General features: G+C 47.2%; 1 protein-coding gene, 3 long non-coding RNA genes, 2 other non-coding genes and 1 pseudogene across 9 annotated transcripts in view; 4 read left to right on the top strand and 3 right to left on the bottom strand.

The window, feature by feature from the left end:
• The window catches only part of LOC129472132 (eukaryotic translation initiation factor 2 subunit 3-like), a 22,355-nt pseudogene extending 206 nt beyond the window's left edge, over positions 1-22,149 (top strand).
• Positions 22,150-35,542: 13,393 nt separating this feature from the next.
• LOC129472754 (U1 spliceosomal RNA) lies at positions 35,543-35,701 on the bottom strand. Its single transcript, XR_008654038.1, has one exon. It is a non-coding gene; the product is annotated as a U1 spliceosomal RNA (small nuclear RNA).
• A 6,030-nt stretch (positions 35,702-41,731) lies between these two features.
• Positions 41,732-46,268, bottom strand: LOC129472634 (uncharacterized). Its single transcript, XR_008653998.2, has 3 exons — positions 46,106-46,268; positions 44,734-44,911; positions 41,732-43,144 (listed from the first exon to the last, which is right to left on the bottom strand). It is a non-coding gene; the product is annotated as an uncharacterized lncRNA (long non-coding RNA).
• A 14,837-nt stretch (positions 46,269-61,105) lies between these two features.
• On the top strand, positions 61,106-120,717 carry LOC134735650 (uncharacterized). The gene is made up of 3 exons (XR_010118975.1): positions 61,106-61,505; positions 108,751-108,894; positions 119,431-120,717. It is a non-coding gene; the product is annotated as an uncharacterized lncRNA (long non-coding RNA).
• Positions 67,600-72,012, top strand: LOC134735649 (uncharacterized). Its single transcript, XR_010118974.1, has 4 exons — positions 67,600-67,717; positions 69,142-69,219; positions 71,451-71,550; positions 71,880-72,012. It is a non-coding gene; the product is annotated as an uncharacterized lncRNA (long non-coding RNA).
• On the bottom strand, positions 117,516-117,618 carry LOC129472832 (U6 spliceosomal RNA). The gene has a single exon (XR_008654101.1). It is a non-coding gene; the product is annotated as a U6 spliceosomal RNA (small nuclear RNA).
• Positions 120,718-143,107: 22,390 nt separating the features above from the next.
• The window catches only part of SLC45A1 (solute carrier family 45 member 1), a 26,534-nt gene continuing 26,326 nt past the window's right edge, over positions 143,108-143,315 (top strand). For all 4 annotated transcript variants that reach the window (XM_055262478.2, XM_055262477.2, XM_055262476.2 and 1 more), the window contains exon 1: positions 143,108-143,185. In XM_055262478.2, the coding sequence (XP_055118453.1) occupies positions 143,108-143,185 (78 nt within the window). The remainder of the gene's footprint in view (positions 143,186-143,315) is intronic.

The following is a 143,315-nucleotide window of genomic DNA, read 5'->3' as shown; positions in this document are numbered from 1 at the left end:
CGCTTGAGCCCAGGAGTTTGAGACCAGCCTGGACAACATAGGGAGACCCAGTCTCTGTAAAAAATAATTTTAAAATTTTAAAAGAAATTCATATAATCTTGGGCTTCCCAGCAGGTAAACAAAAGAATCCTAATTAATCTCAAGTGCAGATCACAAGAATTTGGAGAAACTGTTTGCACTCCAACATCTAGGGAGATGAGTAGCTTTCTAGATTACAAAAATTCTAAATAAAATATAACTTGGATAAAACTTGATTTTTGCACAGTGATACACCTAAAAGAAGCACAACTCTGACTCAAAGGCTTTGAAGACAAATATAGGCAGATCACACAGCGTATCACATGCGATGAGCCGTTCTCAGACATCTTTATCCCTCTCTCCTCTCAACATTTGTTCATCATTTGCTGATATTTATTGAGCACCCAATTCATGCTCTGCTCTGGATGCCGGAGCAGCAAACAAGACCCTTTCAGTTCCTGCTACACTACATTCTAGAGATAAAAGGCAGACCGGCAAATAGCTAGATCTTGTAGGGTACAGTTACTTTAGATGAAAGGCAGAGGTATCTCTCCCTCGCTCAAAGTATGATCTGAATGACAGAAGAATCCAGCCACACAAAGATGTAAGACAGAGCCTTCTAGGCAGAGGCAACACCTTGTGCAAAGGGCCTGAGGTGGAAATGAAATGAGCCTGGCATGTTTCTGGAGGGAAAGTCAATGTCGTTGGAGTAGGGGTAGCAAGAGGCGGGTGTCAGGAGATCTGCAGGAGCCACATGACAAGAAAAGGCCTGTCGAAGATCTAGTGTAGAATTATTGTGGACCCCACAGACGACGCAGCATTAGGGATCTATGCTGAAAGTACTCACCTCCAGGTAAGCAGACCCAGATGCGAAGAGAAAGCTTTGCTTGGCTGTGTATCCAGGCAAATGCTGGATAAATACACTCATACACTTGAAGTTACGATCAAATGTCCAGGGCTGTATCTTTCACCTGTATCTTTCACTTTTTAGTTTTAAAAAATTATTATTTATTTATTTATTTATTTTGAGACAGGTTCTAGCTCTGTTGCTCAGGCTGGAGTACAATGGCACAATCACAGCTCACTGCAGCCTTGAACTCTTGGGCTCAAGCGATCCTCCCACCTCAGCCTTCCTAAATGCTGGGATTACAGGTGAGAGCCACCACTCCCGGTCTTTTACCTTTTTTTTTTTTTTTTTTTTGCGACAGGTCTCACTTTGTCACTCAGGCAGTAGTACAGTGGCACAATTTCAGATCACTGCAAACTCCACCTCCTGGGCTCAAGAGATTCTCCTGAATCAGCCCCCGAAAGTAGCTGGGACTACAGTCATGCACCACGACGCCCAGCTGATTTTTGTGTGTTTTTTTGTAGAGGTGGAGTTTTCCCATATTGCCCAGGCTGTTTTCAAACTCCTGAGCTTAGGCAATCCGCCCACCTTGGCCTCCCATAGTGCTAGGATTACAGGCAGGAGCCACTGTGCCTGACCAGCCTTTTAGTTTTTATGATTGCTTACTTTAACCAAAATTTTTAGTTAACCAACCAACTGTAAATCCTAATTGTATTGAATCTTTTTTTTTTTTTTTTTTTTTTTTTGAGACGGAGTCTCAGTCTGTTGCCCAGGCTGGAGTGCAATGGCGTGATCTCAGCTCACTGCAACCTCCGCCTCCCAGGTTCAGGGGATTCTCCTGCCTCAGCCTCCCAAGCAGCTCGGATTACAGGCACACGATACCACGCCCAGCTAATTTTTTTTTTTTTTTTTTGAGACAGAGCCTCACTGTGTCGCCCAGGCCGGAGTGCAGTGGCACGATCTCGGCTCACTGCAAGCTCTGCCTCCCGGGTTCACGCCATTCTCCTGCCTGAGCCTCCTGAGTAGCTGGGACTACGAGCGCCCGCCACTATGCCTGGCTAATTTTTTGTATTTTCAGTGAAGATGGGGTTACACCATGTTAGCCAGGATGGTCTCGATCTCCTGACCTTGTGATCCGCCGGCCTCAGCCTCCTAAAGTGCTGGAATTACAGGCGTGAGCCACCGCACCTGGCCAATTTTTGTATTTTTAATGGAGACAGGGTTTCACCATGTTGGCTAGGCTGGTCTGGAACTCCTGACCTCAAGTGATCCGCCCACCTCAGCCTCCCAAAGTGCTGGGATTACAGGCATGAGCCACCGTGCCCAGCTGTATTGGATTTTAGGACTTTACTGTTCTTAAATATTTTGTTGCAAATCACAACATGCACTAATTCCACACGCTTATCAAAACTGGTAGTATTTTTTGAGCCAGTTCCATGCAAATGTCCTCATCCTGCACACATACATGCACATACTCATATTAACAAACATAACTGAAAATTCAACCCCATAAACTTGGCATATAAATTTAGTTCAAGTACAATCAGGAAAAAAAAAAACAGATCTGATTTTTAGATATTCTGCTTAACCAATCATAGAATTCAGTCAGAGTGGCCAGGCATGGTGGCTCACGCCTGTAATCCCAGAACTTTGGGAGGCTGAGGCAAGCAGATCACTTGAGTCCAGGAGTTCAAGACCAGCCTGGCCAACATGGTGAAATCCTATCTCTACTAAAAATACAAAAATTAGCCAGGCATGGTGGTGCATGCCTGTAATCCCAGCTACTCGGGAGGGTGAGGCAGGAAAATCGCTTGAACCTGGGAGGCAGGGTTGCAGTGAGCCGAGATCGTGCCACTACACTCCAGCCTGGGTGACAGAGCGAGACTTCATCTAAAAAAAAAAAAAAAAAAAAAAAGGATTCAGCCAGAGTAGCATACGTGTATCAACCAACTACTATACAAACTATACAAATACTTGGCTCTCTGAGACATGCCAAAAAACAGTATTTTTCCTGATCCATGTGCTCAACAAAGTTAATCTTGTTGGCGACATTAGCCCTCAATACCAGAAACAAGAATGATGCCAGGGAGGCTAGCAGCAAATGCTTCCCAAGGGCCTCGCCCTGCCCAGCCTCTGTGTGCTTGCCAACACCAGGGCTGGTGTTCTATCCAGGATGTCTGCTGCCAGTTTGTCTGTAAAAATCTTCTCTCTCTTTCAAGTACCACTTCTTGCATGAATCTAAATTTTCCTTGTCCTTAGTGACCACTTGCTTTCCAAGTTTTTAAAAATATATTTTCTGATATTTACAAAATATTGAATGTAACGTATATGTTAATAATTAACTAACATATGTTAATAAAAGTATAATAATAATAAATCCTTAAACCCAGCAAGCAGACCGATAGCTAGAACATCACTAATAACTTTATCTACCTATGGGACCCCTCCTTCTCCCTATCTACTTCCCCTCTAAGGGCAAGATGGCAACACCCTGTTCCTACGCCTGTAGTCCCAGGTACTCAGGATGCGGAGGTGGGAGGATCATTTGAGCACAGGAGGGCGAGGCTGCAGTGAGCCGAGATTGCACCACTGCACTCCAGTGTGGGCGACAGAATGAGGACCCTGGCTCAAAGAAAAAAAAATGGGGGGACTGGGTGCAGTGGCTCATGCCTGTAATCCCAGCACTTTGGGAGGCTGAGGCAGGCGGATCGCCTTCTCTGCTAAAAATACAAAAATTAGTCGGGTGTGGTGTCATGCACCTGTAATCCCAGCTACTTGGGAGGCTGATGCAGGAGAATTGCTTGAACCCAGGAGGTGGAGGTTGCAGTGAGCTAGGATCGTGCCACCACACTCCAGCCTGGGTGACACAGTGAGACTCTGTCTCAAAAAAAAAAAAAAAAAATTTAAATCCTGGGTGTTTTGGCTCCCGCCTATAATCCCAGGACTTTGGGAGGCTGAGGCAGATGGATCTCTTGAGCCCAGGAGTTTGAGACCAGCCTGGGTAACATAGAGTGACCCTGTCTCTAGAAAAAAAATACAAAAACTTGTCTGAGTGTGGTGGCGCGTGCCTGTAGTCCCAGCTAACTCAGGAGGCTGAGGTGGGAGGATCACCTGAGCCCAGGAAGTCAAAGTGTGGTGGGGCCACGGCACTTCGGCCTGGACAACAGAGCAAGACCTTACCTCAAAACAACCCAAACAAACAAAAAACCTTGTGTTATCATTTTATTATGTTACATAATTTCTTTCCAGATGCTGTTTTTTATTAAGTATCATTTAGATTTAAAAAAATGCATAGATTTTAAGCATATAGTTTGATGAGTTTGGAAAAATGTTTACACCTATGGAACCACTACTCCATTGAAAATATGTATCAGCGGGGCGCGATGGCTCACACCTATAATCCCAGCACTTTTCCCAGGCAGGCAGACCACGAGGTCAGGAGTTCGAGACCAGCCTGGCCAACATAGTAAAACCCTGTCTTTACTAAAAATTACAAAAATTAGCCAGATGTGGTGGCACCCACCTGGAGGCTGAGGCAGGAGAATTGCTTGAACCCAGGAGGCAGAGGTTGCAGTGAGCCAAGATGGCACCATTGCACTCCAGCCTGGGTGACAGAGCAAGACTGTGTCTCAAAAATATATATATATCATTTCAGGCTGGGTGCAGTAGTTAACACCTGTAATCCCAGCACTTTGGGGAGCCAAAGTGGGAGGATCACCTGAGCCCAGGAGTTCAAGACAGGCTGGGCAACATAGTGAAACTTCATCTCTACTTAAAAAAAAAAAAAAAAAAATTAGCCAGGCCTGGTGGTGCACACCTGTGGCCCCAGCTACCAGGAAGGCTGAAATGGAAGGTTCACTTGAGCCTGGGAGACGGAGACTGTAGTGAGCCGTGACCATGCCTCTGCACATCAGCCTAGGTGACAAAGCAAGACCCCATCTCAAAAAAAAAAAAAAAAAAAAAATTTCCATCACCCCAGAAAGTCCTCTGTATCCCTGTCAATCAACACCCTCTCCTCTGCCAGAGGCAACCACCATTCTGTTTTCTGTCTCCATAAATTCATTTTGCCTGTTTTAGAATTTCTTATAAATGGAATCACACAATATTTACTGTTTTGTGTCTAGTTTTTGTTGTTTTTCACCATAACGTTTTTGAGATTCGTCCATGTTATTGAGAATACCAACAGTTATTTCTTTCTGTTGTGGAGTAGTATTTTATTGTACACTTTATTTACTTGTTTATTTGCTGATGAGTGTGTAGGTTGTTTTCAGTTTGAGGCTTTCTTTCTTTTTTTTTTTTTTTTGAGACAAGGTCTTGCTGTGTCATCCAGGCTGGAGTGCAGTGGTGTGACCATGGCTCACTGCATACAACAGCCCTGACCTCTCTGGCTCAAGCAATCCTCCCAAGTTAGCCTCCCAAAGTGCTGGGATTACAGGTGTGCACCACCATGCCTGGCCACAGGCTTTTAAGAATCATGTTATGGTGAATGTCCTTTTTGTGAAAATCATTTTAAAAATAAGTGTAAGCCAGGCTCGGTGGCTCATACCTGTAATCCCAGCACTTTGGGAGGCTGAGGCGGGCAGATCACAAGGTCAGGAGTTCGATACATAGTGAAACTCCATCTCTACTAAAAATACAAAAAATTGGCATGGTGGCAGGTGCCTGTAATCCCAGCTACTCAGGAGGCTGAGGCAGGAGAATCACTTGAACCTGGGAGGCAGAGGTTGCAGTGAGCCGAGTTGGTGCCACTGCACTCCAGCCCAGGCAACAGTGCAAACTCTGTCTCAAAAAAAAAAAAAAAAGTGGCCGGGCGTGGTGGCTCACGCCTGTAATCCCAGCACTTAGGGAGGCCCAGGCGGGTAGATCACGAGGTCAGGAGTTCAAGACAAGCCTGACCAAGATGGTGAAACCCCGTCTCTACTAAAAATAACGAAAATTAGCCAGGCGTGGTGGTGGGCACCTGTAATCCCAGTTACTTGGGAGGTTGAGGCAGGAGAATTGCTTGAGCCTGGGAAGCGGAGGTTGCAGTGAGCCCAGATCGTGCCACTGCACTCCAGCCTGGGCAACAGAGTGAGACTCTGTCTCAAAAAAAAAAAAAAAAAAGTGTATAGAGTGTTATCTCAAATGCATGCTTGTTTATTACTTAGTTTTGTTTGGTTTTGATCCCTGTGGAAATGGCATCATGTTGGCCTATTCTTCTAGGACTTTCCCCTCCCCAGTTTGCATTTTGTTACAGATTTAATCTATGTTATTACATGGCAGCTGATTTTTTAATGTGGCCCTCATAGGCAGCCATCTTTCTAAACTGTCTATTTTAAGTAATATATCTACATATTCTTTTGGTTTTATATAAAGAAAATCATATCATCTACAAATAACAACTGTCTTGTTTCTTCCTTTCTAATCTTTATGTTTTGAATTTATTTTTCTTATTATTATCTTGAATGCCAGTACATTTTGGGAACGGCAGCTATACAGTAGTATTCTTGTCTTGCATCCTAATCTTAAAGAGAAACTTCAGATGTTTTAAAATTTATATTGTTGGCCAGGCGCAGTGGCTTACACCTGTAATCCCAGCACTTTTGGAGGCTGAGGCGAGCAGATCACCTGAGGGTCAGGAGTTGGAGACCAACCTGGCCAACATGGTGAAACCCCGTCTCTACTAAAAATACAAAATTAGCTGGGCATGGTGGCTCACATCTGTAATCCCAGCTACTTGGGAGGCTGAGACAGGAGAATCTCTTGAATCTGGTAGGTGGAGGTTGCGGTGAGCCAAGATCATGCTGCTGCACTGCAGCCTGGGCAAAAAGAGTGAGACTCCATCTCAAAAAATAAATAAATAAATAATAAATTAATTAATCAATTAAAAGTTATATTGTTGTTTGTGTATATTCTCTTTATCTGGTTAAAGTTTTCTTTTAGTCTACTAAAGTTTTTTGTGGGTTTTTAAATTAAAATGAGTGGGAAATTTTATCAACACTTTTTCTGCATCCATTGAGATTATTAAATCTGTTGATTTATTGAATTTATTGACTTCTCAATCTATTGCTCCAGTGAATGACTGCCCAGAGTTACTTAAATTCGAGATTAAGGGCAGGCACAGTCCTCCAGACTACCATGTCAGCCCAAGACTTCTGACATCATCATTTCAGGGGTCCCAGGGCCATTCTCAGACCAACCAGCTACAAATTCTGGGGTCTGAACTCCTTCAGGTTCACTAGAACGATGCATAGAACTCAGGAAAGTGCTGTACTTACTATTACAGTTTTGTTATAGCAAAAGGATAGAAACAGAACCAGCTCACAGAAGAGATGCAAAGGGAAGAATCTGGAATTGGGAGGTTTTCAAACAGAAAGCTTTTGTGTCCTCAGGGATGCAATCCCCTCTTTGCATCAATGTGTGAAAACATGCAGGGCATTGCCAACCCAGGACACCCACCTAAACTTCGGTGTCCAGCATTTTGATTGAGGCTTCGTTATATAGCCATAAATGTTTGAGTTACTGCTCATGTGGTTGATCTCAATCTTCAACAATGTACCCACCCCCTCTCCCTCTCCCTGCCAAGATCTGGCTGATTTCAGTGGCCCAAAGCCCTAATCCTCCAATCATATGATTGGCCTTTCTGGCATGGTCAGCCTCCACCCTGAATCATTTCATTAGCATGAACTATATGGTGCCATCCAAAGGGTCCACTAGAGTCACCTCATTAGCATAAACTAGCAGGTGTATCCAAAAAGCCCACCATGAGTAACGAAGACACTCTTATTACTCAGGAAATTTCAAGGGTTTAGAGGTTAACTCTCAGATGGTGAGACAAAGACCAGAACTATCTTTGAGTATAGTTAATTCTTCATGACATATACAGATTTTATTATATCAATCCATCCTTGCATTCCAGGAATAATATGACATTATCTTTTTAAAACATGGCTAGATCTATTTTGCTAATCATTAAAAGGACTTTGCACCTATGTTTGTGAATGAGCTTGGCTTATGATTTTTCTCTTATTGATCTTGCCTTGTTTTTAAATTAAAATTATACTGAGCTCATAGAATGAGTTGGAGGATATTCTCTTTCTTTCTGTGTGCTGGAAGAATTTTTGTTAGATTGGAAAATTTCTCTCATGGAAGTTTTGAGGAATTCACCTGTAAAACCCTCAGAGCCTGTGTGTTTTGTTGTGGTAAGATTTTTTAATATTATTTTAATTTCTTTAATAATTGTAGGACTATTCAAGCTTTCTATTTCTTCTTGAGTCAGCATGATTATATTTTTCTAGAAATTTGTCTATTTCATCTAATTTTCAAATATATCAGCATAAAACTGTTTATTCCTTTATTTTTAAAATCTCTGCTGTATTTATAGTTAAAAATGTTCTGTTGAGTTTGTAGTTAAATATTTGTGCCTTTTTTTTTTGATCAATATAGCGCACCAGAGATAGGTCTATTTTATTAGTCTTTTCAAAGGGCCAGCATATGGCTTTGTTGATTTTATCTGCTGTGTGGTATTCTTCTCTCTGTTAATTACCTGCTCTTTTTTTATCACCTTCTCCCTTTCCTTTATTTGGATTTATGTTTTTCCCCCATTACTTTGTTAGTTGAAGTTAACTTACTACTTTTCAGACTGTATTCTTTGCAAATATATGTATTTAAAACTATGCATTTCCCTTTGAGTGCAGCTTTCACTATAATATGCTAGTTCTAAATAATATTTTAAAAATTATTGTTCTGAGTATTTCTAGATTTGTACTTTGAGCCATGAATTATTTAGAATTCTGTTTTTAAATTTCAGTACACAAGAACTTCATAATTTATCTTTTTACTATTGACTTCTACTTAATCACATTTTGTTTAAAGAATGTGATGGATGTGATACTAATTTTTTGAAATTTGTTGAGATGTGCTTTATGACCTCAGATCTGATTAATTTTTGTAACCATTCCATGTGTCCTTAAGAAGAATGGGCCAGGCGCAGTGGCTCATGACTATAATCCCAGGACTTTGGGAGATCGAGACAGGCAGATCACGAGGTCAGGAGATCAAGACCATCCTGGCTAACACGGTGAAACCCCGTCTCTACTAAAAATACAAAAATTAGCCAGGCATGGTGGCGGGCACATGTAATCCTAGCTACTCGGAAGGCTGAGGCAGGAGAATCACTGGAACTCGGGAGGCAGAGGTTGCAGTGAGCCGAGATTGTGCCATGGCACTCCAGCCGGGGTGACAGAGCGAGACTCCATCTCAAAAGAAAAAAGAGAAGAATGGATATTCTCTAATGATTGCTTTTAGGGTTTTATATATGTTCATTACATCAAAGTTACTAATCAAATTGTTCAAATATATTCATTTATTCTTTTTTTTTTTTTTTTGAGATGGAGTCTTGCTCTTGTCATCCAGGCTGGAGTGCAATGGCACAATCTAAGCTCACTGCAACCTCTGCCTCTTGGGTTCAAGCGATTCTCCTGCTTCAGCTTCCTTAGTAGCCGGGATTACAGGTGCCTGCCACCATGCTTGGCTAATTTTTTTGTATTTTTAGTAGAGATGGGGTTTCACCATATTGGCCAGGCTGGTCTTGAACTCCTGACCTCTGGTGATCCGCCCACCTCAGCCTCCCAAAGTGCTGGGATTACAGGTGTGAGCCACTGTGCCAGGCCTATTTATTGATTATTTTTTGCTGCTTGACCTACCAATTATTGAGAAAAAAACATTGGTGGATTTGTCAATTTCTATTACTTTTTTTTTTTTTAAAGACAGATTCTCACTCTGTTGCCCAGGCTGGAGTGCAGTGGCACGATCTCGGCTCACGGCAGCCTTCACCTCCCAGCGAGGTGGAAGGTTCCCGGCTGGAACCTTCCAGCAATTCTCCTGCCTCAGCCTCCCAGGTGGCTGGGATTACAGGCATGCACCACCACACCTGGCTAATTTTTGCATTTTTAGTAGAGATGGGGTTTCACCATGTTGGCCAGGCTGGTCTTGAACTCGTGACCTCAGGTGATCTGCCAGCCTTAGCCTCCCAAAGTGCTAGTATTACAGGCGTGAGCCACCGTGCCTGGCCTCTATTACTTTTTTATGTATATGGTGTGAGACATTTTTATTAGGTGCACATACATTTAGAATTATTATGTCTTCTTGGTGACATGAAAATTTCATTTTTACATAGGAACGTTTTCTGTCTTAGAGTCCTTGTGTGTGTGTCATACTGATGTAGTTATGCCAGTTCTCTTTTGTTTAATATATTTTTGGTGTCTTTTCCCCACCTTTTGCTTTCAACTTTTCCATGTCCTTTTGCTTTAGATGTCTCCCTAATAGGGTTTATCCAAGGATGATAATGTCTGCTTTTTAACTCAATGAGTTTGCCCCATTTATATCTTGGGGGACGATTAATACTGTAATATGTAAGTTTCCAACATCTCACTGTGGGGGATACTGGAAAGTATGAGTATTAAGATCATATATCTTTTCCAGTAATCAAAGCACGTGATGTGGCAATTCAGATATGTTGGTTGTCTTGACTCTTCTTCAATAGAATTAACAGTTTTGGATCTTGAGAAAATGTTATTTTCTGGTTAAGTATGGGGTAAAATGAAATCTTTGGGAAATTAGTGAATTCTCATGATTTCTCAAAGCTTTTCTTGGGTAACTCCAAGAGGCAGCATGGTGGAGAGAAAGCATGGACTCCAGTGCTGCATTCTCTAGCTGCATGATTTGGAGTAAATTCCTTATCTCAGTGACTCTGTATCTCCATCTTGAAATTGAGAATAATCACGCCGGCCTGAGATTTTTTACCATGTGAATGGAAGCACGTGGCGCATAGCAGGCACTGAATGAATGCGCCCATGTCCACTCTCCCTCCTCTTTCTAGGACTGTGGCCTTGGCGATGTTAAGAACATTTTGTAAATATTACAAGATAAGGCATTGTGATTATTACTCGTTAAAATCACTTTGTTTCCTGACTTAGGTGATTCATTGCAACCCAGAGAAAATTTTGTGTTGTGTTCTGGCTGGCAAACCTTTGCAAACAACGAATGTGTCTTTTCATCAGCCTATTCTGCATTGGTGGGATGTCAGTCTATACCCACATCAATTTCAGGTAATAACAAGTGTGTGAGCTTTCTGAAGCTTTTTGTTTACTTATTTGTTTTAGGGTCATTCAAGTGTGACTAGTGTAGTAGCATTGCATTCTTGAGAATTCACAGAGATCGAAACACAGATATGAAATAGGGCCAGAAAGAATAAGGCGTTCCCAATGTGTGAGAGTAAAAGAAAGCACAAGAAAGCGAAAACATTCAATGTCTGCATCCTGTATAGATGAGAAACTTAGCAGTATCCTCTTTTCTGGATTTTTTGGACCAATCTTACGCTGATAAAACAGGGTCTTGCTACTTTCCCCTCATTTTTATCATCTTCAAACATTCTGAGAGCCTACAGGAAAAGAGGCAAACAGGTTTGATGTGACTGGTCATTTGGCCAAAGGTATTTTACTCTGTGCTCAGCATTTTGGTTCGTTCATGCTCTCTAGCAGTTCGGAATCTAAAAAGGAAAGATTAGATAGAGGAAGTGTGAAAATGCATACGCAGTGTGGGAAACCAGGCCATGAACTTGAGTTTTTAAATGCATGGTATGAGGCCGGGCTTGGTGGCTCACGCCTGTAATCCCAGCACTTTGGGAGGCCGAGGTGGGCGGATCACCTGAGGTCAGGAGTTCGAGACCAGCCTGTCCAATATGGTGAAATCCCGTCTCTACTAAAAATACAAAAATTAGCCGGGCGTGGTGGCAGGCGCCTGTAATCCCAGCTACTCATGAGGCTGAGGCAGGAGGATCGCTTGAACCTAGGAGACGGAGGTTGCAGTGAGCCGAGATAGTGCCATTGCACTCCAGCTGGGGGGACAAGAGTGAGACTTCGTCTCAAATAAATAAATAAATGCATGGTATGGTTTGGCTAAGTTGGAAATCATGGGATAATCTGGAATGGTTTATTAGAGAGGCTAATGGTGGGGAGGTAGGTACCTAGAACCTTGGGCTAGAGATGACTGACCCTTTCTGGCTGTGTGATCTTGGGCAAACTGCTTCGCTTCTCTGTGCCTCAATGTCCTCCATCATGAAGAGAGAATATAGGGTGCCTTCTTTGTAGGGTAGTTGTAAGGATGAAAGGAGTTGGTATATATAAAGTACCTATCTCAGTCTAGGGCTTCTCAGCCAACATGCAGGGTATATGGGCTTCAAATGGATGAAAAAGGTGCTGATCCCAGGTAACTGGCTGTGAGCATCCTCATCTGCTTACCCCAGAGGAGTGTGTCCCCCAAAACATTGCATTTTCTTTTCTTTCTTTCTTTCTTTCTTTCTTTCTTTCTTTCTTTCTTTCTTTCTTTCTTTCTTTTTTCTTTCTTTCTTTCTTTTCTTTCTTTCTTTCTTTCTTTTTTTTTTTTTTTTTTGAGACAGAGTTTCACTCTTGTCGCCCAGGCTGGAGTGCAGTGGTGCAATCTTGGCTCACTGCAACCTCCGTCTCTCAGGTTCAAGCGATTCTCCTGCCTCAGCCTCCCAAGTAGCAGGGATTACAGGTGTCCACCACCACGCCCGGTTAATTTTTTGTATTTTTAGTAGAGATGGGGTTTCGCCATGTTGTCCGGGCTGGTCTCAAACTCCTGACCTCAGGTGATCTACCCGCCTCAGCCTCCCAAAGTGCTGGGATTACAGGCGTGAGCCTCCTCGCCCAGCCAAACACTGCATTTTCTATGAAGGCCATGATATGACAGAGCTTGGAGGGCACTACCAGGCCTGATTCTCTGGGCCTGAGGGTGCGGCTGTCTCGGCAGTGGAATGTATTGATGTGGCAAGACAAGGTCCTTGTTAAGAGTTTGAATTTGGGCTTTTGACTTCAGAGGTTTTCGAGCTTTTACTGAATCTGTTGGCAGCACAAGTATTCAACACTGTGAGCACAACTAAGACCAAAAGCAACTGAAGTGATTTGTGCCTCTGCTAATATCAACAGTTAAAATACGGTTTGAATTAAACATGTGAAAGATACTTCTGTGTAAACATTTGTACTAGGGGCTAAATTCGTATGCCCTTTGTCCATCTCTCAGATAGAGTAAAAACCTGCCACACCTTGAGACGGGTGATTTTGTGGAGTGGCTGACTTTATGCTGCCCTGCCTGTCACATGACCAGTGGCTCTAGGGATTTGGACTGAATGTGCTTGGTGGAATGAGTAAGCAGAATATTGGTCAGCACAGAAGGTGAGGTGGGCACACCAGGGCTCCTGACGCTGATCTTTGTACTTTTGTGTATGTTTGACAATTTCTATAATTAAAAGGTTTTTTTTTAAATGTGCTTGGATAATTAAAAGACTCATATATAAAATAAAGTATGATATCCAATCATGATTAACTCTGTTATTTATATTCTTATGAACATTTCTGGCCAGACATGGTGGCTCACAACTGAAATCCCAGCACTGTAGGAGGCTGAGACAGAAAGATCACTTGAGGCCAAGAGTTCGAGACCAGCCTGGGCAATATGGTGAGACCTTGCCTTAGTCCATTCTCATGCTGCTAATAAAGAGATACCTGAGACTGGGTAATTTATAAAGGAAAGGGGTTTAATTGACTCACAGCTCAGCATGGCTGAGGAGGCCTCAGGAAACTTGCAATCATGGTGGAAGGGGAAGCAAACATGTCCTTCTTCATGTGGCAGCAGCAAGAAGAAGTGCCGAGCAAAAAGGGAAAAGCCCCTTATAAAACCATCAGCTCTCTTGAGAACTCACTCACTATCATGAGAACAGCAGCGTCGGGGTAATCACCCCCTCATTAAATTACCTCCAACTGGTCCCTCCCACAACACTTGGGGATTATGGGAACTAGCATTCAAGATGAGATTTGGGTGGGGACACAGCCAAATCATATCAGACCTCATTTCTATAGAATAAAAATAGGAAATTCGCCAGGGGTGGTAGTTCATGCCTGTAGTCCCAGCTACTCCAGAGACCAAGGCAGGAGGATCGCGTGAGCACAGGAGGTCAAGGCTGCAATGAGCTATGATCACCCACTGCATGTTAGCCTGAGCAACAGAGCAAGACCCTGTCTCAAAAAAAAAAAAAAAAGCAATAAATCATGAGTTAAGTTTCAGGGGTAGCTAGTTAATAATTAAAAATAGCAGCATCGGACATTTACACACTTGTACTTACATAAGATAGGTACACGGCAAATATTATCTCATAGAATTCTTACCACAACCCAATGATATAGGTGCTTTATCACCCCCACTTTATGGACGAGGAGACTGAGGCACAGAGTAATCCATCCAAGGCCACATAGCCAATAAGTGACAGAATCGGGATTCAAACCCAGGCCAACCCGCCCCCGTAGTCCATGCTCTTAGACCAGATAGGGCTGTACCACAGTTTAGCTTTGCCCCTAGTATGTGGCCAAAATTTGATCTTCGGCTTTGGTGTTGGGAAGGGAGCCAGGTACCGACCTCAGCACCGTTTCTGGCTTCTTTGAACTTGTGTGTACGATTTGCCGAAGCCACCGCCGTAGTCAGCTTAATGTCAGGATCATAAATAAGAATACAATTAGGATATTTTGTTAATAATAGGTATATTCTCTTTCAAAATATAGGTAAGTATTTTAGATGCTCCTTGAAGAAAATATATTCTGTGTGCTCTTACCTTAAAATTCTACCATTCAGGGCTAGGCACGGTGGCTGATGCCAGCCTGGGCAACATCGTGAGACTCTGTCTCTACTAAAACAATTTTTTATAGCTGGACATGGTGGTGTGTGCCCGTAGTCCCAGCCACTTGAGAGGCTGAGCTGGGAGGATCGCCTGGGCCCAGGAGATTCAGGCTGCAGTGAGCCATGATCATGCCACTGCACTCCAACCTGGGTGACAAAGTGAGATCTTGTCTCTCAAAAAATAAAACATAAAACATACAAATTCTGTCAGTCAGCTGAAGAAATAGGTAATTATGATTGTGAGAAAAAAATGCTGCCGTAACTGATGATGGTGAGAGATGTTAATTTTACATGCAAAAGCAATTATTAAAACATTCAAATGGTAAATAAATAGAGAATATGAATAGTGAGAGTGTATTAGCTAGATAACTTTAAGAAGGACATTGTGCCAACAAAGGTTCATAAAAATGTAAATAATTGATAAGGCAGGATAAGAGAAATTAGATTATATCATAATTCCAATTGTGGAATCATTTAAGTGATTTATATTTATAACATTAAACAAAACCTTTAAGAACGGTATTGAATTTATAGTTAAATCCATTTAGGTTATCCGTCTTTCAAGTAAATGCCCTGTTTGAGAAGTCTTCATGTCTTGTAGGATGAATTAAAAGCAGAACATCAACATTTCACAAAGAGGACCAGCCTCAGTGGCTCACACCTATAATCCCAGCACTTAGGGAGGCCGAGGCGGGCAGATCACTTGAGCTCAGGAATTTGAGACAAGCCTGGGCAATATGGCAAAACTCCATGTCTACAAAAAATAAAAAAATTAGCCAGGAGTGGTGGCGTGCACCTGTAGGTAGTCCCAGCTATTCGGGAGGTTTGAGGGGAGAGGATCACCTGAGCCAGGGCAGGTCAGGCCTACAGTGAGCTGTGATTGTGCCACTTGCACTCCAGCCTGGCCAATACAGTAAGACCCTGTTTCAAAACAAATTTTGTTCAAAAAGAGAAAAAATACCCAAATTCATGTATAAAAAATCAATGGCAAATTATCTTCTATCTAGACATAGTAAAGAATACACAAAGTGTGAAGAAATGAAGACTATGTTAGAGAAAAGTGAGAAATACTAAAACCATTTTGCTCTTCTGTCATCAATTGAAAGTTAAATTTTTTTTTTTTTTTTTGATACGGAGTCTCGCTCTGTCACCCAGGCTGGAGTGCAGTGGTGTGATCTCAGCTCACTGCAACTTCTGCCTCCCAGGTTCAAGTGATTCTCCTGCCTCAGCCTCCCAAGTAGCTGGGATTACAGGCGTGTGACACCATGCCTGGCTAATTTTTGTATTTTTTGTATTTTATTTATTTATTTATTTTTTTAGACAGAGTCTTGCTCTTGTTGCCCAGGCTGGAGTGCAATGGCACGATCTCAGCTTACTGCAACCTCCGCCTTCCGGGTTCAAGTGATTCTCCTGCCTCAGCCTCCCGAGTAGCTGGGATTACAGGCATGCACCACCACGCCCGGATAATTTTGTATTTTTAGTAGAGACAAGGTTTCATCATGTTGGCCAGGCTGGTCACAAACTCCTGACCTCAAGTGATCTGCTCACCTTGGCCTCCCAAAGTGCTGGGATTACAGGAATGAGCCACTGAGCCCAGCCTGTAAACATTCATTTAATGTTGTAACTGTGCCTATAAGATTGATATGGACCAGTGTGGTGGCTCATGCCAGTAATCCCAGCACTTTGGGAGGCCCAGGCGGGTGGATCACCTGAGGTCAAGAATTCAAGACCAGCCTGGCCAACCTGATGAAACCCCATCTCTACTAAAAATACAAAAATTAGCCGGGTGTGGTGGCACACGCCTGTAATCCCAGCTACTCAGGAGGCTGAGGCAGAAGAATGGCTTGAACTCGGAAGGTGGAGGTTGCAGTGAGCTGAGATGGCACCACCACACTCCAGCCTGGGTGATAGAGTAGGACTCCGTTTCAAAAAAAAAAAAAGTTATCTTAAAAATTATAAAATTTGGCTGGGTGCAGTGGCACATGCCTGTAATCTCAGCACTTTGGGAGGCTGAGGCAGGCAGACCACGAGGTCAGGAGTTCGAGACCAGCCTGGTCAACATGGTGAAATCCCTTCTCTACTAAAAAATACAAAAATTAGCTGGGCGAGGTGGCACGCACCTGCAATCCCAGCTACTAGGGAGGCTGAGGCGGGAGGATCGCTTGAATCCAGGAGGCAGAGGCTGCAGTGGGCCAAGAGCACACCACTGAACTCCAGCCTGGGCAACAGAGTGAAAGCCTATCTCAAAATAATAATAATAAATAAATAAATAAAAATAAAAATATAAAAGTAGTCAACATGAGATAGATCTAAGGTCAGAAGGTAAAGAGCGTGGGATCAGGATGACCACAAGCCAAGTAACAGTTGGCATAAAAAACAAAAAATCCAAAAACAATACTTCGAACTACCTTGGGAAGGTAAATCTTCCTCTGTGTTTTGTATCAATCAAACATTCATGGAATGTTATACCAGTAGGGGCTGCCAATGACATGTAGACACTGCACACAGTGGAGAACCAATTATAAAAATGGAGGATTTTTCTAGCGAATAGTTAAATGAACCGGAATAGTTTCATCAATAAAAGAGCTGACTAAAAGATATCATGATTACTTTTTCAAGAATGTGAAGGGTTTTTAAAATAGAAGGGTTTTTATATGCAAAACATATATTCTCCATGTCTATGGAGGTCTGAAAAAGACTTTTATTTATTTAGAGAAAGGGTCTGGATGGGGCATGGTAGCTCACCCCTGTAGTCCCAGTACTTTGGGAGACCGAGACAGGAGGATCAACTGAGCCCAGGAGTTCGACCAGCCTGGGCAACGTGGGAAGACCGTGTCTCTAAAAAAGAAAAAAATAAGATAATAAAATCAAGAGACAGGGTCTCACTCTGTCACCCAGGCTGGAGTGCAGTACTGTGATCACGGCTTGCTGAATCTTAACCTCTGGGCTCAAGTGATCCTCCCTTCTCAGCCCCACTGAGTAGCTGGGACTACAGGTATGTGCCACCACGCTTCACTAATTTTTTTTTTTTTTTTTTTTGAGACGGAGTCTCGCTCTGTCTCCCAGGCTGGAGTGCAGTGGCGCAATCTCGGCTCACTGCAAGCTCCGCGTCCCGGGTTCACGCCATTCTCCTGCCTCAGCCTCTCCGAGTAGCTGGGACTACAGGCGCCCGCCACCACGCCCGGCTAATTGTTTTTGTATTTTTAGTAGAGACGGGGTTTCACCGTGGTCTCGATCTCCTGACCTCGTGATCCGCCTGCCTCGGCCTCCCAAAGTGCTGGGATTACAAGCGTGAGCCACCGCGCCCGGCCCACGCTTCACTAATTTTTTAATTTTTTGTAGAGGTTGGTGGGGGGGTGCTCTCACTATGTTGCCCAGGCTGGTCTTGAACTCCTGGCCTCAAGTGATTATCCTGCCTTGGCCTCCCAAAGTGCTGGGATTACAGGCATGAGCCACAGCACCCACCCTAAGAAAAAGCTTTTAAATGCAATCACACTTCTGGCCGGGCGTGGTGGCTCACGCCTATAATCCCAGCATTTTGGGAGGCCCAGGTGGGCGGATCATCTGAAGTCAGGAGACCAGCCTGGCCAACATGGTGTAACCCTGTCTCTATTAAAAATACAAAAATTAGCCAGGCATGGTGGTGCATGCCTGTAATCCCAGCTGCTAGGGAGGCTGAGGCAGGAGAATTGCTTGAATCTGGGAGGCGTAGGTTGCAGTGAAAGAAAAGAAAGAAAGAAAAAAGAAATCACACTGCTTAGGGAAGATTTTGGGGCCCACATGCATTGATCAATCTAAAGACACACGGTGAGTTCAGGTTATTTTCCAGGCACTGTGCTAGGCAGTGGGAACAAATGAACAAGTGGGAGCTACCCCTCGTTAGAGCCCCTGCCCCAGCCATGGGCACTCCACAGGCCTAGGGCCCAGCCATACCAAAATATCAGAGACCTAAAAAATTGTAGTGTGATTATTTTCTATTAAGTGGCTACTTAATAGAAAAACAACAACAACAACAAACATCGGAGCTCTCCCGGCAAGATGGTGAAGGGGCAAGGCTGGAGTGACTCGGGGGCATCTTTCTCACCAGGACCTCACCACATTGGATATTGAGGTCCACCAAGTTGCCTCCACTTTTACACGAAGTTATCAGCAGACAAGCCATGATGAACTGGGCATGCTCATGGAAAATCCACAGCTGTGAAAGCTATTTCTGGAGTTCACACTGTCAAGTTCAAAAATGTACTGGAAAGAACCACAGAATCCACCTTGGGCAGGCTGAGGCCAACATTTATAAATCTGATGACTCAAGTTGTCCTTGGCCAGAATGTGCTATACTCTGTGGAAGTAGTACACCTGATGCCTTTCCTACACGCATTCCAGGGACCTAAGGGAACTTCAAATGAATCAGAGGTGTTGCGTTTGTTGACTGTCCTGGCCGTGATGTTTTGAGCTACTATGATGAACAGGGCAGCATTGACAGATGCTGCTCTTCGTTGACAGCTGGTAATGAACTTTGTACTCAGCCTCAGACTTCTTCTGAACATCTAGTTGCCATAGACAAAAAGCTTAAACATATTTTTATTCTACAAAAATAAGATTTTTAAAAAGATTTGCAGCTGGGCATGGTGGCTGACGTCTGTAATCCCAGCACTTTGGGAGGCTGAGGCAGGAGGATCACTTGAAGTCAAGAGTTCAAGACCAGCCTGGCCAACATGGTGAAACCCTGTTTCTACCAAAAATACAAAAATTAGCCGTGCGTGGTGGCGGGCGTCTGTAATCCCAGCTGCTTGGGAGGCTGAGGCAGGAGAATCGCTTGAACCCGGGAGGTGGAGACTGCAGTGAGCCGAGATCATGCTGCTGCACTCCAGCCTGGGCAAGAGAGCCTCACGAGACTCTATCTCAAAAAAAATAAAATAAAAAGATTTGCCTTTTTTTAATCTTATTTATTTGTTTATTTATTTATTTATTTGAGATGAGGTCTTGCTCTATTGCCCAGGCTGGAGTACAGTGGGGTGATCACTCACTGCAGCCTCGACCTCCCTGGGCTAAAACAATCCTCCCACCTCAGCCTCTGGGGTTTCGAGGACTACAGGTGCAGGCCACCATGCCCAGCTACTTTTTGTATCTTTTTTGGTAAAGACAGAGTTTTACCATGTTGCCCAGGCTGGTCTCAAACTCCTGGGCTCAAGCCATCCTCCCGCCTCGGCCTCCCAAAGTGCTGGGATTACAGGTGTGAGCCACTATGCGTGGCTCTTATTTTATTTTTTATTGATATATAACAGCTGTACATATTTTTGTGGTATATGTGATAATTTGATACTTTCATATAATAAAATTAGAGTAACTGGGATCTCCATCACATTAAATGTTTTTCTTTTTTTTATGCTAGGGTACAAAATAAAATAGATTCAGTAAGAATCAGCCAGGCTAAAGAACAGTATAAATAGGTCCTTGCATTTTTTGCACAAGGTGCAGTAGCTGAAAGACTTCCTATTGAAACGATTTCAATTTCTGCTCAGCAAAAAATACAATATTGAAGTTGTCTATGCATATGTAGTAAAAAAAAATTTTTTTCAGTCCCTGCAAGATAATACTTTGGAACCCCAATTTATTATCATTGGGTCCTTTAATGTCAACAAATCTGCTATGAGGTTGATGATCCTAAGATGGCTGTAGCCAGCTGGGCACGGTGGCTCACATCTGTAATCCCAGCACTTTGGGAGGCCAAGGCTCGCAGATTGCTTGAGTCCAGGAGTTCGAAACCAATCTGGGTAACACGGCAGAACCCTGTTTCTACAAAAAAGTACAAAAATTAACTGGGCGTGGTGGCGTGCCCCTGTAGTTCCAGCTACCTGGGAGGCTGAGGTGGGAGGATCACCTGAGCCCAGGAGGTTGAGGCTATAGTGAGCCATGATCACCCCACTGTGTTCCAGCCTGGGTGACAGAGCAAGATCTTATCTCAAAAATAAATAAATAAATATATTTTTTAAAAAGAGGGTATAGCTGGTGATAGTATTTGAAAATGGGTATTAAAATTGGGGAGGAGATTAAATTCAGACCTGGTATTGTTCTGAAGGTAGTGAAGGAAAACTCATGTGTGAACCAATCTTTTCCAAAATTGTTTCACTTTTTGCAGAACACAATGACCTTCGGCATGCACCTCCAGGGAGTCTTACCGTAGTTGGAACAAAAATTGACCCAACATTGTGCTAACCTGACATAATGGTGGGGCAGGTGCTTGGTGCAGTTGGAGTTTTACCTGGGATCTTCACTGATAGGTTTGGGTCTCTGTCCCCATGAAATCTCAAGTTCAATTGCAATCCCCAGTGTTGGAGGTGGGGCCTGATTGGAGGTGATTGGATCCTGGAGGCGGATTTCCTGCTGATTTCCCCGTTTGGTGCTGTTCTTGTGATAGAGTTCTCACGAGATCTGGTTGTTTAAAAGTGTGTGGCATCTCTCCACTCTCCTTCTTGCCCTTGCTCCAGCCATGTGACATGCCTGCTCCCTCTTTGCCTTCCACCATGATTGTAAGTTTCCTGAGGCTGCAGAACTGTGAGCCAATTAAACCCCTTTCCTCTATAAATTACCCAGTCTCAGATATTTCTCTTTTCTTTTTCTTTCTTTCTTTCTTTTTTTTTTTGGAGAGAGTCTTGCTCTATCCCCCAGGCTGGAGTGCAGTAGCGTGATCTTGGCTCACTGCAACCTCCGCTGCCCGGGTTCAAGCGATTCTCATGCCTCAGTCTCCCAAGTAGCTGGGACTACAGGCGTGTGGCACCATGCCTGGTTAATTTGTGTATTTTTAGTACAGACAGGGTTTCACCATGTTGGCCAGGCTGGTCTTGAAATTGACCTCAGGTGATCCGCCAGCCTCAGCCTCCCAAAGTGCTGGGATTATAGGCATGAGCCACTGCGCCAGGCTAGGTATTTCCTTATAGCTGTGCAAGAACGGACTAATATATTCATAGAACTGGAAATTACCTATTTCCTACTTGGACGGCTTCTAGGTGTACGCACAGGAGACACAGGCCGGGCACGTGGCTCACGCCTGTAATCCCAGCATTTTGGGAGGCCGAGGTGGATGGATCATAAGATCAGGAGTTAGAGACTAGCCTGGCCAAGATGGTGAAACCCACGTCTCTACTAAAAATACAAAAATTAGCCGGGCGTGGCTAGCGGGCGCCTGTAATCCCAGCTACTCGGGAGGCTGAGGCGGGAGTATTGTTTGAACCCGGGAGGCGGCGGCAGTGAGCCGAGATCGTGCCCCTGCACTCCAGTCTGGGCGACAAGAGCCAGACTCTGTCTCAAAAAAAGAAAAATAAAAAAAAGGAGAGACAAAAAGGCAGCAGCTGTCTGAGAACGAAGTGCTCACGCGGAACACAGTGTCTCTATCCACAGAAGAAAGCGTTAGTACAGTAAAGGCTGATGTGGGTAAAATAGTTCTGACTAATTCTGTGTACACAGAAGTAGAAGAAAATATTGCTTTTAGCCAAAGGGTTGAGAAACACGGGCGTTTCATTGGTTCAAGTCAGCTAGAAGAGGACTCACCATCAAGCTGATGGTCAGTTAAATAATATATTGGGTTGACGTCAGAATTTTTCTTAGCAACCTAGGGGTATATTTTCAAAGCAATAATGGGGAATAAATTTCACAGCCCATTACCTTAGTAGAAACTGTTAGGTTATTCTCATTTTTTTTTTTGTGATAAAAGTTTAACCTCTGCTGGGTGCAGTGGCTCATGCCTGTAATCCCAGCACTTTGGGAGGCTGAGGTGAGTGGATCACCTGAGGTCAGGAGTTCGAGACCAGCCTGACCAACATGGCAAAACCCCGTCTTTATTAAAAATACAAAATTTAGCCAGGCATGGTGGCGCCTGTAATCCCAGCTATTAGGGAGGCTGAGGCAGGAGAATCACTTGAACCTGGGAGGCAGAGGTTGCAATAAGCTGAGATCGTGCCATTGCACTCCAGCCTGGGCATCTGAGTAAGACTCTGTCTCAAAAAAAAAAAAAAAAAAAAAAAATTTTAACCTCTACTAGTAAATAGTAAGGTCCATAATAAATGTCAAAGTTGACATACTGGTAGATTTAATCTACACTTTAGCAGAAATTGATCATTGCTAAATAGTTTCAGATTTGTCAATCGGTACAGGTTTGTAGTGAAACTGCCTGTTACAACCAGCCTTTGCTGTAGCATGAACACCAGTGAGCCTGTTTGAAATAAAGTTTTTCTTCTTATTAAAAAAAAAAAATCTGGAGTCCGGGCAAGGTGGCTCACCCCTGTAATCGCAACACTTTGGGAGGCTGAGGCAGGCGGATCACCTGAGGTCAAGAGTTTGAGACCATCCTGGCCAACATGGTGAAACTCCATCTCTACTAAAAATACAAAAATTAGCCAGGCGTGGTTGTGTGTGCCTGTGGTCCCAGCTGCTCGGCAGGCTGAGGCAGGAGAATCACTTGAACCTGGGAGGTGGAGGTTGCAGTGAGCCGAGATCGTGCCACTGCACTCCAGCCTGGGTGACAGAGCGAGACCGTCTTGAAAAAGTAAATAAATAAATAAATAAATAAATAAAACTGAAAAATAATGTTAATGTTGACTATCTATGATATGTAACATGATGTCGCTGTTCTTAGTTTATATTTTATAACTCAAAAATCTCACCGCACTGGAAAGCTGTCTGTAGTGATGTGTTGCCCTTCTTGCTCACAATCCCAAGTTTGCACAGTGATTGATGGGAAAGGCAAAGCTGATCATAAATCATAGTTTGAACACCCCTCTAGGACCAAGACACTTTTCTCTCCCCTGGATCCGTGAGTTGCCAGTAGATGTCCTGATTTCGAAAGGGACCAGAGAAGAACTTGTGAATTAACAAGAAAAAATGCATTGCACCTGGACAAACAACTCAACGCCGATGGCCTATAGAAGGGTCGGCCATGTTACATTCCTATAGAGAAGCTAAACCATTGTTCAGAAAGCTCAGATGAACAGTTTACCATCTCCCCTGAGAATCAGACAAGAGGAAACTGGTTAAAATCACAACAGGAAGTTTTACATTATAGTTTTTTTAAGTCTGCTCACAGTGAGTGGTCCTAGATAATATTATTGTAGTTCTGGGAGGATATAAATGCTTTGGTACCTATCCCCTGATGATAGAGAGACTCTAGCACATGCATCTTGTGTGGGCTCGAAGAGTGCTTTGAAGTTCAAAACTTCAAATAGATGGAAGAGAGAGATCCAAACCTCCATGAAACCTGTTAAGGAACCTGCATCTCAGATGGAAACTCGAACGACAACAGATACCTGAATATTTGCCTAAGCAAACTTGGCCACAGTATTCTGCCCATGCTTGGTGCTGCTTCTCCAAAAGGCGACTGTGGCGTGTGTTGGGCATTACATCATTCTCTCCTTCAGGGGCTTAAATGATGAAATATCAAGAGAGGGAATTAAATATATGGGATTGGGGGCTGTGAGACATTTAGCGACGATGACTTTACTCAAGATGACATAAGGAAGCTTATTCACCCAGCCCTTCCTTGTTTGAACAGTGACTCGGCCATGAGACTTGTTTTTAAAGCAACTAGAAATAGAATCTATCACTGTTTGCTATGATATCAAAAATGCATGTCTTGGGCTGGGAACTAGGAATACAACAAGGGAGTATGCTTTAAACCAGGCTGGGGTTTTGGAACATTTGCAGAAACAAATGTGTATTCCAAAAGCAATGTCATCCTTTTTAGAACGCTTTCTTTGGGAAACATTAAAATATAGGAGCCACCCAGAATGAGCCTTCAGTACCTCGGGTTCAGAGAGCTTCCTGGGTGAACATAAAGGCTGTTGCCTCTTCCCTCAGGGCATGCCCAAGGAGGAACCCTAAATAGCCTAGGGTTCCAATCCTGTCCTTTTATTCCCATCTAATGTCAACATAAGGTAAGCATGAGAATTTCTTTAACTGAATTACTCAGAAATCAGGAAAAACCAGTGAATCGATTAGGTATCAATTGAACTCCTGCTGCTACATATCTGCATCCAACGATGTGCAAGGCACCATGCGGGATCGAGAGGGACCCAGGATAGGATTCGTGCCTGCCTCCAAGGACTTTGATGCAGCTGGAAGAGAAGAAAAGGACTTGTGAGCTGTGCTCAGTGGCTCTGCCTGTAATCCCAGCACTTTGGTAGGGTGAGGCGGGCAGATCACTAGAGGTCAGGAGTTCGAGACCAGCCTGGCCAATATGGTGAAACCCCGTCTCTACTAAAAATACAAAAATCAAGGCTGGGTGTGGTGGCTCACGCCTGTAATCCCAGCACTTTGGGAGGCCAAGGTGGGTGGATCACCAGAGGTCGAAAGTTCAAGACCAGCCTGGCCAACATAGTGAAACCCCGTCTCTACTAAAAATACAAAAATTAGCCAGGCATGGTGGCACAGACCTATAATCCCAGCTACTCAGGAAGCTGAGGCAGGAGAATCACTTGAACCTGAGAGATGGAGGTTGCAGTGAGTCAAGATCTCACCACTGCACTCCAGAGCAGGATTCTGTCTCAATAAATAAATAAATAAAATAAAGAAAGGGACTTAAGAGAAAGAATCAGAAAGGAGAGAATGATGAATGGGAATATATTCTTAAGTAGCAGGAAAGCAGTGTGTCACAGGAAAATTAGACTGGCTGTAAATGTCCACGAATCTAAGGACTGTGGATGGAGGGTCACATTGCCCCCGCAGGAGGCCACTGCAGGAATCCCAGTTTCTAGAGGTTTCTGGGAGCCTGCAGGAATGGTGAGGGACCTGGGCAAAATAGGGTTGGCTAGAAAGAAAGAGGAAGGGTAAGTTTGAGTCACTGAACCCACTGATAATAGTGGGGTATGAAGGATGTGCTCTCTGCCAAGCAATCCTAAATATAGGTTTAGCATGACCAAGCTGGAGGTGTGGATTTAGGAGTTACCATTCTGGCAGTGAAAAGTTAACATCAGGAGAGTGGATGAGGACACTCAAATGAGAGCCTAAGAAGGACCCAGACGTTCCTGCTTCCCTGCCTCCCTCTTCTCCCTCTCCCTCAGCCTAAATTCAGTCACCCAGCAGAGATTTTATTGAGTATCTACTATGTGCCAGGCAAGGTGTTAGACAAAAATGAAGAAGGAGATGGGGTGCCGGTGGCTCACGCTTGTAATCCCAGCACTTTGGGGAGGCCAGGACCAGAGGATTGCTTGAGCAAAAGAGTTCAAGACCAGCCTGGGCGACATAGGAAGACTCAGTCTCTACAAACAATAAAGAAATTAGCCGAGCATAGGTGCACACCTGAGGTCCCAACTACTCTGGAGGCTGAGTTGGGAAGATTGCTTGGGTCTGAGAGGTCAAGGCTGCAGTGCGCCATGACCCACCACAGCACTCCAACCAGGGCGATAGAGGAAGACCCTGTCTCAAAAAAAAAAAAAAAAAAAAGATGAAGAACGAGGAGGAGGAGTAACATGAAGATGAGAGAGAGGAAGAAGAAAGGAAAAGGGAGAGCAGGAGGGGGAGGAGGGAGCTCTTTCTTTCCTTTTTTTTTTTTTGTTTTTGAGACAAGATCTGGCTCCATCCACCAGGCTGGAGTGCTGTGGCAGATCGTGGCTCACTGCAACCTCTGCCTCCTGGGCTAAAGCAATCCTCCCACCTCAGCCTCCCAAGTAGATGAGACTACAGGTGCACGCCACCACGCCCGACTGGGATTATAGGCATGAGCCACTGTGTCTGGCCACTCTCTTTTTCTTTCTCTTTTTGTATCTTTTCTGCATCATTTGAGAGGGATTTGAAGGCTCTGTGGCCCTCGAGACTTCAGTGTATATTTCCTAAGAATTAAGATATTCTCAGCCGATGATTTTTTGCTCTCTAAATAAAGAAAATATTTTTTATTAAAAAATATATGTATTTATATATATTTTCTCAGCTGGGTGTTGTGGCTCATGCTTGTAATTCCCAATACTGAGGCAGGAGAATTGCTTGAGGCCAGGAGTTCAAGACCAGGCTGGGCAACATGGCGAGACCCCATCTCTACAAAAGTACAGAAAAATGAGCTGGGCGTGGTGGCACATGCCTGTGGTCCCAGGACTTGGGAGGCTGAAGTGGGAGGATCACTTTAGCTGGGAAGGTGGAGGTTGTAGTGAGTTGAGCACTCAAGCCTGGGCTACAGAGTGAGACGCTGTCAAAAAAAAAAAGAAAAAAAATACTCTCTTACTCTCTTATACATGCAGTATAATGATCAAAATCAGGAAATCCAACATAAACAGAATGCCCTTATCCAGCCCACAATCCACACCTGAATTTCATCACCCGTCCCTGCAGCTTTCCTGGTGGGCCTGGGCTCTGATCCAGGATGGCCGAGTGCTAAGTCATGCACCCCTCTTCACCCGAAGCTCCTCCGCCCACACCTTGTACAGGTGCCTTCTTATCTCCCAGGTCCGAGTCTAACCGCAGCTCCCCACCTGCTCATCCCCATGGGGGTGGAGATGCGGTCTCATAGTGCCTGGCTCTGTAACTTCAAAGCACGCGTCCACATCCTCGTCTGTCCTGTCCTCTCCATGAAAAGTGATCCCCAGGGTCAGGGTGTGCCTCGTTGCCACTGCAGGGACTGGGCGTCCAGACCCTGCAAGGGGACACCGGGATCACCACCGGCCTCTCTGCTCATGAGCTGCGTGACCTTGGGCAACTTAGCCCGTTTGTGCAGCTGTAAAATGAGGATGGTGGCTGCAGCAACCCATCTGGAGTTTTCTGAGAGGCAAACGGGTCTGTTATGAGAATCCAATGAGTCCTTATGTGTAAAACACTCAGGACAGTGCCAGGCACATAGAAAGTGCTCAGTAGGCCGGGCACGGTGGCTCACGCCTGTAATCCCAGCACTTTGGGAGGCCAAGGTGTGCAGATAACTTGAGGTCAGGAGTTCGAGAACAGCCTGGCCAACATGTCAAAACCCTGTCTCTAAAATATAAAATTATAAAAATTAGCCAGGTGAGGTGGCATGCACCTGTAGTCCCAGCTACTTGGGAGGGTGAGGCAGGAGAATTGCTTGAACCCAGGGGGCAGAGGTTGCAGTGAGCCGAGATCGTACCACTGCACTCCAGCCTGGGTGACAAGAGCGAGACTCCATCTTTAAAAAAAACGAAATTGCTCAGCAACCAAGAGCCCTCTCCCCCACTTTCCTCCTCCCCTTCTCCTCCTTCCTCTTCCTCTTCCTTCATCTTCATCATCACCATCTAGCATAGTGCCTGGCACACAGTAGATACTCAAGGAAACCCCAGCAATCTCTTCAGCAGTGGGAGGGCACAGAAACAAGCGTGGGGAAGATGCGCAGAGCATTTAGAGCTGGGGCCATCATCTTACCAAGCCCCACCATTCTGCACACCATGAACAATTGGAAGAGTCAAGTAATAGGGAGTTTGTGGACACCAGGGAGGAAAGAATGCGTTTTCTTTCTTTTTTTTTTTTTTTTTTTTTTGAGACGGAGTCTCGCACTGTCGCCCAGACTGTAGTGTAGTGGCACGATCTCGGCTCACTGCAAGCTCTGCCTCCCGGCTTCACGCCATTCTCCTGCCTCAGCCTCCTGAGTAGCTGGGACTACAGGCGCCCGCCACCACTCCCGGCTAATTTTTTGTATTTTTTTAGTAGAGACGGGGTTTCACCGTGTTAGCCAGGATGGTCTCAATCTTCTGACCTCGTGATCCGCCCGCCTCGGCCTTCCAAAGTGCTGGGATGACAGGAAGAATGCGTTTTCAACCGCAGGAGGTGGAAGCACCTCAACTTGATCTCACGCATATAAAGCTGTTGGAGTGCGGGCCGTGCCACGACTGGCATAGCTGCACTCTGCCTGCCTGCAGGTGTCCATGTCACGGAGGGAAAAAATAACCTTCTGGATTGATCCACAGGTTATCAGGGCAAGTTCGTCACCATCATCATTACAGTTCCCATGGATTAAACACTTCTCTGCACAAGGCTCAGTGCTGCACACTTTGCATGATGATTTCTGTCCTTATTGTGGGATGTTCCCCCTTTGCAGATGCAGAATCTCAGGCTCAAAGAGACTGAGGCCACACAGGTCATCAGTGGCCGAGCTGAGATTAAGCAAAGGGTCTGGCCAGGCGTGGTGGCTCCCGCCTATAATCTCAGTACTTTGGGAGGCTGAGGCAGGTGGATCACCTGAGGTCAGGAGTTCGAGACCAGCCTGACCAACATGGTGAAACTCCCTCTCTACTAAAAATACAAAATTAGCTGGGTGTGAGTGGTGCATGCCTGAAATCCCAGCTACTTGGGAGGTTGAGGCAGGAGAATCGATTGAACCCGGGAGGTGGAGGTTGCAGTGAGCCAAGATCGTGCCATTGCACTCCAGCCTGGACAACAAGAGCAAAACTTGGTTTAAAAAAAAAGCAAAGGATCTGAGAAGGCGGAGGGCAGAGCCTGTGGGAGAGGAAGTGATCTTGGCCTTCCCCAGACTAGAAGTAAGAGGAGACGATGGAGAAGCAGCAATATATTGAGCTGAATGGAGCAGGCTCAGGGCCCATGCTGACCCAGGACTCCGTTGCTGGGTCCTGTGAGTAGTTTTCTGAGGAAGACAGTGGACAGTGGCCTCAGAAGCCAAGCAGAAGACCACCCATAATAGGAGCTGGGGGATTTTGCTAGGTGGAAAATGGAAGGTGAATAAAAAGATTGGCCAACACCAGCAGCTTGAGTCTATGATGGGGGTAGGGCCGCGCCCTGTGTCTCCCAGGAGCCTTCCGTGACTTGGGAATGGAGAGGGTGTCTGGAGGGGCCCCCGGGAGGAGCTTGGTGAACATGCAGCTGGGACAGGTTGGAGAGGGCTCTGTGGTGGAGAGAGGGTCGGGTACCCAGGACGGCCTTCCACACAGGGAGTCAGCATCCCTTGTTGATTCAGGAGAGAGTTCAGGCCCTCAGTAAACTAAGAGCGGTGGCGACCCAGGGAAGGAGGGCCAAGGTCAGAACCTTTGGATGTATGCGTGCGGGGAGAAGAAAGGGCCGTGGAGCAAAGGGGCCAGGAGAGCGGGAAGGTGAGCCTGACCCTGCTGTGCCCAGAGGCCCCAGGAGGTAGGGGTTTGCAGAGTCAGGCAGCAGGGGTTCTTGGGGGACAGGCCAGGCCGCCCTGGTGATTGGAAGCCCGTGGGGGACTCCAGTTCTTTCAGTTGCCTGAGGTCAAGGAATGAAGGACAGGGAGGAGGACTTTGCATAGGCACTAGCTAACATTTAAAATGCAGGAAACACAAAATGTGTCTCAATCAAACCAGTTTTTTCTTTCTGAGCTGTGAAGAACTGAGGCTGACCTGCCTCGGCCCAATATTACAGAGGGAAGAGTGTCGGGGGTGATGGGCCTGGCTGTCCCCCGGGGTTAGGAGTGCTGACTTCATGGGATGTCCCTTGATCCCGTGGAACTGGCCTGCCTGGAAGTTATGCTCAGGGTAAACTTTTTTTTTTTTTTCCTGAATCGGGGTCTTGCTATGTTGCCCCAAATGGAGTGCAGTGGCGCCATCTCTGCTCACTGCAACCTTCACCTCCCAGGTTCAAGCAATCCTCCCATCTCAGCCTCCCGAGTAGCTTGGACCACAGGTGCACACCACCTGACCCGGCTCATTTTTTGCATCTTTAGTAGAGATGGGAGTTTTGCCATGTTACCCAGGCTGGTCTTGAACTCCTGAGCTCAAGCAATCCACCTACCTCAGTCTCCTAAAGTGTTGAGACTACAGGCGTGAGCCACCGTGCCCGGCCCAGGGTAATCTTGATTGTCACCGGGACCCAAAGGTGGAATAATAGCAAGGACTTCCGAGTGTCTTGACAGTCTTCGCTAATTTGAATGGAACGCAGTCACTGGATGAGGGTACAGAGAATCCCTGAGCAGAATCCTGGGTGTTTTTTTCTTTGCTGTGGCCCTGCCCTGCCCAGGCCTCTGAGAAATGCAGGGCCTTTCCTCTCCCCATCCCTTCCTCCCTCTCCCTCAGAGGTGATTTTGAAAGGTCTTAGCTTCTTATGCAAACCCCTTGGGGTCGGGAGGTAAGAAGCTTTTTTATTTTAGGCCTCTGGCGGAAGATTAATGGGACTGCCCCTGGCGAGGTGGCAGAGGGCAGGTCTGGCTGAGAGCTTGAGTGCAGGGGTTTGGGGAGGGGACACTGGGAATGGAACGAGGGCCCCCCTGCACACAGCACCCTTGCTGGGAAGGGTGAGGGCTGCAGATACTTGTAAGGCTGCTTGACTTTGAGGGGGACATGTGGGTCTTCTGGGACTAAGTCTTTGGAGAACTCTGGAGGGGCTCTGGGATCCCCAGGGCCCACGACGATGCGGTGCTCAGCCGAGAGGCCAGGGAAAGGGAGGCGGCTGCGGTACTCTAGAAACGAGACCCCTTCCTCTGTTCCAGTCTCTCGGATGAAGAGTTGGAGGGACAAAGCTACCTTATAGTGGCTGACATTGCCGCCCACCGTGTCCTGCAGGACACCAAAGCCAGATGACCTTTGATTTAGAAACATAATGTGACAATTCTTGCACCTGAGTGCTGTGGGACCCATTCACTCCTTCCTGGCCCCAAGCAGCTGACGCAGGAGGCCTAAGTTTTAATTAATATAGACATGAAATATTCAGAGAGCTAAGCTATCAAATCCATCTTGTTCTCTGCATTTTTCTTATAACAGAGCATGCCCCAGTGTTGAATAACCGTGCCGGGGACGGCAGGAAAGGGACTCACGGGTTGTGATTTTACATGTGACGTCAGAAAGGCTCTGTAAACAGGAGGCGGGACGCGCCCCTGGCCCGCACCCGCCCCCCATACGCAGTGATTACAGGCTGGATGGCACGTAGTGAGCCAGGCGAGGTCACCACTTTACAACCCTTGTGACTGTCACCTTTGTACAAGCGGAGTGACTTTTCCCCCAATCTCATACCAGTCTGGCAGCATGTATGAAAAGAACGGTGAGAGAAGCTGTTTTATGCATTTCTAAAGGAAGCAGAGAAGTAAGAGCTTGGAATTTTTCAAATGGAACTCAAAGGTCTTTGCAGCCTGGGCTCGGCTCTGGGCTGAGAGCTGTCAGAGGAGCTGCTGCAGGGGTGCCTGCCATTCCTCAACCCGATTCTATCATTATTATTTACATTCTATGTCTTCTCTTTCAAGATTATTTTTTTGACATTTGCCTTCTGGCAGAGCTGGGACCAATGAGTGGGAGGTGGATTTTGGCGGAACACGGGAGGAATTCTCTTAGTCAGAGCCTTCCAAAAATGGAAAGACCTGACTCAGAAGACAGTGTGTCCCCTGCCTGCATAAGGTCCTGGTGAGGTCCTCTCAGGGGTGCTCTGCCCCGTGCTTTGACAGATGTGTGCGGAGATGAAAGATAAATAGCCATTCTTGAGCGTGTCCTCTGTGCCAGACACTGTTTCAGGTACTTTTACGTGAACTAACACATTTAACCTCCAAACAACCCTATGAGACAGGAACTATTTTTGCCTATTATTATCCTCATCTCACAGATGAGGAAACTGAGGCACAAAGAAGTTTAGTAACTCACCCAGGTCACAGGGCTGGTATTCTAGGGAGGCAGGACTCAGCCCCAGGCGGCCTAGTGGCCTTGCTCCTACCTTGACCACCAGTGAAGTTGATCCTCTCATCAGCTGACCGGGCACAGTGACCAGCTCTTCTGTGCTAAAAGGAGTTTAGAAGGCAGCTGACTCAGCCCAAAATGTGGGGTTAGAAGTCAAGAGGGCTTTTAGACAGGGAACATCAGTCAACGAGTAACAGAGGCTAGGCTTGAACTCTCTGAAAGGAAGCCTGGGGGTGCCTGGCACACGTCCCGTCCCGCTGCAGGCACAGGTGGAACCAGGGAGTTTGGGGCCCGCCACTCCTGGGCTCAGCATGCAGTTAGCTCTGCACACCCTTGCAACCCAGGTCTATGAGCTGGCTTTTTGCTTAGTTCACTCAAGTGAGTCTCTGACTTCTCCTCCAGTTTCAGGAATCCATCCCAGATTTCTCCCTGGGCTGAGTTCTTGCCTTGGTCACCTGCCCAGGACTGCAGTTTCTCACATACCACCTCAGGAAGGGGCAGGACCTAGACCCTCGGAATCTGGGCTTGAAGCCTGGATACATCTGGGGAGCTGCTCACGCTTCTCAGCTGCATTTGCCTTGGTTGAGGATGAGAAGAAGATGCCTCCTTCCAAACATTGCCGTGAAGACAGCTATGCCATAACATGTGAAATCGCTGTGCACGCAGATGGACTCTATCAACCATGATTGTCTTCCCACCTTTGCCACAGACTGAGGGTCCCTTCCTGAGCTCAGCCTGTTGGCATTCAGTCCCTAGGGCTGAACCTGGTCGAGCCAGGTGCCTTCTGCAAAAAGACACAGTTCAACAAAGTGCAAGAAGGAAAGCTCTTCTGTACTAGCATGCCCTGTGGTGGGTACCGTGTGCAAGGACTATCAGAGAGGTTCAGGACTGCGCTTCGGTTGAGCTCAGCGACTCTTTGTTCTTTGTTTTGTTTTGTTTTGTTTAGTTTAGTTTTTTGAGACAGGGTCTCACTCTTGCCCAGGCTACAGTGCAGTGGTGCGATCTTGGCTCACTGCAACCTCCGCCTCCCAGGTTCAAGCCATTCTCCTGTCTCAGTCTCCTGAGTAGCTGGGATTACAGGCGTGCACTACAACACTTGGCTAATTTTTGTATTTTTAGTAGAGATGGGGTTTCTCCATGCTGACCAGGCTGGTCTCGAACTCCTGACCTCAGGTGATCTGCCCACCTCGGCCTCCCAAAGTGCTGGGATTATAGGCATGAGCCACCACTCCTGGCCTCAGCGACTCTTTGAACCAGCGTCTGAGTCAGGAAACTAGGGTACTACTAGGCTCCAGGCCTGCTCTGTCTGTAAAATGAGAAGCAACTAGAATAGCCCTAAAACTCCTCTTAGCTATAAAATGTTCTGATTCATGACCAAGGGAAGAAAGAAAATGTGTATGTAACCAAATAAAAATACTTTCTGATGTGAGCCAAGGAAGGGGACAGAAGTATTTGGCTTCCTCATTCAGCCCCACCCTGTAGAAAGTTCTGGCTCTGGCATGAAGACACACTGGTCTGGTTTCCTCTTGCTTTTATTTCACAAAAGCCCCCAAATATGACATTTACGAATGCCCTGATAGTAGATTCTAATCAGGCGATTGGCCTGGGGGCTGAAACTTTACACAACAGCTTGCCCTGGGGCCTGGCAATCTTCAGCATTCGTGAGACTTTTAGCTAAGAGTAAAGAGCTTCTCACGTGGTTCTCATGCTGATGTTTTCCTTGCAACAGTTCTATAAAATGGGTTAAAATAATTTTTATGATCTTGCACTTGGGAAAACCAATAGACACAAAGGTTTAGTTATTTTTCCACAATGTGTGAATATGGGGAAAGTGCGAGAAGTTTTGATCCCAGAATTGGCTAGCTCCTTCTCAAAAAGCAAACCCTGGGATCTTTTCCAATCACATATTTGATGAGAGGAAAGTGGTTTCTTGTTCTCCAACAAATATTTGCCCCCAGATTCCTGCACCTACTGTACAATTAGAGAAAATTCCTGAGGGCTGAAGTCGAAGCTTCTGTCTTCTGTCTTCCTGTCAAGGTATCTTGGATCTCTGGCCAAACACTCAGATTAAAAGAGGAAATATCTTCATGGCTAATTTGTTTTTTTTGCTTTTTTTTTTTTTTTTTTTGACACGGAGTCTCACTCTACCACCAAGGCTGGAGTGCAGTGGTGTGATCTCAGCTCACTGCAACCTCCGCCTCCCGGGTTCAAGCGATTCTCCTGCCTCAGCCTTTCGAGTAGCTGGGATTACAGGCGCCCCCCACCATGCCCGGCTAATTTTGTGTATTTTTAGTAGAGACGGGGTTTCACCGTGTTAGCCAGGATGGTCACAATCTCCTGACCTCGTGATCTACCCGCCTCGGCCTCCCAAAGTGCTGAGATTACAGGCTTGAATCACTGTGCCCCGTCTTTTTTTTTTTTTTTTTTTGAGACAGAGTCTCACTCTTGTCGCCCAGGCTGGAGTGCAGTGGCACGATCTCAGCTCACTGCAACCTCTGCCTCTGGGGTTCAAGTGATCCTCCTGCCTTGCCCTCCCAAGTAGCTGGGACTACAGGTGCACACCTCCAAGCCCAGCTAATTTTTTTTTTGTATTTTAGTAGAGATGGTGGGGGCATTTTACCACGTTGCCCAGGTTGGTTGCGAACTCCTGAGCTCAGGCAATCTGCCTGCCTCAGCCTCCCAAAGCGCTGGCATTACAGGCGTGAGCCACCACACCCAGATGACATTCTGAAACAACAGAATTTCTGAAATCCCAACTCTTCTCTACCCTAAAAGACAGTTGTGCCCAGTGGGGCCCAGTGAGTCGTCTCAGAGCATTGGGCCCTGGTATGAAATGAGACGAAGCAGCCTCTGTCACATCCTTACCATGAAGGATCGTTCATCCGATTGGAGGGCACCAGAGGGAAATGTTGACATCCTCAATTTCATCAGAATCCTTTTCCAAAGACACAAATAAGACATCTTAAATATGGAAAATACGTATCACGATGTTGAAATCTCACAGCTAAACATCATTGCCGGTCCTGTGTGTTTACTAAGTTTGTATTCCCAATTTAAAACTATCAATCAATTCTTTTTTTTTTTTTTTTTTGAGACGGAATCTCGCTCTGTTGTGTCATGATCTCGGCTCACTGCAGCCTCCAACTCCCAGGTTCAAGCCGATTCTCCTGCCTCAGCCTCCCGAGTAGCTGGGATTACAGGCACCCACCACCACGCCTGGCTAATTTTTGTATTTTTAATAGAGTCGGGGTTTCACCATATTGGCCAGGTTGGTCTCAAACTCCTGACCTTTTGACCCGCCTGCCTTGGCCTCCCAAAGTGCTGGGATTACAGGTGTGAGCCACCATGGCCAGCCAATCAATTCTTTTTTAAAAAAAATATAGATTTATTTAGAACCAGGGGAGAGAGTGCATTGCAGTCCCCAACTACCACAAATGATGCAGTTGCGTTTCCCACATTTGGAGAAATGGCCGGGGTCAGCATATCCGGAGTGCAGGGCAAGAGCCTCACCCTGGGAAACCACCTTCGTGATCCTGGTACCTCCCCTGCGGATAAGTATTATTGACTAATGAGGTAATAATACCGTTTCTTAGAAAAGTAAAGTAAGGCTAGGCCCAGTAGCTATTGGCTGAAATGCCAGCACTTTGGAAGGCTGAGGGGGGAGGATCCCTTGAGCTCAGGAGTTTGATATCAGCCTGGGCAACAGAAGGAGACTGTCTCTACCAATTAAAAAAAAAAAAAAAAAAAAAAAGGAAGGTAAATTTAGGAAATTTTGATTATGGGTGGAAATTGTCATAAACTTGGTATGACAGGAAGGTCTTTGACATTATAAGTGGGTCGTATTCCCCAGGCTTGGTGAGTTGGTTTCAAGGGGCCAAAGACCACATTTTCGGTTCAGAAAAGGATTTGCCTGGAGGCCACAGGATTGCAGTGTCGTCTGAAGAGCTAGCTCCATGCTGGGGACTTTTACAATGACCGGGACACAGAGCAGCGTTTCTTTTCTGGTTGTCTTTAGACTTAACGTAATGATCTGGAAGCAGAGACTTCTGCTGCCAATCTGTAACTTTCTTTTCTAAACATATTTCCATGGTCCCTGGGAGAATGTTAACATAAGAACCAGTGTGCGTGAGGCCGGGCGCGGTGGCTCACGCTTGTAATCCCAGCACTTTGGGAGGCCGAGGCAGGCGGACAACTTGAACCCAGGAGTTCAAGACCAGCCTGACCAACGTGGTGAAACTCCATCTCTACTAAAAATACAAAAATTAGTTGGGCTTGGTGTTTTGTGCCTGTAATCCCAGCTACTCAAGAGGCTGAGACAGGAGAATCACTTGAACCTGGAATATGGAGGTTGCAGTGAGCCGAGATCCTGCCGCTGCACTCCAGCCTGAGCGACAAGAGCCAGACTCCATCTCAAAAAAAAACAGCCAGTGTGCGTGAACCTCGTGCAGCTATCAGCACGAGGTGGGCTCTGTGTCAACACAATGTTAGCTAATGCAGGATGCCACGATGAATTACATCTCGTGTTTTCCGTTTATCCCCCGATGATAGCAGTTTTTGTTTTTTTGTTTTTGTTTTTTGTTTTTTGTTGTTTTTGAGATGGAATTTCACTCTTGTCACTCAGGCTGGAGTGCAGTAGCACAATCTCGGCTCACTGCAACCTCCGCCTCCTAGGTTCAAGCGATTCTCCTGCCTCAGCCTCCCAAGGAGCTGGGATTACAGGCACCCACCACCATGCCCAGCTAATTTTTGTATTTTTAGTAGAGACGGGGTTTCGCCATGTTGGCCAGGCTGGCCTTGAACTCCTGACCTCTGGTGATTCACCCGCCTCAGCCTCCCAAAGTGCTGGGATTACAGGTGTGAGCCACCGTGCCTGGTCCACAATAGCAGTTTTAAAAGAGAACAAAAATTATGGCCCATTGTCACAGTGAGGGTTTTGATAGGATTTATTAGTTATAAATATTTCTGATTTATACATCACCTTCTTTATTCTACCCCCCCAATGGCAGAAGGAATATTTATTAACCTCCCCTCTCATTGTCCACCAAGCGTAGGATCTGAGATGCTATGAAATTTCTCCTACAATAAATCTGGATTATAGGATGCACCTCAAAACACAGGAACCTTTGCTTTGTTTTCCACTGCCACTAATTCTAAAATTTTCTCTCTTTTTTTGAGATAGGGTCTTACTCTGTTGCCCAGGCTGCAGTGTAGTGGCATAATCACTACTCACTGTGGCCTCAACCTCCTGCGCTCAAGCAGTGCTCCACCTCAGCCTCCTGCGTAGCTGGAACTACAAGCACACACCATCGTGCCTGGCTTATTTTTATATTTTGTAGAGACGGAGTCCCACTGTGTTGCCCAGGCTGCTCTTGAACTCCTGGCCTCAAGCGATCCTCCCACCTCGGCCTCTCAAAGTGTTGGGATTCTAGGTGTGAGTCACCATCCCTGGCCCTAGAAATTTTCATTGTCAAATGAACATCGTTTCCCCAGGCTGGTGTTAGGAAGCTGGGGGATCCTGTGTTCTCTCCAGCACCGGGTTGTCCCGAGCAGAAAATGAGCCTTATCGTGTACTCGGAATTGTCAGCTATTTGTAGAGCCAGAAAACTCTTGAAAATCATGTTATCTCTTTGCTTTTTGCAGATGAAGATGTCAAGACTTGGAGTAGGTGACAGCTGGCCTTGGGCTTCGGTGGCCAATCCATGACTACAAAAGCCCAAGAAACCAGCGGGTCCCCCGGCTCCTCCACTAAGTGGCCTCTGGGTGATGGGGAAGCTTGTCCTCTGCTTTGTCACACGCAAAACTCTAAAAGTCAGGATCCCAATGCATCGGCCTGGAGAGCCTGTCCAGGTGAGAAACACACACTGGAGGACGTGTTGGGGCCAGAGGCAGAGCCACCGATGTCACTGCCAGGCCCCGTGCAACACGACAATACGGGACTCCTGGTTCCAAAAGCAGGAGAAAAGCTTTTTCCTTTCCTCCGTTCACCTGTCACAGTGGTTTTTATTTGCTATTGAATGGTGTGCTCCCTGGGATGAGGGGTTCTCAAAGACATCTCTGGGAGTCTCACAGACTCAGGTGCCCAAGGGCAGGGTGCTTGAGTCCCAACCCTGAAACCCTAACTGTCCTTGTTCCCCTCAGTCCGTGCCCTACTGCCAGTAGATCCCTTGTCCCACTGGACTTCATTTATAAACCACAAAGTCAGAAAGAAAAGAATTAAGAAATCCAAGAGGGGCCAAGCGCGTGGCTCACACTTGTAACTCCAGCACTTTAGGAGGCCAAGGTGGGCGAATCACCCGAGGTCAGGAGTTTGAGACCAGCCTAGCCAACATAGTGAAACCCCTTCTCTACTAAAATACAGAAATTAGCCAGGCATGGTGGCACATGCCTGTGATCCCAGCTACTCAGGAGGCTGAGGCAGGAGAATGGCTTGAACCTAGGAGGTGGAGGTTGCAGTGAGCCGAGATCGAGCCATTACCCTCCAGCCTGGGTGACACAGCAACACTCCGTCTCAAAAAAAAGAAGTCCAAGAGGGCAATTGCAGAGAATTAAACCCCCTGGGCGGGCCCCTCTGAGGGCAAGGGTCTGCGCTTCCACATTGGCCATAGGCCAGGGAAGCCTGGTCAGAGGTGAGCAGCCGCTTGGATGTCTGCAATGGCTCCAGAGGTGACAGAGACTCGAAGACCGGGGAGAATGCAAGCATCAGGGCTGGGCACTGTGGCCGACGCCTGTAATTCTAACACTTTGGGAGGCCAAGGTGGGCGGTTCCCTTGAGCCCAGGAGTTGGCAACCAGCCTGAGCAACATGGTGAATCCCTGTCTCTACCAGAAAAAAAAAGAAAAAAGAAAAGAAAAGAAAGAGGAAAGAAAAAAAAGAATGCAAGCTTCATGTGTGCTATAGCCTCCGCTGAGGGCAGCCCCTCCAGTTCTGACGGCCGCGTGCCCTGGGTGGTGGAGGAATTTGGGGGTGGACCTATCTCAGTTGTATCTGGAAGAATTCTCAGGTTAGAGGGTGAAAAATATCTTTTTTACCCTTTCTCTCTTTTTTTTTTTTATTTGAGCTAAGGTCTTCACCTGGGTCTGTCACCCAGGCTGGAGTGCAGTGGTGCCATCACGGCTCAATGCAGCCTTGACCTCCTGGGCTCAGGTGGTCCCCCCACCTCAGCCTCCTTGGTAGCTGGGACTACAGGTGCACACCACCACACCCAGCTAATTTTTATATTTTTTGTAGAGATGGGGTTTCACTTTATTGCTCAGATTGGTCTCGAACCCCCCAGGCTCAAGCAATCTGCCCACCTCCACCTCCCAAAGGCCTGAGATTACAAGTGTGAGCTACCGCGCCCGACCAATGTCATTTCTTAACGTTGATTTCCCCCTTAGGGTGGGCGCTCTGCCGAGAGATGTGGGAAAGAGTCTGCAAGCTGCCCCTTCCCCTGTCATCTGAATCTTCCGTTTGGTAAATAGGAGGATTTATGTGGAATCTGGCTTTTCTGATAGCATCGACGTTCCTTCCCGTGCCTTCTGAGTGTCTTTCTCTTAATTTGACTGTGGTCTCTGCTCTTTGCTAGACTCAGTGAGTGTCTCACGCTCAGTTTTGGTGGAGGTCATGGATTTAACCCTTAGAGAAACCGTGGCACAAGACTCAAGCCCATGAAGCTATGAGATGGCGAACCCCACATGTGAAGGCACCACCTGGTCGTGAACATTCCCCGGGGAGGCGACCTTGGTGTTAATTCATTTATCAAGAATCATGAGGCCGGGCATGGTGGCTCACACCTGTAATCCCAGCGCTCTGGGAGGCTGAGGTGGGCAGATCACAAGGTCAGGAGTTCGAGACCAACCTGGCCAACATGGTGAAACCCCCTTCTCTACTAAAAATACAAAAAGTAGTCAGGCATGGTGGCAAGAGCCTGTAGTTCCAGCTACTCGGAAGTCTGAGGCAGGAGAATGGCATGAACCTGGGAGGTGGAGGCAGTGAGCCGAGATCATGCCACTGCACTCCAGCCGGGCCAACAGAGCGAGACTCCATCTCAAAAAAAAAAAAAAAAAAAGAACCATGGCATCCAGCACCCTTCCAGGCACTTCACAAAACCATGCAGTTATTTTGTCCTGACCACAACCCTGAGGCAGGTGCTATTATCATTCCTGGTCTTCGGATGCAGAGAGTGAAGCCCGGAGGGAGAGACTGCATACCAGGCTCCGATTCTCACTCCCAGAAAATGGGGAGCTGGAGCCAGCCCAGGGCTGTGCAGCTCCTGAGCCTGGCGCCTCGGATGCTCCACTCCACTGCCTCATGATCACCTGCAAGGGCTTTATGCACCCGGCACCCAGCAGCCAGCACCCAGGCAGGCGGTGCAGGGAGCAGGTCTCTTTACCAATTCGGTTGCCACATACCCAGAAAGCATTGAGTCCTGGAGCAGAGATTGTTTCAGCGATAGTGAGTTTGGGAGATGCTGAGATCGACTGTTGGTGGGATGTGGAGCTACCAGGCTCCTCTGCCTGGGGAGGAACAGGTGGCAACTCTCTGGAACATCCCAGCTACTCAAGAAGGCTGAAGCAGGAGAATCGCTTGAACCCAGGAGGCGGAGGTTGCAGTAAGCCGAGATCATGCCACTGCACTTCAGCCTGGGCAACAAGAGCGAAACTCGGTCTCAAAAAAAAAAAAAAAAAAAAAAAAAGAAGGGAGGAGTGATAGTAAAACAGCCTGTTCTAAGGACAAAGGCCCCCACTTGTGCAAAGCTAATTATCAGAACCATGGCTAGAAAAGTCGCACAGTTTGGGCAGGCCACCTCCACCCTCATTTCCTCCCCTAAGTACCCCTCTACAGACATCTGCTACATAAGAACACACGAACACAACGTGGACCTACGGCCCTGTTATTCCAGCTTGGAAAAAAAAAATCACACCAGGTTGACTTGGTTGGGCTCTGCACCCCAAATGCCATAGCAGCCTCCGGGGGAGGCGGGGAGCGCTGTGTTGGCCCCTCACGCTCGCTGGACTTTCTGCCAGCCTCTGGTCGGGCTCTGTGGTGGATATGTCGACAGTTAGGGGAACATTGAGTCATCTCCTCCCTTTCAGCTGCGGCATATTTCTGGGAATGCGAAGCACATTTGAGCGACGTGACATTCCTTACCTCGCGGCGGCAAGGCAACTACCCACTTCCTTTCGAGTCATGTTGCATCATGTTTCAGAACAGGACTAAACAAATAGGCTTGATGCATGGCTTTAGGAAAGAAAAGCAAGTGTGCACGTTTGAACCCCACTCTCTCCGTGTGCTAGGGCACGATTCTCCTGCCCCCGAGGGAGAGAGAGGACATACACTGTTGTGGTCACTCTCCTGCCTTTCCGTAGATAAGAACCACGTATATGTGTTCTATGCGCATCTCATAATCACAAAAAAGAGGCATGTGACATTCAATATAGGTGTGTTTCCTAACACACGTGTCAGAGGCATCTATGGCTACATCAGTTCTAGTGATGGGCATTGCAGTTTTTAAAATTCTTTGTCCTTGTCATCTTGGAATAAGTCACAAGAAAGGTAAATGATCTATGTAAACCCTTTGGCCTGTGGATCAACTTTTATACATCTAAACCTGAGAAAAATGTTATTTATTAGCAGGAGAGTGAACAAACATTTCAGACTTGCAGAGGGAAGCTGGGGGTGCAGAGAGGATGCAAAAGTGAACAGAATGGGCATCTGCTCTCGAGGCTGCAGGGTCATGGTGGAGACAGAGCCCTGTGCAGCAGGATGCGTGGGCAGTGGCCAGTGCACCAAGTGTTTGCTCAGGGGAGCGGGACCCGGAGGGGACCTGGAAATACAAGCTCCAGGAGGGATGTCTGAGCCCGGCGGGGGCTGCTGGGATAATGAGAAACAGTCTCCGTGCAGGTGGTGGGCACTCACAAAGAGGGGTGGGAAAGTGCTGAGCACAGCTCCGTCCCAGGCTGGAAACAGACTCTGCATCCAGAGCCACGGGGCCTGTGGAAGCCATGCTGGGGCTGGGACGCCTCCAGCTGTTCAATGGTAGGGGGACTGTAGCCATCCAAGTCTTGAGCAGAGACTGACCTGCTCCAGATATGCCTTGGGAAAGTCATCCTGGTGACACACTGAAATTTGTCCTGGGAAAGATTGAAGGTGGGGACATGTTAGGAGGCCATGTCAGTGCTGCAAACAGGGCTGGAATGACAGCCAGGGCTAGAGCAAGCAAGATGGGGATCACACAGCAGTGGTGCAATCGCAGTTGTGTGTGTGGAGCATGACCCTCTGATCTCAGGGTGCTGCACACTTACGCGAGCCATCTCATTTCGCCATCAGAACCGCAGCCCTACGTGGCAGGTCAGCTATCACTCCATCTTACAGATGAAGAAACTGAGGCTCAGGGAAGAGAGATGGCTGCTCACCGTCACACACTGTGTAAGCAACAGGGCCAGGACAAAAAGGGAGGTCTATCTGATTCCATTCTCTCCCTTTAGAGTGAAATAACAGAATTGCTTGAAACCCAGATAACTGTGGAGAGAGAGGGAGGTATTCTGGTGGCTTCTGTCGGGAGGCCTCAGAGAACAGATGACATGACTAAGATGGGGGCAGGCAGGTCGGGGAGGAGGAACTTGTAGCTAGGCTGAGTGGGACCAGGTGAAAATTTGACACCAACAAAACACCACTGGTGGTATTGATGGTCTAGGATTGGAGCTATAGACCCGAGGTTCCTATAAAAGACTGGGGCTAGAAGTGTCCCCTTGCTATAAAAGGAAGATGTTTGTACGCATTGCTGGAGTAAGAAAGCAAGGTGCAAACAACGTCATAGGAGAGTGCCCTGAGAGTTTGTCACATGCCAGGCACTGGCTAAATGCCATGCATCCTGTGACAGCCTTTGATGTGGTACTACCGTCATCTTCAGTTTATAGATGAGAAAACAGACACTCAGAAACATTAAGTAACTTGTCCAAGGCCACGGAGTTAGTAAGAGGTGAATCTGGGACTCGAGTTGAAGTCCAACTTCCAAGTGCATCTGCAGAGACAAAATATGGGAAGAATTCACTTAATTGAGGGTTATAAAACTGTTTGCTGGGACTGTAGGCTCCTCACGTTCCCTTTATTTTCTTTTCTTCTATTTTTTGAGACGGAATCTCACTCTGTTGTCCAGGCTGGAGTGCAGTGGTGCAATCTCGGCTCACTGCTACCTCCACCTCCCGGGTTCAAGCGATTCTCCCGCCTCAGCCTCCCCAGGAGCTGGGATTACAGGCACACGCCACCACGCCAGGCTAATTTTTATATTTTTAGTAGAGACAGGGTTTCATCATGTTGGCCAGGCTGGTCTTGAACTCCTGATCTCAGGTGATCCGCCCACCTCAGTCTCCCAAAGTGCTGAGATTACAGGCTTGAGCCACCACACCCGGCCACATTCCCTTTGTTTGCATATCTGTATTCTCTAAACTGTCTATACTTAATATGCAATATTTTTGTAATAGGGAAAAAAAGTTTTAGGAAAGCAAAAAGGTGGAAGTGTAAACCAGTAGACATGGTAGATATTTTGGAAGACAATTTGCCAACATCCATCAAAAGTTGAAAATTTGGCCTATTCCTTGACACAGAAATTGTCTGACACAGAAATTTGGCCTGGATGTTGAACAGGACACCGAAGGACAAGGAGGAATTTATCCATGGAGGGGATAGGGTGAGTGCAAATTCCAGAAAAAGGGAACCACATTGTCTGCAAAAGCCTGATGGCAGGACAGTCCGTGACTGATTCCAGCCCAGTTTCTCTGCAGACTCTCCCGCTTGTCAATTATACAGACAACTGGGGCACCCTCACCCCTACCTCAACACCACTACTCAGACCTCCGGAATCAGAGTCCACAGAGGTGGGGTCAAGGAATCTGAATTTTTATTTTATCCATCCAGTGCCTTGGGTTATTCCCATGACCAGTAAGTTTGGGAAATACTGGCTGCTGCAGGAGGCATCGGGAACTGCTCTGGGAAAGCTGGATGGAGCCGAAAGGAAATGGTCTCGGATCCCATGTGGAATTTAAATTTAATACCCAAGCCTGTTGCTTCTTTCTTTCTAGGGGAGACGTCACAAATTCTGCACCAGAATCTCACAAATCACAAAGAACTTACTCATGTAACCAAACACCACCTGTTTCCCAATAACCTATGGAAATAAAAAAAAAATTAATAATAAAGTAAAAAAAAAAATTTTGATGAAGGGATAACCCTTTCCCCAGAAAGGCTCCCCCTCCCCCGACACTTGAACACATTTTCAGAGACCCAAGAATCAGCTCTCTGGAACCCAGTGGAAAGACCTCGGGACAGTGATTTAAACTGAGAGGGGCCTGATCATATCAGAAAGCCACCTAATCCCATGACAGTGCAGAGACCAGGCAGGTGGGGGACCGGCTAACGGGACCTGAGAAGCAAGTGAGGTTGGGAACTGAAGCAGGGGGCCTTTAGGGCAATGGAGGGGGTGGGTGAGGTCAGGAAGGAGGAGAGCGCACATGGGACTCACGTGGGGGTGCAGGATTGAAAGGTGAGGGCAGCTTCCCTCTTGGAGAGTCCCTGGGCAGGGCCGGGGGTGTTGGAGGTACGTGGACAATGTACCTGGACCATTTCCAGTTTACAACGAGTAGAACTGTGAGGAATTCAAGCAGACCTTTCAGGAAAGCCATGGAAATTCAGGCAGAAAGGGGAAGGGGGCCGAGGCTGAAGATCTGATGCTGCTTGAGCGTGGATAACTGCTGATTTTTCCTGGGGATCCCCGGCCTACTCCAGGGAGGAGCTGTAAAACAACACAGCAAACAAGACCTAGAGGACCCCACTTCACAGGGGCAGGCAGAGAGGAGCCCACGGAAGGGGAGAATCCGGGGAGATGGAGCAACAGAGACAGAGAGACAGAGACACAGACCGAGACAGGGGGACAGAGACCCAGAGACCAAGGGGCGGAAAGGCGATTGGGTTGGGCAGCTCAGAAGTCACTGGGGGTCCTTAAAAGTCTTTTTCTTTTGCTAAATGTGCCATGAATCTCCTTGTCCTCAGTAAAGACATGACCAAGTATTTAAAGATAGGAGACATGACCAAGTATTTAAAGATAGGAGACATGACCTCTGCATAAATGGTTTAGAAAAAAAATCCTTATTATTTGGAGACAGTGATAAAGCCAGTGTAACAAAATGCACCCCCATGGAGAAACCAGGCCCAGAGCTTGTAGGAGTTCTTGGTCATATTCTTGCAATGTCTTTAAGTTTGAAATTATATAAACACAAAAATTCCCTTGCTTTAAAAAGAATACTTGGAGGATTTTGATGATGGCAGGTTAGCCAGCTTGGACAAAGCTTAGAGAGCAGTTTGACAGTGAAGGGAAGGAAAAGGAGGCAGTGATCCTTTTTTTTTTTTTTTTTTTTTTTTTTCTTTCTTTCTTTCTTTCTTTCTTTCTTTCTTTCTTTCTTTCTTTCTTTCTTTTTTTTAGACTCCCAGGCTGGAGTTCAGTGGCCTGATCTCGGCTCACTGCAACCTCTGCCTCTCAGGTTCAAGCAATTCTACTGTCTCAGCCTCCTGAGTAGGGATCACAGGCGTGCACCACCACGCCTGGCTAATTTTTGTATTTTTAGTAGAGAACGGGTTTCACCATGTTGGCCAGGCTGGTCTGGAACACGTAACCTTGTGATCCGCTCGCCTTGGCTTCCCAAAGTGCTGGGACTATAGGCGTGAGCCACTGCTCCCAGCCTTTTCCTCTTTTTTTCTTTTTTCTTTTTTTCTTTTTTTTTCTTTTTATTTTTGAGACAGGGTCTTGCTCTGTCGCCTAGGCTGGAGTGCAGTGTCACGATCACAGCACGCTGCAGCCTCAACCTCCCGGGCTAAAGCAAGGACAGTCAGTGACTGATTCTAGCCCAGTTTCTCCATTAGATTCTTCTGCTTGTCAGTTATACAGATTCCTGGGGCGCCCTCACCCCTACCCCAACACCACCACTCAGACCTTCGGAATCAGAGTCCGCAGGAATCTGAATTTTTATCCAGTGCCTTGGGTCATTCCTGTGGCCAGTAAGTTGCAGCCTCACGAGTAGTTGAGACCACAGACCCGGCTAGGATGGTATTGATTGATTGATTGATTGATTGATTGATTGAGACAGGGTCTTGCTCTGTCGCCCAGGCTGGAGTGCAGTGGCGCGATCACGGCTCACTGCAGCGGCCTTCCCCTCCCAGGCTCCAGCAATCCTCCTGCCACAGCATCCCAAGTAGCTGAGCCCATAGACCCGGCTAGGATGGGATTTTTTTTTTTGTATGGGGAACAGGGAGGAGAAGAAGGAGCTCGTGCTCGGGCACACTTCAGGGCTGAAACAACTGTCCCAGGGATGAGGGCGAGGGGAGGGGACCGGAGAGCAGAGGGAGGTGAGGGAGCAGAAGGAGGAGCCCCCGGGTCGGAGGATGGGAGTCTGCCCAGCTCGGCCCGGGAGTGCAGTGGGGGGCGTCCTCCCGACTAAGGGCAAAGGAGGTGACGGCCGGGACGGACGTCCGCCCCCGTGACGAAGAGGGCTAGGCCGAGCCGTCCCAGGGCCACAGGAAGCGGCCGCCCTTTGAAGGCGCAGCGGCAGCGCTGGGTCAGCCAGGCCAGCTTGTGGGGGAGCGGCCGCCCGCGCACGGCTGGGGCCGGGGCCAGGGCCGGAGGGCGCCGCAGGAAGGGGCCGGGGCCGGGGCCGGGGCGGCTTCTCTCCCCGCAGCCGGCGCCTCCACGCGGCGGTCAAGCTCGCGCGTGGGCTTTAGCAGTTTCTGGCGTGCACGTGTGCGGCGGCTCTTGCCTCTGCGGAGCTGGCGCCCTGAAGAGCCTTCCAGGAGGGTTTGGAGCCCGGGTTTATGTTTCCCCAGCCCCGGAACCCGAGCCTGCTCCAAGTGCACATCTGCGCGGCGGCCGACGGGGACGCAGCCCGGTGTCCACGGCAGGACCCCGGAGCAGCGTCTCCTGGAGCCTGTGCAGAGGCTGGGCTTGGCGAGGGAGGGGGTGCTGCCGGGGACCCCCGAGCAGGCAAAAGGAGGATGCTAGTGACCCATCCTTTCTCGCAGTGCGCTTTAATTTCAACAAACTCTCCATTCCCCTTGTTTCCCCTTCTCCAGCTGCAAAATTAAAAGTATCCAGGGCCTGGAGCGATGGCTGCAGCCTGTAATCCCAGCACTTTGGGAAACCGAGGCAGGAGGATCGCTTGAGACCAGGATTTGGAAATCAGCCTGAGCAACATAGGGAGACCCTATCTCTACAATTTAAAAAAAAAGCCTGGTCGTGGTGGTGCATGACTGTAGTCCCAGCTACTTGGGAAGCTGAGGCAGGAGGATCACTTGAGCCCAGTGGGTTGAGGCTGCAGCGAGCCATGATCATGCCATTGAACTCCAGCCTGGGTGACAGTCAGCCCCTGTCTCAAAATAAAATGGGAGACATGGGGAAAGCGGATGTGGCTCAGGCCAGGGACTAGGGTGAGGCTGTGGGTGCAAAATTAAAGTAGGGGTGTCAAAAAAAAAACAGTACTCAACATAAATAATATTTTAGTGCAGTGCAAACAAATTAATGCAAACAAGTCATCATGAGCAAGAGATTTTTTTTAATCTAGATAGAAACAGGATCAGGTTATTTACTTTTTACTTATTTATTTTTGAGACAGTCTCACTCTGTCACCCAGGCTGGAGCACAGGAGTTGATAAGTACCAGGTGCCCAACAAGCTCCGCTCCCGACTTCATGCAGGCCTTCCTGGGTCCCACAGGTAGCCTGGGGAGGACAGTGGCTGGAGGATGTTTTTCCATGATGGAGAGGCTTTTGCTTAGGAAATAGGTTTATCCCCAGAGTATGACTCGGACAGCAGTTGCCTTGTCTTTGGACGGGGGGGGAGACCCACCCAGCTTGCCTCTGGGACTGGACCGGAGGCTGAGAGCCCAATCTTTGGGGTGAAGCCACATTTGGGGCTGCCACGACCTGGGGATGTAAAGGGTGTTAGCCCACAAGGATTTGCATGCTTCACATGAAATGTGGCCCAGCCCCGTCGGGGGAGCCCACCCAACTTCCATAAAGGAGGAAGGTCCAGATCACTCCTGCAGCCTCCCTGTCCCCTGAGGCCTCTGTCTAGCCATGTTTCTACAGTCATTTTCAAGAAAGACACCTGGATTTATGGAAAACAGAACTTTGGAATCCTCGACCACTCTCATCTGCTCCTAGATGGTCATCTCCATCTGTGGTCAGAGCTACCACATTAGACTTTTGAGGAAAATGATGACTTGGTTCTTGCGTCACTCTGAAGGTCAGACACCCACATCCTCTTAAACTTGTGCTTCTCTTCGGAGCTCCATAAGGTGACATGAAACCCTGTTTGGCAGAGACAGCATGTGCCATAGAAGAGTTTCATAACATGCCCTGAGGGACCTGCTTCCTCTCCTTCCACCCTGACATCTGATGGAATATGCTCTCAGCTGATGGAAAGCCCTTTATTTTTACTTTTTGAGACAGGGTCTCACTCTGTTGTATAGGCTAGACTGCAGTGACACAACCTTGGCTCACTGCAGCCTCGACCTGCTGGGCTCAAGCAGTCTTTCCACCTCAGCCTCCAAGTAGCTGGGACCACAGGCGTGAACCATTATGCCTGGCTGGAAAGCTACTTTAGAAATTTTTTTTTAAAAAAAACAAAAACAAACGCACACACACACACACGTGCACACACACAAAGTGGGACATAAAGAAATAGGTTTCAAGGCTGGACACAGTGGCTCATGCCTGTAATCCCAGCACTTTGGGAGGCCAAGGCAAGCGGATCACTTGAGGCCAGGAGTTCCAGACCAGCCTGGACAACATAGTGAGACCTCGTCTCTCTCTATCTCTTTCTATATATCTATAGACGTAGATATACATATACAGATAAATAGATGTAGATATAGACAGATATATCTATAGATATAGATAGGTATATCTATATAATCCCATCTTTATATATATAATAAAAATAAAAAAAATGGGTTTCAAATCTGCCCCAAACTGGCCACCTCCCATGTATTAATTGTGATGACTTACAGAAATTTCCCAGCATTGCCTAGCAAGGGTGTGGACTTACAGTCCCGATAGACGATTCTGGCAAAAACTCTGGACTTGGACGTGAACATGCCTTGGCCTGGGAAGTCTTTAAGGAGAATCTCTGGGGTTCTCCGCAACGCTGAAGGAAGCCCAATCTGGTTCTTTCACATTTGCCCGGAACAGCTGGGTGTTCCATGATCTCTCAGGAGTCAGGGCCTATTGAATTTATTTTACATTTATTTTGAGAAACCTCGGATTTGGCCAGGCATGGTGGCTCACGCCTGTAATCCCAGCACTTTGGGAGGCCGAGGAGGGTGATCACCTGAGGTCACAAGTTTGAGACCAGCCTGGCCAAAATGGCTAAAGCCTGTCTCTACTAAAATTACAAAAATTTGCTGGACATGGTGGCACGCACCTGTAATCCCAGCTACTAGGGAGGCTGAGGCAGGAGAATTGCTTGAACTGGGAGGTGGATGTTGCAGTGAGCCGAGATTGTGCCACCGCAGATCTCATGCAGAGTAAGACTTCATTTAAAAAAAAAAAAAAAAAAGGAAGGAAGGAAAGAGAGAGAGAAAGAATTTAAGAAAGAAAGAAAGAAAAGAAAAGAAAGGAAGAAAAGAAAAGAAAAGAAGAAAAGAAAAGAAAAAAGAAAAGAAACTCGGATTTGGCTGAAGCCATCTCTCATTCAGCTCTAGACTGTAAAACTCCATTTGCCCAGCAGTTGAGTTTAAAAGAAAAGAACAGAGTATAATGCTCTTTTGTTTAATTTTGCTTTTACTCTTTCCAGCAAATGTGTCTGTGGGTGGAAGTGGATGGATCACAGACCTACAGCGTGAGGCTGAGATTCTGCAGCTTTGGGTGACTCACTGGGGCCCCGCAACCACACAAACAAGCTGGAGGTGCTCTGCCCCTGTTTTGTTTTCAGGTAGACGGGTGGACGTGGCATCAGGAGGACCTGCAAAGGGCAGAAGAAACATTACAAGAAAGTTAAGGCTGGGTGCGGTGGCTCACGCCTGTAATCCCAGCACTTTGGGAGGCTGAGGCGAGAGGATCATTTGAGCCCAGGAGCTCAAGATCAGCCTGGGAAACATAGTGAGACCCTGTCTCTGCGAAAAATAAAAAATTAGCTGGGCATGTTAGTGCATGTCTGTAGTTCCAGCTACTCAGGAGGCTGAGGCAGGAGAATTGCTTGAGCCCAGGAGTTTGAGGCTGCAGTGAACCATGAATGCACTACTGCACTCTGGCCTGGGCAATAGAGCCAGACCCTGTCTCAAAAAAAAAAAAAAAAAAAAAAAAAGAGCTGTGGCAGAAAATACTGACCACCTAAATTGGCCTGCCCTGGGGGCCAGGAGAGCTACTGTCAAGATCACCCTCAGCCTAGATGCCACCGATACAGACTCTGCCCTGCGATCCACTCACTGCTGGCCAATGGCGAACCTCAGGTATTTCATTTTCTTGTCTTAATTTCCACCCCATGGGAAGAGAGTGGTGGCTTCAGTCGTCTGGACTCTTGCTGAAACCTCTCCCACTGTACTGGGCACTGGGTCATTATCTAAGATAGTGACCCCTCCTAAACAGGGTAGGTGAAACACCCAGCCAAAATCAGATTTGAGCTTCAGGTTATTTATTTATTTATTTGTTTATTTATTTAGAGACAGGGTCTCACTCTGTCGCCCAGGCTGCAGCGCAGTGGTGCATTCTCAGCTCACTGCAGCCTCAAACTCCTGGGCTTAAGTGATCCTCCTGCCTCAGTCTCCTAAGTGGCTGGAACTACAGGCGCACGTTACCATGCCCAGCTGATTTTTTAATTTTCTGGAGAGACAGAGTCTCACTCTATTTCCCAGGCTGGGGGAAGCCATCCTCCTGCCTCCATCTCCCAGAGTGCTAGGATTACAGGCATGAGCCCCACGCCCAGCCTTGAAGGAGACATTTTTCAATAAGCGTCACTCATTGTGTTCCTAGACATGAATGAGGGTCGGTCTTAGCATCTGTTAAAATTGATGAACACCTGGATGGCAGAAGGTGGCCAGGTCTGGACTTCACAGTCTCTGCCCAAAGCTGCCCTCCTTTGCCTCGTGTGTTTTGCATAGTTCAAGAGGAGGAGGTGTCCCAGACATTAGTGCCAAAATAATCTGGGGAGAGCTGGGGCTGAGTTCCCGTGACAGAGATGGCTGAGTGGAGGCATGGAGGTGGGAGGAGGAAAAAGCTCCTGAAGTCCAGGGAGCCCCATCCCCTCCATTCACGCTATTCTAGGACCAAGCATTTTAGGAAACCTAGAAACAGATATTCTTTTTTTTTTTCTTCAGACAGAGTCTGGCTCTGTGGCCCAGGCTGGAGTGCAGTGGCACAATCTCGGCTCACTGCAGCCTCTGCCTCCTGGTTCAAGTGATCCTCATGCCTAGCCTCCTGAGTAGCTAGGACTACAGGTGCACGCCGCTGGGCCTGGCTAATTTTTGTATTTTTAGTAGAGATGGGGTTTCACCATGTTGGCCATCCTGGTCTCAAACTCCTGGCCTCAAGTGATCTGCCAGCTTCAGCCTCCCAAAGTGCTGGGATTACAGGCGTGAGCCACAGCGCCCTACTAGAAATAAGAAAGTCTTTCACTTTTTTTTTTTTTTTTTTTTTTTGAGACGGAGTTTCACTCTTGTTGCCTAGACTGAAGTACAATGGCACGATCTCGGCTCACCACAACCTCTGCCTCCCGGGTTCAAGTGATTCTCCTATTCTCTTGCCTCAGCCTCCTGAGTAGCTGGGATCACAGGCATGCGCCACCACGCCTAGCTAATTTTGTATTTTTAGTAGAGACAGGGTTTCTCCATGTTGGTCAGGCTGGTCTCGATCTCCCAACCTCAGGTGATCCACCCGCCTCAGCCTCTCAAAGTGCTGGGATTACAGGCATGAGCCACTGTGCCCGGTCGAAACTCTTCCACTCCTGGATAGTGACAGTCACATCAACTATAATTTATTTCAACCTCACTAGTTGGACGTATGTAATAATTTGTACATTCATGTTGTAAAAAAGTTTCACCAAGCAAGAACAATGAGAGGGAAAACATTTAATTTATATAAGAGAAAAACATGTTTTTCATGATTTTAGAAGCCCCATTTGTATATCAGTAATTTAATATTGATTTAAATGATCCTTCTTTGTTTCCTAAATAAATCTGCCAGAGTCTCTAGGGGGCAAGAGCCTATTCTCTTCTACTATGGGTTTCTATCCAGTTTTAAGGGTACTATAACTCAGGGGTCCCCAACCCCTGGGCCATGGACTGGTCTGTGGCCTGTTAGAGACCAGGCCGCACAGCAGGAGATGAGCAGGTGGTGGGGGGGGGAGGTGGAGGGGGAGGCGGGGGTGGGGATTGAGTGAAGCTTCATCTGTATTTACAGCTGCTTCCCATCTCTCACATTACTGCCTGAGCTCCACCTCCTGTCAGATCAGCGGTGGCTTCAGATTCTCATAGGAGCACGAGCCCTATTATGAACTGTGCATGTGAGGGATCTAGGTTGCACGCTCCTTATGAGAATCTAATGTCTGATGATCCAAGGCAGAACAGTTTCATCCCGAAACCAACTCCCCCAGCCCCCGGCTGTGGAAAAATTTTCTTACCACAAAACTGGTCCCTGATGCCAAAAAGGTTGAGGACTGCTGCTATAACTCACTTTCTTCTAAAAATCAAAGGGGAGCAGAATATGCCACCCTGGCTGGGCATGGTGGCTCACACCTGTAATCCCAGGACTTTGGGAGGCCGAGGTGGGTGGCCCACCTGAGGTCAGGAGTTCAAGACCAGCCTGGCCAACATGGTGAAACTCCGTCTCTACAAAAATGTAGAAATTGGCCGGGCATGATGGCGGGTGCCTGTAATCCCAGCTACTTGGGAGGCTGAGGCGGGAGAATCACTTGAGAATCACTTGAATCCTGGAGGCAGAGGTTGTAGTGAGCCAAGATTGCACCATTGCACTCCAGCCTGGGTGACAGAGCAAGACTCCGTCTCAAAAAACAAAACAAAACAAAAGAATGCCCACACTAAAATGTGCCATTTTGACATAAGGAGTATTTTTAGCTGAAGGCAATTGAGAAAAAGCAGACGCAGGGAGCGCTCTCTGCCTGTCCCTATCTGCCTAAAAGCAGAGTGTACATTTTCCCTGGGAAGCTGTCCCCCTCTCTATTGTACTAGGAAGGGAGAACCACCTTTGTCATGGAGACGGCGCTGAGATGAATCTGCATAAACAAACCTTACTGAATACGCCTTACCTTCCATCATTTCCCCCATATTTGCACAGTTTACAGCCCCTCCAGGCCCATACTTCTTTTCCTGTCTCATCACTTCTCCACATCTTATTGCTCTTTGTTAAAATGCTACATAATCCCCCCATGTTTAACCACTTATTTGCATCTTCATTTCTTTTCTATGAAGGCCTCTGGGCATGAAAAAATGAAAACATTAACATCAAATAAATTTCAGCAGGCCGGGTGTGGTGGCTCACACCTGTAATCCCAGGACTTTGGGAGGCTGAGGAGGGTGGATCACTTGAGGTCGGGAGTTTGAGACCAGCCTGGCCAACATGGTGAAACCCCATCTCTACTAAGAATATAAAAAATTAGCCAGGTGTGGTGGTGCACACCTGTAATCCCAGCTACTCGGGAGGCTGAGGCATGAGAATCACTTGAACCCAGGAGGTGGAGGTTGCAGTGAGTTGAGATTATGTCACTGTACTCCAGCCTGGGTGACAGAGTGAGACCCTGTCTAAAAAAATAAACATAAATAAAATTTGGATGTTTTTCTCCTGTTCATCTGCTTTTGTCAGTCTAATTCATGTGCCCCAGGAACAGAATATAAGAATGTAGAGGAAGGTTTTTTCCTTCCCTACAATTTTCTCTAATTAGATGAAAGATTGATGTTCCTATCATTTAATCTGATCTGGAAGATTTTATGATATGATAAACGAGTTTGGGAAAGAAACATCCAATTTATCACCATAGCATGGATCCAATTTGGAAAATTCTTCCTAGACCTAGTTGTAGTCTCCCCAGCACCTCAAGAATATTCATTTCCTGGCTGGGCACAGTGGCTCACGCCTGTAATCCCAGCACTTTGGGAGGCCGAGGCGGGTAGGTGTTTGAGACCAGCCTGGCCAACGTGGTGAAACTCCATCTCTACTAAAGATACAAAAAATTAGCCAGACATGATGGGGCATACCTGCAATCCCAGTTACTTGGGAAGCTGAGGAAAGAGAATCGCTTGAACCCAGGAAGCGGAAATTGCAGTGAGCCAAGATTGCCCCGTTGCACTCAAGCATAGGTGACAGGGCGAGACTCCATCTCAAAAAAAAAAAAAGTATATTAGTTTCCTGCCTCTATAGGCAAACAGATAAGAGACTTTTTCTAACTGCAGAGACTTGCAAGTTTAAAGCAAACAAACAAAAGCAATATGAATGCCGTTCTTCCTTGGGGGATTTTCTTCCCATCTGCCAGGTGATTCACCGCCTGGCTTCTGTTCTGTCTGTGCTAATTGGTCATCACTTGCTGATAGTAACCAAGCCCTTATTCCTGATCCTGGGGAGGAGAAAATATGAAAGTGTGAGAAGGAAGTGGCTTAATGCTTTCTCAAAAAGAGGTTGGGAAGGAACTGAAACAGTAAGCCAGTGAGTCGTCACCATGCCTTTGTCCTCCTCCTCCTCGTCATCACTGTGATACCTGCTGGTGTTCACCATGCCCATCACCAAAGCAGGTACTTCATATGCTTCATCTCGCAGCCACAAGGGATCAATATCCCTCTTGGGACACCACCTCTATCCAGGACACAAAGATGACAGTTCCAGGGACCAGCAATGTCCAGTGTGCTAATGTATGTCTTCCTGTCTACGGAGAAGAGGAGATTCCAGGTGGTTACCGGGCCCAAAGAGAAGATGAACCAACTCAGGGCCATTTTTGGCTTCTCAGAAAAGATGAAGAGTTCCCAGAAATAATTAATTCACTCATTCAACAAATATTCAGAGCACCTGTAATGTGCAGGTACTGTGACAGGTGCAGGGTTACAGGGATGAACTAGTCAGAGACAGTCCTTCCCTCACTAGAAATGGAGTCTGCCCTGGCCAGGCTCAGAGGCTCACGCCTGTAATCCCAGCACTTTGGGAGACCGAGGCGGGCGGATCACCTGAGGTCAGGAGTTCGAGACCAGCCTGGCCAACATGGTGAAACCCCGTCTGTACTAAAAATACAAAAATTAGCCAGGCGTGGAGGCAGGTGCCTGTAATCCCAGCTCCTCGGGAGGCTGAGGCAGGAGAATCGCTTGAACCCAGGAGGCAGAGGTTGTAGTGAGCCAAGATTGTCCCACCGCACCCCAGCCTGGTGACAGAGTGAGACTCTGTCTTAACAAACAAACAAACAAACAAAAATTATGAGTTTTTTTAGAGATTTTTTAAAGATCATCAGCTATTGTTATTGTTAGTGTATTTTATGTGTGGCCCAAGACAATTCTTCTTCTTCCAATGTGGCCCAGGGAAGCCAAAAGATTGGACACCCCTGCTCTAAACCCAGGACAAGATCAAAGAGAGTAGAGGACTGTGATGCAGAAGAGCCTAGCTGCTACCTGGAGCTGGAGCTAACAAAAGTGTGAGACTTGGGCTGGGCACTGTGGCTCACACCTCCACTTAGGGAGGCCGAGGTGGGTGGATCACCTGAGGTTGGGAGTTTGAGACCAGCCTGGCCAACGTGGTGAAACCCCACCTCTACTAAAAATACAAAAAAAATTAGCCGGATGTGGTGGTGGGCACCTGTAGTCCCAGCTACTTGGGAGGCTAAGGCAGGAGGATCGCTTAAACCCGGGAGGCGGAGGTTGCAGTGAGCCGAGTTCGTGTCATTGCACTCCAGCCTAGGCAGCAAGAGCAAAACTCCGTCTCAAGTTTTCAGCTGTGCAGAACTGCTCCGGAGCTCACGTGGCTCCCTTCCTCGGGACATCTTCGAAGCCAGCAATGTTGTATCTATCAGGGAGGAAAACCTTTCCCCTACCCTCTTAGTTTCAGCAGCTGGGGTCCACAAATCAGACTGACAAGAGACAAATTAACAAAGGAAAAGGCATACAAATTTTATTTGATGTTCATATCTCAACAGAGGGTGCAATCGAGGAAGAGGCATAGGAAGGCATGTGCCACTGGGGACACAGGGGGGGCCCAGGGAGAAGCCACAGCTTCTGGAGACACGGGGCTATGTTCTCTCTAGGAGAAAGAAACGAGTCACCAGGGTTGGGAACTCACCGCTAAGGGGTGTGGCCAAGCCGACTGCCTCTGACATGGCCATGAGGGATGTGCTGTCTGCCTGGAGTGTCACCTGAGGTGGCTATTCAGCAGCCTTCCTACTGATACTGTCCACCCAGTGGCCACTGCTCCTTGTGGAACCACTAGAAGACTGTGGAGTCCTGGGCCCCACCCTGGAGGAAGCAGAGTTCGGGAATTCCCTAACTTCTTCCTGCAGATGTTGGAACAGCTAAAAGAGAAAATGAGGGAGATGAATGGCTGATTATTTGGATTTTGACCTCCTAGATCCTATACACCTTAAGATACCAGAATAAAAAGGCTCTTAGTGGAGCAGATGGGCAAGGGACAAGAATGTGTTTGCCCAAGGACTGGCTGTGCACAGAGCAAGCTTTAAACTGCATATTGCAGAGAAGGGAGGACGCTCTGGGGAGTCCACGGCTTGGGTTGCTGTGGAGGACATCCGTGCAGTGTAGAAAGTCCTAGAAGATGGGAAGGGCCTGGTGATTCCTGTGGGGAACAGTTAGGGCAGTGGTCAAAAATAACAAGTGTGGCCCAGAAGTAGGGACTCGCCGGTCAGAGGTCTCAGAGGTTGTGGAATGAGACTGAGAATGAAGTAGGTGGAGCAAGATGGTGCCCCATTCAAAACGGGGAGACCCAACCGTGAGTCTAAAGCAAGTGGGACAAAGAGAGACTTACAGTGACCACAAGAGAAGGACAGAAGTTCTGCTGTTATCAGAGCAGACCTGGACACAGGAAGAATTCTGTCCTGATTTGGACAGAGCTCCCTGGGTGGGCAGTGGTATGATTTGGCTGTGTCCCCACCCAAATCTCATATTGAATTGTAGCTCCCATAATCCCCACATGTCATGAGAGGGACCAGGTGGAGATAATTCAATCATGGGTTGGCTTCCCCCATCCTGTTCTCATGATAGTAAATAAGTCTCACAAGATCTGACGGTTTTATAAAGGGCAGTTCCCCTGCACACACCCTCTTGCCTGCTGCCATGTAAGACGTGCCTTTGCTCCTCCTTCACCTTCTGCCATGATTGTGAGGCCTCCCCAGCCATGTGGAACTGTGAATCCATTATACCCCTTTTTCTTTATAAATTACCCAGTCTCTTGTATGTTTTTACTAGCAACGTGAGAACAGACTAGTACAGGCAGAGAGCAGAGTCCTGGAGTGAGGCATCTGCCGAGAGCTGCTGTTTATCAGAATCAGATTCCCTCACCCACCTGTGTCCATGGAGCAACAGTTATAAGCCAGGCACTGTGACACATGCTGGGGTCACAGTGGAGAACAAGAGAGACTTTATGATCCTTTTCCCCCAAGAGCTGACATGTGGATGCAGGAGACAAGCAAAAGCCAAAACTAAACAAGTCAACAGACCAATAAATGCAATGATTGCAAGTTAGCTCAAGTATTCTGAAGAAACAAGGGACTAAGATGGGGAAAGATTGAGGGCGACCTACAGAAGGAAGGGTCAGCAGGGGAAGCCCTTGGAGGATGTGAACTTCACCCCAAGACCTAAAGCAAGAGAAGAAGCTAGCTAAGCAAAAGGGAGCTGGAGCAGCAGGTGCAAAGGTCCTGGGGTAGGAAAAAGTTGGGCATATTTAAGGAACAGAAAGAACAGTCTGGAAGTATAATGGGATGAGGTTGGGGAGAAGGATAGGGGCTTTCAGAGTTCTCAGCAGGAGGGAAACATGATCTGCTTCATGTTTTAAGAAGGGCATTTTCACTGGGCTCCATGGCTCACACTTGTAATCCCAGCACTTTGGGAGGCCAAGGTGGGCAGATCACGAGGTCGGGAGTTCGAGACCAGCCCGACCAACATGGAGAAACCCCGTCTCTACTAAAAATACAAAATTAGCCGGACGTGGTGGTGCATACCTATAATCCCAGCTACTCGGGAGGCTGAAGCAGGAGAATCTCTTGAACCTGGGAGGCAGAGGTTGCAGTGAGCTGAGATTGTGCCATTGCACTCCAGCCTGGGCAACAAGAGCAAAACTCCGCCTCAAAAAAAAAAAAAAAAAAGGGAGATCCAGTCAGAAAAGTTGAAATTCTGATTGTGTAATTACACATAACTTCTTTCCAATGAGGGAAAAATCGTCAGTGACTGACTATAAACATCATTCCAGAGGACAGGAGAGCTGAGAATTTTAAGGGATAGGTTACTAGAAAGGAAAGAACAGTACCTAAACATGGACAAATACAAGAAACGGATAGACATCTCAGAAGAATCATCTCAGGAATCGAAAGCACAATAGAACAATTCAGGACAACATAAAGGCAAGAAGGGAGGGAGGGCCGGTGGGGACAAAGGTGCAGTGTTGCCGGGAGGCGTGGGAAAAGGAGATTTGCTATTATCCCAAGTTGTTTCTGCATTTGTATCAGGGGAGATCTTCGGGCAAACATGGCGCGTGTCACCATTCACAATGAGTGAGCCACAAACCTGCCCCAGTGAAGAGCAGGTCACCTGTCACGTAGGGGACTGAATGGACAGCCAGGAGACTTCGCGATCTGCAGCTCCCCACCCTCCAACACACACACCTGATGCCAGGTGACAATGCAGGTATTACAGTGCGCTGTCATACAGACATGTGGAAAATAGCAAGACCACGGGCTTTCCCTAAGGAGAGTTTGCCTTTTCTTAAAATTTTTATTATTTTTTTTTCAAGACAGAGTCTTGCTCTGTCACCCAGGCTGGAATGCAGCGGCACAATCTTGTCTCACTACAACCTCTGCCTCCCCGGTTCAGGCAATTCTCCTGCCTCAGCCTCCCAAGTAGCTGGGACTACAGGCACCCGCCACCATGCTGGCTAATTTTTTTTTTTTTTTTTTTGTATTTTTAGAGAGATGGGGTTTCACCATGTTGGCAAGGCTGGTCTCAAACTTCTGACCTTGTGATCTGCCTGCCTCGGACTCCCAAAGTGCTAGGATTACAGGCGTAAGCCACTGCCCCTGGCCATGCCCTTTATTTTTGGCGTCCCAATATCGGTTGTGGCTGCCTCTGTGAGTTGGAAGCTGTGTTAGGAGGCAGCCCTCACCCTCCTGAACAGAAGTCTAAGGAGACTGCACTCTCCTCCCTGATGGCCAGGGAGTGGGGCATGGCTCTGAGACCTGGTGGATCGATGCGCTTGACTGCACAGGTGGATGCAGGGACTGTTGAGGATTTTGCCCATGGAGGTTTCGCAGGCAGCAGCATCGCTACCACACTGTGCCTTAGATGTGCACAACCCAGACCCTGTCTCCTGCAGCTGGTCTCCCCTGATCCCTGCCTGGTTTTTCTTTCTTTGTTTAACACTCTTTATTTTGAAATAATTATAAATTCATGGCTGGGCGCGGTGGCTCACGCCTGTAATCCCAGCACTCTGGGAGACGGAGGCGGGTGGCTCACCTGAGGTCAGGAGTTCAAGACCAGCCTGGCCAACATGGCGAAACCCTGTCTCTACTAAAAACACAAATATTAGCTGGGCATGGTGGCGGGTGCCTGTAATCCCAGCTACTCGGGAGGGTGAGGCAGGAGAATCGCTTGAACCTGGGAGGCAGAGGTTGCAGTGAGCCGAGTTGTGCCACTGCACTCCAGCCTAGGTGACAGAGCGAGACTCTGTCTCAAATAAATACATAAATAAATAAAAAGATATAAATTCACAGGAGGTTACAAGGATCATACAGAGGGTTCCTGCGTGGCTGTAACTTCCCCCAGTGGATGTATCTCACGTAGATATAGCACAATACAAGAACCAGAAAAAGGGCCTGTACAACGTGTGTACAGCCCTGGCTCCCTTTAAAGCCTGGCTCGGGGACTTACTACTGGTTGATGCCCCATCCAATATCCTTCCAATAAATTGTCATTCTATCTAAATTAGCCAGAGTCCATTTTGCCCTCTGTCACTAGGAGCCATGAGTGGTCTGGTTAGGATTGGGAAGGTTAATACAACCTAGAAGTCTGGAGACCTCACAGCATCAGTAAGGAATGGAGAGTGGGAAAGTGGGCTCCTAGACCCAGACCTCAGGCCGGGGGGACAGTAAGACAAGAAGCTGAAGCGGAAGTTCATGAAGGATGCGTCTGGACTTTCCTCCGTGAGCAGGGGGACCTGTCAGAGGTTTCCGAGATGGGGCTGACAAGATCAAAGAGCCTCTGGCCGCAGAGCGAGGGCTGGGTTGGAAGCGTGGGATTGGGCATTGATGATAAATCGTCCAGAGACATGGACAGGGCATGAGAGGAAGGGATGATTTAGGAATGATTCAGAGGTAGACCTGGCAGGTCTGGAACTTGGTTAGGAGGAGGAGGAAGAGGAGGAAAAAGAGGGAGGAGGAGGAGGAAAAGGAGGAGGGCGGGTGGAAGGGGCTAAAGGGTTTTGAGTCACAGACTCCAGCTTCATCTTCACTGCAGATTAAATGATTGAATTTCAAAGCTTCCAGGAAATGGAAGGCCACTCCTCCAGAGACCTTGGGCCCGGCTTTATCAGCGGCAGCACCGTGTGGGTTCAGGGCTTGCTTATTAGACAGGATTCTTTCCCTCCCGTGGAATTGAAAGACTCATTCGGGCGGTGTACCGCTGCCTCTGTGTGTGTGTGCGCTGTCTTTGGAGCCAGGGGCTTGGTGGGATCTGCTGATGTTTGCCAGCCCTGCTGATAATCCCCTTTTTCTCCATGTGGGTTTATAACAATTGTTAGGTAACAAGAGCACCCTAATGGCGCTGGTTCCGGGTTCTTCTTCCTCCCCAACACAGGCCCGCCAAAAGGAGCCAATCAGAGGTCACGCCTTCCCGCCTCAGCCTAGACGCAGCCCCTCAGCCAACCAGCGACCCCCACGTAACGTCCCTAGGCATAAAAGACGGAGGCTGCAGAGCCCTCGCTCTCTTTCTTCTTCCGTTTCGGCTCTCCCTCGGACTCCTCCAGTAAAGATCTGGTGACTGCAACCGGTGTGGTGTGGTCTGAGTCTGAGCCTACAGAGTCACCCTTTCAACAATAATGATGATATCTAACATTTCTGAAGCGGTTCCTCTGTGCCAGACACTTTGCTAAGTGCCTCATGCCTTTCAACTTATATTTAATCATCGCTGTTCTAGGAGACAGGTACTGTGTGTGATTGCCCCTGTTTTCCACTGCAGTATGGGAATCAGGCAGACTGAGGCCAAAGCATCATTTTCTTTTGTTTTCTTTATCATCTTTAATTGACACCAAAATAATTGTACATATTTATGGGATACAGTGTGATGTTTTAATACGTGCATACAATGTATAGTGATCAAATCGGCGTAATTAACCATCACCTCACACATTGATCATTTCTTTGTGTTAGAAAACTTCGAAACAAAGCATCATTTTTATTTATTTATTTGTTTGTTTGTTTTGAGACAGAGTTTTGCTCTTGTTGCCCAGGCTGGAGGGCAATGGGGCAATCTCGACTCACTGCAACCTCCGCCTCCCTGGTTCAAGCAATTATCCTGTCTCAGCTTCCAGAGTAGCTGGGATTACTGGCGCCCGCCACCATGCCCAGCTGATTTTTGTATTTTTAGTAGAGACGGGGTTTCGCGATGTTGGCCAGGCTGGTCTGAACTCCTGACCTCAGGAGATCCACCTGCCTCGGCCTCCCAAAGTGCTGGGATTACAGGCGTGAGCCACCACGCCCGGCCAAAGCGCCATTTTTATTACTGCACAAAGAGGCTGCCACAGGACATGGCTCAGCCTCTTTAGGTTTCCCAGCCAAGAGTGGACTTGCAGATTCTCCCCAGGTTAGAAAGCCGCAGGCAGCACTTTGCCACTAGAAAGGAAAGAAAGTTACCTAAACATGGACAAATACAAGAAATTGGTAGACATCTCAGAAGAATCATCTCAGGAATACAAAGCATGATAGAAGGGAACATATATATACATATTTTTTTTTTAGACCGAGTTTTGCTCTTGTCACCCAGGCTGGAGTGTAGTGGCGCGATCTCGGCTCACTGCAACCTCTGTCCCCTGGGTTCAAGCAATTCTCCTGCCTCAGCCTCCCGAGTACTTGGGATTACAGGCATGCGCCTCCGTGACCAGCTAATTTTGTATTTTTAGTAGAGACGGGGTTTCTCCATGTTGGTCAGGCTGGTCTCAAACTCCCGACCTCAGGTGATCCGCCCGCTTTGGCCTTCCAAAGTGCTGGGATTACAGGCATGAGCCACCGCGCCCAGGAGAAGGGAAATTTAAAAACAGTTAGGGAAAAACAACATCCGGCCTTACTGTAAAGACAGTTTCCTGTCTGCTCTGATCACTGAGGAGTGGGCAGAGCTCGCATAGAGAGGGGGCCCACGCCCTTCTCCAAGATACATTTTTTTTTTTTAGACGGAGTCTCGCTCTTGTCCCCCAGGCTGGAGTGCAATGGTGTGATCTCGGCTCACTGCAACCTCTGCCTCCCAGGTTCAAAGTGCTGGGATTACAGGTGTGAGCCACTGTGCCCGGCAGTCTCACTTTGTTGCCCAGACTGGAGTGCACTGGTGCAATCTTGGCTCACTGCAACCTCTGCCTCACGGATTCCAGCGATTCTCCTGCCTCAGCCTCCCAAGTAGCTGGAAATACAGGTGCCCACCACCATGCCTGGCTAATTTTGTATTTTTAGTAGAGACAGGGTTTCATTATGTTGCCCAGGCTGGTCTTGAACTCCTGGCTCAAGTGATCCTTCCACCTCGGCCTCCCAAAGTGCTGGGATTATAGGCGTGAGCCACCACCGCACCTGGCAGAGATGCATTGATCAGGATATCAGCCCAGTCTTAGGGAAAGAGTAAGGGTAGAGAGAAGTCACCAGGGTCCCCCAGCCCAGGACCCCACCTGGAGATGCTTCCCTAGCTAGGGACAAAGAAGGGCTGATGTTTTTGTGAGGCTGGTAACAGTGCTTTCCCAACAAGGTGAAGACAGTGTTGATGGGAGAAGAGGAGGGTCCCAGTGTTGGAAGCTACAGGGACCACAGGGTGTGAGGACTGGCGGGTGATCAAAAGCCTTCAGAGCAATAACAGTGAAGAGGAAGGGACAGAAATGCAAGTTGTTGAGGAAGCAGGATGAATGAGGCTTGGTTTGACCCCTGAGAGGTGGGGGTGATGGTGACTCGTGGGGTCATGGGCTGCTCACTGGGACCCAAACAGACAGGATGCTCAGCTCACGGAGAGAGGGGCCAGGTGCAGGCAGGAGTCGCCATCCCTGCCTGGGGCACCCTGCCAGGCCATGAGACATGAAGGCTAGGTGTCAAAGAGCTGATTGGAGTCAGGGGTCTGGAGTGTGGACTAGATGTCAGGGACACAGGGAGAAATTTGGAAACCATCCACTTACTGTTGCTGTTTAAAGTCATAGGCATGAGGGGACAAAAGAACTCTTTCTCTCTCTCTCTTTATTTCTTTCTCTTTCTTTCCTTTCCTTCCTTCCTTCCTTCCTTCCTTCCTTCCTTCCTTCCTTCCTTCCCTCCCTCCCTCCCTCCCTAACTCTCTCTCTCTCTTTCTCTCTTCCTCTGTCTCTCTTTCTTTCTTTTCTCTTTCTTCAGGGTCTTACTCTGTTGTCCGGGCTGGAGTGCAGTGGCACTGGGCTTAAGCAACCCTCCCACCTCAGTCTCCCAAGTAGCTGGGATTGCAGACATGCGCCACCATGCCCAACTAATTTTCGTATATTTTCACAGAGACAGGGTCTCACCATATTGCCCAGGCTGGTCTTGAGCTCCTGGGCTCAAGCAATCCACTCTTCTAGGCTTCTGCTAGTGCTGGGATTACAGGTGTGAGCCACCAAGCCTAGTCAACATTTTTTTTTCTTTTAGAGACAGGGTCTTTCCCTGTCTCCCAGGCTGGAGTGCAGTGGTGCCATCATAGTTCACTGTATTCTTGAACTTCTGGGCTCAAGCAATCCTCTGCCTCGGCCTCCTGAGTAGTTGGGACTTCGGGAGTGCACCACCACACCTGGCTAATGTTTTCTTAAGTTTTCTAGAGATGGGCTCTCACTATGTTGCCCTGGCTGGTTTCAAACTCCTGGTCTCAAGCAATCCTCCTGCCTCAGCCTCCCAAAGTGCTGGGATTACAGGTGTGAGAGCCACTGTACCCATCTGAACTTTTAAAGCAATCAGAGAAGGGAGTCCAGGACATGGGCCTGTCGGGGGGTGGGGCGGGGGGCTGCTTTTGTAGACAATTGGGTGGGGGGCCTCTGGGGAATGGGACTGGAGGTGGTGGTTGAAACAATGTGTGAGAGAGATTTCTTAGAGTAAGAGCTGGGTGTGGTGGTGGTGGGCATCCTGCAGAAAAGGAGAGGATGCCTCTAAATACTTGCAGGGAGACCACGTGTAAGAGTGCGGACTTGGCAAGGTGTGGTGGTTCACACCTATAATCCCAGCACTTCAAGAGGCCAAGGCAGATGGATCACCTGAGGCCAGGAGTTTGAGACCAGCCTGGCCAAGATGGCGAAACCCTGTCTCTACTAAAAACACAAAAAATTAGCCAGGCGTGGTGGCAGGCACCTGTAATTCCAGCTACTCGGGAGGCTGAGGCAGGAGAATTGTTTGAACCCGGGAGGCAGAGGTTGCAATGAGCTGAGATTGCGCCATCGCACTCCAGCCTGGGCAACAAGAACAAAAATTCCATCACACACACACAAAAAAAGAGTGTGGACTTATTTTGTCCATACTTGCAGTATGATTTTTGGCTTAACACAAGGAAAATTTGCCCAAATCCAGAGCAATGCAGAGCTGGCCAAAATCATCTACAGGGAATTCAGCTTCCGATGGGCACTTGGGAGAGGTAATCTTTTTGTTTTTGTTTATTATTATTTATTTTGAGACTGTGTTATGTGACTGGCTAATTTTTGTATTTTTGGTAGACATGGAGTTTTACCATGTTGTCCAGGCTGGTCTCAAACTCCTGGGCGCAAATGATCCGCCGGCCTTGGCATCCCAAAGTGCTGGAATTACAGGCGTGAGCCACAGAGCCCTGCCCCCGGGGAGACGGTCTTTCAACCTTTAGATTTGATTGTTTCTGGGGTTCCCACTTCAGTTGGAAACAAAGGAAAAAAGAATTCGCTTTGTGTCAAAACTAGCTTTTTAATGAAAATATAAGTAACTAAATCCAGTTATTTGATACACTAATTGAACTCTGACGGTGCTGGGCACTGGGATGTGATGGTGAACAGCTGCAGGCAAAGCCACCTGTGGCCCTTATGGAATTTGGGGATGGATACTTCGGTTTCCGCCTGTATGTGCATATTTACTTTTTATCCAGGAAGTGCAGTCTACCGTCATTTCCATATCTTCCTATTGGTCACTGGAGTGTAGCAAAAAGATCAGTGTTGAAAAAAGGGACTGAATCAGTTCAACAACACATCAGAGATGAAACATCTGGTCACCAGCATGTAGGAAATTATTCGAAAGTTGAATAGATGAGTAACTGTCCCACTTTCTCAAGAGAACTTCCCTTTTCATCAAAAGAAAAACACATTCCACGTATTCAGCACTGATAGAAGCCTCAGTGATGAGGGTAGTGATGTGGGATATTTCGGTACTGAGTAATTTACAGTACAGACGCTTCATTCGTGCTGCCCGGACGCTGCCTCGAAGCCACATGTCTGTGCCAAAGGAGGCGGCATCAACAAAATCAAAGGCATGTGATGCAGCTCGTTAGTAATCCATCAAGTCCCTGTCTCAAAACATCTCACTCCTATTCCTATTCTATGCCTTTCCCCACTCAAAAAGTGCCACGGATTTATTAACCTTTGTTATTCCTTCATCAAATATTTATACAGGGCTTCTGGGTGCAGACTCAGAACTGGGCACTAGGTGAATGGGGGGGGTTAGGGGGAGGGCTAGACAGACAGGTCCAGGCCCCAGGAGGTAGGGGACGGTCAGGCAGGATTCTCTGAGTGAAAAGAATGGAAATCAAGGCAGCTATGGGAATGAGAAGGGAGGCTGACTCAGGAGGACTCGGGAAGCCTGTAGAATGGAAGGCAAGGGTGATGGAAGATGGGGGGATGGAAGATGGGGGGATGGGCAGGCGTGAGGGGGAGGGGTATGGAGGTGGAAGCAAGGAGGGATGGGCATTCGAAGAGCAGCAGTCCAAGAGAAGTCTCTTCTGGGCACCACCTTTGAAATAAATCTGCTCCAATGGTTTTTTTGTTGTTGTAACTTTTTTTTTTTTTTTTTGAGACGCAGTCTCCCTCTACCGCCCAGGCTGGAGCGCAGTGGTGGATCTCGGCCCCTGCAACATCCACCTCCCCTGTTCAAGCGACTCTCATGCCTCAGCCTTCCAAATAGCTGGGATTACAGGTATGCGCCACCACGCCCAGCTAATTTTTGTATTTTTAGTATCTAATTTTTGTATTTTCAGGCTGGTCTCAAACTCCTGACCTCAGGTGATCTGCTTGCCTCGGACCCCCAAAGTGCTGGGATTATAGGCGGGAGCCACGGCGCCGGCCTGTTGTAAATTCTAATGCCACCTGCACTCTAGGATCAAATTCCAGAGGGGAGTTGTCTGAATGGCCTGGCTTTTGTCACACCCTCTAGAAGAGGGGACACATTGGCTGACACTATATAATGAGGAGCAGGCCATTCTCCAAGGAAAATCCATTCTGTTTTCAGGGGGAGGCTTGATAAAGGCCATGGAGGAAGAAGGAGGCACATCTACTTGTTTTTTGTTGTTGTTTGTTTTTTTATGAGATGGAGTCTTGCTCTGTCACCTAGGCTGGATTGCGGTGGTGTGATCTAGGCTCATTGCAACCTCCCCTCCCAAGTTCAAGCAATTCTCTTGCCTCAGACTCCCCAGTAGCTGGGACTACAGGCACATGCCACCACATCAGGCTAATTTTTGTATTTTTAGTAGAGAGGGGTTTCACAATGTTGGCCAGGACGGTCTTGATCTCCTGACCTCATGATCTGCCCACCTCGGCCTCCCAAAGTGCTGGGATTACAGGCGTGAGCCACCGTGCCCGCCTGGCCCCATCTACTTGTAGAGGGTGGTTGAAGGCGGGGGAAGAGGAGGTGGGGGATTTGTCCAGCAAAGGATGCAGCAAATGCCCAGCCCCAGGGAGGAGACTGTTCTGGGGAGCGATAGCCTGAAGGCCTCCAAGTGGGGAGGGCGCTGGAGGAGGGACCTGAGAGGCAGGCCTGGATGGGTTGTTTGGATATTTTTCTAAGTGCATTGGAAGCCACAGGAAGATTTCTTTCTTTTTTTTTGAGATGGAGTCTTGCTTTGTCGCCCAGGCTGGAGTGCAATGTGCCATCTCGGCTCACTGCAACCTTCGCCTCCCGGTTTCAAGTGATTCTCTGGCCTCAGCCTCCTGAGCAGCTGAGAATACAGGTGCGTGACACCACCCCCGAGTATTTTTTTGTATTTTTAGTAGAGACAGAGTTTCATCATGTTAGCCAGGATGGTCTTGATCTCCTGACCTCGTGATCCACCCACCTCAGCGTCCCAAAGTGCTGGGATTATAGGCATGATTACAGGCCAGCCATAGGAAGATCTTTAGAAGGAAAACAGCTGCCCCAAGTGGTGGCTCGCACCTGAATTTCAGCACTTTGGAAGCTGGAGGTGGGAGCATTGCTTGGGCCCGGGGGTTGGATGTGAGGGAGGGGTGGGGGGAAGTAATAAAAAGAAATAACATGATCTGATTTTCTCTTTTATTTATTTATTCATTTATTTTGAGACAGGGTCTCACACTATTGCCCAGAATGGAGTGCAGTGGCAGGATCTCAGCTCACTGCAACCTCCACCTCCCGGGTTCAAGACATTCTTCATGCTTCAGCTTCCCAAGTAGCTGGGCACACACACCACCATGCCCAGCTAATTTTTGTACTTTTAGTGGAGACAGGGTTTCTCCCTGTTGGCCAGGCTGGGTTTGAACTCCTGACCTCAGGTGATCCACCTGCCTCAGCCTCCCAAAGTGCTGGGATTACAGGCGTGAGCCACCGTGCCTGACCTGATTTTCTTTTTTTTCTTTTTTTCTTTATTATTTTTTTTTTTTAGATGGAGTCTTGCTCTGTCGCCCAAACTGCAGTGCAGTGGCGTGATCTCGTCTCACTGCAAGCCCCACCTCCCGGGTTCACGCCATTCTCCTGCCTCAGCCTCCCGAGTAGCTGGGACTACAGGTGCCCGCCACCACGCCTGGCTAATTTTTTGTATTTTTAGTAGAGACGGGGTTTCACCGTGTTAGCCAGGATGGTCTCCATCTCCTGACCTTGTGATCTGCCCGCCTCGGCCTCCCAAGGTGCTGGGATTACAGGCATGAGCCACTGCGCCTGGCCTGATTTTCATTTTGAAAGATTGCCCTGGCTGCAGGGTGGAGGGTACATTGGCGAGAGCAGTCGACAGAGTAAATGTGCTATGAGGGCTCAAGCAGGCTCTGGACTGTGGCTGACGATGGAGCATGAGGTATGGGTGGGAGGGTCAGTTATTTCAGGAAGGAAAAAACCAGCATCGCAGACACAGGAGACACAGGGCAGGCTGAGAAGCCCTTCAGCATAAGGAAAAGCAAGCAGATTCCATGGATCCAAGTCCAAGACCCATGCCGTCCTTGAAGGAAGGGAGGAGCTCGGGGTGCCAGGCACCCAAGTAGGCAGGCAGTGGAGACAGGACAGAGCAGGAGCCACTGCACGCCTAGATAAATAAGTAGGTCCGAAGTCTACAGAGGCTATGACAGCCCAGGAGCAACCACAGGTCCACAGGAAACGCACAAGAAGGCTAGCTGTCTGCTCTGTGTGCCTTTGATTTTGTCTTCTTGCCAGGAAGGAAGGAAGAAGCAAAGACCGGCATGACCTGGCGGGTGTTGGCTGAAGCAAGTACAGGTCTTCAGCGAAGAGCAGGTCGGTCTCTGGAAAGGGGCGTGGGATAGAAAATGGAGTTCAAAACTAGGAATGCTTCCCATTTATCCTATAGACACTGCTGCACAGATGCATAAAGACATAGATCCCAGAACGTTAATTAAGGCATCATTTGTGGCCGGGCGCGGTGGCTCATGCCTGTAATCCCAGAGCTCTGGGAGGCCAAGGTGGGCGGATCACCTGAGGTCAGGAGTTGGAGACCAGCCTGGCCAACATGGTAAAACCCTGTCTCTACTAAAAAAAAAAAAAAAAAATACAAGCTGGGCCAGTGAACTCACGCCTGTAATCCCAGCACTTTGGGTGACCGAGGCGGGCAGATTGCGAGGTCAAGAGCTTCAAGATCAGCCTGGCCAACATGGTAAAACCCTGTCTCTATTAAAGATAGAAAAAATTAGCTGGGCGAGGTATCACGCGCCTGTAATCCCATCTACTCGGGAAGCTGAGGCAGGAGAATCGCTTGAACCCAGGAGGCAGAGGTTGCAGTGAGCCGAGATAGTGCCATTACACTCCAGTCTTGGGCGACAGGGCAAGTCTCCATCTCAAAAAAAAAAAAAAAAAAAATTAACCAGGTGTGGTGGCGTGCATGTGTAGTCCCAGCTACTCGTGAGGCTGAAACAGGAGAATTGCTTGAACCTGGGAGGCAGAGGTTGCAGTGAGCCAAGATCACGCCACTGCACTCCAGCCAGGGCAACAGAGCGAGACTCTGTCTCAAACAAAGAAGCAAACAAGCAAAGGCATCATTTGTAACACAAGACAAGCGGACTGATAAACACATAAGGAAACTGCCTCAGTGTACATGAATATGGAATTGGTTAAACACATCAGGGGGCATCTGTACAGTGGAATGGTGCAGCCATTAAAAAGAATGAAGCTGACCTATGTAATATCCAAGATTATTTATTTATTTATTTATTTAGACAGAGTCTCACTCTGTCGGCCAGGCTGGAGTGCAGTGGCACGATCTCGGCTAACTGCAACCTCTGTCTCCCGGGCTCAAGCAATTCTCCTGAGTAGTTGGGATTACAGGCATGAGCCACCACGCCTGGCTAATTTTTTCTGTATTTTTTTTAGTAGAGATGAGTTTCACCACATTGGTCAGGCTGGTCTCCAACTCCCGACCTCAGGTAATCCACCCGCCTCAGACTCCCAAACTGCTGGGATTACAGGCGTGAGCCACAGCGCCCAGCACTATTTATTTATTTTTTATTTATTTAAAAAAGGGCCAGGTGTGGTGGCTCATGCCTGTAGTCCCAGCTACTCGGAAGGCTGAGGCAGGGGAATCGCTTGAACCCAGGAGGCGAGGTTGCAGAAAGCCGAGAGATCACACCACTGCACTCCAGCCTGGTGACAGAGCAAGACTCCATCTCAAAAAAAAGAAAGAAAGAAAGAAAGAAAAAGAAAAAAGGAAATTGGCTGGGTGTGGTAGGAGTTTTTTTTTCTTTATTATTTATTTTGAGACAGGGTCTCAAAATAAAAAATAAATTTATATACTTTTTTTATTTATTTCGAGACAGGGTCTCACACTATTGCCCAGAATGGAGTGCAGTGGCAGGGCACTCTTGGCTGCACCCTGCAGCCAGGGCAATCTTTCAAAATGAAAATCAGGCCAGACGCAGTGGCTCACGCCTGTAATCCCAGCACTTTGGGAGGCCGAGGCGGGCAGATCACAAGGTCAGGAGCTCAAGACCATCCTGGCTAACACAGTGAAACCCCGTCTCTACTAAAAATACAAAAAATTAGCCGGGCATGGTGGCGGGCACCTGTAGTCCCAGCTACTCGGGAGGCTGAGTAATCCCAGCACTTTGGGAGTCCAAGGCAAGTGGATCACCTGAGGCCAATAGTTCGAGACCAGCCTGACCAACATGGCAAAACCCTGTCTCCACTAAAAAATACAAAAATTAGCCAGGCATGGTGGTGTACGCCTGTAATCCCAGCTACTCGGGAGGCTGAGGCTGGAGAATTGCTTGAACCAGGGAGGCAGAGGTTGAAGTGAGCCGAGATCGCGCCACTGTACTCCAACCTGGGTGATAGAGCAAAACTGCATCTAAATAAATAAATAAGAACCCAAAAGAGAAATGGGCAAAGGCTATGAACAAGTTCACAAAAAGGAAACTCAAATGACTAATACATAAGAGAAAATGCTCAACCTCAGAATAATAGAGAAATGCAACTTAAAACCGTAATGCGGTTTCGCTTTATGTCCATCACATTAGGAGAAATTAAGTATCAGAGTTGGAAAGGACGGAAGCAGCCTGAACTCTCATCCATACAACCATTGTGGGGGGCCATTGGCAGTACACAGTCAAGTTGAAGGTAAGCATTCCCCATAACATGGTAATTCCACCTTCTAGAGAATCACTTGTACAGGTGTGTAAGGATGCAGGCACAACAATATTAGACCTAGCTGCATTAGAACCAGCAAAATTTGAAAATAAACTAAATCAGGGTCGGCAAACCAGACCACAGACCAAAACTTGTCTGCTGCCTGTTTCTGTAAACAAAGTTTTATTGGAACACAGCTACGCCCATTTGTTTGCATATTGTCCCAGGCTGCTTTCCGGGTACAACAGCAGAGCTGAAAGACTGCACAGAGAATGGATGACCTGTAAAGGCTGAAATATTTACAACCTGACTCTTTGCAGAAAACGCTTGCTGACCCTTGATCTAAATACTCATCAGGGAATACAGATGACGCTACAAGCAATGAAAATAGTAAACCACAGCTACATGTGTCGACATGACTAAATCTCAAAAATAAAATATTTTCAAAAGCAAGTTACAAAATGTTACAGTATGATGCTATTTATATGAAGCCTGAATACATGCACAGAATAGTATGCATGTTTATGGACATGCGTGTTTGTAGTAGTAGAATTAAAATATGTGGTTGGGAACCGTGGCTCACACCTGTAATCCTGGCACTATGGGAGGCCAAGGTGGGCAGATCACCTGAGGTCGGGAGTTCAAGACCAGCTTGACCAACATGGAGAAACCCCGTCTCTACTAAAAATACAAAATTAGCCGGGCATGGTGACTCATGCCTGTAATCCCAGCTACTCCAGAGACTGAGGCAGGAGAATTGCTTGAACCTGGGAGGTGGAGGTTGCAGTGGGCAGAGATCGCGCCATTGCACTCCAGCCTGGGCAACAAAAATGAAAATCTATCTCAAAAAAAAAAAAAAAGAATTAAAATATGCATGGAAATACCAGAAAAACAGTTCCCACTGGGAAAAAAGAGACTAGGACCAGGGATCAGGGAGGGGGTTACATATAAAACTTCAATGGTGTCTTTAATCTTATATTTTTTTAATGACATAATATGCAAATATGGAAAAATGATTTCAGCCGGGTGCGGTGGCTCACGCTGTAATCCTAGCACTTTGGGAGGCTGAGGTGGGCAGGTCACCTGAGGTCAGGAGACCAGCCTGGCCAACATAGTGAAACCCCATCTCTACTAAAAATACAAAAAATTAGCTGAGCGTGGTGGAGCATGCCTGTAGTCCCAGCTACTCGTGAGGCTGAAATAGGAGAATTGCTGAACCCAGGAGGCAGAGGTTGCAGTGAACCGTGATTACACCACTACACTCCAGCCTGGGCAACAGAGTGAGACGAAAGACTCTGTATCAAAAAAAAAAAAAAAAAAAAAAAAAAAAAAAAAGCCGGGCACGGTGACTCACGCCTGTAATCACTTTGGGAGGCCAAGATGGGCGGATCGTGAGGTCAGGAGTTCAAGACCAGTCTGGCCAACACGGTGAAACCCCGTCTCTACTAAAACTACAAAAAAATTAGCCAGGTGTGGTGGCACGCGCCTGCAGTCCCAGCTACTTGGGAGGCTGAGGCAGGAGAATCGCTTGAACCCGGGAGGTGGAGGTTGCAGTGAGCCAAGATCACACCACTATACTCCAGCTTAGGCGACAGAGCAAGACTCTGCCTCAAAAAAAAAAAAAAAAAGAAACTGAGGGTTACATTAGGGGTCTCCCATGTCCATTGCAGTTCTAGAATTCAGTGGCCCGTCATCAACTGAGTGGATAAACAAAATGTGGTCTGTCCACACAAAGGAATATTATTTGGCCTTAAAAAGAATAAAGTTCTGGCCAGGCACAGTGGCTCACACCTGTAATCCCAGCACTTTGGGAGGCCAAGGTGGGTGGTTCACCTGAGGTCAGGATTTCAAGACCAGCCTGGCCAACATGGCGAAACCTCACCTGTACTAAAAATACAAAAATTAGCCAGGTGTGGTGGTGGGTGCCTGTAATCCCAGCTACTCGGGAGGCTGAGGCAAGAGAATTGCTTGAACCCAGGTGGCAGAGGCTGTAGTGAGCTGAGGTTGCACCACTGCCCTCCAGCCTGGGCAACAGAGCAAGACTCTGCCTCAAAAAAAAAAAAAAAAAAAGAATAAAGTTCTAACCCATGCTGCCACATGGATGGCACTGGAAGACGTTATACTCAGTGAAAGAAGCCAGATTCAAAGGACCACATCTTGTACGATCCCATTCCCATGAAATCTCCAGAAGAGGCAAACCCACACAGATGGAAAATAGATTTGTGGCTGCCAGGGGCTGGGGAGAGTGGGAGGGTCCCAGGGATGATGGCTAAGGGGTGAGGGCTTCTCTTTGAGGTGATCAAAATGTCCTAAAATTGATTGTGGTGATGGTTGCACAACTATGTGAATATACTAAAAAACCATAGAATTGTACATCTTAAATGGGTCAACCGTATGGTATGCGAATTATATCTCAATAAAGTTGCTAAAAAATAAAAGTCTCGGCCGGGCGCGGTGGCTCACGCTTGTAATCCCAGCACTTTGGGAGGCCGAGGCAGGCGGATCACGAGGTCAGGAGATCGAGACCACGGTGAAACCCCGTCTCTACTAAAAATACAAAAAAAAAATTAGCCGGGCGCGGTGGCGGGCGCCTGTAGTCTCAGCTACTCAGAGAGGCTGAGGCAGGAGAATGGCATGAACCCGGGAGGCGGAGCTTGCAGTGAGCCGAGATCACGCCACTGCACTCCAGCCTGGGCGACAGAGCGAGACTCCGTCTCAAAAAATAAATAAATAAATAAATAAAAATAAATAAATAAAAAATAAAAGTCTCCATTTCTTCCCTTGCCCCGCCCCCCAAAAAACACTGAAATTTTAATGGTCCTATATTCATTCTTTGAATGTTCACTCCATAAACCAATGTCCTAGCTAGAATGAATCTCCAAGCTACTTAGAAGAGTTAGGGACAGCCTGTCAGAAAACTGGGTGTGGGTAATTAACTTCTGCTACATCCGAGACAAGCTTTTCTTTTTGCTTTCTTTTTTTTTTTTTTTTTTTTTTTTTTTGAGACAGAGTGTCACTCTGTTGCCCAGGCTGGAGTGTAGGGGCACCATCTCTCGGCTCACAGCAATCTCCACCTCCTGGGTTCAAGCAATTCTGCCTCAGCCTCCTGAGTAGCTGGGATTACAGGCGCATACCACCACACCCAGCTAATTTTTGTATTTTTAGTGCAGACAGGGTTTCACCGTGTTGGTTAGTCTGGTCTTGAACTCCTGACTTCATGATCTGCCTGCCTCGGCCTCCCAAAGTGTTGGGATTACAGACGTGAGCCACTGCACCCTTCCTTCTTTTTTTTTTTTTGAGATGGAGTTTCGCTCTTGTTGCCCAGGCTGGAGTGCAATGGCGTGATCTCAGTTCACTGCAACCTCCACCTCCTGGGTTCAAGCAGTTCTCCTGCCTCAGTTTCCCGAGCAGCTGGGATTACAGGTGCACTCAAACACGCCTGGCTAATTTTTTTTTTTTTTTTTTGTACTTTTAGTAGAGACGGGGGTTTCACCAGTTTGGTCAGGCTGGTCTCAAACTCCTGACCTCAGGAGATCCACCTGCTCCCGCCTCCCAAAGTGCTGGGATTACAGGCGTAAGCCATCGTGCCTGGCCAATCTTTTCAACTGCAGAGATTTGAATATGGGAAAGAGAAAAAGGACTCCAGTTTCCCCAGGGCAGTTTCATTAAGAGACTGTGAGTGGAGAGCTCTACCAGTGAAAGTGCAGGCTGGCGGCTCTCTACAGCAAAGGCAGAGGAGGTGAAATTCTGACTCTGGAAACTTGTCATTGCCACCAAATAAATAAATAAAAACATGGGTAGTGGCCGAGCGCGACGGCTCATGCCTGTAATCCCAGCACTTTGGGAGGCCGAGGCGGGCAGATCACCTGAAGTCGGAAGTTCAAGACCAGCCTGACCAACATGGGGAAACCCCTTCTCTACTAAAAATACAGAAATTAGCTAGGTGTGGTGGCGCATGCCCGTAATCCCAGCTACTCAGGAGACTGAGGCAGGAGAATCGCTTGAATCCGGGGAGGCGGAGATTGCTGTGAGCCGAGATCACGCCATTGCACTCCAGCCTGGATGACAGAGCTAGACTCTGTCTCAAAGAAAAAAAAAAAAAAATGGGATGGTTAGATTTTGTGTGTGTGATTTAGTTCTAGTCTAACAAGAGAAAACAATAGCTTTGGTTGTTTCACAATCAAGTGAGTTTGTTTCCAACTGTAAAAGTGATTTGGTGCTGGATATCAATTTTATGGCCTTTCCCTGGATGTAATAACTGGAAAATGCCCCAGGAAAACCTGTCGGAAATCTAGAATTGCTCCATATATATCCTTCTGCCTCTAGGAATGAGAGTTGATGGAGGCTTAGCAAATTTACATTATTCTGTACTAAAGCCTGATAGATCCATAATAAAAGTTAATGATTAGGTACATACTTTCCGACATTTCAAAAGAGTCTAGACTGAAAATACTGGAAAAAAATCTTTGTATGCTTCCTCTTTAGTATGCCACGGAATAAGATTTTAAAGTGGCTGGACGCGGTGGTTCACGCCTGTAACCCCAGCACATTAGGAGGCTGATGGATCGCCTGAGCCCAGAAGTTCAAGCAAGGCCAGTCTGGGCAATGTGCAAAACTCCGTCTCTACAAAAATTACAAAAACTAGCTGGTCATACTGTCATGCGTCTGTAGTCCCAGCTACTCGGGAGGCTGAGTTGGGAGGATTGCTTGAGTCTGGGGAAGCTGAGCCTGCAGTGAGCTGTGTGGTTGTGCCACTGCACTTGTGCCTGGGTGAAAGAGTGAGGCCCTGTCTCAAAAGACCAAAAAAAAAAAAAAAAAAATTTAAAGCTACTTCAATACCAGCCTAAAGCCATTAGTGTTTTTTTTATTTGTCACCCAAACAGTCCCACTTAAGAGAGTTCTTTTTTAATTCATTTTTATTTTTTTATTTTTTTCAGATGGAGTCTTGCTCTGTCACCCAGGCAGGAGTGCAATGGCGCAATCTCAGCTCACTGCAACCTCTGCCTCTCAGGTTCAAGCAATTCTCCTGCCTCAGCCTCCTGAGTAGCTGGGATTACAGGCATGTGCCACCACACCCGGGTAATTTTGTATTTTTAGTAGAGATGAGGTTTCACCACGTTGGTCAGGCTGGTCTTGAACTCCTGACCTCAGGTGGTCTGTCCGCCTCAGCCTCCCAAAGTGCTGGGATTATAGGCATGAGCCACTGCACCCATCTTGTCATGCTCTTTTAACAGGGACCCACAGGAGAAGATACATTTACCATCAAGACTAGACTGCATAATGAAAAAGAACGTTTTACTGAAATGCTGTTATTAAAGGGCTGCATTCCAATATTTTCTGTTTTATTCTATTTTGTTAAAAATATAAATGTTGGGGGCCAGGCCCAATAGCTTGGGCCCGTAATCCCTGCACTTTGGGAGGCCATGGTGGGTGGATCGCTTGAGCCCAGGAGTTTGAGACGAGCCTGGCCAACAAAACGAGACCCCATCTCTACAAAAAAAACTTAAAAAATTAGGTGGGCATAGTGTCATGCTCTACTAGTCCTAGCTACTCTGGTAGCTGAGGCAGGAGGATCACTTGAGTGCAGGAGTTGGAGGCTGCAGTGAGCTATGGTTGCACCACTGCACTCCAGCCTGAGTGACAGAGGGGACTCTATCTCTAAAAAAGAAAAAAGGCCGGGCGTGGTGACTCACGCCTGTAATCCCACTATTTTGGGAGGCCTAGGCGGGTAGATCACCTGAGGTCAGGAGTTCGAGACCAGTCTGGCCAACATGGTGAAACCCCATCTCTACTAAAAATACCAAAAAAAAAAAATAGCCAGGCATGGTGGTAGGCGCCTGTAGTCCTGCCTACTTGGGAGGCTGAGGCAGTAGAATCACCTGAACCCGGGAGGCAGAGGTTGCAGGGAGCCAAGATTGTACCACTGCACTCCAGCCTGGCGACATAGTGAGAGTCTGTCTCAAAAATAAATAAATAAGAAAAAAAATGTTATTTGCAGTCCACTAAGTTGGTATGATGACCTACCATTGGGACACAACAGCGTACTGGAAAGATAGTACCCTCAGTGAGTCCATTTGAAGTTCTCATCCCTCTCTGACCATCAGGCCTGCACAGGACTGTGGGGCCCCAGCCAACAAGGTCCATGGAAGCCTCATTCCTTGTGTCTAAACATGTAAACGTTACAAATCCATTTACTACAGTAAATAAAATGTAAGGACCAATTTTGGGGCTCAGAAGCCAGAACCGTAAAATTCGGCATTTGATGCGCTGAGCTGAAAAGCCTCAAGGTCTCGCTGACCTTCCCCCTGCCCCACCATCTCTCCCAAAGAAAGCTTAGCTCTCTTAATCTGCCTGAGATCCGGCCCCAACAAGGAGAGCAAGGGTTTCCTCCCCTTCCTGTAAGACCAAAAATGTAACCACACCCAAACAGACCCTTTTTCAAGATAGCGACTTTCTCCAAGGATCATTTAAATTCCAAAGAGAACTATCTACAAGTGAATTTCTGTTCCCTGATCAGATCATTCTTCCTGTAATCATTTATTGCCCCTCAGTAGAATTCCTTTTCTCCCAGCCGGGCTCCCATAACCTGTTCTAGCAGGCTGCAAGCCCCTGTTCGTTTTTTTTTTTTTTTTTTTTTTTTGAGACGGAGTCTCGCTGTCGCCCAGGCTGGAGTGCAGTGGCGCGATCTCGGCTCACTGCAAGCTCCGCCTCCCGGGTTCACGCCATTCTCCTGCCTCAGCCTCTCCGAGCAGCTGGGACTACAGGCGCCCGCCACCACGCCCGGCTAATTTTTTGTATTTTTAGTAGAGACGGGGTTTCACCGTGGTCTCGATCTCCTGACATCGTGATCCACCCGCCTCCGCCTCCCAAAGTACTGGGATTACAAGCGTGAGCCACCGCGCCCGGCCCCTGTTCGTTCTTTCTGTAATCTCAAGATGGTACAGAAGCTTCCGTATCTTATTAGGAAGTCGGGTCTTCACTCTGAAGGCTCTGTGTATTGTGTTAAATAAACTTGCATGTCTTTTCTTCCATAATCAACCTGCCTCATGCCAGTGATTTTTCAGCGAAACTTTAGGGGACCAAGGGCCTTGGTACCCACACCTACCTGGAACTTTGGTAGAGCCAAGAAATATAAATGACGCCTTTGGCCCCTGGCCCCGCTCTCTGCTTCCTATCTTTGGCTCTGCTCCTACTGCCCAACCTGCACTTTGAGCTCTCCTCCTGCCTCCGCCTACAGCTGGCTGCCTCTAGACCACCCCTCTGGCGTGGAAGGGCACAAACCAGCCCATCCACCCTCAGAAAGATGGCTTGGGACCATTTGGGTGGGGAATTCTGTGATCTCATATAAAAAAATAAAACTAGAAGTGGAGGCTGGGCTCCTTGTCCCGTGGGGAGGGGCATGGCCAGCGGAGGGCCAGAGCAAGCTCTCCTAAAGCTTGAGACGCAGGGCAGGGGCCCCACCTGGGGTGCAGGTGAAATAGACATTCCTTGGGAGGCACCACCGTCTGCCCGCCTGCCTTCTTCGCAGGTGCCTGTCTTCTTTTTTCTGTTTTTGAGACAGGGTCTCACTCTGACACCCAGGCTAGAGTGCAGTGGCACTGTTACGGTTCACTGCAGCCTCGACTTCATGGACTCAAGTGATCCTCCCATTTCAGCCTCCTGAGTAGCTGGGACTACAAGGGGCAGGTGCCACCATGGCCAGCTAATTTATTTTGTAGAGATGGGTCTCACTATGTTGCCCAGGCTGGTCTTGAACTCCTAGGTTCAAGCAATCCTCCCACCTCGGCCTCCAAAACTGCTGGGATTACCTGTGTGAGCCACTGAACCTGATTGAAAAATAGTTTTAAATAACTCAGTTTGTAACATTCATAGCCTAATTCATAATATTTAGATATAAAAAGCCAGCTCTGATATCTAAGAGGAAGGCCAAGTGGCTAGGATTCTCTTATGCATCCTTAGCACAGCTAACCTGTCCTTATCAGATGCCTTGATGGCTGAAACCCCCGGTGCCCTTTTGGAGAGCAAGTGTAAATTATCTAAAAGTATGAAGAAGAAAATGAAAATAAATCACAATGCCACCTCCCATAAATAGCTACGGCTAATACCTCAGACCATCGTTCTGGTCTTTTTTCCATGTATATCTATATGCCTCTATCTATATATTCAAATAAATCGTTTTGCAGAATTTAGGAGCATACTAATCGTTGCCTCTTTCACTTATATTAAATATTTTTCTAAGCCTGAGACATGAGTATGTTTTAAGCCTTTGATACATTTTTTCCAAATTGCACACCAGAAACAGTGTAGCACTTTGTGTCAACACCAGCAGTCTTTGAGGACACTTGTATTTGGGCACCTCCCCAACATAGCGTATGAGCCCCTAAGAGAGGGGGAGAGGGCAAGAGCACAGGTTCTGGACACCTGCATTGGCCTAAACCCCAGCTCTGCAACAACCCCCATGTGACTTTGGGTGAGTTATTACTTTTCCAGCACAGGCATCATCAGTTGTTTTCTATAAAGGTCCAGATTAGAGTTGGTTTCACGAGCTCTCATCTCCAGCACGCACAAGGGCTCCAGGCTTTGAAGGCCCCGAGTTTGCTTTAATGCTCTGCTGTCACTGCTTTAGCATTCTTAATTAATTAATTAATTTTATTTATTTATTTTTTGAGACAGAGTCTTACTCTGTTCCCCAGGCTGGAGTGCAGTGGCACATCTCGGCTCACTACAACCTCTGTCTCCTGGGTTCAAGTGATTCTCCTGCCTCAGCCTCCCAAGGAGCTGGGATTACAGGCGCATGTCACCACGCTCGGTTAATTTTTGTATTTTTAGCCGAGACAGGTTTCACCATGTTGGCCAGGCTGGTCTCGAACACTCACCCTCAGGTGATCCGTCCACCTCAGCCTCCCAAAGTGCTGAGATTACAGGCATGAGCCACCTCGCCCGGCCACATTTTTAGTTTATAAACAACGCCCCTGCATTTTCATTTTGCACTGAGCTACTACAACTGTGTAGCCAGTTGTGGGCCAGATGGTGTATATTTTCGGCTTTGTGGACCATAGGTCCCTGTCGCAACTACTCAAGTCTGCAGGCAGTGGGAGCAGCAGCCAGGGACAGCAGGTAATGAATGGGCATGGTGGTTCTCCAGTAACATAGCATCTGCAAACACAGCTGGCAGCCCGGATTTTGCCAGTGAACCATAGTTTGCTGACTCCTGAACCAGCGCCTCAGTTTCCCCAAAGGTAAAAACAGGGAGAATAATATTGCTTATTTCATAGGGCTGTTCTGAGAACCAGTCACTGAATGCAAATAAAGCACTTGAACAGTCAGCATTATGTAGTGTTAGCTGTATTACTGCGTTAGTCTGTTTGCGTTGCTGTAAAGGAATACCTGAGGCTGGGAAATTTCTAAAGAAAAGAGGTTTAATTGACTCATGGTTTTTCAGGCTGTACAGGAAGCGTGGTGGTCAGCATCTGCTTCTGGTGAGAGCCCCCGGAAAGCTTCCAATCATTATGGAAGGCAAAAGGGGAGTAGATGCATCACGTGGCGAGAGCGAGAGAGAGAGGAGAGAGGTGCCACACTCTTTTAAACGACCAGCTCCCCTGTAAACTCAGAGGGAGAACTCGCTGATTACCATGCCATTCATGAAGGATCCACCGCTGTGATCCAATAGCTCCCCCCAGGCCCCACCTCCAATATCGGAGGCCACATTTCAACATGAGATTTGGAGGAGACAAACATCCAAACCACATCAATTACTTTTTTTTTTTTTGAGACGGAGTTTCACTCTTGTTGCCCAGGCTGGAATGCAACAATCTCAGCTCACCACAACCTCTGCTTCCTGGATTCAGGCGATTCTCCTTCCTCAGCCTCCCAAGTAGCTGGGATTAGAGGCATGTGCTACCACACCCAGCTAATTTTGTATTTTTAGTAGAGACAGGGTTTCTCCATGTTGGCCAGGCTGGTCTCGAACTCCCGACCTCAGGTGACCCGCCCACCTCGGCCTCCCAAAGTGCTGGGATTACAGGCGTGAGCCACTGGACCCAGCCATCAATTACTTTTTTTAAAAAAGTATGCCGGGCACGGTGGCTCATGCGGTAATCCCGGCACTTTGGGAGGCCGAGGCAGGTGGGTCACCTGAGGTCGGGAGTTCGAGACCAGCCTGGCCAACGTGGAGAAACCCCGTCTCTACTAAAAATACAAAATTAGTCAGAAGTGGTGGTGGGCACTTGTAATCTCAGCTGCTCGGGAGGCTGAGGCAGGAGAATCGCCTGAACCCAGGAGGTGGGGGTTGCAGTGAACTGAGATTGCACCATTACATTCCAGTCTGGGCAACAAGAGCAAAACTCCATCTCAAATTAACAAATTAACATAAAGTAAAATGTGCTCTTTTTAGCCATTTTTAACTGCACAGTGCCATGGCATTAAGCACATTCATACTGCTCTGCAACTTCTCCACTATCCAACTGCAGAGTTTTTTTTTATATATATATATCTTGCAGAACTAAAAATCTGTATTCATTAAACACTAACTCCTCATTCTCCCTACCCCTATCCCCTGGCAGCCACCATCATCCTACTTTCTGTGTCTATGAATTTGACTGTTCTAGCCACATCATACTCATATGAGTCTAATCTGAGTGGAATCATACAGTATTTAAACTTTTTGTGACTGGCTTATTTCAGTTTGCATAACGTCCTCAAGGTTCATCCATGTTGTAGCATGTGTCAGATTTCCCTTCCTTTTTTTTTGAGACGGAGTCTCACTCTGTTGCCTAGGCTGGAGTGCAATGGTGCCATCTCGGCTCACTGCAACCACCACCTCCCAGGTTCAAGCGATTCTCCTGCCTCAGCCTCCAGAGTAGGTGAGATTACAGACGTGCATCACCACACCTGGCTAATTTTTGTATTTTTAGTAGAGATGGGGTTTCTTTTTTTTTTTTTTTTTTTTTTTTTGAGACGGAGTCTCACTCTTTCACCTGGGCTGGAGTGCAGTGGCGCGACCTCGGCTCGCTGCAAGCTCCGCCTCCCAGGTTCACGCCATTCTCCTGCCTCAGCCTCCCGAGTAGCTGGGACTACAGGCGCCTGCCACAGTGCCCGGCTAATTTTTTGTATTTTTAGTAGAGACGGGGTTTCGCTGTGTTAGCCAGGATGCTCTCAATCTCCTGACCTCGTGATCCGCCCATCTTGGCCTCCCAAAGTGCTGGGATTACAGGCGTGAGCCACCGCGCCCGGCCTAGAGATGGGGTTTCACCATGTTGGCCAGGCTTGTCTGAAACTCCTGACCTGAGGTGATCCGCCACCTTGGCCTCCCAATTTAAGATTTTTTGTCCATTTTTGATTTGGGTTGTTTGGGAGTTTTTTGTTTAGTTTCAATTAAGAGTTTTCTATGTATTCTAGACATTAATCCCTTATCAGGTATGTGATTTGGAAATATTTTCTCCTGTTTGCAACCCTATGGGTTGCCAAATACTTTCAGCCCCATGGACTGCCTTTTCACCCTGTTGGTGGTATTCTTTTTTCTTTTTTCTTTTCTTTTCTTTTTTTTTTTTTTTTTTTTTTGAGACGGAGTTTCGCTCTTGTTGCCCAGGCTGGAGTGGAATGGTGCCATCTTGGCTCACTGCAACCTCCACCTCCCAGGTTCAAGCAATTCTGCTGCCTCAGCCTCCCGAGTAGCTGGAATTACAGGCGCATGCCACCACGAATGGCTAACTTTTGTATTTTTAGTAGAGACAGGGCTTCACCATGTTGCCCAGGCTGGTCTCCAACTCCTGATCTCACGTGATCCACCCGCCTTGGCCTCCCAAAGTGCTGGGATTACATTACAGGCATGAGCCACTACACCCGGTCGATTACTATAGCTTTGTAGTAAGTCTTAAAATCAACTATATTCTTCTGTTTCAAGATTGATTTTGCTATTCAGGGTTCCCTGATATTCTTTTTTTTTTTTTTTTTTTTTTGCTCTGTCACCCAGGCTGGAGTGCAGTGGCGCAGTCTCAGCTCACTGCAAGCTCAGCCTCCCGGGTTCATGCCATTCTCCTGCCTCAGCCTCCCGAGTAGCTGGGACTACAGGCGCCCGCCACCACTCCTGGCTAATTTTTTGTATTTTTAGTAGAGAAGGGGTTTCACCGTGTTAGCCAGGATGATCTCGATCTTCTGACCTTGTGATCCTCCTGCCTCGGCCTCCCAAAGTGCTGGGATTACAGGTGTGAGCCACCGCGCCCGACCAGGGTTCCCTGATATTCTGTATGAATTTTAGGATGGATTTTTTTGTTTCTATAAAGAAAATTGTTGGGATTTTTCTTTCTTTCTTTCTTTTTTGAGATGAAGTTTCACTCTTGTTGCCCAGGCTGGAGTGCAATCTCAGTTCACTGCAACCTCTGCCTCCGAGATCCAAGCAATTCTCCTGCCTCAGCCTCCAGAGTAGCTGGGATTACACGCATGCGCCACCACACCCGGCTAATTTTGCATTTTTTTTTTTTTTAGTAGAGACAGAGTTTCTCCAGATTGGTCAGGCTGGTCTCGAACTCCTGACCTCAGGTGATCCGCCCACCTCGGCCTCCCAAAGTGCTGGGATTACAGGAGTCAGCCACTGTGCCTGGCCCATTGGTGGAATTTTTACAGGGATTGCATTGAATCTGTAGATGCTACTATCACTTTTTTTTTTTTTTTTTTTTGAGACAGTCTTGCTTTGTCACCCAAGCTGGAGTGCAGTCATACAATCAAGACTCATTGCAGCCTTGACCTCCTGGGCTCAAGGGATCCTCCCACCTCAGTCTCCGAAAGGGCTGGGATTACAGGTATGAGCCACAGTGCCCGGCCTACTATTACATTTTTAAAGTTTAACAAATTGGCATATTGAAATGGTATTTTGTTACAGTTAGTTTGCATTTTTGTTCCTAATAAGGTTGATTAGCTATTTGTAAGTCTTTCTGAATGTTTGCAATCTTTTGTCTGTTGAAATTTAAAAAAAAATTTCTATTGGTGTTTTAATATCACATATATAAAGGATATTGAGAATATCAACATTTCTTTTGTTATATAAAATCTCCAAATATTCCTTGGGCCCCTCTTTCGGCACTGTGTGGAATTTTGGCTGAAGTAGGGAGGAAAAGGTCATAATCCCTGCCCTTGTGGGGTAGGAAGGTTGATCAGCAATATTGAAATAATTACCCAAATATGTCATTACAGGTGGGAATAAGGGACATAAAGGCAAGAACGAAAGTACAATGAAGGGGACCTGATCTAGCTGTGGGCTCAGAGAAGGCTGAGATGCTAATGATGAGCTGCAAATAACTATAGATGGTGTGGAGGGGTGAAATCGGAGTGAAGAGCCTTCCTGGCAAAGATGTGAGCACGTGCAAAGGTCCTGAGGTCTGAAGGAGCTGGATGTGTCCAAGGACATGAAAATAGGTGGTTTGACCTGAAATGTGAAGAATGAGAAGTTGAGGGAAGTGGGGTCAGGCATGGAAATGAAGTTTCAGACAGAAGAGAAGGCATCAGCTAATCGGTCAGCAACTCTTTATTTTGTCCCATAGACACTGTGGGCGCAGTTGTGCATAGACAGCCATCTGAGGCCTAGGCTGATGCCCATGGGCTTCTCTGCTCCTCGCTCTGACATTTTCTTTTTTGTTTTTTTGAGATGGAGTCTTGCTCTATCAACTAGGCTGGAGTGCGGTGGCAAGATCTTGGCTCACTGCAACCTCCGCCTCCCAGGTTCAAGCGATTCTCCTGCCTCAGCCTCCCGAGTAGCTGCAAGCACCATCATGCCCAGCTAATTTTTGTATTGTTAGTAGATACGGGGTTTCACCATGTTGGTCAGGTTGGACTTGAACTCCTGACCTCATGATCTGCCCGCCTCGGCCTCCCAAAGTGCTGGGATTTCAGGCGTGAGCCACTGCATCAGGCTCTGACTTTTTCTTAGATCAATGCACCACCCATCACCCTGGTGGTCTCCTGAATTGGCTTATTCATTCATCCATTCATTAACTCCACAAATATTCATTGAGCACCCTGTGATGTGTGAGGTTTACTCTGAGGGGCTGGGGCGCTAGCAACGAACAAGACACCCAACCCCTGCCCTTAGGGACAAGAGAGATGGACGATAAACAAGTGTGCAAATAAATCAGCTAGTCTCAGATGTCGATAAATCCTTAGAGGTAAATTAAAGAGGGAAAAGGGCGGACAGTCATGTGGCTGGACTTCCGCAACGATCATGAAGCTGGCTGAAGGGCTAGGTCCTGCAGGCCCTTGTAGGCCAGGTAGGATCTTTACGTTATCCTCAGGATGAAGGGAAGTGACAGGTGGTTTTCAGGCAGAAAGTGATTCCATCAGGTTTGTGGTTGGGAAAAGTCCCTCTGGCTTCGTTGTGGACAATGGAATGGGGGCAGAAGAGTGGGTTCCGGAGATCATGGGGGTGCTATTTCAGTGGCCCAGATAGGAGGCGAGGGCGTCCTGAGAAAGGGTGGAGGCAGGGACCACAGAGTGACAGGGATGGACGAATCCAAGGTCTTCAGGAAGAACAGATCACAAGACCTGGCAAAGGATGGGGCAGGGGAGGAGGGAGAGGGTGGAGCCCAGGAGGTAGCCTGGGTCCTGGCTAGCTGGAGAGGGTGCCATTGAATGAAAAATGACTCATGGAAGGGCCTGACTGTGGGGGAAGACCCTGCGATTGGTCTTGGTGAGTTAGTGCCTGGAGGCATCTGTGGAAATAGCAAGCTGGTGAAGGCAGAGGAGAATCAGGAAATGCAGATGGGGCAAGTGTGCGGGTTTGAGATATTTCAGGGGTGAGCAGCATTGGACACTGGGGATGAAGGAGAGGAAAGTGACAAGGCTGGACCCAGGTTTCCAGCTTGTGCCACCTAGAAAGAGGGTCTGCTGTGTTGTGGCATGTATTTTCCCTGGTTTGTCATTTGCCTTTTACTTTTGTTTTGGGCGGGGTTGATTTAGGTCACTGGAAAAGAACAGTTTTCCTGCACGTTTTATTAACACTAAAATGAAACGCATTTAGGGTCACAGAGATTTGGGGCCATGCTAAACCAAAATTTTAAAAATAAAGTCCTTGGCTGGGCATGGTGGCTCACACCTGTAATCCCAGCACTTTGCGAGGCCAAGGTGAGTGGATTGCTGGAGCCCAGGAGTTTGAGACCAGCTTGGGCAACATGGCAAAACCCCATGTCTACTAAAAATACAAAAAATTAGCCAGGTGTGGTGGTGGTGCACTCCTGTAGTCCCAGCTACTCAGGAGGCTGAAGTGGGGGAGCCCGGGAGGCGGAGGTTGCAGGGAGCCAAGATCAGCCACTTCACTCCAGCCTGGGCCATAGAGAAAGATCTTGTCTCAAAAAATAAAATAAAATAAATAATTTCCTCTGTATCCACAGAAACAATTCAAAGCCATGTGTAAGCCCCAAACTGAGTTCATCACTTCTAAGATCAGAAGAATTTGTGTTTGCTCACACACCATAATCTTCCTAAAATCATTGAATTCCAGGTGTGACTAAAGAAAAGTTTCAGATTGCAAGTTGACACTGTTACCTGAAAGCTGCACACACCTGCTGAATCACTTTTTAAACAAGTATGAAAACAACAATTTCTCTTGTTCCCAGTACAGCTTTGAGCCACAAAAATTAATTACATCACCTAGGAAATTAGCCCTGTGTTTTGCATCCAAAGGTCAATGTTCAGTCTGAGAAATGGTTAAGTGCTTCCAAACACAGGACTCAGCATATAAATATTTATCACGCAGAGGACAGGAACTCATTGTACATGGCTTGTTTACCTTATCAGGCAGTTACCTGGGGCAAAGAGTCCACTGTCTGCTTCCTGTCCTAATTTCCCTTGCCCAAGACCTTGGGCAATTGTTTATTTGACAGAGTGTTCTGTCCCATTCCCTTTCTTCTGGGAATAAGGGCACAGATACTAAACAAATAAATCACCTGGTCTGTGAACACCTGATTTCTGGAGAGGCTGAGGCTTCTAGGTGTTTGCTAGAAAGATCCAACTACAGGAAAGAGAAAACAGCTGCTTCGTTCACAAGAAAACGGAGGATGCATTTCTCCCCATGACTTTGGCTTGTTTGGGTTCGCGTTTCAAGTGCTCTGACTGGGCTTTATGGAATGTCCTGTCAAGCTTTTGATTGTGAAAATAAAGTAACAGAGACACAGGGGAACAACAATCACAGACGCGATTTGTAGCAAAGACACAGCCTTTCATTTCATTCCTCTTTTCTATGTTTACAAATTGCGAATGTTAGAGAAACGTTGGCCAAGCTGGCTCTTTAACCTGGCCGCATATTTATTTTGGCCACTCTTAGCTTTTATTTCGCAAGGTCTCATACTCACCAGCTCAGGTGCTTGTTACATAAGAAAGCTCTGCCGGCAGAATGCCAAAAATTCAGCTCAGCATTTTCTGCCTCCCTGCAGTGGTCCCGAGGAATGGATACCTCTGCAACCATCTGCAACCTGGACTGTTGCAACAGAAATCTCAGGTTAGGTGACGCTGGCCGACACGCAGGGGAACTATGTCAACAAGCTAGTTTTCTTTTCCTTCCCTCCTTCCTCTTTCCCTTCTTCCCTCTCTCCCTCTCCTCACCTCCTTTCCTTTCTTTCATTTTTAATAGAGTAGGGGGTCTCACTAAGTTGCCCAGGCTGGTCTCAAACCACTGTCCTCCAGTGATCCTCCTGCCTCAGCCTCCCAAAGCTCTGAGATTACAGGTGTGAGCCTCCAGGCCTGGCCCCAAACTAGTTTTCAAGGGTTGGTTATCACATCCCTTGTATCTTGGTTCTCACCAGTCAATCATTATGTACTTTGCATGGATTTATTAGAATAGATTTTAAATCACTTGTTTTAGCCTCTTCTACTTGTAGAGCTACCAATCCTAGAAGTTTACTAGCAACTCTGTATTGTTATATTTTAATTTGCATTTTGTTTTGCGTATTTAATTTGCATTTAGTTTGATTGTTCATTTGCATCTCTCCTTTCTGAATTGCCTGCTGTTCTTTGCTCACTTTTTCTATTTTATTATTATTATTATTAAGACTAGTCACGTGTAGTAGTGAGAAGGAGGGAAAGTCTACTGGAATTTTAATATGATGTATACAGTGGATATTAAGAATACCAACACTTCCTTTTTTTTTTTTTGAGACGGAGTTTTGCTCTTGCTGCCCAAGCTGGAGTGCAACGGCGCGATCTTGGCTCACTGCAGCCTCCGTCTCCCAGGTTCAAGCGATTCTCCTGCCTCCGCCTCCCAAGTAGCTGGGATTACAGGTGCCCATCACCACGCCCAGCTAATTTTTTGTATTTTTAGCAGAGACAGGGTTTCACCATGTTGGCCAGACTGCTCTTGAACTCCTGACCTCAAGTGATCCACCCACCTCGGCCTCCTAAAGTGCTGGGATTACAGGCATGAGCTCCTGACCTCAGGTGATCCACCAACCTTGGCCTCCCAAAGTGCTAGGATTACAGGCGGGAGCCACTGCGCCCGGCAACACTTCCTTTGTTATATAAAATCTCCAAATATCCACTGGGCACCTCTCTAATCCTAGGGCTGTGCACAGGTTCTTTTATTTGTTCTAAATGTAATCCTTCCAGGCTTCATGAGATAATCCTTCCAATTAATTTTCCAAAATCTGGTAAACAAATTCGTATTAATATTCAGTGATCCCATGAAGACAAGGCTTTGTTTTGTCTTGTCCATAGTTGAATTTCAGCACCTAGATGTGCGTGGACCAAGTAGGTGTTTGATAAATAATTATTTAATAAACAGAAGATCCATACAGGAATTCAGAAATTAGTATTCTCCCCTGAGCCATCTGCTTTCTCTTTTTTTCTCTCTTTCTCTTTCTTTCTTTCCTTCCTTCCTTCCTTCCTTCCTTCCTTCCTTCCTTCCTTCCTTCCCTCCCTCCTTCCTTCCCTCCTTCCTTCCTTCCTTCCTCTCCCTCTCTCTTTCTTTCTTCTTTGTTTTAAGACAGAGTCTTGTTGCTCTGTCATACAGGCTGAAGTGCAGTGGCATGATCTCAGTTCACTGCAGCCTTAACCTCCTGGGCTCAAGCAATCCTCCTACCTTAGCCTCCTGAGTAGCTGGGACCACAGGCATATGCCAGGATGCCAGGGTTTTTTTTTGTTTGTTTTGTTTTGTTTTGAGAGACAGGGTCTCACTATGTTGCCCAGGTTGGTCTTGAACTTTTAGGCTTGAGAGATCCTCCTGCCTCAGCCTCCCAAAATGTTGGGATTACAAGTGTAAGCCACTGTGCTGGGCTGCTCTTTCAAAGCTTAAAAAAAAGCTTAAAAAAAGAAAATCCTGGCAGGCGAGGTGGCTCATGCCTGTAATCCCAGCACTTTGGGAGGCTGAGGCGGGCAGGTCACGAAGTCAGGAGATCGAGACCATCCTGGCTAACACGGTGAAACCCCATCTTTACTAAAAATACAAAAATTAGCTGGGCGTGGTGGCGGGTGCCTGTAGTCCCAGCTACCTGGGAGGCTGAGGCAGGAGAATAGCGTGAACCCGGGAGGCAGAGCTTGCAGTGAGCCGAGATCACGCCACTGCACTCCAGCCTGGGGGACAGAGTGAGACTCCATCTCAAAAAAATTAAAAAATAAAAAAGGAAAATCCTAACCTTTTATTACACCCCAAAGTCAGCCTTTCATTCCCATGATTATGCTAATGGTTTTTCTCTAAAATATTTTCTTGATAAACAATAATTTAAAATGTGTGTGGGCCAAGTGCAGTGGCTCATGCCTGTAATCTCAACCCTTTGGAAGGCCGAGGCGGGCTGATCACCTGAAGTCGGGAGTTCAAGATCAGCCTGGACAACATGGTGAAACCCCTGTCTCCACTAAAAATATAAAAAACAGTAGCTGCGCGTGGTGGCGGGCACCTGTAATCCCAGCTACCCAGGAGGCTGGGGCAGGACAATCACTTGAACCCAGGAGACGGAGGTTGCAGTGAGCTGAGATCGTGCCATTGCACTCCAGCCTGGGCAACAAGAACGAGACTCCATCTCAAAAAATAAACAAATAAATAAAATTAAATGTATGTGGTATATCCTAGGGTGTATATGAAAGTGGGAAAATATTTTTAGCTTTCTTCTTCTCCTTCTTCTTCTCCTTTTTCCTTCTTCTTCTTCCTCTTCTTTCTTCTTCTTCTTCTTTTTTTTTTTTTTTTTTTGAGACAGGGTCTGGCTCTGTCACCCAGGCTGGAGTATAGTGGCACAATCAACCTCCCAGGCTCAAGTGATCCTCCCACCTCAGCTTCCAGAGTAGCTGGGACTACAGGTGTGAACCACCACTCCAGGCCCCCAAATCCTCCTTGATGTATTTTGTGGGCTTTTGACTAGTGTCTTCACTAGAATGTCTGACTCTAACTGCCTGAAAACGGACATAGTTATCCTATTATAATTTGTGTTACAATGCTAACTTTCTCCACTGTACTAGCTTTCACTTGTCCACTCTGAAATGAGATTGGGGGGCTATGCAAACCCTGGACACGTAGGGAGTATGTGATGTATCGCTTCTGTGGAATGAACTAAAGAATTCCTGGAAGTTCCCTCTCCTTCAAGGACTCCCCCACTGCCTGACACACACACACACACACACACACACTCTCCAACTGCACCCAAGTCCCACCTGGGTTCAGGCAATATTTACTGTGTGCTGACTCTGTGTCAAGCATTATGTGAGGCATCAGCAGCAGAGATTTGTACCTGGGGCTAAAGATTTCTAGGCAGTCTCTTTTTTATTTTTTGTTTGAGACAGAGTCTCACTCTGTTGCCCAGGCTGGAGTGCAATGGCACGATCTCAGCTCAATGCAACCTCCGCCTCCTGGGTTCAGGTGATTCTCCTGCCTCAGCCTCCAGAGTAGATAGGATTACAGGCACCTGCCACCACCCCTGGCTAATTTTTGTATTTTTAGTAGAGACGGGATTTTGCCATGTTGGCCAGGCTGGTCTCGAACTCCTGACCTCAGGTGATCCACCCGCCTCGGCCTCCCATAGTGCTGGGATTACAGGTGTAAGCCACCGCACCTGGCCGTATTCTCTTTTTAAAAGTAGGTTCAACTGGGACAGCTATCACATAAATCACCAATGCCCTGTGATTGGTGTGAATCAATTTATAAGATTGTGCAAGGTCACCAACCCTGGAAGGGGTGGTGTCAGGATTCCCACCCAGGCTGTCTGGTGCCATAAATTCCTAAAGTGTTGCCCTGCATGTCCTCATTTTGGGAGGATACATGTTGCCTGCAATCATCCTCCTATTCCCCAAACATGTTTGGAGTCACCTTCTTGGAATTCCATTAGAAACTAAAGGACTCAGAATCTCACACCAGCTCTACCAGTAAGCAGCTAAGATACTTAAATGAATCACTTCACTCCTCTCACTCCAGTCTTCTCATTTATAAAATGAGGAGATTTGACACAATGTTTCACAAAATTCCTTTAAGCTCTAATAATCTGTGTTTTGGACATCTCCACTTGTTAAGTGAAGTTAAGATTATAACCTGTTAAGTGGAGATGTCCAAAACACAGATTATTAGAGCTAATTCTTCCATTAGTCTCAAGTGTGGATTCTGTGCCCTTCTCTGTAATGTGGGGAGATATATATATATATATATATATATTTTTTTTTTTTAGATGGAGTCTCACTCTGTCGCCCAGGCTGGAGTGCAATGGTGCAATCTCAGCTCACTGCAACCTCCACCTCCCAGGTTCAAGCAATTCTGCTGCCTCAGCCTCCCAAGTAGCTGGGATTACAGGCAGGTGCCACCACGCCCGGCTAATTTTGTATTTTTAGTAGAGATAGGGTGTCTCCATGTTGGTCAGGCTGGTCTCAAACTCCCAACCTCAGGTGATCCACCTGCCTCAGCCTCCCAACGTGCTGGGATTACAGGCATGAGTCACCATGCCTGGCCCAACGTGGGGATATTTGAATTTGCCCAGGCTATCTTGCTGGGTTGTTGATTACATGAAATAATGGCTTTGAAAACATGGCAAATTATAAAGTGCTAGATGGACGTACGTTAGTCTTGTTACTTTCTGTCATCCAGTTGTCCAGCTACTGCTACCTGCAATTCACTTTTTGTTGTTGTTGTTGTTGTTTGTTTTGTCTTTTAGTTGTTGTTGTTGTTTTGAGACAGTCTCGCTCTGTCACCCAGGCTGCAGAGCAGCGGCATGATCTCGGTTCACTGCAACCTCTGCCTTCTGGGTTCAAGTGATTCTTGTGCCTCAGCCTCCTGAGTAGCTGGGAACACAGGTGCGTGCCACCACACCCAGCTAATTTTTTTGTATTTTTAGTAGAGATGGGGTTTTGCCATGTTGGCCAGGCTGGTCTTGAACTCCTGACCTCAGGTGATCTGCCCGCCTCAGCCTCTTAAAGTGCTGGGATTACAGTCTTGAGCCACTGCACCTGGATGACCTGCAATTCACTTTGAAGTTCAATTAATAAAAATATATTGGGCTGGGCATGGTGGCTCACACCTGTAATCCCAGCAGTTTGGGAGGCTGAGACAGGAGGATTGCTTGAGCCTAGGAGTTCAAGACCAGCTTGGGCAACAAAATGACAACTGGACTCTAAAGGGGAAAAGTGTGTGTGTGCGTGTGTGTGTGTGTGTGTGTGTATAAATGTATTGAACATTTACTCCATGCCTGTATTTTGCCAGGCTCCAGAGAAGCACATAGATCCAGCGTTCAAGGAGCATACATTTGGGTGAGAGACAGGCACAGGGACAGCTGACTGAATACACAGAGAAGCAGCTTAGGGAACCAGCCAGAGGCTGAGCTGAAGCCTAACAGCTCACCCTGGGTGGCTCCATCACTTGGAGGAAGACCTGCACACTCTGAGACCTAAAGGATGCTGGTAGGGCTTGACTTGTGTTCCTCCAAAGACATGTTGAAGTCCCAAACTCCCGTACCTGTGAATAGGACTTTATTTGGAAATAGAGTCATTGCAGGCATAAAGATGAGGTCGCACTGGTGTAGGGTGGGCCCCCAATCCACTATGTCCTGTGTCCTTAGAAAAAGAGGGTGTGTGGCCGGGCGTGGTGGCTCACGCCTGTAATCCCAGCATTTTGGGAGGCCGAGGCGGGTGGATCACGAGGTCAAGAGATCGAGACCATCCTGGCCAACATGGTGAAACCTCATGTCTATTAAACAACACAAAAATTAGCTGGGCGTGGTGGCGCATGCCTATAATCCTAGCTACTTTGGAGGCTGAGGCAGAAGAATCGCTTGAACCTGGGAGGTAGAGGTTGCAGTGAGCCGAGATCGCAAGTAGCTGGGATTACTGGTGCGCACCACCACGCCCAGCTAATTTTTGTATTTTTAGTAGAGACGGGATTTTACCATGTTGACCAGGCTGGTCTCAAACTTCCCACCTCAGATGATCTGCCCGCCTTGGCCTCCCAAAGTGCTGGGATTGTAAGTGTGAGCCACCACGCCCAGCCGGAAGTCTCTGTTGTTTTAAGCCACTCAGTGTTTTTTTGTTTTGTTTTGTTTTGTTTTTTTTGAGATGGAGTTTCACTCTTGTTGCCCAAGCTGGAGTGCAATGGCATGATGTAGGCTCACTGCAACATCCGCCTCCCAGGTTCAAGCAATTCTCCTGCCTCAGCCTCCCAAGTAGCTGGGATTACAGGGGCACACCACCACAGCCGGGTAATTTTTTGCATTTTTAGTAGAAACGTGGTTTCACCATGTTAGCCAGGCTGCTCTCGAACTCCTGACCTCAGGTGATCTGCCCACTTCGGCCTCCCAAAGTGCTGGAATTACAGGCATGAGCCACCGTGCCCGGCCTTGTGGTTCTTTGTTAGGGCAGCCACAGGAAAAGAATATCAATTAATAGGGGCCAGACACACAAAGAATGGGGATTAACCTGAAAGAATCAAAAGGATCAGAACCCAGTATGAGAAGGTTTATTCAAGCATGAAGCTGAGAATAGCCATTCGGGTAACACAGACTCCAAAGAAATGGGGTCAGTTCTCCAAAGTGAAAAGTTAAGATCTTGCTCACAGAGGCAGAAAACAAAGAAATGTAGTAAGATTATAACGTGTTCTATACAAGTCTTGTTTGTTAATTACAATTTAATTAGTTACAGTTTGTTCTCTTTTCTGTACAGCTTGTTTCCTTTTCCATTCCAATTTAAAAGAGTATAATTAACATTCCATGTTAAACAATGTCATAGTCATGAAGTTTTTGTCTGACAGAGGAAAGAGGAAAGTTAATTTATAATGAAAATCAACAGTTAAGAGGAAAAGAGTCTTCTCTGGCGCTCTTCAGTCATTTACAACGTTTTACAAAACAATGTAGGTAAGGAAGAAGGCTAACCTGTAATCAAAGAAACAAAGGTTACGGATGCGTAGGTTACAGTTGCCTGATTACTGCCCCATAATCGCATTCCCTTAAGGCTGAAAATATTTTAAAATTCCAACAGCTTAGTTTTGTTTTGTTTTGTTTTGTTTTTTAAGATGGGGGTGGGTGATGGTGTCTCCCCATGTTGCCCAGGCTGGTCTCAAACTCCTGGGCTCAAGTGATCCTTCTGCCTTGGCCTTCCAAAGTGCTGGGATTACAGGTATGAGCCACTGCATCCCACCTATATTTTAAATTACTTATTTTCACAGCAGTGGAAGAGGGTCCCAGGCTAAGGGGGCAGTGTTTGCAACAGTTCTGGGAAGGCAAAACCTTAGCGAGTTTAAGGAACTGAAAGAAAGTTTATGAGGTCCAGCCCCACTGAAGCTGCGGACCACATGGCAGGGGCAAGTCATGGAATTTGTCTGGATGCTGGCAACGGTGCTGGGAGCCAGGGAGGGTGCTCAGCAGGAAGTGGCAGGACCTGGTTTGTGAGAAGATGGTTCTGCCACGGGATGGAGAGGGCATGGAGGGAGCCCAGAAAGCTCATTGTAGGGAGATGGTGCAGTGAGAAGGAGCTAGTGGAAGGTTCTGAAGTGAACTGACTAGGGGTGAATTGGGAGTGGTTATGTTGTATATTACTCCGTTCTCATGCTGCTAATAGACAACATACCCAAGACTGGGTAATTTATAAAGGAAAGAGGTTTAGTTGACTCACAGTTCAGCTTGGCTGGGAGGGCCTCAGGAAACTTACAATCATGGCAGAAGGGGAAGCAAACACATACTTCTTCACATGGCAGCAGCAAAGAGAAGTGCAGAGTGAAGGGGAAGAAAAGCCCCTTATAAAACCATTAGATGTCATGAGAACTCACTATCATGAGAACAGCATGAGGGTAACCACCCCCATGACTCAATGACCTCCCATTGGGTTCCTCCCATGACAGGTGGGGATTATGGGAACTACAATTCAAGATGAGGTTTGGGTGGGGACACAGCGAAACTCTATCATGCTGAAAGCAGAGGAAACAGTGTGTTTGATTTATAAAGAGATATTTTTATGAAGTCAGTTTTCAGGCTAGTGGATAGTGATGCCTTCATTAAGGAACCAAGGAGGTCTGGACAGGAGTGGGGACACCATCAGTTTCACTTCGGCTTCTGTTTTTTTTTTTTTTTTTTTTTGAGATGGAGTTTCACTCTTGTTGCCCAGGCTGGAGTGCAGTGGCGCGATCTCGGCTCACTGCAACCTCTGCCTCCCGGGTTCAAGCGATTCTCCTGCCTCAGCCTCCCGAGTAGCTGGGATTACAGGGGCACACTACCACGCCCGGCTAATTCTTTGTATTTTTAGTAGAGACGGGGTTTCTCCATGTTGGTCAGGCTGGCCTCGAACTCCTGACCTCAGGTGATCTGCCCACCTTGGCCTCCCAAAGTGCTGGGATTACAGGCTTGAGCCACCGCACCCGGCCTCAGGCTTCTCTCTTAATCATCAGTTTTGCCCCAAATGACATGGCTGATCACAAAATTCAGCCCCCTTCATCCTCCTCAAGAGTATCCTGTTCCAAAAAAAGAGTTTCAATTGTGTCATTTCAGTGGCACAATCATTTGATGAATCCTCCTGTCTTGAAGAGGGAAGCCCTCCTTTGAATATGTAAATTCTGGAGAGTTTGTAAAAACGGTCAATCCCAGTTCTTTATGGCAGTAACTTGTAAGCCTAGGTTTAAAAAGATCATGCCAGGCCGGGCACGGTGGCTCACGCTTGTAATCCCAGCACTTTTGGAGGCCGAGGCGGGTGGATCACGAGGTCAGGAGATCGAGCCCACGGTGAAACCCCATCTCTACTAAAAATACAAAAAATTGGCCGGGCGTGGTGGCGGGCACCTGTAGTCCCAGCTACTCGGAGAGGCTGAGGCAGGAGAATGTCATGAACCCGGGAGGCGGAGCTTGCAGTGAGCCGAGATTGCGCCACTGCACTCCAGCCTGGGTGAGAGAGCGAGACTCCGTCTCAAAAAAATAAAATAAAATAAAAAATAAAATAAAATAAAATAAAAAGATCATGCCAGTGCATGTCATAAAGGTACCTAGCTTTATTATCAAAGGCTGTCTGTTTATAAATAAATACATGTATTTTCCCATTTCCATTTAATTAGGAAATTATATAAGTTAATCATGAGCTAAGAGTCTCATTATTCCTATAATGTGTAGACAGAAATTCATGACAGTCGTGAATGTGGCCATTTTAGCTCATGACTCAATTTTTCTTTTCCCCTTTTTTTTTTTTTTTTTTTTTGAGGCAGGGTCTGGCTCTGTCACCCAGGCTGGAATGCAGTGTCACCATCTCAGCTCACTGCAATGTCTGCCTGTCTGGCTCATGCCATCCTTCCACCTCAGCCCTGGAGTAGCTGGGACTACAGGCACTTGCCACCACGCCTGGCATGGTTGTAGAGACGGGGGCCTCACCATGTTGCCCAGGCTGGTCTCAAACTTCTGGAGTCAAGTGATCCACCCACCTTAGCCTCCCAAAATGCTGGGATTACAGGTGTGAGCCACCATGTCTGGACTATGACTTGATTTTTCTAAGACTTGTAACGATGTTAATGAGAATAAAAAGAGAGACTAGCTTAGGTGGTGGCTGTTTTCACGTGAAATGCTCTGTAAGATAAGGCTGGGGAAAAGGATTTAAATACAGTGTGGAGAAGGGCAATAAAAAGGCAGATGCAGCCAGTTCAAACAGAGAACTTCATTATATTTTAAAACCACATAAACAATCATGTCTTTCCCGGTCCCCACTCTCTCACTCCCTTGGGTCATGTCACCACCCCCATGGCTTTACTAATAGTCTACAAAGCCTGGTGACACCCAAGCCTGCATTGTCCATGCTGGTCCCACTCAGGAGCCTCAGACTGGGTCCCCCCACTTCCAGTTAGGTCTCCACAGTCAGAGGCTCCTGTGCTCAACGTGCCCCAACAGAACCCTCTTCTTCCCACCCAAGCAGGCTCTTCCCACGTTTCTCTGGAGCACACATGGCACCGCCTCCCACCCACTGCTGGGTTCCCTCCCCGCTCCCTGCCAGGGTAGCATCAGGCTCTGGTTGTTCTGTTCCCAATCATATCACATGTGCCCCCATGTCCATACTCGCTACCATTGCCCACGCCACCATCTCTTGTCACCCGGGTCATTGTTAAATCTCCAAGTGACCTCCTGTCTGCTGCCCTCCTATCCGTTGTCCACACTGCAGCCAGGATAATCTTTCAAGAATGCAAACCTGCTCGTGCCACATTCCTTAAAAGAAAGAAAACAACCCTTTGATATTTTCCCATTTGTTACTCCAAAGCTGAAGTCCAATTTTCTTTTCTTTTCTTTTCTTTTTATGAGACAGAATCTCTCTCTTGTTGCCCAGGCTGGAGTGCAGTGGCACAATCTTGGCTCACTGCAACTTCTGCCTCCAGGGTTCAAGCAATTCTCCTGCCTCAGCCTCCCGAGCAGCTGGAATTACAGGTGCCCGCCACCACACCCAGCTAATTTTTGTATTTTTAGTAGAGATGGGGTTTCACCATGTTGGCCAAGTTGGTCTGGAACTACTGACCTCAGGTGATCCACCCGCCTTGGCCTCCCAAAGTGTGGGGATTACAGGTGTGAGCCACCGCGCCCGGCCTGAAGTCCAATTTTCTTAATGTGACATTCCCTTCTGATTCTTCCTCATCGCTGGGGCTGGGGTCGAGGAGGGGGGTGACTTCTTACTTCACTCTTCCCTGACCTTTGGGGTTGAGCTGAGTGCCCACCCTGGCCCAGGGCATTCTATTCCTCTGGACAGGCACACATTCTGGACAGGCACACATTTGACCCTGCATGGAGACCACCTGTTTACAGTGTGTCTTACCCACACCTACGGGTGCACCGAGGCATTCATTTCCCCATGTCTTTTAAACCAAACTTGACCCCACGCCTCCATCCTGCCAGGTGTGGAGGACGTTAATGTCGTTCATTCTGGGTGCGCTCTTCCCATCCCGGGCCAGTGCTCTAGCCAGAGTGAATCCGGGGGAAGCCCCAGTGTCTGAGGGCCATGCTGGGTAATGCCAGACACCCTTCTCATGCCCACATTGCTCTGGCCATATCCTAGAATCTTGGCCCAGATGGGAATACTGATGCCCAAGGTGCTCCCAGGGGTGGGACACAGGTTTGCTTTCCATCTGGAAGCTCCCATTCACCTGTCTGGAGGACTCCACAGTGAGGGACAGTCAGCTCTATCTTCCCAAAGAGGTGAGACTTTTCCAGAATACAGGGAGAGGGCTGGCTTCCTGATAACTTCCAGATAACACACATCTCCCCGGATGAGGACTCTTGGAATAGGAGAGGGGAAGATACAGTGAAGCAAACACAAATGGGTTTCCCAGCAAGTTCTCTGGGCTTGCTTCCCTTCACTCAGCCATGAGCTGAGGACACAGCACAGTAGCCCACTCTAATTGGCCTCACACAGAACCAGGTAATCAGAGAAAGACCAGCGACGAGGCACCAAACCAGGAACATGTGATGTGCAAAAGCCAGGGTCCTAAGATGCCAAGAGTAGACCATGATGTGGTGGATCCAGAGCACTCAGACCCTGGAGGTGGGGCTCATTGTGAATCACAGCAGCCACTTGGAGAGCAAGGCAGAAATAGAAAGTTAAAAGTTCCTATTCGTGGCCAGGCGTGGTAACTCATGGCTGAAATCCCAGCACTTTGGGAGGCCAAGGTGGGTGGATCCCCTGAGCCCAGGAGTTCAAGACCAGCCTGGGTAACATGGCAAGAATCTGTCTCTACAGAAAATACAAAAATTAGCCAGGTGTGGTGACGCGTGCCTGTGGTCCCAGCTACTTGGGAGGCTGAGGTGGGAGGATCGCTTGAGCCTGGGAGGTTGAGGCTGCAGTGAGCTGAGATCTTGCTACCACACTGGGTGACAGAGTGAGAACCTGGTTTTGTTTGTTTGTTTGTTTTAAAGAGCCTTTTCCTGTTACCTCTACAATCCCTCTTTTTTTTTTTTTCTTTTAAGATGGAGTCTCACTCTGTCACCCAAGCTGGAGTACAGTGGCATGATCTTGGCTCACTGCAGCCTCCACTTCCCGGGTTCAAGTGATTCTCCTGCCTCAGCCTCCTGAGTAGCTGGGACTACAGGTGCCCACAACCACGCCCGACTAATTTTTGTAATTTGAGTAGAGATGGGGTTTCACCATGTTGGCCAGGCTGGTCTCGAACTCCTGAGCTCAGGTGATCCACCCTCCTCGGCCGCCCAAAGTGCTCAGATTACTCTGCAATTCCTCTTATCATGTCACTCCACAAGTTCAGCTACCCAGAAGCTCTCTGAACTCAGTTCTCTTGGGTTTCCATGGAAGCCTCAGGAGGTCAGCATTCTTCCCCAAGGGAATGGGGCAGGACCCTCTTAGGATGAGGGTCTTATGAGCCCCATTCAGAAAGTTGGGATGTGCGGGGAGATTAGAGGGAAAAGGAGGGCAGGAGATGGTCTGAGAGATTCTGTTTCCCGAGGCCAGCTCCTGAGGCTTGATGCACCCAACATTATAAATAACACAGTAACCAGGGCTATGGGAGTTAGGATTCAGGAACTGTGCCCCAAAACATATACGTGTGTGTGTGTGTCTGTGTGTGTGTATATATATGTGTATATATATGTATACATATAAAAACATATATACATATGTAAGTCAGGGTCCAACAATACCATATATATATTATATATGTTATATATAATATATGTATATATATAAACATATAAGCTTATATGTACACATATAAACACATATAACATACATATAAAATATAAAAATATAAAACACATATACAAAACATGTTATATACACCACAATAGTATTATTTCTCCACATTCCCCACTAATTTTTTTTTTTTTTTGAGACAGAGCCTCACTTTGTTGCCCAGGCTGGAGTGCAGTGGCATGATCTCAGCTCACGCAATTCTCCTGCCTCCGTCTACCAAGTTGCTGAGACTACAGGTGTGCGCCACCACACTCAGCTAATTTTTGTACTTTTAGTAGAGACAGGGTTTCAAGCTCTATGTTGTCCAGGGTGTCTCGAACTTCTGACCTCAGGTGATCCACCCGCCTCGGCCTCCCAAAGTGCTGTGATTACAGGAATGAGCCACCGTGCCTGGCCTTCCCCACTAATTTCTATCAATTTACCCCACTCTAAAGAGTATTTCTGTTACACGTTCCAAGGATGGTTTTGGGGATTCGTTGCTATGAGCAGACTTTGCCAGCAACTTCCTGAATCTGCCAGCTGCTTTTCTTCTTTAGAAAGAATATTCTCAAATTGCCCCCAACTAATCAGAGAAGAGAACATTGGCCTTCTTTTCTATCCTTCCTGGCCTTCCTTAACTTTTTCCCCAACCTGAGAAACAAGCAAAAAATGGGAAGAATTATAGCATGTTGCCCTCCAAGTGGGGAGGGTCTACGTGCCAGAATTTCTAGTTAGAAGGGAGAGATTTTCCACTTTATTCTTTAAAAAGAGGTGGCATGTCCCTCCTTTAACAAATATTATCTGCTGCTAGCTACTGCCTAACATTGACATCTGTTGGATACTCTTTGATATTCTTTTCCAGAAACTTTATCTGCTGTCTCAGAAATAAACAATCTTAGAAGCCAGAGTTCCTCAGATTCCTTAAGGAGCTTGTGTCCTACCTGTGGAAATTTAAAAAGAAAAAGATTTAAGTAGGAAACTTAACAGATTTATTGGTTTTTATTACAATCTCTAAAAAACTAGTTATCTTCGTGACCAGCCTAGGCAACATGGTGAAACCCCATCTCTTCGAAAAATACAAATATTAGCTGGGTATGGTTGCGCACACCTGTGGTCCCAGCTAGTTGGGAGTCTGAGGTAGAAGGATTGCCTGAGCCCGTGAGGCTGAGGCCTCAGTGAGCCAAGATCACGCCACTGCACTCTGGCCTGGGTGACAGAGGGAGACTTGGTCTCAAAAAAAAAAAAAAAATAGGTGTCACTAGTCATGTGAAAACTACCATCTTACAACTCTTCCTTCCCAGGACAACCTTTTTGTAAAATCAGGAACCAAGGGTGACAGTTGTCACTTGCCCCAGGCAATGACAGCTGAGGACACTGTCCCTGAATTTGGGTTTCTCTTGGGAAGGGGACATAGGCTGACAGCTTTGTGATGTTGGGAGTACAATCATTTTCAAAACAGCTGGTATTTGAAATTGTGTTTCCCGTTCTCCTTTGAGCAAATTTTGTGTTTGTTTTCTATGATATAAACAATTTCATTGTGAAGACTGAAAATATTCAACATGTGATCATAAATACTTGATTATTTCAAGAAGGGGAGATATTAACAAATCCCGAGCTTAAACATTAGAAATTGGGAACTGCAGGTGCATGAACTGTAGGAATAGCTTCATGGGAGTTCATGTTTCCAAATTTCTAACCTCAAAGCCCAGACAAATACTCAATGCAGCAGAAACGCTTCTCTTCTCAGGCTATTCCCCTCCGCATTCTGATTAAAGAAGTGTTCTGGAGAACAAGCCAGATGGGAATAAATCTGGTTTTTCACTTTTCACTAATTGAATATTGCTTCTGTTTGGAGTCAGTGCCTTTCCCCGCCTTCCCAGCGCCTCACAGGAAGGGGGTGCGCAGAACAGAGCTTCGTGAGCGAGGCTCCAGTGCACCATGGCGACATCGTGCCATAAAAGTGTCTTCTCTCATTTTCAAGGTAAACTAATGTTATTGCCACCAGGAAATAGACCACATGAAAACAAACGCCGGGGACCTGGAAGAGTTGCCCAGGCAGTCGTTCTTGTCGGTTCCCAAGCTCATTACCCTCCTTAACTAAAGTCAATAGGACAAAACGCCAGGCTTCTCCAAAGGCCCCTACACATGAAGCCTACATATTTTAAATCTGTGACTGTAAAATAACTACACTGAGTCTTCTTCTTGTTCACAATGAATTGTCCATTTTCTCTCTTCTGATAAGTAATGTTTGGTTATCCAGTCCTTGTATCCTGTGCCACAAAATGCTGCTGATCAAGGCTGGGCACGGTGGCTCATGCCTGTAATCTCAGCGCTTTGGGAGGCCGAGCTGGGCAGATTACTTGAGTCCAGGAGTTTGAGACCAGCCTGGGCAACATGGTGAAAGCCCCTCTCTACAGAAAATACAAAAATTAGCTGGGCATGGTGCACGCCTGTAGTCTCAGCTACTTGGGAAGCTGAGGTGGACGGATTACTTGAGCCTGGGAGGCAGAGGTTGCAGTGTACCAAGATCGTGCAGTTGCACTTCAGCCTGGGAGAGTGAGACCCTGTCTTTTTTTTTTTTTTTTTTTTTTTTTTTTTTTTTTTTTTTTGAGACGGAGTCTCTGTCTGTCACCCAGGCTGGAGTGCAGTGGCGCGATCTTGGCTCACTGCAAGCCCTGCCTCCCGGGTTCAAGCAATTCTCCTGATTCAGCCTCCCAAGTAGCTGGGACTACAGGCAGCCGCCACCACGCCCGGCTAATTTTTTACTAATCCTAACTACTTGGGAGGCTGAGGCCGATGCATGAGAATCGCTTGAACCCAGGAGGCGGAGGTTGCTGTGAGCCGGGATCACACCACTACACTCCAGCCTGGGCTCAAGCGATTCTCCTGCCTCAGCCTCCCAAGTAGCTGGGGACCACAGACATGTGCCACCGTGCCTGGGTAATTTTTATTTTTATTGTTTTTGTAGAGAGAGGGTCTTGCTATGGTGTCCAGGCTGGTCTCAAACTCCTCGGATCAAGTGATCCTCCCTTCTCCGTCTCCCAAAGTGCTGGGATTACAGGCGTGAGCTACCTTACCCAGCTCAATGCCCCCACTCTTTTTTTTTTTTTTTTTTTTTTTTTTGAGAAAAGGTCTCACTCTGTCAGCTAGGCTGGAGTGTACAGCTCACTGCAACCTCCACCTCCTGGGCTCAAGCGATTCTCCCACCTCAGCCTCCTGAGTATCTGGGACCACAGGTGGACATAACCTTGCCTGGCTAATTTTTTTCTTTTTCTTGCTTTTTCTGGAGACAGGGTTTTGCCATGTTGCCCAGGCTGCTTTCAAATTCATGGGCTCAAGCCATCTTCCCCCGTCAGTCCTCCAAAGTGCTGGGATTACAGGCATGAGCCACCGTGCCTGGCCACGTTTACCTTTTAATCCATGGTTTGCCTCATATTGAGATGGGATTGTAATAGAACTAGAGGAAGGACAGGCTTTCCTCCAGACCTGGAGCTGGGGACTGGATGCATTGGAGGCTTAGAAAGTTTTTAAGGCAGGGCACAGTGGCTCCTGTAGTCCCAGCTGCTTGGGGGCTGAGGCAGGAGGATCGCTTACGCTCAGGAGTTCAAGGCTGCAATGAGTATGATCGCACCATTGCACTCCAGCCTGGGTAACAAAGCGAGACCCTATCTCTTTTAAAACAGCAAAAAAGGAGGTCTATAAGGTGGTCTGTTTCCATTTGCATCTATAGTAGCTGCATTCTGCTTGGGGCAGTTCTGAAATTATTTGTGTATGAAGCAGAACGCATGGTTGCTGGGAAGGCAGGGCCCGGATTGGAATGATGTTCTGTTTTTTTTTTTTTTTGAGCTGGAGTCTTGCTCCGTTGTCCAGGCTGGAGTGCAGTGGCACGATCTCGGCTCACTGCAACCTCTGCCTCCTGGGTTCAAGCAATTCTACTGCTTCAGCCTCCCAAGTAGCTGAGATTACAAAAGCCCACCACCACACCCGCCTAATTTTTGTATTTTTAGTAGAGATGGGGTTTTACCATGTTGGCCAGGCTGGTCTTGAACTCCTGACCTCAGGTGATCCGCCTCCCTCAGCCTCCCAAAGTGCTGAGATTACAGGCATGAGTCGCCGGGCCCGGCCAGAATGATGTTCTTTCTGCTTACCTAGTGTTCATCCTTCTGTCTTCTGATGTAGTGCACCAATATTGGTCTGGAACTCCACTCCCTCACCCGTGGGACACAGTCATGATACACCTGACCGTTAAAATGTCCCTCCCTGCCTGCCAAGAACTGGGTATATGACACACGTTCCATCTATCACATGCTTCCTCTCTAAAACTGGGATCTTTAGCAGAATTACACATAACTTTATCTTTCTGAGACGGAGTCTCACTCTGTCGCCCAGGCTGGAGTATAATGGTGCAATCTCGGCTCGCTGCAACCTCCGCCTCCCGGCTTCAAGTGATTCTCATGCCTCAGCCTCCCGAGTAGGTGGGACTGCAGGGGCACATCACTACACCTGGCAAATTTTTGTATTTTTTTTTTTTTTTTTTTTTAGACGGAGTCTCGCTCTGTCACCCAGGCTGGAGTGCAGTGGCGCGATCTCGGCTCACTGCAAGCTCCGCCTCCCGGGTTCACGCCATTCTCCTGCCTCAGCCTCTCCGAGTAGCTGGGACTACAGGCGCCCGCCACCACGCCCGGCTAATTTTTTGTATTTTTAGTAGAGACGGGGTTTCACCATGGTCTCGATCTCCTGACCTCGTGATCCGCCGCCTCGGCCTCCCAAAGTGCTGGGATTACAAGCGTGAGCCACCGCGCCTGGCATAAATTTTTGTATTTTTAGTAGAGATGGGGTTTCGCCATGTTGGCCAGGCTGGTCTCGAACTCCTGACCTCAGGTCATCTACCCACCTCAGCCTCCCAGCTGGGATTTCAGGCGTAGTCAGCATGCCTGGACAACACAAAACTTTAAAATGGCTAGAGCTGAGTCATCTCAGAAGGAACGGCCTGAGGAGATGGGTCCCTGTTCTTATTCTAAGTCTGGTTCTTCACCTTTCACTATGCGGTGAGCTACTCCATATCCTTTTAGTAAGTTCCAATTTAACTTAAATTGGTCAGAGCCATTGTCTCTGCCCTTGACCACGTGGTAGCAGATAGAATCACCCCGGGAAGGTGCCTAGTGAGAAAATAAGGAGGCGGCAGTGCAGGGGGCTGTAGCGAGTATCCGGGGACCGGAGAGTTCGTGAGAGGGGCACCAAGGGGACGTGATGACCAGAGGGCCACGCTGGGCAGCAGGACCAGAGCCTGCAGGGAGGTCCAGGCTGATTCGCCTTTTGGGAGCTACTACTGGGGTGTTCACAGGGACCTGGCTGGGGGCAGCTTCAGCTCAGTGGTGGGGAGAGCCCAACAGCAGCGAGGCGAGGGGTGAGTGGAAGCGGGGGGTAGAGGGGAGGTACAGATATCATCTATTTTTAAAAAATTACTTTGTAATCCCAGGACTTTGAGAGGCCAAGGCAGGTAGATAGTTCGAGACCGGCCTGGGCAACAGAGGGAGACCCTGTTTCTTTCTTTTTTTTTTTTTTTTTTTGAGATGAGTCTCGCCCTGTCGCCCAGGCTGGAGTGCAGTGGTGCAATCTCAGCTCACCGCAACCTCTACCTGCAAGGTTTAAGCAACTCTCCTGCCTCAGCCTCCCAAGTAGCTGGGATTACAGGCACCCACCACCATGCCCGGCTAATTTTTTGTATATTTAGTAGAGATGGAGTTTTACCATGTTGGCCAGACTTGTCTCGAACTTTTGACCTCGTGATCCACCCGTCTCAGCCTCCCGAAGTGCTGGGATTACAGGCGTGAGCCACCGTGCCCGGCGAATTTGTATATATTTATGGCCTACAACATGGTGTTTTGAAAGATGTACAGTAGCTCCCCCTTATCCCTGGGGAACACATCCCAAGATCCACAGATAATTCTCAACCCCATATGCAATGTGCTTTGTCCTACACATACATACTGAAGACAAAGTTTCATCCGTTAATTAGGCACTGTAAGAGGTTAGCAACAAAGTTGCTAACTAGTTAAAATAGAACAGTTGCTAACTAGTTAAAATAGAACAGTTATAGCAATATACTGCAATCAAAGTTGTGTGAATGTACTCTCTCTCTCTCCCTTTCTCAGTATATCTTCTTGCAGTGTGCTCACCTATTTGCAGACCGAGGTTGACTGCAGGTAACTAAAATCACAAGAAGCAAAGGTGTGCTTAAGGGAGGGCGACTGTACATTGTGGAATGGCCAAATCAAGCTAATTAACACTTAATATATCTGCCGCCACACACTTTTATCTTTTTTTTTTTTTTTTCTTTTTTTGAGACAAAGTCTCGCTCTGTCGCCCAGGCTGGAGTGCAGTGGCGCAATCTCAGCTCACTGCAAGCTCTGCCTCCCGGGTTCACGCCATTCTCCTGCCTCCGCCTCCCAAGTAGCTGGGACTACAGGCGCCCGACATCATGCCCGGCTAATTTTTTTGTATTTTTAGTAGAGACGGGGTTTCACCGTGTTAGCCAGGATGGTCTCAATCTCCTGACCTCATGATCTGCCCGCCTCAGCCTCCCAAAGTGCTGGGATTACAGGCATGAGCCACCGATCCTGGCCCTTTTTTTAAAATTTTACAACACACCCTTATCTTTTTTTTTTTTTTTTTTTGGTGGTGAGAACACTTAAAATCTACCCTCTTGGCTGGGCACAGTGGCTCACACTTGTAATTCTAACACTTTGGGAGGTCGAGGTGGGAGGACCACCTGAGATCAGGACTTCAAGACCAGCCTGGCCAACATGGTGAAACTCCGTCTCTACTAAAAATACAAAAATTAGCCAGGCCTGGTGGCACATACCTGTAATCCCAGCTACTCGGGAGGCTGAGGAAGGAGAATCACTTGAACCCGGGAGGTGGAGGCTGTAGTGAGCCGAGATCACACCACTGTACTCCAGCCTGCACGATGGGAGTGAAACTCCATCTCAAAAAATAAAATAAAATAAAATAAAAATCTACTCTCTTAGCAATTTTTTTTTTTTTTTGAGACAGAGTCTTGTTCTGTCGCCCAGGCTGGAGTGCAGTGGTGCAATCTCTTTATTTATGTATTTATTTATTTATATGAGACAAGGACTCGCTCTGTTGCCCAGGCTGGAGTGCAGTGACGCGATCTCGGCCTACCGCAACCTCCACCTCCCGGGCTCAAGCAATTCTCCTGCCTCAGCCTCCCAAGTAGCTGGGATTACAGGCATGGGCCACCACACCCGGCTAACTTTTTTTGTATTTTTAGTAGAGATGGGGTTTTGCTATGTTGGCCAGGCTGGTCTCGAACTTCTGACTTCAAATGATCCACCTGCCTCAGCCTCTCAAAGTGCTGGGATTACAGGCATGGGCCACCTCACCTGGCCTCTTAGCAATTTTTAAGAATACAATATGTTATTGGCTGGGCATGGTGGCTCATGCCTGTAATCCCAGCACTTTGGGAGTTTGAGGTGGACAGATCACTTGATGCCAGGAGTTTGAGACCAGCCTGACCAACATCATGAAACCCCGTCTCTACTAAAAATACAAAAATTAGGCCAAGCACGGTGGCTCACGCCTGTAATCTCGGCACTTTGGGAGATCTGGCGCGTGGATCACGAGGTCAGGAGTTCAAGACCAGCCTGGCCAAGATGGTGAAACCCCATCTCTACTAAAGAAAAAAAAAAAAGACAAAAATTAGCCGGGCGTGGTGGCAGGCGCCTGTAATCCCAGCTACTTGGGAGGCTGAGGCAGAGAATTGCTTGAACCCAGGAGGTGGGGGTTGCAGTGAGGCGAGATCACACCACTGCACTGCAGCCTGGGTGACAGAGTGAGACTCTGTCTCAAAAAAAAAAAAAAAAAACGTTAGCTAGTGGTGGTGGCACATGCCTGTAGTCCTAGCTACTTGGTAGACAGAGACAGAGTGAGATTTTGTCTCAAAAAAAAAAAAATATGTTAACTACAGTCATCTTGTTGTACAGTAGATCTCCTGAACTTATTTTTTTAACTGAAATTTTGTATTCTTCTTTAAAAATTGTCTTGTCTTTTCCATTTCATTTATTTCTTTATTTTAAGACAGCATCTCACTATGTTTCACAGGCTGGTCTGGAACTCCTAGGCTTCAAGTCATCATTCCACCTTAACCTCTCTAGTAGCTGGAACTACAGGCAAGCACCACTGTACCTGGAATGAAATTTTGTATCCTTGGGACCAACTTTTCCCCAACCTTCCTGGCAGCTCCTGGTAACTACCATTCTACTCTCTGCTTCTATGAGTCCAACTATTTTAGATTCCACATATGAGTGAGATCAAGCATTCTTTGTCTATCTGTGCCTGGCTTACTTGACTTAACATAATGTCCTCCAGGTTCATCCATGTTGTAAATGACAGGATTCTCTTCTTTTTTAGGGCTGAATAGTATTCCACGTATAAATGCCAAATTTTCTTTTTTTTTTTTTTTTGTTTGAGACGGAGTCTCGTTCTGTCGCCCAGGCTGGAGTGCAGTGGTGCAATCTCGGCTCACTGCAAGCTCCGCCTCCCGGGTTCACGCCATTCTCCTGCCTCAGCCTCTCCAAGTAGCTGGGACTACAGGCGCCCGCCACCACGCCCGGCTAATTTTTTGTATTTTCAGTAGAGACGGGGTTTCACCATGGTCTCGATCTCCTGACCTCGTGATCCACCCGCCTTGGCCTCCCAGAGTGCTTGGATTACAAGCGTGAGCCACCGCGCCCGGCCAAATGCCACATTTTCTTTACCCATTCATCTACTGATGGGCATTGAGGTGGGCTCCATATCTTGGTTATTGTGAATAGTACTGCAATGGACATGGGAATGCGGATGTCTCTTCAGCAGACTGATTTGATTTCCTTTCCTTCAGATACATACCCAGTAGTGGGATTAGAGCATGATATGGTTTAGCTGTGTCCCCACCCAAATCTCATTTTGAATTGTAGTTCCCATAATCCCCACCTGTCATGGGAGGGACCCAGTGGGAGTAATTAAATCATGGGGGTGGCTACCTCCATGCCATTCTTCTGATAGTGAGTGAGTTCTCACGAGATATGATGGTTTCACAAGGGGCTTTTCCCCTTTGCTCGTCTCTCATTCTCCCTCCTGCCGCCTTGTAAAGAGGTGCCTTCCACCATGATCGTAAGTTTCCTGCGGAGTCCCCAGCCATGTGGAACTGTGAGTCAATTAAACTTCTTTTCTTTGTAAATTACCCAGTCTCAGGTGGGTGGGTAATTTCTTTATAAATTACCCAGTGTGAGAATGGACTAATACAGAGCATGCGGTAGTTCCATTTTTATTTTTTTGAGGAATCTCCACACTATTTTCCATAATGGCTATACTAATTTACATTCCCATCAGAAAATATCTTATTAACATATTGGTTGGGCTGCTTTCACATAGATCAGATGACGGTGACTTAGGATAGAAGGTTTATTTTTCTTTCACGTAAAAGCCCAAGCAGACATTAGGTGGGGCTGTGGGGTGAGTGGCTGTGTCGTGTGAGGTCAGCCTGCAGCCCACCTCTTCCACGTGGCTCTGCTGCGCCGAGGGTGCCGTCTTCGTCTGCATGGTCAAAGGCAGCCCACTTGCTCATGTTCATGCTGCAGTCCTCAGAAAGGGAAAGGGGTCAAGGACAAGCAGTGTCTTTTCAGATGCGTCCTGGGAGTTCAGTAGCATGGCCACACTGGCCAGTGAGAGAGGCTGGCCTTGTAGTCACCAGTGCATGGCCAGACAAACCCAGGGGGCTTCAATTCCAAAAGAAAAAAGGGAACTGGATGACAGGGAACCAGCAGCAGTGGCTGCCACAGACAGCTCTGCCGAGCTGGGAGGAAGCTGGAGGAGCAGATTGGGCAGAGTGGCAGAGGGAGTGGTCGAGAGAGACACTGAGGTCCCAACAGCAAGAGATTGTACTAGAGGGAGATCTCAGAGAAGGTGGGCACTGTAGAGCACAGACGGAGACCTTGGCCTTGGACAGGACGAAGGCGGGAAGCAGGAAAGAATGGAAAATACCAGGAGGTTTGCGGGTCTGGCAGTCACCAGTAACAGCCATTTTCTGTATAAGATAGGAATCCAAGTCTTCTGCTGTGATTGAGTGGGACGGGGAGTGGCTTGGTGTCTGAGAAGCGGGGACAGTTTGAAACAGTCCTTGCTGAGAGGGGTGATCAGGGACCTACATGGTGGTGGTGGGACGCCACCCTGGGAATCTCGCCAAAGCTTGGCAGGATTGAGGGGCAGGTGAAGTTGGTCACCATGGTATATCATAGCCCTGATCTTGTGGCCTGGAAGATTTCAGTTAGGGATGCAAAGCAATTCAAGTACAGATTTTGAGAAAGTAGACAACTGAGTTTCTCCAAAGTTCCTATGAGGACAGAAATGGGGATGCTTTCACTGGAGCGATGACACAGTTATTTCATTACGTCTCCCAGAGTGCGGGAGAAGAAAACGCTTTGTGTTTGCACTAATAGATCTGGGGAAAAGGACTGATGAGAACCAACCAACATTTCCATGAAGTCACACTGAAATTTTTTATTCGTTAGACTTTGTCAACCAACGCATGCATTTTTCTGAACAGCAAGCATCATTCATGAATGCAGAACAAAACCAGATAGGTTTTGTTGGTCTCAGAAAGACATGGCAAGATGAGCAGCAGGCAGCTTTCTCATTCCGTGCAGTGGAGGAGGAAGAGGCTGGGCCCCTGCTGTGTGGGGGCAGCCCGGGAAGGATGTGGTCACCAGCCTTGGGTCATCAGTAATTAGTGAGCGTCACGGGTAAAGAGTTTTATGGTCAGTAATAGTTTTCTGTAAATGAAAATTGCTTCTCCTCACTAGGCAATTTAGTGATATCTAAGTTAATCCAGGAAAGTCTTATTCATATTAACTATGACACGTATGAGTCAATGAGTGTCACCCGGAGACATAAAGAGGAACTAGTGTCCTTTCAGTTCTAGAACAGCTGGCTGCAGTGGCCGGGTGTGTGGAGGTTGTTTATGCTGTTTCAACCATCTCCAGGTGAGGCTAACGGGTAACTGGTGGTAGGACTGGAGTCAGGGGCGGTATCTTCTACTGGCCTTTCTCCTCCCAGATTGAACCAAGTTCATCAACTGCATGTCATGTACAGCTGAAAGGCTTTCCTTTCCCTCATGGGCAACTTGTTTACTCATTTAGTTTCCACATAGAACCGGGTTCTGAAGAAGTGATTATTATTACAGTCACAGCAACAACTTTAATGATGACAACGACTTTTTTCCTTCAATTAGGTCCCCAATGAGGTCTTTGGTAATTTTTCACAGGGAGATTAGTAAGGGAGAGGAAAACTTTCACCTGCTTTTAAAATTTATTCTGAAGTCCAAATATCTTCATGAATTTAAGCCTGTATTTTGCAGCATGTGGGTTTTTCCCAGAAAGGGTTAGAACAGCAACAACAAAAATGTTGCCTTTTGAAGCATGGTAGAATGTATACTATTTAGATTTAGACCAAGCCGGAGAATGATTGTCCACGTACTCCAGTGGCAGCAGGTGCTTCTGGGCATCCCTACATGGAGACTGGGCACCCCTGCAAGGCGTCCCTGGGAGACGCACACGAGCAGTTTACTCCCCAGCTCTGCCCTGTCTTTTGTCCTCAGCTGGGCCATTTACTGATGATAATAGCACCGTGCATTTATGTAGTAACTTAGAATTCCATCACAGTGCCACAGCAGTGTAGGATATTTGTGTCGGGGGAAAAATATGACATTCACCGTTTTACTATGGATGCAGTGACCCCAGCCATTCATTTCTTGGGGAGAATTAAGTGAACTGCATCAAGTCTCCGAGTAGGGAATGGAAAATGTGTGTCAGTGGAGTGTGAATTAATCTACTTGCCGGACGCTATGTATTTCACTGGCTGCATGAACAGTACGCATGAGTCACAAATACCATAGAGATATGTGTAGATTTTTTTTCTTTTTTGGAGATGGAGTCTTGCTCTGTTGCCCAGGCTGGAGTGCAGTGGCACAATCTTGGCTCACTGCAACCTCTGACTCCCAGGTTCAAGCAATTCTCTTGCCTCAGCCTCCCAGGTAGCTGGGATTACAGGCATGCGCCACCACACCCAGCTAATTTTTGTGTTTTTAGTAGAGACGGGGTTTCACCATGTTGGCCAGACTGGTCTTGAACTCCTGACCTCAAGTGATCCTCCCGCCTCAGCCTCCCAAAGTGCTGGGATTACAGGTGTGAGCCATTGCACCTGGCCTCTGTCTACTCTCTAACTATTCTGAGCCGACTTCCACCAGCTTTGCCCAGGGAGAGCCACACCTGTCTCAAGCCATGCAGGGGCACAGATCAATCAGTGGCAACTCCTGCCCAGCCTAGAGTTGTGGGGAGATATAGCCCAGCGTCTACCTTTGACTAGTGGTGGACAGGAGCTAGTAGATACACTCTTTTGCCGTCTTTCCCCAGGAGAACAGTTCTGAGACTATTTTCCTAAGGCTCCTCTGAGGGTCCTGGCAAACGGATCCGCCTATAGCCAACTCAGTAACAATCTTTGTACTGGTTTTTATGACTGCATCTCCCACCCTGACTTCTGCTTCCTGGGCTTACACCCCCATCTACTCTGCCTTCAGCAGCCTTTCTAGGCTCTGCCTAGACAGAGAGTCACTTTAAGAAAAAATCCACTTAATTGCTACTTCTAACAACACTTTAATTTCCTACCCACAAAAATTAAATTTTAATATTTCATAACGAGCTCATCAATTATGCTTCACTGTCTCGTAATAACACCCGCTGGAATTTTGCCTGGAATGATTAAATAGCGTATCTACCTATGAACCATGCAGGGCAGGGTGGGGCAGTGGAAGGAAGATGAACTTTGAGGTTTCCAGTCCAGCCCCACTCATTACTAAATATGTGTTCCTGGGCAACTCGCTTAACCTCTCTGAGTCTTTCTCAGCCTCATGTGTGAAATGGCCGTAATATAATAAAACTAGAGATTAATGACAAATGAAAAGGCTGAGGCAGGAGAATCGCTTGAACCTGGGAGGTGGAGGTTGCAGTGAGCCGAAATCACGCCATTGTACTCCAGCCTGGGCAACAGAGTGAGACTCCGTCTCAAAAAAAAAAAAAATTAAAAAAAAAAAAAGAAGGATGAAAACACAACACATCAAAATGTGTGTGTGATGGAAAGCTAAAACTTACAGGAAAATTATAACATTTAATACTTGTATCAGTAAAAATTTAAAAATAAAAACGAGTGAGTTAAATACCCAACACAAAATAGAAAACAGACATACAAGAGAGGACAAAAGTTTACTCCTTTGAAAATTCAAAGAAAATGGACAACCCTCTGGAAAGATTGCTCAAAGATAAAAGATTATTTATAAAAACATAAATAAGACTAAGAATGAAAAAAGGACAAAGTACAAAGTCAGCAAAAATGTAAAATATTTATAGTAAGAGAAGATGATAAAAACTTTAAACCATTAAACATGAAAATGTAGGTTAAATGGGTAAAATCCTAGAAAAAATTTAAACTTGTCAAAACTAACTAGAGAAGAAATACAAAGTGCAATGCGGCCGGGCGCGGTGGCTCACGCTTGTAATCCCAGCACTTTGGGAGGTCGAGGCGGGCGGATCACGAGGTCAGGAGATCGAGACCATCCTGGCTAACACGGTGAAACCCCGTCTCTACTGAAAATACAAAAAATTAGCCAGGCGTGGTGGCGGGCGCCTGTAGTCCCAGCCACTGGGGAGGCTGAGGCAGGAGAATGGCGTGAACCCAGGAGGCGGAGCTTGCAGTGAGCCGAGATCGCACCACTGCACTCCAGCCTGGGCGACAGAGCGAGACTCCGTCTCAAAAAAAAAAAAAAAAAAAATAGAAAGTGCAATGCTCCCTGTTAATGATAGCATAGTCCCAACAAGAATATCAAATTGTTTTTTCTGCAACTGGACAAGTTGATCATAAAAGTCCTTTAGAAGAAGAAAGGAGCAAAGAATTTTCAGGAAAATTCCATCCCAAAAAAACAAATGAAATATTTGGGTTGTGGGGTTGGCTAGCCCACTACAGCGCCTCTGTAGTTGAATCTATATGGGCTGGGCACGTGGCTCATGCCTCTAATCTCAGCACTTTGGGAGGCCGAGGTAGGAGGATTACTCAAGCTCAGAAGTTCAAGATCCTTCTAGGCAACATAGTGAGACCTTGTCTCTACTAAAATTAAAAAAAATTAGCAAGGAGTGGTGGTGCATGTCTGTAGTCCCAGCTACTTGGGAAGCTGAGGTGGGAGGATTGCTTTAGCCTGGGAGATGGAGGCTGCAGTGAGCCCTGATCATGCCACTGCACTCCAGCCTGGGCAACAGAAGGAGACGCTGTCTCAAAACAGTAACAAACAAAAAACCCCAGTATGGTATTGATATGTGCATATATGGACACACAAATCAAACAGAATAGGAAATCCAGAAATAGACTCAACTGAACATAGAAATTCAATAGACAATTAAGTTGACATCTCAAATCAGTGGGAAAATTTTAATACATGGTATTAAGATACCCAGAAGGCTACAAAGAAATACAAAATTGAGTCCATTCTTTTTTTTTTTTTTTTCTGAGACGGAGTCTCGCTCTGTTGCCAGGCCGGAGTGCAGTGGTGCGATCTCGGCTCACTGCAACTTCCGCCTCCCAGGTTCAAGCTATTCTCCTGCCTTAGCCTCCGGAGTAACTGGGATTACAGGCACATGCCACCATACCCAGCTAATTTTTGTATTCTTAGTAGAGATGGGGTTTCACCATGTTGGCCAGGATGGTCTCGATCTCTTGACCTCGTGATCCGCCAGACTCGGCCTCCCAAAGTGCTGGAATTACAGATGTGAGCCACCGCACCTGGACGCATTGAGCCCATTCTTATACCATACAACAGAATAAAGTCCAAATGGATCACATATTTAGATGTAAAATAAGGAAAACATGGAGAAATTACTGTATAACCTACAAATAAAGAAACTTTCGTATGACTCAATTTCCAGAAACAATAAGGAAAAAGATTGATAAATACGTTTACATAAAAATATAAAATTTGGCCGGGCGTGGTGGCTCTTATGTGTAATCTCAGCACTCCAAAAGGCCGAGGCGGGTGATCACCTGAGGTCAGGAGTTCAAGACCAGCCTGGCCAACATGGTGAAACCCCATGTCTACTAAAAATACAAAAATTAGCCGTGTGTGGCAGTGTGCGCCTGTAGTCCCAGCTACTCGGCAAGCTGAGGCAGTAAGATCGCTTGAACCCGGGAGGCGGAGGTTGCAGTGAGCCGAGATTTTGCCACTGCACTCTAGCCTGGGCAATAGAGTGAGGCTCCGTCTCAAAAAAAATATGCTAAGTAAAAAAACAAAGTGAGAAAAACATTTACAAAAGTATCTATATTTTAGGTTAAGCCTTTTGAAATTGCTGATATTTGACCATTTTTCACCTAACAAAATGGCAATTTCATAGGCTTCAATTTAATACCTAATATACAAAGAGCACCTAAAAATAAAATGGGGAATAACTCCATAGAAGAATGCACCAGAGATATGAACCCACCATTTACAAAATAAAAATGCAATGACTTTTAACCGTATGACAAGATGCTGAAGCATGCTCCTAAGACTCTATCCCAAAGACACATCGTAAAAATGCTCAAAAGACATATACAAAAGCAGTTTCGTACATCACTGTGTGTAATAGCAAAAGAGTGGAAACAATTCAGACGTCTCAATATCTGATAGAGTGAGTCCTCCAACTCTGACCTCTTCTCTCCATGATGATCTTGGATATTCTTAGATCTTTGCATTTCCATGTACGTTATAAAATCTGTTTTTCTTTTTTTTTTGAGATGGAGTTTCACTCTTGCTGCCCAGGCTGGAGTGCAATGGCGTGATCTTGAAAAATCTGATTTTCAACTTACCCAGACACTCAGTCTTATTGAGTTTTGTATTGGGATTAAGTTGAATCTGTAGATCAATTTGGGAAGAACTGGCATCTTTATAAAATTGAGTATTCAAACTATAAGCATTGATTTAGACCTTCTTTAATTAATCTCAATGTTTTGTAGTTTTCTATGTAGAAATCTTTAAAAATCTTTTCTTAGATTTATTATATGTTTTTTGGTTTGTTTTGTTTGTTTTTCGTTTTTTTGTTTTGAGACATAGGCTCACTCTGTCGCCCAGGCTGGAGTGCAGTGGCGTGATCTCGGCTCGCTGAAAACTCCGCCTCCTGGGTTCAAGTGATTCTCCTGCCTCAGCCTCCTGAGTAGCTGGCATTACAGGCACCTGCCACCGCCCCTGGCTAATTTTTGTATTTTTAGTAGAGACGGGGTTTCACCACGTTGGCCAGGCTAGTCTTGAACTCCTGACATCATGATCCACCTGCCTCGGCCTCTCAAAGTGCTGGGATTACAGGCGTAAGCCACTGCTTCCGGCATCCAGCCTGATTCTTAATGTTGTTATTAATGCCTTCTCTTTTTCTCTTCATAACTTTTGCAAGAGAATTATCTCTTTTATTAGACTTTCAACAATTCTTTCCTTGTAATATATGCATTTAAAACAATAAACTTACCTAAAAGTAGCACCTTAGCTGCAAAAAGCTTTGAGATGTTTTTGTTACTCAATTTGAGATATTCAATAATTTTTAGGTTTCTTCTTGTATATTTTTAGGTTGTGGAAGTTTTTAAAATCTGCATGAAAAATAACTTCTACATTGATTACACTGTGTGCAGAGTATAAAGTGTATGTTATATCAATTCCATGCAATTTACTGAGATATTTTTTGTAGTGAAAATCACAATTTCAGTATTGGATGCCATCCATTTTGTTTTTCACTCACATTAGTCAGTGGATAATGAAATGATCTTCTGGGACTGTGAAATGTTTCATGAACCCGCTGGTCATCCTTGCACAGGAGCCAGGCTAATCATCTCTGTTTCATTCCAATTTTAGAATACAAGCTGCAAAAGCAAGCACTGAGATTCTTTATGGCCTAATAATTGGTCAGTTTTTATAAATGTTCTATACGTGTTTTATGTGCTTGGAAAGGACGCACAATATGCAATAAGTATATGGGTAGGGGGGGGCATGGTTTGAGAAGGAGTCTGACTCTGTTGCCCAGACTGGAGTGCAGTGGTGCCATCTCGGCTCACTGCAACCTCCACCTCCCGGATTCAAGCAATTCTCCTGCCTCAGCCTCCCAAGTAGCTGCGATTACAGGCATGAGCCACCATGGCAGGCTAATTTTTGTATTTTTAGCAGAGATGGGGTTTCGCCATGTTGGCCAGGCTGGTCTCCAACTCCTGACCTCAAGTGATCCACCTGCCTCGGCCTCCCACAGTGCTGGGATTATAGGTGTGAGCCACCACGCCTGGCCTCTACCTCTTACTTTGAATCAGGAGATCCTGGACTTACATCCTAATTGGGCTTTAGATGTCCGACACTGCCTGGGACTGGGGGAATCTTCTAACCTGAGAGGGAACTTATTTGGCCACAAATCTGAGGTGTGTTCTCCAATTCACTTGATCACAGCTAAACCTCATGTTGATGTTGCCATCTTCCTGACTCTGTGCCTCCTTTGGGATGGAACTTGGAAGAGAAGTTTCACACACTTATTACAAGAAGTTGGAAGTCCTCAACTCTTAATATAAGAAAGGTAATAAAATTCACATATGCTGGGAGGTGCCACTCACACAGGCCTACTTTGTACTTCTGCATCAGCCGCGCCTTCATTCCCGGCACCCCCACCCTCCAGAGTCTACACCAACGTCAGCCAGTGAGGCTTCCCCCATCCCCCCCTCCCCGCTCAAGTCTCCCCGGTCCACACCTTCTTCATGGGGCCTGGATTTGGAGCTTGGCTAGTGGAGACTACGCATTCTTTTCCAGCATACGTAGAACATTTCTAAAAATTGACTCTATTTTTAGGCTGTAAAGAAATCTCAGTAAATTTCATGGAATTGATATCATACATACCATATTCTCTAAACATTATGTAATTAAGTCAGAAGTCTTTTTTTCTTTTAACAGAGCTTTAGAAAAAAGACCACAATTCTAATAATATACAAGATAAAATAGAAATAAAAATAGAAATGATTCCTTTGCATCTACTTTCTTGCCATTGTTCTAAGTTTCTGGGAGGCAGAGGAGTGGAGAAGATGACGTGCTGAGGTCCTATCTAGCACTTAAAATGTTTGACTCTTGGTCAGGCGCAATGGCTCATGCCTGTAATCCCAACACTTTGGGAGGCTAAGGTGGGAGGATCGCTTGAAGCCAGGAGTTTGAGACCGGCCTGGGCAACATTGCCAGACCTCATCTCTATAAAAAATACAAAAATTAGCTGGGCATGATGGCACCTGACTGTAGTCCCAGCTACTCAGGAGGTCAAGGCAGGAGGATTGCTTGAGTCCAGGAGGTCAAGGCTGCAGTGAGTCATGATCGCACCACTGTGCTCCAGCCTGGGCAACAGAGTGAGACCCTGTCTCAAAAAAAAAAAAAAAAAAAAGCTTGACTCTCTCATTTAAATCCTTAAATCATTCGCTTGGAGGATCTGTTCTTTGGCGACGCTGAGAGCTGTCCTTTCCCGCGTGTGTCTCCCCACGTTTCTCCTGCCGTCTCAGCAGAGCCCTCCTCCCACATCGCCCCATTACCGCAGCCCATGCAGGGCCGTCAGCTTTGTCAACTTTCCTCTGGCTAATTTCACTTGAAGCGCCTCTTTATTTGGAATTTTTATAAACTTGTTTTGTTCATAGCTTCCGACTCACCATGTATTCCATCCTCCCCCACAGGCCAAATGGAAATGGAGCCTTTTATGAAGTTTCCCTCTTTTTAAGCTGGAAAGTTGGCAGTGACGTCGTTTCGAAGTGAGTCGGAAAGTCTGGGTTGGGCTGGCAACATCACCCCTAAGATGAGGGCCATTTACAAGTTTGTTTATAAAAAGTGGGAGAGCTGGAGCTGTGTTTTCTTGGCGCTGTGCTGGAATTCTGACCACTCGAAGATGAGATCTCATCCCAGGAGTGCTTGCTAGTGCCTCCTTCAGGGACCAACCCTGTCAAGTGGGAAGGCATGAAGTTCAAGAAGTCAGCATTCCCAGAGGCAGGCCAGCTTGCTTTCATTCTGTCGTACTCGGTTTCCTTACTTTCCTCCTAACACGGTACCTCTGAAGCAAACGTTCCCCAGCACTGTCCCCTTCTAGAAAGACCTTGTATGAGAACCTTATCTTTGCACTGTCCCCTTCTAGAAAGACCTTGTATGAGACCGCCGTTAGGGCAGACGGGATGGATTTGACCAACCCAGGTCACAAACCAGTGATGATGGAGAGAATTCCATGAGTTAGCCAGGGCGCAGCGGGACAGAGGGAACCTGGCTCCTTCCTTACAACAGCTTCTTGGAGCAAGGAATCTTGGACAAAAAAATAAAAGCACTGGACTGGTTCAAGGTTATTTGTTCAACTTTACATCTCTGTTCTGGGTCCCAGAGACACCAACGTACACAAGATTCACTCCTTATGTCCCAGGAGCCCATGGTCTACCCAGGAAGACAGAGAGGGGAAAGAAGACCCATTCTGTGAGGCTGAATAACTGAGCTGTGGTTAGGCACCTGAAGAGAGCAGAGCCAGGGCAGACCCCAAGGAGGGGAACTGAGCTGAGCCTGGCACGATGAACCCCAGCTTGCCCTCCTCCATGGAGTGTGGAGAGGAGGCCCACAAAGGGCCTAGAAATATTCATCGTGGAGCTTGGGAGAGAGGGAGAGAGGGGCCGCTCAAACTGTGTATGTTGGTATCACCGTTATAATTGCCTACACTTTACAAAAAGGCAAAACTGTACAAAACTGTCACTTTCTGAAAAGGAGACAGAATTCAGAGGTGGAGATTCCACCCAAGTACGGTCACGCACAGCTGCTGCTGGGAAGCCTCTCCAAAATGAGTTGAAGGCCACAGACCTCGGATGCTGGGCAGATAGCAAAGACTGCTGGGCACCCCGGTGCCACAGGGTGCAGGAAGGTTCTCCCCCGACAGCCCCTTCCACGAACACCCTGGCACCTGCCCTGCATGGTCCTGTTCCTGGGAACTTTCTTTTTTTTTTCTTTTAGATGGAATCCCACTCTTGTCACCCAGGCTGGAGTGCAGTGGCACTGTCTCGGCTCACTGCACCCTCTGCTTCCTGGATTCAGGTGATTCTCCTGCCTCAGCCTCCCAAGTAGCTGAGATTACAGGTGCCTGCCATCACGCCCATGTGTCTCTGTGTTATCATTTAACGTCAGTGCAAGGCCTCTGATCAGCTATATTGAAATAACATATTACATATAATAATATTGAAATAGTTATGGGAATATAGAAAATCACTTGTCTTCTTAATCAAAGGTTTAAAGTGCCTTTGGAATTATTTTAATAAGTATTCTTCTTACTCATTTCAGAGTTTCGTAGAGAACAAATCTACAGCAGCCCTGGGGCTCCTCAGGGAGAACAGCGATGGGTATTTTGGGAGGGGCCTCATGGCGGCCCCACAGGCTGAGGAGCGAGGTCTCTGATTAGTGCATTTGGAGAAGGGGTGGGCATTCTCAGCTGAGAGCCTCTTGCTTTTAGGAAGCTTTTTGATGAATAGTGGCCAATTATTCACACCATGATAAAAAAAACAGTCATAATAGATAGCAAGCTCTTCTCGTGTTCACGACACCGAGTGAGGTAGCGTTCTGATTCTCGTCCCTTTGTTACCGGAAAATGGTCCCAATCCAGACCCCAAGAGAAGGTTCTTGGATATCACATGAAAAAGAATTCGGAGTGAGTCCATACAGTAAAGTGAAAGCAAGTTTATTAGGAAAGTAAAGGAATAAAAAATGGCTACTTGTGGACTGCTCGGCTACTTGTGCTTACTGTTACTTCTTGATTATGTGCTAAACAAGGGGTGGGTTATTCATGAGTTTTCCAGGAAGGAGGTGGGCATTTCCTGGGACTGAGGGTTCCTCCCCTTTTTAGACCATATAGGGTAACTTCCTAACATTGCCATGGCATTTGTAAACTGTCATGGCGCTGGCGGGAGGGTCTCTTATCATGCTAATGCACAAAAATTAGTATATAATGAGCCATGAAGATGACCGGAAATCACTTTCGTCACCATCTTGGTTTTGGTGGGATTCAGCGGGCTTCTTTACCACATGCTGTTTTATCAGGAAAGTCTTTGTGACCGGTATCTTGTGCCAACCTCCTATCTCATCCTGTAACAAGGATGCCTTAACCTCCTGGGAATGCAGCCCAGTAGGTCTCAGCCTTATTTTACCCAGCTCCTGTTCAAGATGGAGTTGCTCTAGTTCGAATGCCTCTGATACCTTGAATTCCTTTTTGGGTCTGAAATGGACACTGTGAGCTGGCCAAAGAGGGGAACTGGGTACCACTTACTGATTGAGTTTCAAAGGAGAGCTCTTAACTTCATGAGAAATGCATCCTAATCTCCCACGTTAATGAGATGCTTCCAAGAATGATTATACTCCTTGATTATTGATTAATAGATTGACGCAGCCCAGAATGAGGTCTCTAGGGACACAGTGCAGGGCTCAGATATCTAAGGTCCCTTAACCCCTCTGAGAATGTAGTATCGCAGAAGTGTGTGCTATTAATCAGGGTGGGCCAAGGGCACAAGTAATCCCCAAAGCTCAGGGGGCAAACACAAAAAGTGGCTCCCTTGAGTCCAGAGGTCAGGTGGTTCTCCTCCTGCAGCAACTCAGGAATCCAGTATGCTTCCCTCTCACAGATCTGCCATCTGGAAGTTCTTTGCTAACAGCCCCTGATGAGAGAGCAAGAGTGTGAAGAGCTCACACCTGCTCTAACACGCTGAACTGATAGCAACCATCACTTCCACTCACATCCATATTAGCAAGAACTCAGTCACATGATCTCACCCTAGCAAGGGCTGCTGGGAAATGGAGTCTTCCTGTGCACCTGGGAAGAAGAAATGGCGTAGTGAATGGGAAACAATCCCCAGGCTCCGTGTAAGTAGAAAGCAATTGTCTTCATTGTGTTTAATTGTACTAAGGCTTATCGGGAGATTCACAAAGCTTCATAAAACCAACTTTTTTTTTTTTGAGACAGAGTCGTACTCTGTCACCCAAGCTGGAGTGCAGTGGTGCAATCATGGATCACTGCAACCTCAACCTCCCAGGCTCAGGTGATCCTCCCACCTCAGCCTCCCAGTAGCTGGGACTCCTATGGGTGTGCGCCAAGGTGCCTGGCTAATTTTTGTATTTTTTGTAGTGATAGGGGTCTCACTATGTTTCCCAGGCTGGCCTTGAACTCCTGGGCTCATGCAATCTACCAGCCTCAGCCTCCCAAAGTGCTGGGATTACAGGTGTGGGCCACTGCACCTAGCCTCAATCCTGTTTGTGTAAGACAAGTAACTTTGCTCAAGATGAATCCTTAGTGGACAAAAATTTCCCTCTTGTCAGTTCTCTGCTTGTATAGTTGCTTATTTCTTTTTTTTTTTTTTTTTTTTTTTTTTTTTGAGACGGAGTCTCGCTCTGTGGCCCAGGCTGGAGTGCAGTGGCGCAATCTCGGCTCACTGCAAGCTCCGCCTCCTGGGTTCACGCCATTCTCCTGCCTCAGCCTCTCCGAGTAGCTGGGACTACAGGCGCCCGCCACAACGCCCGGCTAATTTTTTTTGTATTTTTTAGTAGAGACGGGGTTTCACCGTGGTCTCGATCTGACCTCGTGATCCACCCACCTCGGCCTCCCAAAGTGCTGGGATTACAAGCGTGAGCCACTGCGCCCGGCCGTATAGTTGCTTATTTCTAAGTCTGACTCAAGTAAGAGGTTTGGTTCCCCACAAGTAGATACTAATGGGAGTGTTGTCATTGGAACATCTGCATGTGAAAATGTCTTGGTGGTGAAGGGATGGGAAACATGTGTTGCCAAGGAGTTCCCAGCACCTGAAAGAAGCAGAATGTGTGCAGCAATTAATTGTCCTATAAAGGTTGGAAGTTGTATAAAGCAAAAAAAAATTAAAGTTTAAAAAATTTTAATAATTATTTTAAATGCCTGAACAAGTCCCCAGAATAAAAACTTACGGTTGTCTTAAGAAACACCCTTGCAGTAGCAGCATTTGTTCCTTGGAGAGATTCAACCTGGTCCCAGAGAGTGGCCTGCTTCTCTGTGCCGTGATGCCAACCAGAGATGAAGCTATGGAAAACAAATGATAAAAACTGGTGCTGGGCACGGTGGCTCACGCCTGTAATCCCAGCACTTTGGGAGGCCGAGGCGGGTGGATCGCCTGAGGTCAGGAGTTCAAGACCAGCCTGGCCAACATAGTGAAACCATCTCTACTAAAAATACAAAAATTAGCCAGGCGTGGTGGCAGGCACCTGTAATCCTAGCCACTCAGGAAGCTGAGGCAGGAGAATCGCTTGAACCTGGAAGGCGGAGGTTTTAGTGGGCTGAGGTTGCGCCACTGTTCTCCAGCCTGGACAACAAGATAGAGACTCTGTCTCAAAACAAAAACAAAAACAAAAACAAAACTGGGTTGGCATGGTAAACAGAGGCCACACAGGCCTTCAAGAGGGGCCTGAGTGTAAGATGAGTATATTCTTTTAAAATGATTCAGGAGGAAGAGTGTGAGAATAGTATATTTTGGTCTGCCCAATCATTTGAATTATGTTACAGAGTTGGCACATTTATGAGACCACGAGCTCATTGTATTATCTCCAAGCATAGTTTATGGAGGAAATGAGTGGTGGCAAATGTAACAAGAGATTTGCATAAACCACCACAAAGATTATTGTTTTGCTATATATATATATTTATATATATATATATATATTTTTTTTTTGAGACGGAGTCTTGCTCTGGCGCCCAGGCTGGAGTGCAGTGGCACTATCTCAGCTCACTGCAACCGCCGTCTCCTGGGTTCAAGCTATTCTCCTGCCTCAGCCTCCAGAGTAGCTGGGATTACAGGTGCCCGCGACCACACCCGGCTGATTTCTGTATTTTTAGTAGAAACACGGTTTCACCATGTTGGCCAGGCTGGTCTCGAACTCCTGACTTCAGGTGATCTGCCTGCCTCGGCCTCCCAAAGTGTTGGGATTACAGGTGTGAGCCACCACGCCCAGCCAGTAAAATATTTGTATAGTATATAAAGAACCAGGAGCTGTGGTTCTTACAACCAGGAGCTGCGGTACTTACATAGGAGAGAATGAAAGTTGGAGATAAAATGTGGTCACACTAAAATGGGTGGATGTTAATCCTGAGCTCAGAATGCAGAAGTCAATTCATTGGGACAGTAAACTTGGTCCTAGTAATTATGCATTTAGAGACCCATCCAGTTTTAGGAGAAAAATACAGCTGCAGGTATGGTGCCCTGCACTCTTCCAAGAAGTGCCACTGCCCTTTGGGGAGTGTTCAGGGCAGTGTTGCACAGAGGAGGCATTCCTTGCCAGCACCCCATGGTAAAAATGCATAGGGCTTATTGAAATAAACTTTTTTTTTTTTTTGAGACGGAGTCTTGCTTTTGTTGCCCAGGCTGGAGTACAGTGGCACAACCTTGGCTCACTAAAACCTCCGCCTCCCAGGTTCAAGCGATTCTCCTGCCTCAGCCTCCCAAGTAGTTGGGACTACAGGCATGAGCCACCACACCCAGCTAATTTTTGTATTTTTAGTAGAGACAGGGTTTCGCCATATGGGCCAAGGTGGTCTCAAACTCCTGACCTCAAGTGATCCGCCCGCCTCCGCCTCCCAAAGTGCTGGGATTACAGGCGTGAGCCACTGTGCCTGGCCTGAAAGAAACTTTTAAGCAGAGAAATATTGGAAACACACACAATCCTCTGAGCTCTGCGTATCCCCTGGAGAGGTGAGTTTAGGGCAGGTGTAGTGGGTTTGGGAGCCTCAGAGGGCGAGACCTGTCCTACCCACGCCCAGATATTCATAGGGAAGGGAGCAGTCTGTGATGCAGGGCCTTCCTGGTTGAGTAAATGGCCTTGTTTTATTTCTTCTTTCTAAGACAATTAGGACATTATGCCAAGCGATTGATTTGCATAGGAACATTATATTACTTGTGAATACCACCAGGAGAATCAAGGGGCAGTGGGGCTGTTTGGGTTGAGAAACTGAGACTCTTTTGTGTGATGGAACAAATATACTGTTTTGGAAGAAGAAGAAAACTCAGATCTTGGCCGGGCGCGGTGGCTCACGCTTGTAATCCCAGCACTTTGGGAGGCCAAGGCGGGCGGATCACGAGGTCAGGAGATTGAGACCACGGTGAAACCCCATCTCTACTAAAAATACAAAAAATTAGCCGGGCATGGTGGCGGGCGCCTGTGGTCCCAGCTACTGGGAGAGGCTGAGGCAGGAGAATGGCGTGAACCCGGGAGGCGGAGCTTGCAGTGAGCCGAGATTGCGCCACTGCACTCCAGCCTGGGCGACAGAGCGAGACTCTGTCTCAAAAAAAAAAAAAAAGAAAACTCAGATCTTTTGCTGGCCCTAATGTTGAGCAGCTCAGTGACCTTGGGCTAGTTACTTCATCTCTCCAGGCCTCCGTCTCCTTGTTTTTGGAGTGTTGAGGTTACATTATTACATCACTTTGTAGAGCCTTCTCATTTGGGACTTTGTAATCCATGAGGGAAACTGTCTGCAAGCCCCAAAGCCCTTAATCTTGATTGGAATATGGTCAAAAATAGATCTGGAAGTAATTTTAAAAAGCAATTTAAAATGTTAAATATGATGTATTAGACTTCCTGAAAAATATGACCAACAACTTTATGTTCTCAACTTTTTACCAAACTCTTTGAACACTATTTGTTTTTACAAGAGAGAAGTCTTATAATAAATGAGCAGAGCTTCTGAAGACTAATTACACCTCTAGAATTACCTGGAGATGACAATTGCAATTGTTTTGGTAACAAAGAATCTTCTCTGCTCTTCTGCCCTAAATGATAACTGCACCTCAGTTCCTCATGGTGTTTAACAAAAGTCCTTACCACCTTCACAGGCCTCTCTCACCAGCCCTGGCATTTTCTCTGTCTGAAAAGAAGCCAGCAAATTGTTTTACAAACTCCTGCAATGGTACTTCTTAGAGAAAGCAACGTGAGGCAGCCCAGTCTCACTTGGTAAAACTTGCAGCATAGAAGATCCTGGCCAGTGGGAGACATGGAACTTGTCACAAGTTGGGCAAGATTTATCAATATCCTATAGCTAGGTGGGAGTCATCTTATCCTGTAGCTGGGTGGGATTCATCAATATCCTGTAGTTGGGTGGGATTAATCAATATCCTGTAGCTGGGCTGGATTAATCGATATCCTGTAGCTGGATGGGATTCATCAATATCCTGTAGCTGGGTGGGATTCATCAATAATCTATAGCTGGCTGGGATTCACCAATATCCTGTAGCTGGGCGGGATTAATCAATACCCTGTAGCTGGGTGGGATTAATCAATATCCTGTAACGGGGTGGGATTCATCAATAACCTATAGCTGGGCGGGATTCATCAATATCCTGTAGCTGGGAGGGATTCATCAATATCCTGTAGCTGGGCGGGATTCATCAACATCCTGTAGCTGGGCGGGATTCATCAACATCCTGTAGCTGGGCGGGATTCGTCAATATCCTGTAGCTGGCTGGGATTCGTCAGTATCCTGTAGCTCGGCGGGATTTATCAATATCCTGCAGGTGGGCGGGATTTATCAATATCCTGTAGGTGGGAGGGATTCGTCAATACTCTGTAGCTGGGCGGGATTCGTCAATACCCTGTAGCTGGGCGGGATTCGTCAATGTCCTGTAGCTGGGAGGGATTCGTCAATAACCTATAGCTGAGCGGGATTCGTCAATATCCTGTAGCTGGGCGGGATTCGTCAATATCCTGTAGCTGGGCAGGATTCGTCAATATCCTGTAGCTGGGCGGGATTCGTCAATATCCTGTAGCTGGGCGGGATTCGTCAATATCCTGTAGCTGGGCGGGATTCGTCAATATCCTGTAGCTGGGGGGGGATTCGTCAATATCCTGTAGCTGGGGGGGATTCGTCAATATCCTGTAGCTGGGCGGGATTCGTCAATATCCTGTAGCTGGGTGGGATTCGTCCATGTCCTGTAGCTGGGAGGGATTCATCAATAACCTATAGCTGAGCGAGATTCATCAATAACCTATAGCTGAGCGGGATTCATCAATATCCTGTAGGTGGGCGGGATTTATCAATATCCTGTAGCTGGGGGGTATTCATCAATATCCTGTAGCTGGGGTGATTCATCAATATCCTGTAGCTGGGTGGGATTAATCAATATCCTGTAGCTGGGGTGATTCATCAATATCCAAAGCTGGGTAGGATTTATCGATATCCTGTAGCTGGGAGAGATTTGTTAATATTTTATAGCTGGTTGGGATTCATCAATATCCTACACCTGGCTGCGATTCATCAATATCCTGTAGCTGGCTAGAGGAAAACCTCAAGGTTTCTGGGTTGGCTGCTTCCAAAATGTAGGCCCTCGAGTAAAGAACCTAATTTTATATGAAAGAGACAACTGCTGCTGACCAGGTGGCTGCTGAATAGATATGTCTGATCCACGCAGCTTAGTTGAAAAACAAGTTAAACGAAGTAAAAAAAAATCTCTTTGGGAACGAGAACAACGTGGGCTGTGTTGGGGCCTAAGCGGAATTTCACTCAGCAGGAGCAACTGTTTCATCAGAGAAAGGATTATGGAGCTCTTGACAGAGGTTTCCAAGAAACAGAAAAATAGTCCCAATTCAAGTTCGGTAAAGAATGAGGTGTCTGTCTGTTGGCCGCTGAAATACCGAGCCCGAGTGAAGGCGAAAAGTGAGGGAGGAGATGAATGGGCTGTAAGAGGCAGATTCATGGGAGGAGAAAATAAAGCAGTGTCATTAACACCAAAGGACGTAGGGACAGAAGGAACATCACGGTGGGAGGGCAGAGTGGAGATTTGTGGAGGTGGGAGCGTCCCCAGCTCGCCCTTCTTGGTCGAGTTTAAATGAAGGCAAAGTTCTTTCCATTCAAACTCTTGAGTGTGGATACAATACCACAGTGAGCAACGCCGGGAGTTCTGACTTCTGTTCCGTTTAAGTTCAAAAAGAACCTAAATGAAGTTGTTGGGAAACTTAGGAGTCAGGAAACAATGCTTTAAAATGCACGGAAGTAGCAATAAGAGCTTAGAGTCACCCAGACATCTTTCATTTCTACAGCCCAGAAATCTCTCCTTTCTACAGCCCTATAAATTATTGAGGGCGCCCCTTCTTGGACAACGAAAACGATGTAATAGGATCCTTTCAAGCTCATCATTACCTCAGACATCCTTCTTTAGTCAGGAGAAGACTTGGGACTCGGTTCTCCATCACAACTCCGTGTTTGAAAACATTCCAGTAATTTGTGAATGCAATAATCCAAGAGATGTTCATGCTGTGCTTCACCACTCATTACATAGAACATTGAGTTCTTGTGTTGAATATTTTATTTTAAAAGACTGTGCTTTTTTTCGTTTTGCTGTTTCACTTTTTTTATTCTGAAAGTAGCACATGCTCATTGCAAAACAACCACCCCCCACAAAAAGCAACGAAGAGCCCAATTTAAAAGGTTATTGTCACCTGTCGCACGCCAATACACTATCAGGGTTCACTGTGGGCCATTCCGGACCATTTCTTTGCATATATAAACCCATAAACATGAAGCTCTTTTTCCCCTAAACTTTGAGATACAAAGTTAAAACCAACATTTATGCATGCCTTTGTGTTGGGCCATATTTGATAACTAAGTCCTTGTTTGACCCATGATCTCAACCAGAAAGCTTTCCCTCAGGGAAAACCACCCCACTGAATGCCACATGTGGGAATCAGAGCTCTGTTTTTACCTCCTTCCAATCCCACAGCTGTTGAAATGATCATAGTTGGAATCATATAATCAGTCATGGAAGGGAACATAGATGGTGTTGAGCTCAGGAAACCCCGATACCCTGAAATACGGCACATGGGCATGCGGAATACTTTGATTTAAAGAAAAAGGGGAAAGCTTCAGAAACAAGCTTCAGAGGCTGGGCGCCGTGGCTCACACCTGTAATCCCAGCACTTTGGAAGCCAAGGCAGGTGGATCACCTGAGGTCAGGAGTTTGTGACCAGCCTGGCCAACACAGTGAAACCCCGTCTCTACTAACGATACAAAAAATTAGCCAGGCATGGTGGCGCGAGCCTGTAGTCCCAGATACTCGGGAGGCTGAGGCACGAGAATCACTTGATCCTGGGAGGCAGAGATTGCAGTGGGCCAAGATCGTGCCACTGCACTCCAGCCTAGGCGACAGAGCAAGACTGTTTCAAGCAAACAAACAAACAGAATTGGTAGGGCTTGAATTATCATCAGAAAGGGTGCAGAAGCAAGAAAGAGCATAGTGTATAATATATTCACAGACAAGGATGGGTCGAGACTTATGGGAGTGGATTGTTCAAGTCAAGGAGAGAAATGAACCTGACTGGACAGAGGGAGGCAGGTGATGGAAGTCATGGAAAATCAGGTAGACAGTGGATGCTTTGTGATGTGGGAAATGGCCACGGAATATCCTCAAGCAGATATTTGGGGAGTATTGGTGTATCCGTGCAGTAGAGGAAGGATCACCTTCTGACTTATGGATACACATGCAGAAGTGAGCAATACGTACACCTCACATTTCTGCAGGGTTTTTTTTTTTTTGAGAGGGAGTCTTGTGCTGTTGCCCAGGCTGGAGTGCAATGTTGCGATCTCGGCTCACTGCAAGCTCTGCCTCCCGAGTTCAAGCCATTCTCCTATCTCAGACTCCCAAGTAGCTGGGATTACAAGCATGTGCCACCATACCAGGCTATTTTTTTTTTTTTTTTTTTTTTTTTTAGACGGAGTCTAGCTCTATTGCCAGGCTGGAGTGCAGTGGCGCGATCTTGGCTCACTGCAACCTCTGCCTCCTGGGTTCAAGCAATTCTCCTGCTTCAGCCTCCTGAGTAGCTGGGATTACAGGCACACGCTGCCATGCCCAGCTAATTGTTGTATTTTTAGTAGAGATGGAGTTTCACTGTGTTGGCCAGGATAGTCTCGAACTCTTGACCTCAAGTGATCTGCCCTCCTCAGCCTCCCAAAGTGCTGGGATTACAGGCGTGAGCCACGGCGCCCAGCCTTGTGGGTTCTTAAGTATCCTCTAAGTTTCATTTGGTGATAAACTAAGGAAGGAGCAGATGTGAGGGAGAAAGTTGAGGGTTTGGTTTTGTTCTTTTAATTTTTTTCTCAGCCTCCCAAGTAACCGGGATTGTAGGCACACACCACAGTACCCAGCATTTATTTATTTATTTATTTATTTATTTATTTATTTATTTATTTATTTATTTTGAGATGGGGTTTTGCTTTGTCGCCCAGGCTCCTGGCCTCAAGCAATTCTCCTCCTGCCTTGGCCTCCTAAAGTGCCGAAATTATAGGCATGAGCTGCCACCTGGCCAAGGGTTTGGTTTTGGACATGATAAATTTGAGGTGCCTATAAGATATCTAAGTGAGGCTGGGTGCGGTGGCTCATGCCTGTAGTCCCAGCACTTTGGGAGGCCGAGGCAGGTGGATTGCCTGAGCTCAGGAGTTCGAGACCAGCCTGGGCAACACAGTGAAACCCCGTCTCTATTAAAATATAAAAAATTAGCCAGGTGTGGTGGCATGTGTCTGTAGTCCCAGCTACTCAGGAGGCTGAGGCGAGAGAATCACTTGAATCTGGGAGGCAGAGGTTGCAGTGAGCCGAGATCATGTCACTGCACTCGAGCCTGGGTGACAGTGAGACTCTGTCTCAAAAACAAAAAGAGAGAGAGAGAAAAAAAAAGACAAAAAGAAAAGAAAAGAGGAAGTCAGCCAGGCACAATGGCTCACACCTGGAATCCCAGCACTTTGGGAAGCCTAGGAGGGAGGATCGCTTGAACCCAGGAGTTCAAGACCAGCCTGGACAACATGGCAAAACCCTGTCTCTACTAAAAATACAAAAAATTAGCTGAGCATGGTGGCTTGTGCCTGTAGTCCCAGCTACTTGGGAGGCTGAGGTGGGAGGATCACCTGAACCTCAGAGGTGGAGGCTGCAATGAGCTGAGATCACACCACTACACTCCAGCACAGGCAACAGAATGAAACCCTGTCTCAAAAAAAAAAAAAAAGAAAAAGAAAAAAAGAAAAAGAAAAAGAAAAGAGGAAGGGCTGGAAAGTCAACAACCTAAGCTTTCATCTTAAGAAATTAGTAAGCAAACAGCAAATTAAATCCAAAGAAAGCTGAAGGAGAAAATAATACAAATAAAAGCAGAAATTAATGAAGTAGAAAATAAGCATAAAATAGAGAGGATGAACACGTTATCTGTATTATTATTATTTCTGGTTTTTTTGTTGTTTTTTGTTTTTTGTTTTTTTTTTTGAGACAGAATCTCACTCTGCTGCTCAGCCTGGAGTGCAGTGGTGTGATCTTGTCTCACTGCAACCTCCACCTCCCAGGTTCAAGTGATTCTCATGCCTCAGTCTCCCAAATAGCTGGGACTACAGGCATCTGCCACCACACCAGGCTAGTTTTTATATTTTTAGTAGAGACTAGGTTTCACCATATTGGCCAGGCTGGTCTCGAACTCCTGACCTCAGGTGATCCGCCCACCTCAGCCTCCCAAAGGGCTGGAATTACAGGCATGAGCCACCGCACCCGGCCTGTTTCTGGTTCTTTGAAGAGACATTAATGATAAACCCCTGGCAAGACTGATCAAGAAAAAAGAAAGCCTTAAGTAAATTTCACTCCTAAATAATCAATATTAGGAGTTTGCTAGGGCTGCCATAACAAAGTACCCAAGGCTGAGTGGCTTAAACAATGGAAATTTATTTCACTTTTTTTCACTTTTTCTTTCCTTTTGGGGTTTCAACATGTGGCCCAGGCTGGTCTCAAACTCCTGAGATCAAGCGATCCGCCCACCTCAGCCTCCTAAAGTGCCGAGGCATGAGCCGTCACACCTGACCAGAAATTTATTTCTCATAGTCCTGGAAGCTGGAAGCCTGAGATCAAGATGTGGACAGGTGTATTAGTCTGTTCTCACACTATTATCAAGACATACCTGAGACTAAATAATTTATTAAGAAAAGAGGATTAATCAGCTCACAGTTCTGCGGCTGTACAGGCTTCTGCTTCTGGGGAGCCCTGGGGAAACGTACAATCATGGCACAAGGCGAAGGGGAAGCAGGCACAATCTTCACATGGTCAGAGCAGGAGCGCGAGAGAGCAAAGCGGGAAGTGCTAGACAGTTTCAAACAACCAGCTGTCGTGAGAACTCTGTCCAGAGAACAGCAAGGAGGACGTCCGCCCCCATGATCCAGTCACCTCCCAGCAGGTCCCTCCTCCAACACTGGGAATTACAACTGGACATGAGATTTGGGTGGGGACCCATAGCCAAGCTCTATCAGCAGGGTTGGTTTCTCCTGAGGTCTCTCTCCTTGGCTTGTAGATACCATCTTCTCGGTGTCTTCATAGGGCCTTCCCTCTGTGTTTGTCTGTGTCCCAATCTTCCCTTCTTATAAAGGTACTTTAATTCCCTCTTTGAAGATCCAAATACAGTCAGGTACTGAAGGTTAGGACTTCCATGTATGAATTTTGTGGGGACACAACTTGGCCCATCGTATAAACAACCGTGCAGCTCGTATAGACATTTAAAAGGTTAGAAATTTGTGCCAAAATTAAAATTAAGAGGAAGTGGACAATTTCCTTGGAAAACACATATCACCAATCTATCACAAAAAGAAATATAAAATCTGGCTGGGCGCAGTGGCTCATGCCTATAATCCCAGCACTTTGGGAGGCCAAGGCAGGTGGATCACTCGAGGTCAGGAGTTTGAGACCAGCCTGGCCAACAGGGTAGGCTTTGGTAGGGTTTTGGTAGAAACGCCATCTCTACCAAAAAATACTTCCGCTTGAACCCAGGAGGCAGAGGTTACAGTAAGCCAAGATCGCGCCACTGGACTCCAGCCTAGGCAACAGAGTGAGGCAAAAAAAAAAAAAAGAAGGAAGGAAGGAGAGAAAGGAAGGAAGGAAATAAATACAAAATCTGAATAGCCTATAACTGTTAAAGAAATCGAATTCACAATTATAAATTCTTCCACAAAGAAAACTCTGGTCCCAGCTGCTTCACTGATGAGTTCCTCTAAACAGTTAACAAAAATATAATGCCAATCTTACCCGAATCCTTCCTGGAAAGAGAAGAAAATCAAGGGAGGGAAGGGGAAGCTCTCTCTAATTTATGAGACAAGCATGACCTTGAAACCAAAACCCAATAGGACATTTCTAAAAGGGAAAATTACCGCAGGCCAGTCTCTGAAAAACGTTAGCAAAGCAAATCATTCAATAATAAATACAAGAATTTACCACAATGAAATTGTGGGTTTTACATTTTTTAATTTTAATTTTTTTTTTTTTTTTTTTTTTTTGAGACAGAATCTGGCTCTGTCATCCAGGCTGGAGTGCAGTGGCGTGATCTCAGCTCACTGCAACCTCCGCCTCCTGGGCTCAAGCGATTCTCCTGCCTCAGCCCCCTAAGTAGCTGGGACTACAGGCACGTACCACCAGGGCTGGCTAATTTTTGTAGTTTTTGTACCTATGTCCTGTATACTATAAAATATTATTGAAAGAAATTTTAAAAGATTTAAATAGCTGGAGATCCATATATAATGCTCATAGATTGAAAATATGCAAAAGTTTCAGTTCTTCTCAAATCAATGTATTGTTCTCAAATGCTTAAAGTTTGTTTTTTGAGACAGGGTCTCACTTTGTCACGCAGGCTGGAGTGCAGTGATGCAATCTCGGCTCACTGCAGCCTTGACCTCCCAGGTTCAAGCAACCTTCCTGCCTCAGCCTCCTGAGTAGCTGGGACTACAGGCACGCACCACCATGCCTGGTGTAATTTTTGTATTTTTTGTAGAGACAAGGTTTCGCCATATTGCCCAGACTGGTCTCGAACTCCTGAGCTCAAGTGATCTGCCCCCCTCGGCCTCCCAAAGTGCTCGGGTTATAGGCGTAAGCCACTGCTCCCGGCCCCTTTGCAAGTTCTTAACTTTAATGTGGTCCAGTTGATCAATTGTATGGTATTTTTTGCCCTACTTAAGAAATATTTTCTTACTTCAAGGTTATAAATATATTGTCCTATGTTAACTTCTAGAAATTTTATTGTTTTACTTTTCATGTTTAGATGTGCTATTTTTCTATAATTTGAGCGAGACCCTGTCTCAAAAAAAAAAAAAAAAAGACGTCTGAAGGACTTGTATCCAGATACACAACACATCACCATAGGCTTATAAATCAATAAAGAAGACAGACAACTAAATAGAAATATGGGCAAAAGGCTTGATTAGGCCCTTTACAGAGGAGATACTGAGACAGTTGATAAACATGAAGAGGTGCTTAACCTCATTACTCATAGAGAAATGTAAATTATAACTGTCATTGTCTGCCAGTGTACATCTACCAGATGGCTGAAAGTAAAAGAGAAGGCCGGGCACGGTGGCTCACGCCTGTAATCCCAGCACTTTGGGAGCCCAAGGCGGGAGGATCACTTAAGGAGTTCGCAACCAGCCTGGCCAACATGGCAAAACCCCATCTCTACTAAAAATACAAAAACTAACCAGGCATGGTGGTGTGAACCTGTAATCCCAGCTACTCGGGAGGCTGAGGCAGGAGAATCACTTGAACCCAGGAGGCAGAGGTTGCAGATTGCAGTGAGCTGAGATTGCGCCACTGCACGCCAGCCTGGGCAACAAAGCAAAACCTTGTCTCAAAAAAAAAAAAAAGGAAAGAAAGTAAAAGACAAACAATATCGAATTGTGTAAGTGAGTGAGCTATACTCACTGCTGAGAGTGTAAATTAGTACAACCCTTTGGGAAACTGACATTACCTGCTAAAGGTGAACATATATTTACCCCCAAATGCCACTTCTGGGTATATGCCCAACAGAGATGCCTACGTCCATACACCAAAAATGTGTATAACAATGTCCATAGCAGCATTATCTATATCAACCCTAAAGAGTATTAAGCCTCAAGCCCAAGTGTCTGTCAATAGGAGGATGGATAAATATCGGAAGGTATATCCATGTAATGGAACACACACAGTTATGAAAATGAACTAGAACTACATGCAACAACACAGAAGACTCTCAAAGTCAAGATGAACAAAAGAAACTAGACATAGGAGAATGCATACTTCTGATTCCATTTATATACTGTATTTTTTTAAAGGCTAAACTAAACCTTACAGTTCAGGGATGGACACGGTAGCTTTCAGGATCACTGTGTGGATGGCACAGTTTCCAGTCCACCAGGAAACATGGAGCTTGCATCAGAGTTGTTCAGTTGCACTGAACACACTGCTTAGTTCTGTTGCCTAGATGACAGGGTGAGACTCCATCTCAAAAAAAAAAAAGGACACCAGAGAGCTTGCTTGCTCTCTCTCTCTCTCTCTCTCCCTCTCTTTCTCTCTCTATCATGTGAGGACACAGCAAGAAGGCAGCTGTCTACAAACTAGGAAGAGAGGCCTCACCAGAACCTGACCATGTTGACATCCTGATCTTGGACTTCCAGACTTCAGAACTGTCAGAAAATCAATTCTCTTGTTTAAGCCACCTTGTTTATGGTATTTTGTTTTAGCAGCTGAGCTAATACAGCTGCCAACAAATGCAACTGCAAGTGTAGGGCAGTTAGCACCCCCAGGGGCAGCTCTCAACCAGAATTTGGTAAATACATGCCCCAGCTCCCCTACCCTCCAGCAGGACAATAATAAGGTGCTATAGACTTGAATGGTCATGTCCCCCTAAAATTCATGTGTTGAAACCTAATTCCCAACATGATGGTATTTGGAGAGGTGAGGTCTTTTGCAAGTGATTAGGTCATGAGGGTGGGGCCTCATTAATGAGATTAGTGCCCTTATCATAGAGACCCCAGAGAATTATCTCATTCCTTCCACCAGGTAAGAGAACACAGTGAGAAGATGGCCATCTATGGACCAAGAATTGGGCCCTCACCAAACACTGAAACTGTCATGCTTTGATCTTGGACTTCTCAGCCTCTAGAATTGTGAGAAATAGATTCTGAGCTGGACTGAGCCCCGGTTACTTATGTGGAAGACTTGGTCATTCATAAATTTATTAGCTTTTCCCTCTTCCCCGTCTCACTCTCTTTCTGCTTCCTGGGATCACTTCCCCAGTAAACTAACAGCTTTTGGGGGAATCCAAACTAAGACACATGCTATAGAAAAAAGCCAGAAAGCAATGAACATAAAAGCCCGAATAGTGATGAGCTCTCGGCAGGGGTTGAGAGGAGAAAGGTTTGGCACTATGGATGGTGTGAAGAGGGCTTCTAGGGATATTCTATTCTATTTTATTCTAGGCCTGGCTGGGGGTTGCATGTGTGTGATAAATCATTGAGCGTTTGTATTGTTTTGTGCACTTTTCTGCATCATATTTCATAATATAAAAGTTTAATAATTTATGATGTTATTAAGATCAAAGATTAAAATAATTTGAAATGTTTATGCTTTTATCAGTTGCATAATGAGTAGTTAAGTGTTTAGAAAGTTCTGGTTAGTCGATTCAGAATTTTAATAAATTGAACAAACAGATAAAGCACAAAAACCACTCGAACTTTAAAGATCCCAGCCACATATTGTCTGGCAGTTGCTTCTTTCCAGACCAAAGCAGATGTTGGCTGGGACTTCTCTATGGATGTTGGGTGTTGACTGTTCTCACAGGTGAATTGCAAATCGAAGCGGGGAGGGGGGGCTCCCAGGCATGGGGCAGCAGGCTGAGCCTCAGAGGGCCTTGAGCTTCTCTGGTGGCTGCCTCTGCCTGGTTCCAGGAGCTGTCCCGATAAGGTTGCCAAGTGGAGCAAATCAGAATACAGAATGCCAAATGTTGCCTGGAACATGCTGAGCATAAAAATTACTCTCTGTTTATCTGAAATTCAAATTTAACTGGGTATTTGTATTTTATTTGGCAACTGTGTGACCCAGTGAGGCTTTACCCAGCCCATGAACAGGGAGGCTGTAGCTGCCTGGGTGCCAACCACGCCTGGATTCCACCACCTTAGTTCTAGAACCTCGGTGGCCCAACGCCCTTTGGCTCCAGCATTGCCCAACGTCTAGACCCTGGGTTCATGCTCTGGCTCAGCTCAGAGTGCAACCATGACCCTGTAGGTTCTAATTCCCCCTTGCCCCAGTTCTTCTAGAAGATCTGAAGCCTAGGGTTTGCTTCCACAGGTACATTATAAGAAGGACATACGTTTGGAAATCAGAATTCATTTTCCTGCAGAAATGGTTCAAAGGAGTTTCACTGGCATGCCCAGGGCAGCCCAGGACAATCTGTTTTATCCCACAGTGTGCCCATGTGTGCCCAGGCAAATCGCACAACTTCAACCAATCCTATTCCACGTAGAGCAAATAAGCATGTGGGTGTCAGTGCTTGGCCTCTGCCAGGTGTTGCAGGAGGCGCCAAAAAAGACTTGGATGGCCCCGTCCTCTGGAGTTTGCAATGTGTTGTCATTACAGGACTGTAATTTTGTGACTTTTTTCATATGGACACAAAACGTCTGGATTCTAACTCAAAGTTTCAGGGTGGCTGCTGGGCTCCCACCAGGCGAAGGCGTGGCAATAGGAATAGCGTGCGTGTATGTGTGTGCACATATCTGAGAGTATAAGAGTGTGTGTGTGCGCACATGTGTGCATGTATGTGCACATATCTGAGAGCATGTGTGCACATATGTGTGCATGCTTGTGTGTGTGTATGAGTCTAGATCACGTCAGAGCCACAGAGGCTATGTGAAGAGTGGGAAGAAATATTGACTGCAGGTCGCCAATAATTCATTAACTCCACATAATGTAAGAGAATGCACTTCGTGGTTTTTTTTTGTTTGTTTTGTTTTTTTTGACAAGATCTCTTGCCCAGGCTGGAGTGTAGTGGCACAGTCTCAGCTCACTGCAACTTTGACTTCCCCAGCTCAGGTGATCCTCCCACCTCAGCCCCCTAAGTAGCTGGAACTACCTACAGGTGCACACCACCACGCCCGGCTAATTCTTTGTATTTTTGGCAGAGACAGGCTTTCACTGTGTTGCCCAGGCTGGTCTTGAACTCCTAGGCTCGAGTCATCTGTCTGCATCAGTTTCCCCAAGTGCTGGGATTCAGCCACCATGCTCGGCCGAAAAGGCACCTTTCTCTAAGTTTGCACAGCACACACTTTGTACACACAGGTACACACACACACCCATGTCTGTCATTGCTCAGATCTGAATTGGGAGCCACAAGCTGACCACGTTGTAAGTCAGGGAATGGGATGGGCAGGGGTGATAGAGACAGTGGGACGGCACAGTCCCTCGAGGAGGCTGAGGACTGAGAACATGGCCAAGGGGATTCGGATGCCATCTCCGAATCCCACCTCCCGCCCGCACCAGAGGACGGCAGATGCTGTATAAATAATCGCTGCACAAATGGAGGAATGACCCCAAGGCCTGGGAGGCTCTCCCACTCCAACCTTGCCTGTGTCATGTCCCTACTCCGTCCAAGTCTCAGGCTTCTGGATAGAAAAGAAATGGTGGAGATAATGCCCATTCCTAAAGCTGTGATGACTACATGAGGTTAAAATACGTAAAAACCTTAACACAATGACTAGCACAAGATCTGTTATTACAAATAACATTATTCAAAAAATTCACTTGGCTGCGTGCTTTGCAGAAAAAGTGTGTTCACAAAGTAGAAAGAAAAATCCAGCCTTAGAACCAAGAATCTTTACAAGGTCAGGAAAAGCTTTTCCCTTTCCCCGCCTCCTGCTCCGAAGTTTTCCCGCTGCCTCCCGGGAAAGGTGGGACTCTTCCACCACCTTGTGGACACCCAGGGATGGCAGGTGACAGGCTTCCACCGCCTCACACCAGCTCTCCTCTGCACTGTTGGAGCCTATTATTCTGGGTCCGACTGGGTCTCTCTAGGTTCACACAGCGCATGTCCTGTCTCCATCCTCTGTTCCTTTCTGGGCTGGGGCAGTGATGGGGCTTCTGTGCCCTCCTGGCTGCCTGCCGGTCCCTGTGTACGTGGCAGGGCTGCGGCAGTCCCCTGTTTTCCTTGGATCCTGCCGTGGAGTTGGTGGGGCTCCTGCCTCCCTGGGGCCCTGGCTGGCCCCGTAGACCCCTCCAGGTCTCTCTGCCAAAGTCCCCCCACCCAGCCTCCTGGCCCAACTGTCCTTCCCACACTGAGGCTGAGGGTACCCCCACCCCTGCCTGTCATGTCCCTGCCCCACGGGGCCATTGCAGCTGCAGCTCTGCATCCAGGCACCGAATGGGAGCACGGGAGCCTCATAGGGCAAATTAGAGCCCCCACTGTTCTGCCCCCCCTTCCGGGCTGCGGCCACTGTGTTGGTGTATGGGGGCTCTGCGCAGAGCAAACTCTGCCACAACAGGGCTGAGGCGCAGGGAGAAAGGAGCTGGGATGCACCCCAACCACCTTCCTCCCCCTCACTGTCCCTCCTCCCTCTGCCTTCCTCCCCCCACACCCAGGACCGGAAGGGCGAGCGTCTCTTGTCTTTCCTGCATGTTCTGTCAGCCCCTTCCACTCTGGCCCTGAGTCTAGACCTATTGTCGAGACAGGAGAAATCTTGTCTACCCCCTGGGAGAAACACTGCTCTCTGCCCTGAACTTGGAGGGGCTAAAAAGCAAAAGCTCTAGCCTTAGAAGGTTCTCACTTTGGAAGTTTAAAAAAGGTCAAAGGAATTTTCAAAATCCCTTTCTTTCTCAACAATGCTTAGATTTCAAATCTCTTGCTGCAAAATCCCGTTGTGAACATCAGAACCTCGAGATGATCTTTAAGTTTTCTCAGCATTCCCCATCTTCTCTCCGCTCTGCAAGTAGCTAAAAGTTATAGAAGCGGTTGAAGCCAGTGACTCCCCACCCCCATCTCCTCCTCTTCTGGGGACAGGGGCCCCATCTCTCAGCTCTGTTGTGGGTTGGGTGTGGCCGGTGTGGCTGTGTGGCAGGGTCCTAGCCAATGGGATTCGAGTGGAACGTGGGCCTCCTGCACACCTGGCCCCGCGGGCACACACCGCCTGGGCTCCTCCCTCAGTGCACCAGGGCAGAGCAAGATGGAGGCAACCGGGATCCCTGAATGGCTTCACAGAGGTCCCCACCCATCAGGCACACTTCTGCCAACCTCATGTGGAAGTAAGCTTCTATTGCATTAAGTCCCTGAGGTGTTAAAGGTCATCAGTTAATGGCAGGCCACTTGCATGCAAAATAGAAAAGCACACTGGTATTTTTTTCAAACTATTACCCTGTTATAGAGATAAAAGAAGCCAGAACCAGCCCCCTCCAATGGCTCCTTCTCTTCAGCCTGGGGAGGATCTGTTGAAATTCCCACGGTGTCCTCTGGGGCCCTCTGCCCTGCGCCTCTCCCTGGCAGTGAGAGGTCCAAGTTCACCTGCAATTAGCTCCCATGTGCAGGGCACTCACAGAGGAGCATCTTTGAGCTCCAGACCCAAGTATCTAGTGGCCCAGAGGCTGCAAAGGCCCTGAAGCTCAGCAGATCCCAAAGCAAACCTATGGCATTCACTCCAGCACACACCTGCTCTGGCTTCCATGAATCCACCCTCTTCCCTCACTGCTCAAGCTAGAAACTTCTTAGCACCACCCTCTCCATTCCTGTACCCCCTCACCTTCAATCAATCACGGAGTCCTAAGTCCCTGGCCAAACCATCACCTCTCTCCCTCCACCAACACCCCTGACTCTCCCACCTGGGCCACCCGGTGCGCCCATGTGGTTCCCTGGTTCCTTCCAATCCGTTTTCACTCTGAGCTTTATGATCTTTGCTAACTATGAATAGGATTCATGTCATCCGCTCACCTACATAAAACCTTTCTAGGCTTCTCTTTGCTCTTAGAAAATGGCAACTGCCTAAGAGGCCACACCTGAGCCTGTGCCACCTCCCCAGCCCTCACCTCCTTCCCCGGCCTCTGCATCCCTGTCCCCCTCCACTGCCTTTGCTGTGTGCCTCCAGGCCCTCTCCCCTCCCGGAGCTCTGCCAGTGCTGAGCCCTCTGAGCCCTCTGTGTGGGACATGCTGTTCTCTCCACTCAGCCTGGTAGGGCTCCTTGAGGAGCCCTCGACCCTCCCAGTGGGATGGAATCCGCCACTGTAAACTTCCACAGGGCCCCATGCCTCCCCTCTGCAGCACGTCCCTGGGGTTATAATTCCACTACTGGCTGCGTAAGTATTTGATCCATAATTATCGGACTCAGCCCAGCTCACTTCTGCCCCCGGCCTTTGCACTTGCTCTTCCCAGTACCTGGCGTGACCTTCCCCATACGTCAGCCTGGCTGGCCCCCCTTGCTCCTCAGGTCCTTCTTTTCTTTTTGAGATGGAGTCTCACTCTGTGGCTCAGGCTGGAGTGCAGCGGCACGATCTCAGCTCACTGCAACCCCTGCCTCCCGGGTTCAAGCGATTCTCCTGCCTCAGCTGAGTAGCTGAGATTACAGGCACCCAGCACCAGGTGTGGCTAATTTTTATCTTTTTAGTAGAGATGGGTTTTTGCCGTGTTGGCCAGGCTGGTCTCGAACTCCTGACCTCAGGAGATGTGCCCGTCTCGGCCTCCCAGAGTGCTGGGATTACAGGTGTGAGCCACCACACCCGGCCTGCTCTGCAAGTCCTCCTTCTAGTGTCACCTTGGAGGTGAGGACTCGCCAACAACCTGATGAAAACCTGCAAGGCCAGCACCTCTGCAGCCCCACACTCCCTAACCCCTTCTCTAGGGCGTTGCCGTCTTCTGACATACCATTTATTTTATGTCTTGTTTAATGTGTGTGTGTCTCTCTCTTAAATGTCATGCAGCCGGGTGCAGTGGCTCACACCTGTACTTTGGGAGGCCGAGGCAGAAGGATCACTTGAGCCCAAGAGTCGAGACCAGCCTGGGCAACATAGCAAGGCCCTGTCTCTCTGTATTTTTAAAAAGGAAATAAATAATAAATACATAAAGTATTTATGTATTTACTTACACTACAAAGTTCCCCCGGGGGCGGGAACTTTGCCTTGTTCTCTGCGGCATCCCCAGTGCCTTAGACAGCTCCGGGCCCAGAGTCGCAAAGCCTCCTGCAGGCCCGGCTCCCCCACTGCGCACATGGGCACAGGCTTGGCACACGCACTGCGGCATTCATGTATCCGCGAACACATGGGTATCCATTTATACATGAAGACACGAAAATGTATTTATTTCTTTTAAAATCAGAAGAAAACGGTGAGAACTGTGAGGCCGGGGGGACGTTTTCCTCCGGGATCCTGGCAGATCCTGCAGACCGCGCCGTCGTGCGCGAAGCACCGGGACGGGCCTCCCGCGAGAAGGGCCCAGGAGGACACCGGGGTCCCCTCCCGCCTGCGGGGCCCCAGGCGCGGCGCCGCTTTAAGGCTCCGGGCCCCGCGCGGATGCGGAGGCTGCGGCCGTGACGTCAGCGCCCCGCCCCGGGTGATGCTGCAGCAGCCGGGACCGCGGCCGGGCAGGCAGCAGCCCAGCGGGGACAGGGATGCCTGCCGTCTCCACCCACAGGTACCGCCGTCTCCTCCGCGCCCTCCGCCCGCTCCCTGGCTCCGTGCCTGCCGGAGCGCCGCGCCCTGGGCCCCGGGGTAGTCAGGGCGCCGAGATCGGGACCCGAGGCCGGTACGGAGACCTTTGTTCC

This window comes from Symphalangus syndactylus, chromosome 22, assembly GCF_028878055.3.
Source record: "Symphalangus syndactylus isolate Jambi chromosome 22, NHGRI_mSymSyn1-v2.1_pri, whole genome shotgun sequence".
NCBI lineage: Eukaryota > Metazoa > Chordata > Mammalia > Primates > Hylobatidae > Symphalangus > Symphalangus syndactylus.
The sequence above is the reverse complement of the archived record's forward strand: the minus strand, read 5'-3'. Positions and strand labels throughout refer to the sequence as shown.